The sequence below is a fragment of the Ornithorhynchus anatinus genome, chromosome 2 (assembly GCF_004115215.2).
Source record: "Ornithorhynchus anatinus isolate Pmale09 chromosome 2, mOrnAna1.pri.v4, whole genome shotgun sequence".
Lineage (NCBI taxonomy): Eukaryota > Metazoa > Chordata > Mammalia > Monotremata > Ornithorhynchidae > Ornithorhynchus > Ornithorhynchus anatinus.
In genome coordinates, this window is record NC_041729.1 from 91,614,848 (window position 1) to 91,759,026 (window position 144,179).

At 42.8% G+C, this 144,179-nt stretch overlaps 1 long non-coding RNA gene and 1 other non-coding gene across 2 annotated transcripts; both read right to left on the reverse strand.

The window, feature by feature from the left end:
- Positions 1-51,544: 51,544 nt before the first annotated feature.
- Positions 51,545-112,619, reverse strand: LOC120639040. Its single transcript, XR_005661176.1, has 3 exons — positions 112,551-112,619; positions 111,796-111,872; positions 51,545-51,843 (listed from the first exon to the last, which is right to left on the reverse strand). It is a non-coding gene; the product is annotated as an uncharacterized LOC120639040 (long non-coding RNA).
- On the reverse strand, positions 57,515-57,586 carry TRNAE-CUC. The gene has a single exon. It is a non-coding gene; the product is annotated as a tRNA-Glu (tRNA).
- Positions 112,620-144,179: the final 31,560 nt, after the last annotated feature.

Genomic DNA, 144,179 nt, shown 5'->3' on the forward strand with positions numbered 1-144,179 from the left:
GAGGACATGGATTCTAATCCTGGATCTGCCACATCTGCTGTGTGACCTTGGGCAAGTCACTTAACTTCTCTGTGCCTCAGTTGCCTCATCTGTAAAATGACTGTGAGCCCCATGTGGGACAAAGTCTATGTCCAACCTGGTTACCTTTTATCTACCCCAGCATTTAGAACAGTGCTTGGTACATAGTAAGCAGCTAACAAATACCACAACTATTATTACTGTTATTATTATTATTAGGAGTGATGCGCAAATTGGGTTGTAAAGGAAATCAGCAGTGTTATGTAGGGGGTCTGTTGATGTGGGGCCTGTTAAGAAGGATGAGGAGAGTCTGGGATTCTCTTGGCCTGCAGCCTACATGCTCCCAGGGATTACACAAGACTGATTGATGCCTAGGGCAGTCTCTCTTCTCTTGCTGAACTCCATAAGAGCAAGGAAACTTTCCCTACTCTCCTGCTGGAGGGGGGAGTGGGTGGGAGCTTCTGGCCCAACTTCTAGAACATTGGGAAAGTTGTGGCAAAATTTCAGAGACTCTGTTTTCCTGGGAACAGTGAGGTGGCAGAATTTCAGGGGAGTCTGTTTTCCTGAGAACAGTGAGGTGACTGAACACTTTCCTCACCCTTGCCATCCCCCCAAAGTCTAATATGTATTTTACTATTCAATTATATTTGCTGAAATTTAAATTGCTTTATAACATACTCTCCTAAGTGCTTAGTAGAGTACTCTGCACACAGTATGCGCACAATAAATAAGATTGATTGATTTCTCTGGGGTTTAGGTTAGAGCCTAATTGATACATGGGTCTGTCTTCCCACAGCTTAGATTGTGATCTCTTTGTTGGCCAGAGTTTGGGTCTTAAGTGATTTTTCTTTACCCTCTCCAGTGTTCTTCACATTGTAAGCTCTTACTAAATGTTAGTAACAAAAATAATAATTAATGAGAATTACTATTATTAATAATAACAATAATAAAATCTCAGCACCATTGACAACTTCAGTTTCCTTCATGTTCAGTGAATTCAAAGCCCTTAATAAGGACATTTTATTAGTTCTTGTAATCCTCCTATAACATATCTGTTTAGTACAGGACTCTGCATACAGTATGTGCTTAATAAAGATCATTGATTTTTATTGATCCCAACTGTATATATTTTCATCACCCTATTTATTTTGTTAATGAAATGTACATCACCTTGATTCTATTTATTTGCTATTGTTTTAATGAGATGTTCAGTCCCTTGATTCTATTTATTGCTATTGTTCTTGTCTGTCTGTCTCCCCCGATTAGACTGTAAGCCCATCAAAGGGCAGGGACTGTATCTGTTACCGATTTGTACATTCCAAGCGCTTAGTACAGTGCTCTGCACATAGTAAGTGCTCAATAAATACTATTGAATGAATGAATGAATGAATGAATTGATGTCCCAACCTTTTTTAGGTACCGGACATCAATAGTCTTAAGGCTTCACCTGAAGCAATCTACACCTACTCCCTGATGAATGTTGACAGGAGCCAGAGTCAAAAAAGCAGAACAGCAGCATCTGGAAGAGGTGAGAAGAGAAACTGTTCCCGCTGGCGCTACCACTGCTATCAGATACCCAACTCCAGAATGGCTATTTACTTCTGGCAGAGGCACAGACTCTGAGGAGTTTATGAGGGTTATAACAGCAGATAAAGTTTCTCTTTTTATCTGGTCTGGCCATTGCGATTCTGGACCTCGTTGGGCTGCCTAGAGCTCTTGTCTTATTGGGGAGCTCGGCAAGAAGCGGCTCAGTAGAGTCTGAAGCTTTGGAAGCCTTTGCCACCATGACCCCAGGACACTCTGAAGTGCTTCCAGGTTGAAAACTCCTGGCATTAAATTGCTGACAAGCCGGAGCCAAAGGGAAATCAAATTTCCCATGCTCAAAATGTCTGGAGATGGTTTGTTGGGAGGTATGGCTTTGTTCTCCCCAGTTTGGAGGATCGATCAATCAGGAGAAGCAGAGTGATCTAGTGGATAGACCTGAGGGTCAGAAGGACCTGGGTTCCAATTCCGGCTCCGCCACTTGTCTGCTATGTGACCTTGGGCAGGTCATTTAACTTCTCTGTGCCTCAGTTATTGCATCTGTAAAATGGGGATTAAGACTGTGAGCCCCACGTGGGGCAATGTGTCCAAACTGATTATGTATCCCAGAGCTTAGTACAGTGCCTGGATCTTAGAAAGAGCTTAACAGATACCATAAAAAAAAATCAAGCAATCGTTTTTATTGAGCACTTTTTGGGTACAGAGCATTGCGTAAGTTCTTGGAAGAGTACGATATACCAGAATTGGTAGGCACGTTCCCTTCCCACAAGGAGCTTACAGTCTAGAGGGAAAGCTGGATTGGCTGGATTTTGATATGTCCATTCTGTTGGGGCCAGTTCAGTTAGATCTTCTCAGTCACTCAGAACTGACCCAGACTGATCTAGTTTCCTCTGAATTTTGGGGGGCCTAAACTTAACCCCACCCACCGTTTCCAGACCTGTGATCTAGAGTGAGCCCTACATGAATTTGGGTGCCAGTGCAGGTGGGGTCAAAGGTGAACCTGACTGGGTTTGGCCTGAGCTTGGACACCCTGTGACACCTCATACCAGATTTAGAGAAGCAGCGTGGCTCAGTGGAAAGAACACGGGCTTTGGAGTCAGGGCTCATGAGTTCGAATCCCAGCTCTGCCACTTGTCGGCTGTGTGACTGTGGGCAAGTCACTTCACTTCTCTGTGCCTCAGTTCCCTCATCTGTAAAATGGGGATTAAGGCTGTGAGCCCCACGTGGGACAACCTGATTCCCCTATGTCTACCCCAGTGCTTAGAACAGTGCTCGGCACATAGTAAGCGCTTAACAAATACCATTATTATTATTATTATTAAAGTGACTCTATGCACGTCCACTCTCTATCATCCATCATCAATGGTATTTATTAGTCATTTACTCTGTGCAAGGCTCTAAACTAAGTGTTTGGGAGTACTCTAGCCTGTAAATTATTTGTGGGCAGGGAATGTGTCTGTTGTTGTATTGTACTTTCCCAAGTGCTTAGTACAGTGCTCCACACACAGTAAGCGCTCAGTAAATATGAATGAATGAATGACTGAATAGAGAAAATACCCGCTTTCAAGGAGTTTACAGTCTTGCAGGGGAAGCTTACAATCTAGCAGATGAGTCATTCAATCGTATTTATTAAGCGCTTACTGTATGCAGAGCACTGTTCTAAGCACTTGGGAAAGTACAGTGCAAAAATAAACAGTGTTATTCCCTACACACAGCGAGCTCACAGTCTGATGATCCTTGAAGGGAGGGATGGTGCCAACCAATGCTGTTGTATTAATCTCTTCCAAGAGTTCAGTACAACGCTCTGCACACAGTAAGTGCTCAATAAAAACCACTGATTGATTTGTACGTGTGGTGATGTCTCAGAGGTATGCTGCGCCTACAGTTCACCCTCTACCTTGCTTCTCACTCCCTTAAATGAATAGGAAGGACAGAGCATTAGTCAACTACATTTTTTGAGGACCTACTATGTGCAGAACCCTATGCTAGATAATCTATGTGTTTCAGAGGAGGCATAATGCATATTTTCTATCCTTGGGGAACTTCCAGTATAACTGGTAATCACAAATACATAAGAATCAAGTTGGCTTGAAGTACAGGTAATAGAAGTAAAGAACTTAAACTACACATGTAAGAACATTAGTGATATTTACAGATAGTCACATAGTTTACAGAGGGTATTCATAAAGAAGCAGCACGGCTCAGTGGAAAGAGCCCGGGCTTGGGAGTCAGAGGTCATGGATTCTAATCCCGGCTCCGCCACTTGTCAGCTGTGTGACTTTGGGCAAGTCACTTCACTTCTCTGAGCCTCAGTGACCTCATCTGTAAAATGGGGATTAAGACTGTGAGCTCCATATGGGACAACCTGATCGCCTTGTATTCATTCATTCAATAGTATTTATTGAGCGCTTACTATGTGCAGAGCACTGTACTAAGCGCTTGGAATGTACAATTCAACAACAGATAGAGACAATCCCCCCCAGCGCTAAGAACAGTGCTTTGTACATAGTAAGCGCTTAACAAATGCCATCATAATAATTATTATTATATGGGAGCTTTTCCTCAGATCCCCCCCCCCCCACTCCACCTTGCCCCGACTCGCTCCCTGTGCTCTACCCACCTCTCCCTGCTCTATAGCACTTGTCTATATATATGTACATATCTCTAATTCTATTTATATTGATGCCTGTTTACTTGTTTTGATGTCTGTCTCCTGCCTTCTAGACTGTAAATCTGGTGTGGCCAGGGATTGTCTCTTTTTATTGCCGAATTGTACTTTCCAAGCACTTAGTACAGTGTTCTGCACACAGTAAGTGCTTAATAAATACAATTGAATGAATGAATGAATGGGTTGGAAGTAGCTAGAGAAATCAGAGTCTGGAGAGGTTAATTTTGGAAGGTTTCATATGAGCACTTTAAAAAAAACCAAACCCAACACTTTATACAAATGCAAATTCAAAGTATTGACAAAAGAGCAGAACTGGGGAAGGACACATGCATATTGGGATTGTAATCCCCTTATAATAACATGAGAAGCAGCTTGGCTACTAGACCTGCATTCTAGTTCTGTCTTCGCCACTTGTTTGCTGTGTGACTTTGGGCAAGTCGCTTCACTTCTCTGTACTTCAGTTACTTCATCTGTAAACTGGTGATTAAGACTCCGAGTCCCATGTGGGACTTGGACTGTGTCCAACCTGATTACTCTGTATTTACCCTAGTACTTAAAACAGTGCCTGGCGTATAGTAAATGCTTAACAGACACCATAAAAAAGAAGAAATAATTCTTAAATTTGCATTTCCTTAATTCTGCCCTCTCAGAAATAGAAGTGAATTGCCCTCTAGGATTGATACTCCATTTAAGATCATTCTTGCAAGGAAAATGGAGGTTTCAATCTCATTAATGCTTTTCTTCTTAAATAAGGTATTATAAATTTCAAAATGGATTCTGTCTCTTATTCTGCCCGTTATTCATTTTTAAAGAACTGTTAAGAGGAAAAGCAAACAGCTCCGAGTTACCTTGTCAGTTGAATGGAAGTGGTAGAGGGGGAGGGTAGGTACAGTGATAAATGAGCAGTCATTTCAACTGTTTTCTTTCTTGAAGAAATCAGAGCCAGATTACACTTTATCTTGCCCTGCCTTAGCAAGACAGATAGCCATGAAAAATCTTCAGGTTCAAATAGTCTGGGCACCAAATGGTGTAAAACCATCACCTCATTGCAATTTTAGGTCTTTCTTTCTTTCCCTTTTGTAAGTGATCCAGTTTCTTGTACTGAACCGTTCAAGTGTTCAGGTTTCTTTCACGGTTTTGGATTTAAATCAAACCAAAGTCAACCAGTCAGTATTACCAGCTCTTTGCTCCTTACAACCTTCACAGGGCTTTGCTTGATACCAAGTAGAGAATTATCTTCTAAAAGTCACTAAGGTTAGGAGTGTGAGCCCCCGGACCCCATCTTTAAACTGAAGCTACACGATGAAAAAAGTGGTTGGGGTGGTCCCCGAGGCTAATTCAAGTGAAATAGCTCCCCAAACTAAAAATGGGGTGGGGTGGGGGGGCGATGGGGTAGAGGAGGGGGAGAACGGGGAAGGGGAAGGATGGGAAAAAGAATTCATAGCAAGACTTCCATTCTTCGAAGAGCATTTCCCGTTTAACTTTATTGGAGGACGGTTCATTCAAGGTCCCCATCTGTTTTTTAACACCAGCTCTCTTTGCTTGCACTTTATGACAGAACAGAGATTTGCCAAAATGTTCAAAACAATGGAATTATTTTTTGACTATTAATATGCTTAATGAGACGTCAATGAATATGTGGATCCAGGAGGCAGGCTATATGCAGCCAAAGTGGAAAAGATGAGAGGTTCCATAATCTAAAGGCCTTTTCACAAGGGGATAAGGAAGACACCTCCAGTCTGCAATTAAGAGGCAACTTCTTTCTAGTTTATACCCCTAACTTCCAGTGTGTGTAAACATTCACATTCGCATACACGTTGCACAATGGAGGTGAATTCTTTATTCAATCACCCAATCATGAGGCTTTTCATCAATCCCCTATGCCTCAGTGGGAAATCTTAACCAGCTGGGAGGAGGAACATTGGCTTCAAGAAACGGGGTGGGTCCTGCGAAAACTCCAGATCTAATTCATTCATGGGGGCACAAGATGGAGAACGTGATGGAGAAGGAAAGGACCTGCATGACCTTGGGCAAGTCACTTAACTTCTCCGGGCCTCAGTCTCCTAATCTGTAAAATAGGGATTAAATGCCACTTCTCTCTGCTAGTTAGACTAATGAGGGAACAGGGACGGTGTCCGAACCGGATTATCTTGTATCCACCCCAACATTTAGTACAGTGCTTGGCACAGAGTAAGCATCTAACAAACACCACAGCTATTATTATTATTATTGTTTTCCAATCAGTGGTATTTATAGAGAAGCAGCATGATTTAGTGGAAAGAGCCTGGGTTTGGGAGTCAGAGATTACGGGTTCTAATCCCGGCTCCGCCATTTACCAACTCTGTGACTTTGGACAAATCACTTAACTTCTCTGGGCCTCATTTACCTCATCTGTAAAATGGGATGAAGACTGTGAGCCCCACATGAGACAACTTGGCTACCTTGTATCTACCCCAGTGCTTACAACAGTGCTTGGCACATAGTAAGCGCTTAACCAATACCATAATTATTATTATTATTCTGTGTGCAGAAAACTGTACTGAGCTCTTGGGAGAGTCCAATATAACAAAGTTGGTAGACACGTTCCCTGCCCACAAAGGACAACGTGGCCTAGTAGAAAGAGCACGGGCCTGGGAGCCAGAGGACCTGGGTTCTAATTCTGACTCTGCTAAGTGCTTGCTGCATGACCTTTGGTGAGTCACTTAACCTCTCTGGGTCCTCAGTTTCTTCAGCTGTAAAATGAGGACTAAATATCTGTTCTCCCTCCTGCTTAGGCTGTAGGCCCTGTGCAGGACAAGATCTGTGCCTGACTTAAATGAGCGTGTATCTTCCCCAGTGCTTGGAGCAGTGCTTGACACATAGTAAGTGCTTAATAAGCACCATGAGAAAACAAAAAGGAGTTGACAGCGTAGAGGGAGGCAGCCCCCTTGTCCTGTGGAGGCGGGAGGGACTTTGAGCTGCGGTGGGCAACTGTTGTCTTCCAGGGGCTACCTCTGGCCCACCTCCAAAGGAGGTTGGGGGAGGAGCTCTTGTTAATATTGTATCATTAGCTGGCATCCTGCATCCCACCCCCGCAGCAGGCCAGGCCTGGGGTCAGAAGGGCTGTCCTCTCCGTGCACTGCCCGGCCCATCAGGACAATTTGTCAAGGCTCCCATCGGATAAATAGCTGTCTCTCCCTAGGCCTTTATAGTGACTAATCCAAATAAATCACAGTCACTTTTACTGAGCGCTTCGACGGGCGGCTCGGCTTTAATGGCTCTACCTCCAGACCTCCCGGGAAGATGCCCCCGCTTCCCTACAACACCTCCGAACCTCCTGGGGCAGGGGCGCTGGGGGATGGATAAGGTGGGAACATGCCTCTAGCCAGCTGGGAGGGTGGGTGAGCTCCTGGGCCTAAAGCATCAGCAGCAGCATCCCTCCCTCATCTACCCCTCTACCCCCTTCCCCCACTCCCCATGATCTCTTCTTAATTATTATAATAATAATTATGGTATTTGCTAAGCACTTACTTACTATGCTTACTCAGGCCAAGCGCTGTTCTAAGCACTGGGGTAGATACACGGTAATCGGGTTGTCCCACATGGAGCTCACAATCTTCATCCCCATTTTACAGATGAGATAACTGAGGAGCAGAGAAGTTAAGTGGCTTGCCCAAGGTCATATAGCAGACAAGTGGCAGAGCTGGGATAATAATAATGATGTTTGTTAAGCACTTACTATGTGCCAAGCACTCTTGGGGATACAAGGTGATCAGGTTGTCCCACGTGGGGTTCACAGTCTTAATCCCCATTTGACAGAAAAGGTAACTGAGGCACAGAGAAGTGAAGTGGCTTGCTCAATGTCATACAGCAGATGAGTGGTCACATTTCTTCTCCCTTAAAGGAGTCCCAAGGGAAAGCGTCGCAGGTTTAGCAGAGTCGAAGTTATCCTGATCTCTCTGCGTGGTAGTAATAATGATAATAACGATGACAATAATTATTAAGCGCTTACTATGTGCCAGGCACTATACTAAGCACTGGGGTGAATACAAGCAAATCAAGTTGGATTCAGCTCCTGTGCCGCATAGGGCTCACAGTCTTGATCCCCATTTTACAGATGAGGTAACTGAAGCGCAGAGAAGTGAAGTGACTTGTCCAAGGCCACACGGCAGATCAGTGGCGGAGTCTGAATTAGAACCCAAGACCTTCTGATCCCAGGCCCTGCTCTATCCACTAGGCCAAGCTGCTTTCCCTGCTTTGTGTAAATAACCTCATAGTCCTCCTTTGTGGGGACAGAGAGAGGTAAATTCTGATCTCAGACCTCTGAGACTTTGAGTCTTTCCCTTCCCACCACAAGCCCATGGTGTCTTTGGGTGTCCAAGCTTTGATCCCCAAAGTTCCAGCTCTGTCTCCACTCTCCCTCCCCGCCCCCAAAATCCCCTTTGGGATACTTCCAGATGCCTGCTCAAAATACCTGCTGGCGCCAGAGGAAATTCACATGTAACAGATACCCAGTGGTGTAAAACCAATATTTTGCTTCCAGGGTCATTTCCCCCAACCGCCTGCTCTACCAACCTGCCTCTGGCCAAGCCAAAACATCAGGAATTATTGTGGATCCTGAATGGCCGGTGGAGGAGATGTGGGACTAGTTTAATAGGCTTGATGATTGCTATCTCACACGTTTCTCTCTCAATTCTTGTCCCTACCCCCATCCCTCTCTCTCAATTCTTGTTGTCCCTACCCCCATCCCTCCTGTCCACCGAGTTCTGAAGCTTTGCTTTCTAGTTGATGTGGAGTTAATAAGCCTGTTCTTTAGATAAGGAAGGATGATTTTTCTAATCTAAAGAAATTTAACAGGCTATGACATCATATTTAAAGAAAATAATGAAAAGAAAATGAAATTTACTCAAAAACCTAGTCCTGAAACCACCTTGAGTGGGTCCCCTCACTCAAGATGTCAATCTTGTGTTGAGGTAAACAACATAATTTGCATAGAAACAACCCCCCACTCTAAACCCTCCCATTTTATATTGGGATTGTATAAATATAGTTAGAAGCCTGTGTATTTCCCTTTGACTCATTGTATGACTTTTCTCTAATTACTCATGCCAATAGAAAGCATATGACTTTTAATTTTGCCTTTTCAAGTTGCATTTTTAATTGTTGTTACTTTATGAATTAACCTTAACAACACAGACTTTCAGGATCAATAGTAATAATGAATATGCAATACAGATTCTTTGAAGTCCCTTAAACTATATAAGGTGAAACATGCATAAAATGTCAACATTACAAGTAGGTTTATAGGTCCTAGTTATTGGAAGATGAAGAGCAGGCAATTTATAAGAAATGGAGTACAGTATGGGAGAAGGGGACACCTTTCTTGTAGGAGGACTGAGGATTTTATATGGATCTGTGTTAAAATACACTGTTGATGGTCTGCCACTTTCCAGAAGACAAAATCCATTGCTCAATTGTTGAGTGCCCTTTTTGTTTTAATATCAATATTTGGTAGTCAGATTGGGAGAAAGACAAATGGCAGGTTATAGAATACCTTAATCATATCATTAACACAGATTGAGACTGGAGAATCTGCACAGCTGTTTGATGGAGTCAGGGTAGGGAGGCTCATGAAAAAATCTTTCACTTATTCTTGTCTAGTATAGAGGGTTTACTCTCCTGTTGAACCCCATTAAGGTTACTGATTACTGGATGGTTTCATCTCCCACAGAATTTGCTCAAGTTTAATTTGTTAAAAAGAACTTTCATCACATCTTCTTAGCATTGCCTAGCCTGGATCTCAATTTTTATATTTTGGAAATCATTTTTCTATACTTGGTCAAAAATAATTCAGTGTTTTAGAATGTTTTGACAAAATTCTAGGAGCTTAGCATCTGCAGATGACATATATGCAAATCTTTTGGGACAGACAACAATTATCATTATTAATATGGTATTTGTTAAGTGCTTACTCTGTGTCAAGCATTGTACTGAGCACTGGGGTAGATAAAAGTTAATGAGTTTATCAATGTCTGTTGAATCTGGAAAGTTCTTCTGCAATTAGATTGCATACGTTTCCCTTCATAATAAAAGACGCCACTGCTCTCAGAGTGGCTTTCTCCTTTGTCTGCTGACAGACCTTGTAATTGACTTATTTATAGAGGTGAGGGTCTTTGTCCTACCATTCATGCATTTTTACCATCATCACCTTGGTTTAGGGGGAGATGAGGAAGAACAGTTGTAAGGATTAGGGTGCAACGTGCAGTTGCGAACAGGATTTTCAGTGCACTAGGTTTTTGGTACAGTAGAGTTGTTTTTTTCAGGCACCCCTGGAGCAGAGCTGCAGAGTGAGATTTGTGCCACCTTTTCTGGAACAACAGGCTGGGATCGTAACAGAGTGTGGGTTTCTGCGGGTCACTTTTATCTGATTGTACCTATCCCAGAGCCTAGCACATTGCTTGGCGTGTAGTAAGCATTTAATAAATATCACAGTTCAATTACCAGTTGGAGGTTAGGATCAGCTTTCACTGTTTATTCTTCCACTTATTCAGGATACATGAGGACATATGATCCTGCTTATCCTCTACAGTTCAAAATATAGCCCCGATTTGAGATAGTTTCATTAATTTCCATTTGTGTGAAGAATTTGAATTGTTCATATTGCTTCTTATGTAACATGTAGAAAATATTAATGTTTGAGTGTTATAAAATGTAACCTCCTCTCATTTTTTTTTTCGGGAACAAAGTACTCTACTCCAGAAATAGGAGTGAAATGCCAATGCTATAATTACTCTCCAGTGAACTTATTATAAAGTGCAGAGGAGGCGGAAGGAGTGGGAGGGAGTTTCTTATGATTAACAAATTAGATTTAAGAATTGTTGGTTGTGCAATTCATCTGACAGTCCTTATTAAGTGCATAAGGTAAATTGAATCAATGCAATCACTCTCTTTTCCCTCCAGAGTATTTTGGTGGGTGACAGAGCATAGAAGTGTTGTTTTAGAGATTATTAGCTTATCCTGAAAATAAATCATTTTTGATAGCCACAAAAGGTGAATGATTAGCTCCTACTTAGTGCTGACAGACATGAAAATAAGAGTGTCTCTCCCAGGAGGCCACCAACATCAAGAGTTGAAAGCCATCTTCTGGGTCATTTTGGGGCAATCATTGTAAGATCTGAATGTATAGAAATAAAAAAATTCCCATATCTGTTTTCAAAGTATCTGAACTTCTCTTCAAGGGAAGAATTAAGACAAACCATAAAGTAATTGTGCAGGTTAAAACACAGTACTTTAAAATAATTTTTAAAAATCAAGAAATATGATTCTATATCTCAAGGATGTCACAGCCATAAGGAAAATATGGTGGGAGGGCATTCCAGGCTAGAGGCAGGACATGGGCAAGAGGTCAGTGACGAGATAGACAATTTGGATCTGTGGCCTATGGACATTAGATATTCGTGCACGCCCCCACCCTACATTAATATAGGTATCTTTAAATTATACATTCATATTAATGTCTGCCTCTCTTTCTAGACTGTGAGCTCCTTTTAGGCAGGGAACATGTCCACTATTTCTGTTGTACTGTACTCTCCCCAAGCACTTAGTACAGTGGTCTACATATAGTAAGCACTCGATAAATTCAATCGTTTCATTCAATCATATTTATTGAGCACTTACTGTGTGCACAGCACTGTGCTAAGCACTTGGAAAGTAAAATTCGGCAATAAATATCACTGATTGATTGATAATGGCAACATTTTTAAATGGGCAGGATAGCTTCATGGCCAAAAGGATCTTAAAGGCAATGACTGCCATCTGTGAGAAGGACTGAGTAGCAAATCCAGGGATTTGGGGCTGTCTGTTTATGTAGCCAATCTGGAAAATTCAGTTTCAACCCCTGTGAAACCTGCTCATTTCCTCACTTTACTATGCATATACAACCTCAGAAATCTTAGGCTTTATTCCATTCCCCAGCTGTTTTTATGCTATCCTCAACATCACCATCACTGTCACCATTACAAGCATTTTTGGGTGTCTACTTGTACAAGAGAACCAGGGCAGTTACAAAGCAGGTGAAATAGACATGTCCCGGCCCTAAAGAAACTCACAATTTAAGATGGGAAAAGCTAACATACAGAGAAATTCAACAGTTAAAAAACTTGTCTATTCCCAACTCTGAGCAAAAGCAGTGAATAACAAGAATTATTATTATTATTAAAACGGTACTTGTTAAGCACTTACTATGTGCCAAGCACTATTCTAAGCACTAGGGTAGATTCAAGTTTATCGGGTTGGACACAATCCCTGTCCCACATGGTGCTCACATTCTTAATCCCCATTTTACAATGAGGAAACTAAGGCACAGAGAAGTTGTGACTTGCCCAAGGTCATACAGCAGACATTTGAAGGAGCCGGGATTAGACCCCACATCCTTCTGACTCTCAAGACCATGCTTTATCTACTATAGGAGCAAAGTGTCCAGTCAGGGAACATGTTTAATAGACACAGTGATTCCCTGCTATCCTGGGGACTCTCTGAGCAGTCAAAAAATTTTTTTTATAACCTATTGAAATTTTTCCCATCATTTTAATGGTATTTTTTAAGTGCTCACTATGTGACAGGCACTGTTCTAAGTGCTAGATAGATACAAATAAATCAGGTTGGATGCAGTCCATGTCCCAAATGGGGCTCATGGTCTGAATCCCTAAGGTCACACAGCAGACAAGTGGCAGAACTGGGAAGAGAACCCAAAGTCCTTCTGACTATGTGCTCTATCCACTGGGCCAATCAATCAGTCAATCAGTATCATTTATTGAGCATTAACTCTGTGCAGAGCACTGTACTAAGCACTTGAGAGAGCTCAATACAACAGAATTGGTTACATTCCCTGCCCACAGTGAGCTTACAGAATGGAACCATGCCAGGTGGAGGATGGATGATAACAGAGTCCATAAGAAACTGCAGGATTGGTGAGTTAAAACAGGACCAGTACAACAACCAGTAATGTAGGCAGAATTAACATTTTTAGGACAACCTGAAGTTCAAACTCGAGCACATAGTCCAGATGTGTATAGCTCAAAAATAGTATTGGCTGTTTGATGAGTGACCTCATGGATGAGTAATCTCGCTCATTCAGAAATGGGGTGGTTTTTCTTAATCTCAAAGATGGGGTGCAGTTCTGGGGTCAGAGGCACTGGACTTCTGGGGTTCTTCAGGGTTGGGGAACACAGGATGAAGCCTAGAAGAGAATCTCTGAGCCTGGGCTCTGGTTCCCAACAGGTTTCTGACTTAGTGATGAGCTGAGGCTTTATTTCGCCTCTCGGGGTGGTTACTGTGGAGACTGTAGCACCTGCCACTCAGATTCCAAACTAAAACGTTTTGGAAAGCAGCACCTCTGCCCTTCAGCTCACTCCTGCCCTTAATGTAGTCATCCAGGCCTCCACCTTTCTTTTTTCTATGGTATTTATTAAGAATTTACTGCTTGCCAAGCACTGTACTAAGTGTTGGGGTCTATACAAATTTACCAGGTCGGACACAATCCATATCCCGCATGGGACTCAGGGTCTTAAATCCCCATTTTACAGAGGAGCTAACCGAGGCACAGAGAAGTGAAGTGACTTGCCCAAGGTCACATAGCAGACAAGTGGCAGAGCCAGGATTACAACCCAGGACCTTCTGACCCCCAGGACCATGATCTATCCACTAGGCCATACTGCTTCTAAAGGAGGAGGTAACAGCGGTAGTGGTGGAGGAGCTGGTGGCAGTTGTCCTAGGATTTCTCCTGCTGCTCCTTAGTTTGTGTTTACCAATATACAGATATTTTTATGGCCTTTACAGTTATGACCCATTTTAACTTGTTTAACCGTGGACTGTTGGTGAATTTACAAACAGTTGGTGTCTTTGTATTCAGGTAACTCACAAAATCAGTTGCATCATCATGTACTCAGTAGTTACCTTCAGATACACATCTAAGTTGCCGGGTATCTCTTTAGCTTGTGATAGTTACAGTAGGGATTTATGATCATTATTGTTATTATTATTATTAAATATTTTGCTTTTTGAAGGTTAAATTCTAGTTTGGCTCCCTGAAATTTTTAGATTTTCACTTAATCAAGCTTGAACTAATTCAAGGGTAGTTTTGACATATTGAGAGTTACAAACACCTCTTCTCCTTGTAAAGCAAGAAAGCCTGACACATTGTGAGTTACAACCAACTCTTCTCCTTTGAAAGCTAGAAAGCCTGAAGTCCATTTTTCTTCCAAGTTACTCTAGGTGCCAATTTTTCATTTTGAGCATGAGGTTGGACAGTGGCAGAGACTTTAGGCAGAAAGAGGCCTGGGAGGAGGCAGTCTTTAGAAAGCTGACATTTTGGGTCCTTTTAGCCCCAGTTGGAAAAGCTCTGATCCTGTCACAGACCTGGGATGAACAAGTCTGGGGTTCTTTAAATACTTGTACTCTTCAAGCACTTGGCTCAGTGAGAAGCAGTGGGGCTTAGTGAGAAGCAGCTTGGCTTAGTGGAAAGAGCATGTGCTTGGGAGTCAGAGGATGGTGGGTTCTAGTCTTGACTCTGCCAATTGTCTGCTGTGTGACCTTGGGCAAGCCACTTAACTTCTCTGTGCCGCAGTTCACTCATCTGAAAAATGGGGATTTAGCCTGTGAGCCCCATGTGGGACATCTGATTATCTTGTATCCACCCCAGTGCTTAGAATGGTGCTTGGCACATAATAAGTGCTTAACAAATACTGTAAAATAGGGATTTAGACTGTGAGCCCCATGTGGGACATCTGATTATCTTGTATCCTCCCCAGTGCTTAGAATGGTGCTTGGCACATAGTAAGTGCTTAACAAATACCATAATAATAATGATATTCACCCCAGCTTCAGCCCCACACCACTTATGTATATAGCCATAATTTAAAAATTTATATTAATGCCTTTCTCCTCTAGACTGTAAGCTCCTGTGGGCAGGGTACATGTCTGCCAACTCTGTTGTATTATACTCTTCCAAGCATTCAGTACAGAGCTCTACACACAGGAAATACTCAACAGATACCACTAATTGATTGATTGATTGATCTTCAACCCCGATGCTTCATGAAGGGGTCGCCTATGCAAGTTCCTAATATTATCAACATTTGTTTACCCTAACTCCAAGATCATTTCTCTTCCCTTTGCTAGGTAGGGCTCCAAAATATTGAAAACTAAAAACAGTTGGTATTTTGTGAAGACACTGAGAAATATTACTTCAGACTGCTGTCAGCAAGTCTAGGAAATTAATTTATTTTCAGTTCCTTGTAGGAAATGAATCGCTGTAATAGATACTAATTTGCCTTTTCTGGTTAATCTGAACTAACCTAAGCATATGTTAGCCAATTTGACAGACACAGTACTTACTGCTCAATATCAATCTGTTCTCTTCCTGAAATACAGTTTCCTATGAAGGGGTTTTGGCTGCCTGTGTAATTGAAAATGAATTTAAAATGTGAGAACAAGAATTCTTCTATTTGGAGTGGAGTAAAGATGACATTTATTACTTAGAGGCCAAAACACCAGCAGATTCTCCTTACAACTTATGCACTTTCATAATTTTAACAACTACATTCTATTTGGATCAGTTCAGACACCGCGGAATACAGTAACCTTGGAAAGAAGCTAGGAAGTCGCTTAAATTCCCACTTAAACTAGGAGAACATATTTTGATCAGCTCTCCACAGAGCTAGCTGAAATAGAGCATTGAAAATTATTTGATGAATCTGGCTTCCATGACAACAGCCCATCTAGACACCTAATTCAGGATAAAAGGCTCCCATTTAAACTGAGAGGAATAATGAGAAGAGCTCAACACATATCACTGAGAAGTATCTCTTTCCATTAAAATTACTCTGTAAAAGGAAATTTTAAGGAGACCGAGTCTGGTTACTAAGATTTAGTTGTGACAGCAGAGTTAAAACCACAGTCCTTGCAAAAAGATGACAGAGGGTATTTTATAACCACAAGCGGTCAAGGTTCAGTTTTACATCTTATTTGAAAGAAAACACGGACTTTCCTTAGATAGGATTAATGCACTAGGCTTCAACAGGAAATCATGACCCTTCCAATTTACTTCCTCACTCATGTCCTTTTGATTGAATGCACCTCTGCTGAGAGCCCAGGCTGAAGCTGCATCTTTTACTCTCTGGCCTATTCTGGCTTGATGAAGGGAGGCAGCAGGATTCTTGCCAGATGCTTCATTTAAAGATTCAAAGTACCCATCGTGGGTACTTGCCAAACCCTGTCTTCTCCATCTTGCCTACCTCCTATGAGATGGATTACCTGTCCTTAGGAATCCTTCCAGCAACAAAAGTAGCTGTGTAGGATGGAGGGTCAGAGTGTTGGATGGCATGAGATTGTGAATTCACTGAGGACAGGGATCAGCCCTACTAATCCTATTGTATTCTCCCAAGTGCTTAATGTAGTGCCCTGTCTCCAGTAGGTGCTTGATAAACAATACTGATCGATGGAGTTTAGAGCCGGAGTTGGCTATGAAATTCCCATAGCCAGAGAAAAGTCTCCATCTTCTATATCCCCTTGCTTCAATCCGACATGGAGATTTCTCTTCCTGAAGCAATCAGTACCTTCCTCCGAAGAGTGGGAAGAAGAAATGAACAGAAGGCTACTGGACTTCAGTTTTGAGAATGTAAGGTAGTGGGCTACCTTTGACAGGTCCTCTGTGCTGATAATAATAATAATAATAATAGTGTTCATTGAGCACTTACTATGTGCCAGACACTGTACTAAATGCTAGGGTAGATAGAAGCAAATGAGGTTGGACATAGTTCCTATCCTATGTGGGACGCACAGTCTCAATCCCCATTTTACTGATGAGGTAACTGAGGCACAGAGAAGTGAAGTGATTGCCCAAGGTCACACAACAGACAAGTGGTAGAGCCTGGTTTAGAAGCCATGACCTTCTGACTCCCAGCCCCATTCTCTATCCATGTGTCATTCAAATCCAGAGTGATTCTGCTCTCCTTCAGGTTAGATCTATCTCACACTGACACTAACTTAAATGAACAACAAAGGTTAATTGACTTTCCTTCAGGCTGTCCTCAGGCACCTTCCCTGTTATTACTCTAAAGCCTGGGTACAAAGATCTGATTTCCCACTGTGATACCAAGTTTCAGCAATGTAGTAGCACAGAATCACAGTCTCCAAAATCATGCTTACAAGATAAGTGGATGGAAAAGACAGAAACACAAGCCCCCAACTGCCCTAGTCCTAGGAAGACATAATCATGGAAATTTCCTAGACTGATCATGGAAATTGAGTGGATCATTTCACTTGGAAATTTAGATTTGTGATACGCCAGTCTGTAGCGCTAAATTATCAGGCATCACAGTCCTCCTGTGCAACTCTCCATTTAAGTAAAGCAGCGTGGCTCAGTGGAAAGAGTATGGGCTTTGGAGTCAGGGCTCATGAGTTCGAATCCCAGCTCTGCCACTTGTTGGCTGTGTGACTGTGGGCAAGTCACTTAACTTCTCTGTGCCTCAGTTCCCTCATCTGTAAAATGGGGATTAAGACTGTGAGCCCCACGTGGGACAACCTGATTCCCCTATGTCTACCCCAGCGCTTAGAACAGTGCTCGGCACATAGTAAGCGCTTAACAAATACCAACATTATTAACATTATTATTATTAATGATTCTCATACCACTTGTTGACGCAACCTTGAAGTCCTTTAGCTCAGAAGACGAACTAAAGCATTAGAGGGAAAGACAGATAGCTCCAAGAAGGGGTACCTCTTGGAGCCCTGGGATCAAATGAGAGAGCCCATCTTCATCCTGCCCTGAACTGACCTTCTCATCTGGACAGTTACATAACCCAGGGAAGACGGTCTTCCAGGTAAGGAGGACTGAACACGTTGAGTAACATACTTCTCTGGGGAGGGGATACAGGAAGAAAAACTGTAGTCCAGATTCTCATGGTCCCACATGGCTCACATTAATCTTGTGTGGACCCTCAGTAGCTTTGTGGCATCTTTGGTGGAGGATCACAACCTGTCAAAAGTGGGATAAATAGGACCAGAACAACCTCCCCCTAAATATACACTCTTCCACCTCTCTTTCCCTCTTCTCCTCTGGCTGTGATTCCTCACAGAAGGGAATTCCTAGGCCTTACAGGAGCTTCTTCACTTTGTATCTCACATTTCCAAAGGGAAGCCCAGCACAATACTTAATAATAACAACAACAATAAGTGTGGTATTTGTTAAGGGCTTACTATGTGTCAAGCCCTGTACTAAGCATTGGGGTGGGTGCAAGATAATTAGATCCCACATAAGACTCACAGTCTAAGTAGGAGGAGGAACAGAAACTGAATCCACATTTTGCAGGTGAGGGAACTGTGGCACAGAGAAGTTAAGTGACTTGACTAAGGTCACACAGCAAACAAGCAGCTGGGTTAGGATTAGAACCCATGTTCTCTGACTCTCAGGCCCATGCTCCTTTCACTAGACCACACTACTGAATTCATTTAGGGTTAGGATGCACCTATAAAAGCTTGCTGTGAGCAGGTAACATGTCTGCTAACTCTGTTGTGACATGTCTGCTAACTCTCCCAAGCACTTAGTACAGTGCTTTGTGCATAGTAAGCATTCAGCAAATACCTTTGAGGAACATGGTGATAGAGGTCCCCAAATCCTGGACTGGGAATCAATTAATCAGTGGTATTTACTGAGTGCTTACTATGTGCAGAGCACTTTACTAAGCCCCTGGGAGAGTACAATACAACAGAATTAGCAGACACAGTCCTGTCCATAACAAGCTTACAGACTAGAAGGACGGGAGAAAAGGAGCCACCAAACGGTGAAATCTTCCCACTAGAATTCTATATTGGGATCAACAATAACTGACATTTTATTGCAATCAACTATGAGTGACTTTTCAGTGTTAAATTTTGTTGCCCAGATTGACAATGCAGGTGGGGTAAGAACTGTTCTGCTGTTTTACTTTGCCAGCAATTAAATGGACTTCAGGAAAGATATTAATGTAGTTTTTAAAAAAAATAATGGTTGACATACAACAATTGAAAAATCCTTCTGGTTATGTCTGCTCAGGTCAAAGAAAGAGGAAAGCTAAATAGTTATTGGTGAATTGATCATTGTAGAGTGCCAAACTGGCCTCATTAATGTTTTTTTTTTAGAGAGGTCAAGGAGGGGTCTGAATTATTTCATTCATTCATTCATTCAATAGTATTTATTGAGCGCTTACTATGTGCAGAGCACTGTACTAAGAGCTTGGAATGAACAAGTCGGCAACAGATAGAGACAGTCCCTGCCGTTTGACGGGCTTACAGTCTAATTGGGGGAGACGGACAGACAAGAACAATGGCAATAAATAGAATCAAGGGGAAGAACATCTCGTAAAAACAATGGCTACTAGATAGAATCAAGGCAATGTACAATTCATTAACAAAATAAATAGGGTAATGGAAATATATACAGCTGAGCAATTATTTCAATGATTGCTTCAATTTTCAACTTTATTCTTCAAATGTAAACCTGCCCCCCTCCCTCGTTTTAAAATATTCATGCAAAATGAACACCACAACATAATGTTCAAGAGAAATGGTTGCTATGACTTCAGTTTTCATAGGAGGCAAGATATATAAAGCGAGTTTTGCCATTAGTTGAAATGAATAGCAGAAGAACAGTTCAGACTAAGATAATGTAGAAGCAGAGTTTAATTTATTTGAAGTGAATGCTTGCCCAAGCTTCTTACAATTATCATGATGGTCTGTTTGTTTTCTCCTGCCATTGACAAATTGGGTATGCTAAAACAAAACAGATCATCACCCATTCTGATTCCTGATAAGAAGCATTCTCAGAAGGATGGCTTAGGAGAGCCGAAGTTTAAGAAAATGGACTTTGATTTTATATTTCATTTGTCTTGGGATGGTGAGGGAGATTCTACTTTCTTAAACTACATTTTAAGACATTTTCAAGCAGGGAAAAGACTAAGGCATCCCATCCCATCACATAGAGTAACCCTTAAAAGGGAAGAAAGGGTTAATAAACAATTAGAATATTAGTGGTAAATGTGCAGATAATATAGCTCTCCCAAAATTCTTGTCAATTTAAGTCATTATAGAATGCCAAAATCAAATCTACTTTAGTGTTTTAGTCATTGCAAGGATTTGACAGAGAATTTAATTTTTAAGCTTTTTGAGGGCAAAAACCAGGCCCTTTCTGTGCTGATATTATGTAAGCCTCCATCATGAGAAGCAGCATGGCCTAGTGGATATTGGCTTGGGAGTCAGAAGGACCAAGGTTCTAATCCCACTCCACCTCTTCCCTGCTGTGTGAACTTGGGCAAATCAATTCACTTCTCTGTACTTCATTTATTTCATCCGTAATATGGGGGTTAAGACTGTGAGCCCCATGTTGGGCGTGAACTATGTCCAAACCAATTAGCTTGTATCTATCCCAGTGCTTAGTGGAGTGTCTGGCACATAATAAGCACTTAATATCAAAAGAAAAAATAAATAAATCCCAGGATGTTCTTCTACACTCAAGTGTTCAGTAAATGCTAATTGTAATCACCTGATGATTCCTTTATTTTGTATGTCAGCTTTCAAATATGTCACTCAGTTTCAGATAGTAGGAAAAATTGTTGCACCATCCAAAGCAGTGTAAAAACCAAATCTCCCAGCTCTGATATCACTGGAAACTTACCCATTTTCTCATGCCAAATGAACCCTCTGAGCAGGTTTAATCTGAACTGGGTAAAACCTGAAAGATTAACTGGTTAAGACTTTGAAGAAGACTTTCTTTGGATGAGAATTTAAATCTCAGAGCTCTGACTGACTTCTATTTTCAGCCAAAGTTGCTGCTTCATTCTCTATGTGCTGCCTATCAAATAGCTAAAGCTCAGCAGTAGAAACTTCCCAGGTTTGAACTTGGAGTTTGCCCCATAGTAGCTTTGATTGCAACTCCTAATGCTCAATGCCTTATCTGCTCTACCTGTTTCTTCCCCTGGTCTGTCTAACCTTCTGATTTGGACCCAAATTGGCATAAACACATAGCTGGAATGAGCAGCAATTGGGCCATTCAAACCAAATCCAGGGTCTGGAAGTCACACAGAAGCTCTATTTCCCATTTTGCCCCAGAACCACTTGCCTGATTGACAAAGGATACTTCAGCCTTTTCCATTCCTTGTTCTGACCTTGGTCTTCTGCTGCCAAGAAGCTCCAGAGCAATTCTGAGAGTCCAGGAGAGGGGGATACGAAGAGAAGGAACCTCCGGTGCTAGTTTGGCCACACTCAGGTGAAAGCTTGAGCCAATCAGGAGGATCACCCAAAAGCACACTCCACCCTTCTCAGCCAATCATCTCCTCAGTTGTTGACTTTATGCTTTGAATTGCCACGAAAAGCACCAAGAGCAACATTTTATCATTAGCTAAGCCAGTGAGTCAGGCAACATGTTTGCCCCATACAGATAACTGCAAAGACTTCATTTCTTGACATCCCACCCTACAGTCCATTTGGGTCTTCTCTCCTCTGGGGGCTAGATTGGTGCTCCTTCCAATTACTGTTTGTTGATTATGCTTCCTGAATGACACTCAGTACCATCAGGTGCCTTTCACAATCCCTGCCATTCAATCAGTCAGTGGTATTTATGAGTCCTTATTCTATACAAAACACTGAACACCTGAGAGAGGAGAGCAATGGAGTAGGTAGACATGATGCCTGTGTTCAATAATCTTACAGTTTATCAGAGGAGCTTTTGTTAGGACTCGACTCTTACACGAGATATAAACATTCCCCATGCTTCCAATGCTTTAGACATGTCCTATCCAACAGAATCCCAAGAAAACCAAAAATTTCTAGTGGAACTGGCACTGTGTTCTTCTTCAAGCTACACGCTTGCTTCTGCTTTGACTAGAAACATCTTTCGGCAGTATATTATTGGCTATCAGAGGAAAGAGCCAAAGAAATTATCAGGGATGTGAATCAGGACCCTCAAGTTGCCTTTTGGCCTCAGTGATGTTTCGTGGGACATTAATAACAATAATAATAATGTTGGTATTTGTTAAGTGCTTACTATGTGCAGAGGACTGTTCTAAGAGCTGGGGTAGATACAGGGTAATCAGTTGTCCCACATGAGACTCACAGTCTTCATCCCCATTTTACAGATGAGGTAACTGAGGCACAGAGAGGTTACGTGACTTGCTCACAGTCACACAGCTGACAAGTGGCAGAGCCAGGATTTGAACCCATGACCTCTGACTCCCAAGCCTGGGCTCTTTCCACTGAGCCACGCTGCTTCTTATGAGAAGTAGCATGGTCCTGAAAGCCAGAGCACTTGGGTTCTAATCCCGGTTCTGCCACTCATCTGCTGTGTGACCTTGGCAAGTTATTTAACTTAACTGTGCCTCAGTTACCACATCTGTAAAATGAGGATTAAGTCTTGAGCCCTATTTGGGACAAGGAATGTGTCCAACCTGATTATCTTGTATCTAGCCCAGTGCTTAGTAATAATTATGATGATGAAGATGACATTTATTAAGTGTTTAGTACAGTGCCTGGCACATAGTAGGTACTTAACCCTCCCTTTCCCTTCTCCCTATTGGGGACTGTAAACTCCCCCTCAAACTGTAAGCTCCTCCTCTAGACTGTATGTTCATTATGAGCAAAGAACATGTCTGTCAATTGTGTTGTGTTGTACCTTGCACATAGTAAGTGCTCAATAAATACCACTGATTGATTGATTAAGAAATACCATTAGAAAAATGTAACCAGGCTGAGAAAAAGCAGGAACCAGGGTGGGCATATCCTGGATTTGTAGAGTCCACTGCCACTGTACAGTGCTCTGTACACAGTAACCGCTCGGTAATACGATTGAATGAACTGCCTTCAGTGCTTATGAGAAGCAGCGTGGCTCAGTGGAAAGAGGCTGGGCTTGGGAGTCAGAGGTCATGAGTTTGAATCCCAGATCCGCCACTTGTCAATTGTGTGACTGTGGGCAAGTCACTTCACTTCTCTGTGCCTCAGTTACCTCATCTATAAAATGGGGATTAAGACTGTGAGCCTCATGTGGGACAACCTGATGACCCTGTATCTACCCCAGCGTTTAGAACAGTGCTCTGCACATAGTAAGCACTTAACAAATACCAAGATTATTATTATTATATTACCCACAACCATGACTGCCCTCTCCCTCCCCCTTAGCCCCTAATCTGTGCTTCTCCAACCTTGCTGTAGTGGAGCTGTCTCCCAACAACTGTGGTTTGGGAGTCTAGTGGGGTGGGAGAGCCCCTAATATAGTAGCCTGTAATTCAGAAACAAAGGTGTGAAGGACCAGAATGTGATATGAGAGGACCCAGTCGGGAGCCTTGATGGACAATCCTCTGTCCTGCAGGGGAGAATCTGTTGGCAGTTCTCCTGGAGAAAACTTTATTTCCTCCAGAAAGGGACCTAAATCAAGCAATTCATTTAGTACAGTACTGTGCACACAGTAAATGCTCATAAATACTGATGATGATGATTCATTCACTCAATCGTATTTACTAAGTGCTTACTGTGTGCAGAGGATTGTACGAAATGCTTGGGAAAGTACAATACAACAGTAAACGGTGACATTCTCTGCCCACAATGTGCTCACAATCTAGAGCGGGGGAGACAGACATCAATACAAATAAATTAAAATACAGATATATATATATAAGTGCTGTGGGGCTGGGGGGTGAGGGAAAGAGCAAAGGGAGCAAGTCAGGGTTGATAATGATGATGATAAAGTCAGATTGATTGGAGGGGGCAGGGTATCCAGCTGGAAGTCTCAAAGACTAAGGTTGGGACTAGATCCTGATGAAGTTAATCAGCCCAAAATTGTTTGTTTTATTGTATTTGTTAAGCACTTACTATGTGGGAGAAGCAGTGTGGCCCAGTGGAGAGAGCACAGGCCTGGGAGTTAGAAGATCTTGGGTTCTAAGCCTGACTCTGCTGTACAAGTCACTTAACTTCTCTGTGCTTCGGTTACCTCATTTATAACATGGGGATAAAGACTGTGAACCCTATGTAGGACAGGGACCGTGTCCAACCTGATTAACTTGTGCCTACCCCATTGCTTAGTACAGTGCCTGGCACAGAGTAAGCATTTAACAAGTGTCATTTTAAAAAAATATATATACCAGGCACTGTACAAAGCATGGGGTAGGTATAAACTAATCAGGTTGGATATAGTCCATGTTCCACATGAAGCTCAGTCTTAATCCCCATTAATCCCTAAAGCTTCCACTGTCCCCGCATAAATGGCCATCTTGACTCAGGGATGTAGCTGTGAAACCCTAAATGAGGTCACAGTTGGATGGGATTTATTAAAAAAAAAATCCCCCCAAAATTCTAGGCCCTAAGAATCCCTCAGTTTACCCTGTCTGTATCCTACCTAGGTTGAGGCTAACAATTTTACAGTATTCAGGCACTCCCCTCCAAAGTCAGATCCCCATGGGGAAGCAGCGTGGCTCAGTGGAAAGAACACGGGCTTGGGAGGCAGAGGTCATGGGTTCGAATTCGGGCTCTGCCACTTGTCAGCTGTGTAACTGTGGGCAAGTCACTTTCCTTTTCTGTGCCTCAGTTCCCTCATCTGTAAAATGGGGAGTAAGACTGTGAGCCTCATGTGGGACAATCTGATGACCCTGTATCTACCCCAGTGCTTAGAACAGTGCTCTGCACATAGTAAGTGCTTAACAAATACCAACATTATTATTATTATTATCTCACGAGGGTGTGGGGTAAAACAGACGGATGTGGGCCTTTGCCATGAGGTATGAAGGTTCTGACCCAAACTCCCTTCCTAGAGCGTCTAATGGGGGGGATGAGATTTGTGAGAATCCTGAAACTAGTTGGCTAATGTGGCTGGTGAAGATTGTAGTGGCTAACAAGGCAACTAGCCTGCTTTTTGGTCCATGGTGCTACTGAGAAACATCGACTGGCCCAGTGACATAATCACTTTGGCCAAAAAGTGGATTTGGTAGATAAAACACTTGAGTTCACTCAGCAATGTGCTACACCCCTGCTTATTCACTTGTTGCTCCCACAGTCCCAGGAGGAACTCAACTGGCAGGGAGGAGAGAGAGGGAAAGGCAACGCTCAAATCCTTGGCACGGCCACCAATTCATCCATGAGGATTCTCTCTTCTGACGTCTTTGTGGCTATACTGCGACTCAGTCATTTTCAGTGGGAAACTACAACATTCTAGGCCCAGTGCCGATATTATAATGGGTTAGGTCAGTAGAATTAGACAGTGATAATGTTATGACATCTGAAAAATACAAGAAATGGCACACGTGAGGAATGCTAGAGTTAAATATGGTGATTTTGTGTGGAATAAAATATTGTTAACTCTGCATCTGGTAACAGCAACTAAGGCTTAGTCATCTTCTTTCCCCTCCCCCTACTGCTGGTCATCCAATTAATCATTTTTGGATTGATGAGTTTCTCTAGGGAGAGGGGTCCTTACAATAATAAAGATGGCATTTAAAAAAATGCTTACTATATGCCAAGGGTTGGGATAGATACAAGGTAACTGGATCATACCCAGTCCCTGTCTCACATGGAAATAGTCTAAGAGTTAGAGAGAAGAGGGTTCTTACCCCCATTTTACAACTGAGGTAACAGGTAGAAAGGGGTTAGGTGATTTGCTCAATGTCATACAGTAGGCTGGTGGCAGAGCTAGAACTAGAATCCTGGTCTCCTTTGCTTGCTCTTTCCACCAGGCTATGCTGAGTCAGTACTTTAGTCTTTGACCTGGTACATTCATTCATTCATTCAATCAATCATATTTATTGAGTGCTTACTGTGTGTGAAGCACAGTACTAAGCACTTGGGAGAGTACATTACAACAATAAACAGACACATTCCCTCCCTGCCCACAACAAGCTTACAGCCTAGAGGGGAAGGAAGACCTTAATATAAATAAATTACAGATATGTACATAAGTGCTGTGGGACTGGGAGGGGGGATGAATAAAGGAAGCAAGTCAGGGGCAGTGCAGAAGGGAGGGGGAGAAGAGGAAAGGAGGGCTTAATCAGGGAAGGCCTCTTGGAGGAGATGTGTCTTCATTAAAGCTTTAAAGTGAGGGAGAGTATTTGTTGGAGATGAGGAGGGAGGACATTCCAGACCAAAGGCAGGATGTGGGCAAGAGGTCAGCGGCGAGATAGATGAGATCGAGGTACAGTGAGAAGGTTAGCATTAGAGGAGTGAAGTGTGTGGTGAGGACTGTAGTAGGAGAGGAGTGAGGTGAGTTAGGACGGGGCAAGGTGATTGACTGCTTTAAAGCCCAGTGATGATGAGGAAGTGGATGGACAACCACTGGAGGTTCCTAGTAGCCTTGCTTTCTATAGATGGCATCTCAGAGGGCATATAATTCTAGGAACTAGTTGCTATGAAGCAGTGGGAATTGTCATGTTGGGGAAAGGACAAAGCCCCTTTTCCTGAAATGAGATCCCGGGCCACATCCCCCCTTCTCAGCAGTGTTGATGGTCTGTTATTTCAATGAAAACTCAGTTGCTTACGGTAACCTGATTGCAGTAATAACAACTGGAGACAATTGTGCACATTCTTTTAGTCTATTGTTATAGCAGTCTTCCATGATATCTAGGCAATTCTGCTACAGTGCAGAATAGTATCACTCAGTAATTTGGATGTCTGACTCACTTTTCATGGTCATAGATGAAGACAGTCACTTTACTGCATCAAACTACCTAGTTTGGTTTTGCAGTAAAGTGACAATCTACATCAAGTGAGGCTACCCAGATAGCTGAGCTGCCAATCATCTCACTGTTTTTAAAAGAGGTGTTTGTCAATCTGAATGAGGTTTGAAGTATCGCTTTGTTCACCATAGCAACTGCAGTGATGACTACGTATCCAAGGCCTAAAGAAAATCAATCTCAGGTAAACCTTTTGGAAATATCATATTAGAATATGACAATCAGCACTGCCATTCCAGTATTGTTTTTCTGACAGTGACAACAACGTGCTTGCAGGAACCATGAGTTGGCTGTCCTTTTTATTAACCCTCTCCTTCATCATTAACTTTGCCCTCCCTCTTAATCTTGGATTTTTTGTTGGTTTTTTTGTTAAATTTGAGGAGACTACCTGTAAACAAACTGCTTGAATAATTTATGTCTAAAATATAGTTTGGGCTCAATTAGCCTTGGCTCAAAAATCACTCATTTCACCTTAAAATAGCTAGGTAACTGGTGCTCCATTATCTAGATAATTGCTAGTGTAAACCCAGTACCTGAAGGTTTCTAGACTGTAAGCTCACTGTGGGCAGGGTGGTGGTTATATTGTGGTGGTGTATTCTCCCAAGCTCTTAGGGCAGTGCTCTGTACACAGTAAGCCCTCCCCTCCCCATTGCCCCTACTCCTTCCCTCTGCTCTACCCCCTTCCCCACCCCACAGCACTTGTGTCTATTTGTACATATTTATTATTCTATTTATTTTATTATGTGTATATATCTATAATTCTATTTATTTATTTTGATGCTATTGATGTCTGTCTACTTGTTTTGTTTTGTTGTCTGTCTCCCCCTTCTAGACTGTGAACCCACTGTTGGGTAGGGATTGTCTCTATCTGTTGCCCAATCGTACTTTCCAAGCGCTGAGTACAGTGCTCTGAACACAGTAAGTGCTCAATAAATACGACTGAATGAATGAATGAATAAATGATTGATTGATTTGCAAAAAGAAATTGCTTTTATTCATGTATCCTGTTACACTGGGGGACATTTGGAAGAGATGGGGTTGGCTAGGAGGCAGAGGGTAAATGAGGATATCACAGGAAGTACCTGTCATATTTTTTGATAGTCTGCTGGGTGAGATCATTTGGCTCAAGGTGTATTTTGTGCAATTTTGAAGGCTGCCAAAACCATTAACCTCTTTTCTGAAAATTGCCATTATCCACTATTCATTTCACTGGCAACTGAGTTGGAAAATGAGAATTAGGCTGAGTGACCAGAGCCAGGAAATTCTATATCTGGGGTGGGGAATCAGTAGGCGTAGAAACAGGAAGTTGGGGAGGCAGAAAATATCAGAAGGTTCAAGAAGGAGTGGAAACAATGAAAGGGTGAAAACGTATAATGGGCTATTGTGTAGAAATGTTAGAGATGTTTGAGGGTTTGGGAAAGGCTGAATTGATACTTGGATGAGAAGCACACAGTGGGTTAGAAGATATATGATAATATTAATAATAATGTTGGTATTTTGTTAAGCGCGTACGATGTGCAGAGCACTGTTCTAAGCGCTGGGGTAGATACAGGGTAATCAGGTTGTCCCACGTGAGGCTCACAGTTAATCCCCATTTTACAGATGAGGTAACTGAGGCACAGAGAAGTGAAGTGACTTGCCCACAGTCACACAGCTGACAAGTGGCAGAGCCGGGAGTCGAACCCATGACCTCTGACTCCGAAGCCCAGGCTCTTTCCACTGAGCCATGCTGCATCCGGATCCTGAGGACAGGGAAGCAATGCATTGGTTGGTGTCACTTTCGTAGGCAAAACACTGGATTCACCATCCACCTGACTCAGAAATGGCATTCATTCATTCAGTCATATTTATTGAGTGCTTACTGAGTGCAGAACACTGTACTAAGTGCTTAGGGGAGTAAAATATAACAATAAACAGACACATTCCCTGCCCACAATGAGCTTGGCTCGTGGCCTCATGAAGGATGAGGTAACAACCTGTGTTCTCACTTCCCGAATTCCAATGCATAATGGATTCCTTGTGTTCTCTAACCTGCTGAGCTTTTGGTCTTTCTCAACCCCTGTTTCTAGACAGCAGCAGAAGGTAACTGTCCCTCTCAAGTGTACTTTTCCTGGGCTCATGAATTCCTTCCCTTTCATTAATTTACACCATAGCAATATTCCTGTTTTTCTCAGTTAGTAATAAAGCATGCTCCAAACTTAATGGAACCCTGACACAAAACACATGTTTGGCTGGGTAAAATGGCTGATGCTCTGCTAACCTCTGACCCTTGGACCAAAGCAACTATCATCTGTGATGTTAATTCCAAAGTTCCCAGAGGTTAGTCTTCGAGCCTTTCTTCTTAACACATTTACAAATCCAGGCTGCTAAGTATTTTCTATTTAAGGAGCAGAATGTAAAAAGGAAGTCACCCATCCAAATCACTAATGAGTGTCATTTTGTAGATAGAGTTCATGATGGGAACAACTCTTTTAGAAGAGGGCAATAATGTATTCCATAGGACACCTGATCACTGAAACAATCCAGAGAGATAGGTCACAGATGGAGAAACTAAAAGACAGCGGGATGCATAGAACGATTTCCTGACTCCAATATGTAGTTCCATGATACTATGGATAACTGCTCATTTTCATCCACTTGGATGTCATTATAAATGTAAACTTGTCTTATGGTCACTAAGTCCGTCAAATTGACCAGATAGCATGATTGGTATGTGTAATGATGTTAATGATGTTGATGGTAATTATGAAGAGGATGAAACCTCTTGTCATATGTGACTGTCAACCCTCGACCCAGTCACTTTGGGACAAGGGAGGCTATGAGAAGGAATTGATTGTAGTGTTAGTGGTTTGCCCAGAGCTGCTCTCATTCTCTTGTCTCTCAGTAGATAGGAGTACCGCCCATTCTGAAGTGTAAACAAGAATTTTCCATGAGAGATGCATTTATAACCAACACATATTCAGCATAGTGCTTTCTGATGCTGTGTGGAGCACTACGCACTAAGTAGTTCGTTGCTTTGGTAACCCTCGTCCTCTTCATTGCCCATGTGAACCAGTTAATTTCAGGATTCCTCCTGAGTCTGTCTCCATCATGAGATTCCCTAGTTAATTCTTCAGTCAGAAAGCTTCACCACTGATGGAATAGCCTAGCAGCCCCATACCTACCTCTGTCTCCCCACAATAGCTAAATTGTCCAGTGTTTCTTTGTTGCTTCATCTTTTATCTGGACAAACTCACAGATCTTGGCTCTGACTGACCAAACACTCATTTATTGCATATTCATCTTTTGAGGAGCTTTGGCTATCTGACCTGAACAAAATGGCCAATTTTAGTTACAGGAAAACATTAATCTAAGCTGAAGAATTCAGCACATATATGAGGAATCAACTATCTTTGTCACGCCCGCTTGGTTCATTTTGTTTCTCAAGGTATCACAGGTCAGGCTCCAGCTTTGTTGTCTCCTATTGAATCTACATGTTTTCCTTTGGGTTCAACTTTGCACAGGTGTTCTGTTGTATCAGTTCGTAGATCCACAGTGGGGATGGGGTGTTAGATCAGACAGCCGCCCCACGTTGGCGCCCACCTCTCACCCACCTCTCTGGCCGATCATTCTCGGTCTCCTACGCTGGAGCCTCCTCCCCCTCCCATCCTTTAACTGTTGGAGTTCCTCAAGGGTCAGTTCTTGGCCCTCTTCTGTTCTCCATTTACACTCACTCCCTCGGTGAACTCATCCGCTCTCACGGCTTTGACTACCATCTCTACGCAGATGACACGCAGATCTACATCTCCGCCCCTGTCCTCTCCCTCTCCCTTCAGGCTCGCATCTCCTCCTGCCTCCGGGACGTCTCCACCTGGATGTCGGCCCGCCACCTAAAACTCAACATGAGCAAGACTGAGCTCCTCATCTTCCCTCCCAAACCCGGTCCGCTCCCAGACTTCTCCATCACCGTGGATGGCACGACCATCCTTCCCGTCCCGCAGGCCCGCAATCTCGGTGTCATCCTTGACTCGTCCCTCTCGTTCACCCCACACATCCTATCCGTTACCAAGACCTGCCGGTTTCACCTCTACAATATCGCCAAGATCCGCCCTTTCCTCTCCACCCAAACGGCTACCTTACTATTACGGGCTCTCGTTATATCCCGGCTAGACTACTGTGTCAGCCTTCTCTCTGACCTCCCTTCCTCCTCTCTCGCCCCGCTCCGGTCTATTCTTCACTCCGCTGCCCGGCTCATCTTCCCGCAGAAACGATCTGGGCATGTCACTCCCCTTCTTAAACAACTCCAGTGGTTGCCTATCGACCTCCGCTCCAAACAAAAACTCCTCACTCTAGGCTTCGAGGCTCTCCATCACCTTGCCCCTTCCTACCTCTCCTCCCTTCTCTCTTTCTACCGCCCACCCCGCACGCTCCGCTCCTCTGCCGCCCACCTCCTCGCCGTCCCTCGGTCTCGCCTATCCCGCCGTCGACCCCTGGGTCACGTCCTCCCGCGGTCCTGGAATGCCCTCCCTCCTCACCTCCGCCAAACTGATTCTCTTTCCCTCTTCAAAACCTTACTTAAAAATCACCTCCTCCAAGAGGCCTTCCCAGACTGAGCTCCTCTTCCCCCTCTACTCCCTCTGCCATCCCCCCTTTACCTCTCCGCAGCTAAAGCCTCATTTTCCCCTTTTCCCTCTGCTCCTCCACCTCTCCCTTCCCATCCCCACAGCACTGTACCCGTCCGCTCAACTGTATATATTTTCGTTACCCTATTTATTTTGTTAATGAATTGTACATCGCCTTGATTCTATTTAGTTGCCATCGGTTTTTACGAGATGTTCTTCCCCTTGACGCTGTTTAGTGCCATTGTTCTCGTCTGTCCGTCTCCCCCGATTAGACTGTAAGCCCGTCAAACGGCAGGGACTGTCTCTATCTGTTGCCGACTTGTTCATCCTAAGCGCTTAGTACAGTGCTCTGCACATAGTAAGCGCTCAATAAATACTATTGAATGAATGAATGAACGTTGGCATCATGCATTTGGATTTTTTGATTTTCTTCCTAATTCAGCAACTGGGGATCAAAAGACTAAATCTTAAGTAGATTTTTGGCTCCCAAATAAATACAATGTTTTAACACAATGAGTTGTTCTGACTGTAAGCCAGGCACTAGACCTTGCCCATCACTTGCAAATGCTTTTAAATAAAAAAAGAGCAGGATTACATTTGTTTTCTTGGCTTTATAAGTTGCAAAACATTCATTTCAATGCTTATTCTAAGTCAGCACTCTAAAGAGAGGCAATGCTACTTGAATACTAAACAAGTCAAGAATCTCAAAGAGGGCTGTGTTGTGTTATCACATCTGGCCATTCCTTCCCTGAAAGGATTAGGCACAATGTTTTCTGATAGGCACAAACAGAACAGTAAATTCAGTAATCTCAACAATGCAGGGCTCCTAAACACAAGGAAACTCTTCTGGAAAGGCTTGAGAGTACACTCAGGACAGGGAAACTTTAGTGACCTGTTTTATCCTTCTCTTGTCTCACGCTCTTCCCATTTGGATGTACAGTTAAAAAAAATAAATAACTGGAGGCAACTTCAAAATTGCTTTGTTGCCCTAGGGGCTGCAAATCTAAACTGACTGGATGGTCATGGGACTGGGTGAATCCTAGGAAAATTTAGAAGTAAAAAGTCTTCTTTTCAATCAATCAATTATATTTATTGAGCACTGACTGTGTGTAAAGCACTGTACTGAGTGCTTGGGAGAGGAGAATATAACAGAGTTCCAAGCAAATGTGGATACACCTGGTTCTTCTTAAGTGCAAGGATTATTTCCTTGCAGAACCCCATGTTAGAAAAAACTCATTCCTTAGTACTCAAGCTTGGTCAGTCACTTGCATTTATTGAGCACTTATTTTGTGCAGAACACTCTACTAGGTGTTTGGGAGAGCACAACATAGCAATATAATAGAGACTTTCCCTGCCCACAACCGGCATACAGTCTAGAGGAGGAGACAGACGTTAATATAAATAAATAAAATTACAGATAGGTACATGAGTGCCATGGGGCTGGGAGGGGGAATGAATAAAGGAAGCAAGTCAAGGAGATGCAGAAGGGAGTGGGATCAGAGGAAAGGAGGGCTTAGTCAGGAAGGTCTTTTGCAGGACATGTGCCTTCAGTAAGGCTTTGAAGGAGGGGAGAATAATTGTCCGTTGGATATGAAGAGGGAGGGCATTCCAGGCCAGAGGCAGGTCATGGGTGAGAGGTTGGTGGCGAGATCGAGGTACAGTGAGAAGGTTGGCAGTAGAGTAGTGAAGTGTGCAGGCTGGGTTGTAGAAGGAGAATGTATGTGCACGTACGTGTTTGCACGCACACGAGCCATTTGCGAGCACAACGCCATGTGCTCCCTCCAAACTGGTTTGTGTTGTTAAACGAACATTCCCTATTTCCCTAACAACCTTCTAGTCAAAATGGGAAAAGGAAACATGTGTTCTGGCAGAACTGGATGAATAGTTAGGTCAGGAAGATACAGGAAAGGTACAGGAAAGGATGGGGGTTTATAGATGTGCTAGCATCGTCTTGAAACTACAAAGTGTATCAGTCAGATATGGCTGCCTGCTATCTCCCTGCTGTGTCCTAGTTGGTAGGAATTGTGCGGCATAAGTTGTCTGTGCTGCACACCATATACTCCGAGCTTGTGGCCCGACTTTAGGCAAATGTCCCTTACCTTTCTCCTACTTTTATGTATTGCCAAACTGAGGTGAACAGCATCTTGTAAGTCTTCCATTTCTACTCAGATCCCTTCCCACCGTAATACACATTGTCATTTAATTGGCATCCACTTCAGGTGTTGTGTGTGTTGTGTGTGTGAGTGTATGTGTGTGTTGTAGAGTGATTTATGATTTCCCTTCCTTCTCACATATATATGCTTAACCCTCCTTGTTTACCATTACCTTGGCCTAGCTATGCCAGATGATGTGGAAAACCAGACCACCAGGACCAAATAGAAGCCAGAGGCCTAAGGCTAGTGAAGTTACATTCCTGGGAGGAAATGGTTACTCCATGAAGGCATTTTTGCCTTTCAGACCAGGCAGAGGAGTGAGGGTCAAAGATGGCTGTTTGGTTTGACACAATGGGCCTAGGCTTAGGATCGAACGCTTTTCTCTTTGGGGTTTGGGGCCTAGGAACTGTAGAGGGGGTTCACATCGTATTTCCAATTTTTCATCCTCCCCTGAACCAGTCCATCTTTTTCTGCATTTCTTTTAATTTCTAAAATATTGCAGAATGGAATCAGGGGCTGATAAAATAATCTTCTGTTTTGGATGATTTCACACTCCACTGCAAGAGAAATCAAGTGTCTAGTTGTTTGCTAAAAAATCTTAGGTGTATTTAAAAAATAGTTCTTTTAAGAGGAAAATGATTCTCTTTGATCTTCATTTTATGACATAGAAAAATCTCCTGAATCAAATCTTAAAGAATACTCCTCCCTGAGATTTTTCCTCATAAACAAATCTCTCAGAAACTATTTTCAACTGAAATGTAAAAATAAGTGAAATCCACTAAAGATATAAAAGAAGTCAATCCCTTAAAAGGGGAAGAGGAGATTTCTTAGGTATATTTAAAAGCACTGAGTTCATTATTGGAGCTAAATAAATATTTAGTCACTGTACTAGTAACAGTGAACTACTAATGATCAAAGTTTAAATATCTAGCCATGCTGTTAGCTTCTTGTGTGGTTAGATAAGAAAAGTTTATGGCCCATGGGTGGGGCTGTTCAAATACAATAAAAACTAACCTGAGCCTCAATCCAAATCTCAAACCAGAATTGAAGATTACTCTGAAGGGCATCTAGTTACATCTTATTCATTTGCATTTGTATTTTTCACTTTCCCCCCCCATCAGTGCCTGCTTTAGGTCTAGGAAAGTAGGCTTTTGAGTAGGATGGCAGGATTTTTATTTATTTTTCATAATGGTATTTGTTAAACGCAGTGTACCAGATACTGGGGTAGAGACAAGCTAATCTGGTTGGACACAGCCTGTGTCCCACTTGGGACTCACACTCTTCTTCCTCATTTTACAGATGAAGAAACTGAGGCATAGAGAAGTTAAGTGATTTCCCCAAGGACACACAGCCAACAAGTGACGGAGCTGGGATTAGAACTCTGGTCCTTTGATTCCCAGGCTTGTGCTCTTTCATTAGGCCACGATGCTTCATTTTAACTCTTTATAACTCAAATCTTTTTAACTCTAAACTTTTTAACTGTAACCTTTTAAACTCTAATCTTTTTGACGCTAGCCTGGGCAAGAAACCCATCTACCAACTCTGTTGAATTTCCCATGTCCTGCCTCTGGCTTGGAACTCCTTCCCTTTTCGTATCACTCTCCCCACCTTCAAAGCCTTAAAATCACATCTCCTCCAAGAGGACTTCCCCGACTAAGCCCTCATTTCCCCTACTCCCTTTCCCTACTACATTGCCCTAGCACTTGGATTTGAACCCTTTATCACCCCACCCTCTGCCTCTCAGCCCTTATGGCTTAGTGGAAAGAGCCCAGGTTTGGGAGCCAGAAGACATGGGTTCTAATCCCAGCTCTGCCACTTGTCTGCTGTGACTTTGGGCAAGCCACTTAACTTCTCTGTGCCTCAGTTACCTCATCTGTAAAATGGGGATTAAAAGTGTGAGCCCCACGGGGGACAACCTGATTACCCTGAATTTACCCCAGCGCTTAGAAGAGTGCTTGGCACACAGTAAGCACTTAACAAATACCAACATTATTATTACTATGTCTCGCTATGCATTACCAGGCACTGTTTTAGCCATCCACGTTGTCCAGCAATAAGATCCAAACTCGGGTTCAAGAAAGGTCATCTCTTTCCTGACTTCTGTGTGCCAGATCATTCTGTTCGGGTCTGTGGCCTTCTGCCCATATCCAGTCTCCGGACCTGGAGGTTTTGCTTCATTTCGTCTTCAAACCGCTCTGTTCTCTGGCTTGCTGATGAGGCTGAGGGAGGAGAGCCTGGTGGGGTGACAAGGGCCAAGGAGGAGTGGAGGGAATGTCAGTCTCCCGCACCCTTCCAGATACTCTTGTCACAATCATCTGTCTTTCCTTCCTTCGAGGCCTTTCTACATGAAAGAGAGCTGAACGAGCTTCCAAGCTGTCTGGGACCCATCCGAACCTTTGGGATATCTGAAGTTCATTCTCGACTCCTTGACATCTGACTCCGTTGGGTGATACTCCACAAACCGATGAAATATATGAAAGAGTTGGAGCATCTCGGCCCCACAGTACAGCTAGGAGGGCTCCACATGAAAGGATTACTGTCTTTTATACGAGAGGGATAAATTATGTTTCCTCTGGGCTTTAGTCCCCACCCCCCCCCCAATCTCTAGAAATGTGATATTAACTGGCCTGAAGCAGCCGGAGAGGCGAAACGCCCTGCAGAAAAGGCGACGGTTGCTCCTGCCCCCGACTGTGGGCTACTTCAGAGCGAGGTCGAACCAGAGCACGGGGTCAGGGAAAGGGGATATGGGTCTTTAACAGAAAGGGAGTGACGAACGATGAAGCGAAGAATGTGCTGACATCTCCGGCCTGAGGGAGGGGACAAAGTGTGGGAAGGTCTGGCAACACAAAGATGAAGTCAGTGTTGGGTTAATTAATTAGGGTGGGATGTCTGCACATTAAGGGGAGGTAAGGGGCGAAGGACTTGATATGGCACTAACTGGAGTCACAAGTGGCAGTTCTAAAGGCTTCTGGGGCCACAGGAGGACTGGGAGAAGCACCGGGCACAGTTTAAGCTGGCTCGTGGCCAAAGAAGCATGTCAGATATTAGTGAAAACAGGCCGCAGCTGCTGAGTTTAGGATTGCCATTTACAAGTTCTTTCGCAAGCCTGCCTGGGAGAGATCTCTGTGTGAGATGCCTTTCTTTACCCTGCCAACTCCAAGTTGGTTTCCATGGGCTGGTTCCCTGCTCTAATGGCAAAGGATCTGTGTTCCAAGTATTGGATAAAGAGCCAAGACTGAAATGACAACGTTCGAAAGAGGGGGTTTGTTGTTTATGTTTTCTGCCATTTGCCTGCTGTGTGATCTTGGGCAAGTCACTGCACTTTTCTGTGCCTCAGTATCCTCATCTATAAAATGGAGATTAAGTAGCTCTTCTTAAACTGTGGACACCATGTGTGACAGGAACTGTGTCCAATCTGATTATGTTGTATCCACCTCAATGCTTAATACAGTGCTTGACACCAAGTAAGAGCTTAAACTAATACCCCAATTATTCTTTTTATTCCCTGATCTTTTATAACTCCTCCAGGAGGCCTTTTCCAACTAACTAGAAGAGAGGGACCGATTTCTCCCCAGACTCCCTCTGTCCCCACCAATCAATTCAAACCCCTCCCATGACTTTCCCTCACCCTCTCCTTTCAAAGTACATACTCCTATCCTTGAATGGAATGTAAATATTTTACTTGTTTAATTTCTAGTTTAAATTTATATGTTGCTTCATTTGGTTTTCAGCCTCACGGGTGTCAACAATAGGATTGATTAAATGCCTACTTTGAGCAAGGCTTTGCATTACGTGTCTACTTTTCCATATTGGAAGGTATTCTTTGGTTTTCCTGAGCTGTCAAGCAGGAATATTTTACTGTCTGGATCACGTGTCTTTAATAGTGATGGTGGTATTTGTTAAGTGTTTATTATGTATCAAGTATTGCTCTAAGTACTGGGGTAGATACAAGGTAATCAGGTTAGACAGAGTCCCTATCTCACATGGGGCTCACAGTCTTAATCCCCATTTTACAGGTGAGGTAACTGAGGCATAGAGAAGTTAAGTGTCTTACTCAAGGTCATACAGCAGACAAGTGGGGGAGCCAGGATTAGAACCCAGGTCCTTCTGATTCCCTGGCCCATGCTCTATCCACAAGGTCATGCTTCTTCCTCATGGATTGTATTTTTTAGTGAATACAATCCAAACTAACTTCTTCTGAGAACTGTATTGATGGTTCAATTAGCTGTAAGTTTTCCAGAAAGCAGCAACCATATCTGTAAATTGCTTTGATGTGGGCAGAGCTCACAAATCATAATGACGATGATGAAGGAAACAAATTGTGGTTTTTGAGTTTAGACCCTCAAAAGTCTCAATTGTAAGGGATGATACTTTTGCCAACCATAGAGTAAAGATCAAGTTTAAAAAAATAGAATGTAGGTTGTCTGTGGAAAATAATTTCATGTTTAAGATATCATAATGAGAGGATTATGGTAGAGAAATGGAACTTCTGATATTTTTATTCCTTTGGGCTTTTGCTGCTGACACCCTGAGGGCACATGGGCAGACATTCACTATCCATCCCACTAAGCATAGAGCTGTGGCAGGGATGGTGAAAATCAAAATTACCTCATACTGGAATTTGGGGTGGAGACAAGGATTGATAGGAGCACCCTTCACATTTTCCAGGCTGAGTTGAGGTTGCATTCTGTCTGCTGAAAGAGTGGGAGTAGCAGGAGTATGGCTGTCATTCCCCCGCATCCTACCCTGTGGCTTAGTGGAAAGAGCCCGGGCTTGGGAGTCAGAGGTCGTGGGTTCTAATCCCTGGCTCTGCCACTTGTCAGCTGTGTGACTTGGGGCAAGTCACTTCACTTCTCTGGGCCTCAGTTACCTCATCTGTAAAATGGGGATTAAGACTGTGAACCCCTCGTGGGGACAACCTGATGATCTTGTATCTATCCCAGCACTAGAAACAGTGCTCGGCACATAATAAGCACTTATCAAATACCAACATTATTATTATTATTACTCAAGAGTGGCCTCCATGCCATGACCCCCATACGGGCTCAGAGCAGGAACTGTCAGTGCTACTGGGGGCCGAATGGCTGTGGGGCACATCTGCAGTTTATGAACCACATCACAGTTTTGGGTTGGAGGATTTATGCTGCTTTGGGACCAAGTTCTCTGAGGAACACAGAAGTTAGCAAGGGACAGCTCTATCCCTGAACCATGAAGGAGTCCCCAATCCTGCTAGCTTGCCACAAAAGCAACAACAGCAACACAGATCCACTTGAAATAATTTGAGGAGGACTGGACACATTGGCACATTTTTTTGCCAATCAGTGGTATTTATTGAGCACTTGCTATGTGCAGAGGACTGTACTAAGTGCTGGGGAAAGTAAAATAAAATAGAGTTGGTAGACATGTTCCCTGCTCACAAGGAGTTTCCAGTATACAGTGGCCTTTTCCTGACTGTTCCACCTTACTTTGGTTTGTGCGCTAGACACTGGGTAATTGAGTAATGCCTGCAAGTCCCTTTCTTCTTGTAGACTACACATTTATATGATAATAATTGGAATTTAAGTGCTTATACTATGCTAAGTGCTGAGATAGATACACGACAATCAGATCAAAGCCCTTGTCTCACCTGGGGCTCATATTTTAAGAAAGGAAGAGAAATAGGTATTTAATAACCTTTTAACAGATGAGGAAACCGAGACACAGAGAATTTAAGTGACATGCCCAGGTGACACAGCAAAAAAGTAACAGAGCCGGGATTAGAAATGTTCAGAGAGACATTTTCAAAAAGCACGCATGTTAATATGTGTTTAACCCCAAATCACTTAACTTTACTTCCAGGGACAAGGGTGGAATAACACTACGTATTATAGGGAGATATTGGAAAACATCAATAATGATGGCACAGATGTCTGAAACTGAAAGAAACACCACGTTAAAAATTAATGAATTAGCTTCCTAGGGCTTCCAAGCAGGAATATTTTATTGCTTGGATCACATATCTTTAAATAATACAATCCAAAATCACCTCTTATCTGAAGAGCACAAATTGTCCAGTTTGTTGTATTTATCTAAAAAAAATCCCAAATAACCCTTATGTTTCTTCCGGTTTTGTGGTCCCTAAAGTGTTTCTCATATCTCTGTGGGGTTTCTTCAATTTAAAAAACGATCTTCACATGCAGGGCTCTTACTAGATGAATGTGAAAGAGAATAAAATGAAACAGAATTTCAGAGAAAACCAAATGAGACACCCATCTACAAAGTTCAGTTCCCTGGAATCCAAAATCTGACCATCTGTAGGCTGGCAAACTTCTAGATCCTTCACTGTAAAAAAAGACTGTAAATAAATCGTTCATTTTAATCCATCTGGAAACTCCCATCATATCTATTGCTTTCCCTCGTAGCCATGCACAAGTCAATACAAATGATATTGACAGTATTTGTTGAGGACTTACTATGTGCCAGCACTGTACTAAGCACTGGAGTGGATACAAACAAATCGGGTTGGACACAGTCCCTTGTCCCACGTGGGACTCACAGTCTCAATCCCCATTTTACAGATAAGGTAACTGAGGCACAGAGAAGTTAAATGACTTGCCCAAGGTCACACAGCAGACAAATGGCAGAGCCGTGATTAGAACCATGACCTTCTGACTTTCAGGCCTGTGTTCTATCCACTACGCCATGCAGGTTTTCTATTTGTACTCTACCTGTACTTCTCCACTTGTACTCTACTTGTACTCTCCCAAGCACTTAGCACAGTACTCCACACATATTATAACCAACTAAATGCCGGCTCTATGTAACCACACAAGAATAAGCACATTTCAAGTTATTTGCCTAACACACCCAACTTGGCAGACTCTCTCTATCTTGCTCTTGACATTCTTTCTAAATCAAACTTGAACAGCATCAGTAGAGATCCCATCTTAATGCTCACTTGAGAATATAGGACACTGAACCCAGAGGTGTTTAATTTTTTAGTTAAAAATAATTTTTTAATCATCGAAGCCAATGTAACCATGTAAAACAAACACAAAGACATTTCAGGGATTTAAAAACAGCTGAGTGGGGGAATGACTTGGACATGAAAACAGTGATTTTCAGGTACAAAAAAAGTTGAGCCAGCTCTTGATTTTCTAGGGACTGGTTAGCTTTTGCCTTTTCTTTCCCTTTCTCCTCCTCTTCTCTGTTCTCCCCTCCTTTCCCTCCTTCCCCTCCTCTCTCTATCTCAGATGGGGAGGTGGGGAGGACGGGGGGAGGCTGTCACAATCTAAGAAGTGATGATGATGATGACGATAGTATTTGTGAAGCACATACTATTCATTCAATAGTATTTATTGAGCATTTACTGTGTGCAGAGTACTGTACTAAGCGCATGGACTGTACAGTTGAGCAACAGAGACAATCCCTGCCGAATAACGAGCCCATAGTCTAAAATAATGATGATGGCATTTGTTAAGTGCTTACTATGTACAAAGCACTCTTCTAAGTGCTGGGGAGGATACAAGGTGATCAGATTGTCCCATGTGGGGCTCACGGTCTTAACCCTCATTTTACAGATGAGGTAACTAAGGCCCAGAGAAGTGAAATGACTTGCCCAAAGTCACACAGCTGACAAGCGGCAGAGCTGGGATTAGAACCCACAACCTCTGACTCCCAAGGCCATGTTCTTTCCACTGAGCCACACTGCTTCACTTATTATGTACCAGGCACTGTTCTTAGCGCTGGGGTAGATGCATGATAATTAGGTTGCCTGTCCCACTTAAATTTCTTCCGGTTTTGCGGTCCCTAAAGTGTTTCTCATATCTCTGTGGGGTTACTTCACTTAAAAAAATGATCTTCACCCACATCACAGTCTTAATCCCCATTTTACATATGAGGTAACAGCGGTACAGAGAAGTTAAGTGAGTTGCCCAAGGTCACACAGCAGATAAGGGGAGGAATCAGGATTAGAACCCAGGCCCTTTTGAGTGCCAGGCCTGGCCTCTATCCACTAGGCCATGCTGAAAGATGAAAAGAAGTTCACCTTGTTTTACCGTGAGAACATAAGATTATAAGAAGAAATGCCATTCCTGGAACAGGCCTGTTATTCTATCTCCCACTGTGGTAACAGGATCCTTGGAGGTACTACGTAATGGGTACCCTCCTACCTGGCGCCATCTCTCCTACTCACAAAACAGTTCAGATTAATGTTTCATTCAATCATATTTATTGAGTGCTTACTGTGTGCAGAGCAAGAGCAGGAGATTAAAACGTGTTTTAGCTGTGAACCTACTAAAGGATCACATCTATCTGTTGCCTGGATGGGATTTTTGACTTAAAAAACAAAATAAAATAAGAAATCAGAACAGTAAAAGTGAATTGCACGGTCCCTTTGAGTTCCCCTATCTCTCTCCCACCTTCTCCCCCTTTTTTTTTTGTTACTTTGTTGCTCTATTTTAGGGACTATTCCAGGATTATCCTCTACGCCTCCTCCTGATAATCAAATGAAATAAAGCCGAACTACAAGGTTCTATTGAAACGGAGAGGTGAAATAAAATCTTGCAATAGTTGTGTATTCAGGCAATTAATCAATTGTATATAATGAGCCCTTACTGTGTATTTTAGTGATCTGAGTTAATGCTAATGTTGGTATTTGTTAAGCGCTTACTATGTGCAGAGCACTGTTCTAAGCACTGGGGTAGATACAGGGTAATCAGGTTGCCCCACGTGAGGCTCACAGTCTTCATCCCATTTATAGATGAGGTCACTGAGGCCCAGAGAAGTGAAGTGACTTTCCCACAGTTACACAGCTGTCAAGTGGCAGGGATGGGATTTGAACCCATCACCTCTGATTCCCGAGCCCGGGCTCTTTCCACTAAGCCACGTTGCTTCCCATAATAAGTTGAGTTGTCAGTTAAATTTTACTTCTAAATGTCGTTCCTTTTTCCTCTTCTCCCACTCCCTTCTGCGTCACCCTGACCTGCTCCCTTTGTTCTCCTCCCCTCTCAGCCCCACAGCACTTATTTACATATCTGTAATTTATTTATACTAATGTCTCATCTCCTTCCCCCTTCCCCTCCCCTCACTGTAAGCACGATGTGGGCAGGGAATGTGCACATTTATTGTTGTAATGTACTCTCCCAAGCACTTAGTACAGTGCTCTGCACATAGTAGGCACTCAGTAAATACGATTGAGTGAATGAATGAATAAATTCACAGCTGGGAACTCTGCAAGCTTCTGAATATACTCTTGGCCCAGTAAATTTATACAAATTGTGCCTTCCCAAATGAGGGTCCTTGAGGGTACCTGTGGTTAGTAAAACTGTAATGGGTGAAACCCAAAGCCTTTTGGAACAAAGAGGATTAGGGAATCGTAGCTGTGGTCTCCCGGGAGAAATTCGAGAAGGATTGTGCCAATTAAAAAAAACAATCTAAGCTGGCACTAATCATAATATAAAGAAAGAACAAACAGGGTGAAAATCATTTTCAATTACCTTTAAAGTACTGTTAGTTTGTATAATGCATTTCAACTTAACCAGGAAAATCATAATAACCTCATTATTATATGCCTTACAGTAACTGTTTAAAGTTCACTCTTACTGAAAGTTCAGAGTTGTATACTCTAGCTGTTTAAAGTTCACTGTTACAATAAACTTAGTGTAATAAATTCCGGGTGTAATACAAATGCTGTGCTCAGAGAGTAACAGTGCACTAATGCACAGTGGGATCTACGAGGTGGGAGCCTGCCAGTATGATCACGGACATAGAAAAACTGTACTCTCCCAAGCACTTAGTACAGTGCTCTGCACACAGTGAGTGCTCAATAAATACAATGGGATGAATGAATAATGTGGAGGCCAAAATAGAATAGGAATATTGAGAGCTTGAGGATCTGAGGAATTCAGGAGCCTGCTCTCAGTTCTACCATAAGGATGGAATTGGGGAGGGGTGTGTGTGTGTGTATCTTTGTGAGTAGGTATCTGGGTATGAAGAGGATGCATGAAGTGGCTGATAGTTTAATATTAATTGATTAAATTTACTGAATTAATATTTAATTCAATTAACTATTCATTTAATATTTACTGAACTCTTACAAAACTTCTTACTTGGGAGAGTACACCTTTGTTTGTAGACAGGAGCCCTGCCTTCAAAGGAGTTTATAATCCAGTGGGAGAGACTGACTCAATTTAGGTGAGACCTTGAAACTGCAGGAACCCAACTCCTAAAAAAAGACAAACGCATTCTGAAGTTGAGGAGACCCCTGCTCACTGACGGAATTAACTCAGAATGTACCGAAACAGGGCTCCAACATGAAAATGAGAGGTAGTGAGAGAGAGAACAGCTATTGGGGCTTCCCTGAGTTTGCAGTACACTTCACAGATCTGAGGTGGGAGGGTGGAGGGGCCCAGAATACAGGTGGAGGCTGCGACTTTGGGGAATGGGCAGGTGGCGAAGCCATAATAATAATAATAATAATAATGTTGGTATTTGTTAAGCGTTTACTATGTGCAGAGCACTGTTCTAAGCGCTGGGGTAGATACAGGGTGATCAGGTTGTCCCACGTGGGGCTCACAGTTTTAATCCCCATTTTCCAGATGAGGTAACTGAGGCACAGAGAAGTTAAGTGACTTGCCCACAGTCACACAGCTGACAAGTGGCAGAGCTGGGATTCGAACCCATGACTTCTGACTCCCAAGCCCATGCTCTTTTCCACTGAGCCACGCTGCTTCTCTATGTCTACAGGCGGGGCTGACTGAATTGGATTGTGCTGGAGAGGCACCACAGAAGCAGTGTGGCTTCTTCTCGGTGGCTTCTTCTTGGCGATAGAGCATGTGCCGGGGAGTCAGAGGCTCATAGGTTCTAATTCCAGCTCCACCACTTGTCTGCCGTGTGGCCCTGGCAAATCACTTCACTTCTCTGTGCCTCAGTTACCTCATCTGTAAAATGGGGATTACGATTGTGAGCCCCATGAAGGGCAGGGACTGTGTCCAGCCCAATTTTCTTGTAAGTACTCCAGTGCTTAGTACAGTGCCTGGCACATAGTAAGCGCTTAACAAATACCATACTTACTATTATGTCACTTAATAATAATGTTGGTATTTGTTAAGCGCTTACTATGTGCAGAGCACTGTTCTAAGCACTGGGGTAGATACAGGGTAATCAGGTTGTCCCACGTGAGGCTCACAGTTAATCCCCATTTTACAAATGAGGTAAGTGAGGCACAGAGAAGTGAAGTGACTTGCCCACAGTCACACAGCTGACAAGTGGCAGATCCGGGAGTCGAACCCATAACCTCTGACTCCGAAGCCCAGGCCCTTTCCCCTGAGCCACGCTACTTACTTCTCGGTGCCTCAGTGACCTCATCTGTAAAATGGGGATTAAGACTGTGAGCCTCACGTGGGACAACCTGATTACCCTGTATCTACCCTAGTGCTTAGAACAGTGCTTGGCACATAGTAAGCGCTTAACAAATACCAACATTATTATTATAATCTTGCACTCTTAACAACATCTCCTCCAGCTGGTAGTGCCACTCACTCCCCGCACATCTCTTTGTGGGAGCTACACTGCAGGGCTGGGTGGCTCCTCTATCACTGAAAAGCAGCTTGGCTAAGTGGATGGAGCACAGATCTGGGAGTCAGAAGGACCTGGGTTCTAATCCTCATTCCACCACTTGGCTGGTCTGTGAACTTGGGCAAGTCACTTGGACTTCTCTGGGCCTCAGTTACCTCATCTGTAAAATGAGGATTAAGACTGTGAGACCCATGTGGGACAGGGACTGTGTCCGACTCAATTTGCTGATACCCACCCCAGTGCTTAGTACAGTGCCCGGCACATAGTAAGCACTTAACAAATACCACAACTGAATTAATTTAAACAGCTATTTAATCTCCATTTTATAGATGAGGAAACTGAGGCACAGGCACTCTTCTAAGAGCTGGGGGAGATACAAAATAAACAGGTTGGACACAGTCCCTGTCCCGCATAGATCTCACAGTCTTAACCCCCATTTTACAGATGAGATAATGAGGCACAGAAAAGTGAAATGACTTTCCCAAGGTCACACAGCAGATAAGTGGCAGGGCTGGAATTAGAAAGCAGGTCCTTAATGATAATAATGATAATGTTGGTATTTGTTAGGTGCTTACTACGTGCAGAGCAGTGTTCTAAGTGCTGGGGCAGATACAGGGTCATCAGGTTGTCCCACATGAGGATCACAGTTAATCCCCATTTTACAGATGAGGTAACTGAGGCAGAGAGAAGCTGACTAGCTCACAGTCAGCTGACAAATGGCAGAGTCGGGATTCGAACCCATGACCTCTGACTCCCAAGCCGAGGCTCTTACTACTGAGCTACGGTCCTTCTGACTCCCAGAGCCGTGCTCTATCCGGTAGGCCACGCTGCTTCTTATGGTCTATCTTTATCTTTTCTTCAGTGCATTAATATTATGTAATAAATTTAGGATTGCTCCTCTGCATTATGAGGGAAGGAAATAAAGTGGACTCTTCTTCTGAAATTCTTAATCTTGTACCAAGCATCAAACCATGAGGAGGTGTTCATTGAACAACTCTGTGTGTGTGTGTGTTATGTTAGAATATAATGGAGTCCAGGAGGACTCATTCCTTGGTACTTGGTAAGCATTTCATATGTGACAAGCACTGTTCTAAGCACTGGGGTAGATACAAGATTATCAGGTTGGACACAGTCCCTGTTCCCCCTGGGGCTCACATAAACAAACAGAAGGAGGGAGGAGGATTTCATCCCCATTTTACAGATGGGGTAACTGAGGCATAGAGAAGGTAAGTGACTTGCCCAAGGTCACACAGCAGACATGAAACAGAGATGGGATTAGGATAGACCAGGCTGCTTTTCATGAAGGATCACCTTTACTTTTCAACGGGACCCCTTTCCAACCCCCCACAGAGAGGAACATAGGAGTTTTTCTTTCTCCCCTTTCCTGCACAATGGGCGGTCTGATGGCACAATTGCTCTTTCTATTCAGTAAATGTAATAATAACGTTGGTATTTGTTAAGTGCTTACTATGTACAGAGCACTGTTCTAAGCGCTGGGGTAGATATAGGGTAATCAGGTTGTCCCACGTGAGGCTCACAGTTAATCCCCATTTTCCAGATGAGGTAACTGAGATACAGAGAAGTTAAGTGACTTGCCCACAGTCACACAGCTGACAAGTGGCAGAGGCAGGATTTGAACCCATGACCTCTGACTCCCAAGCCAAGGCTTTTGGAGAGGTTGGAATTCTGCTCATAGGGAAAGCACTTCTCTAGACTGTAAGCTTCAGTGTAGGCAGGCCACGTGTCTACCAACTCGGTGACAGTCCACTCTCCCAAACGCTTAGCATACTGCTCTGCACACAGTAAGCACTCAATACTGATTGATTGACTGGGAAAGAACCAGCAGTGCAGAGAGCAGTGCAGGCACCACGGCACCAGAAGTAGGAGTATTTTCAAGCCTCTTGGAGGAACCACCAGGCCCTTGGGTGGATCCACCAGCTACCAGTCCGGTTCAGGAGACCCCTTTTAATGAGAAAAGAAGAATGGAAAAAAGAGCTAGATTAGGAGTGTCAAATGAAATTCGGAAGAGCTAGCAGTTCATACGCCTAGCAGCAGAATGGAGTTAAATTAAGGAATATGCCATAACTAACAACGATAAAATTCAGCACTTCCTCATGATACCCCAGTGGCTGAGAAGACAAGCCAGAAATAGTTCTACTTGGGGGGTGGGGGAAGTGAAGTCTCATTTTAATCTAGCCTTATTTTTTTTGAAAGCATTTTTTTCCTCCACACATTTCACTTTTGAAACATTTAATGAGTGGACTTAAGGACTTCTGTGGGAGGTTTCCCCACAAACCCAGATCTTGGAGCCCTTCAGTCCTCAGCTATGGAAGGGAACATTAGTTCAAGGGTTTTACCCCCTGAGAAAGCTGTCCATTCCTCCCAGCTGCCAGTCATCTGCCTCTAAACATGCTTCTGCCCCTAACCAACTGTTTGTTTGGCTTGTGCCTGCCACCACTCATCTATTACCCGTTTTAAAAAGAGCTTTTGTATTTCACTTGTTATGAATGAGGTGTTTTTCCTTGGCTTCTTTCCCCTGCTGTTCAACGCTGACAGCGGAAGCTCTGCCATTCCTGTTGTTTTTTCTAGCACTGTGTGCAGCCAAAATCCCTGGCCAAACACCCACTGTCTGGCTTGCTCTGGCTTCCTCACACACTCTTCACCTCACAAGGTATTCAACGCATGCAAAGGAGTAAAAGAAACAAGGGCCACATGGAGAGAGGGGTGAAAGAGGTGCCCCTCCTTGCCCGAGGCTGGGCTGAAAGACAAAGATGCTCTAGGTTCCCTAACCCAAGAGGGCTTGAATGAAGATGGCAACTTGGTCGCTGTGAGGGCCCAAGTGTTAACAGGATAAGGAGGCCTCTCTGTTCACAGTTGGGAGGCCTTGAGTCGAGAATGTTGAAGTTTCTGTCTTTTTTTTTTTCCCTGCATCCCACGGAAAGCTTATTCCAAAGTGCCCTGGCCAGAATCAGACAAGCTATTTCTTAATCCTCAAAATAACTATTGTTTCGAGTATTTCCCCAAAGCCTCAAAATATATCCACCATTTGTATGACTGCTTCACAGATGCTTTTCAGGGTAGAAGATAAAATGAAGAAATGGTATAGTTGAGGGATAATGGACATTACAATCGCTCCAAGCCTTCAGAAGATGGCAGTACACTGGTCAGAAATCTAAGGAAAGGGGGTAAAAGCACAATTTTTGTTAGGTTACCGCAACAGCTTCTTGTTAATTGCTTTGTTGATTTTTATGTTTATTCTTCTCGAGCACAGTCATCAGAGCTGGTCCTGGGTGACTTGGGGTCTTTTGAGGATGCTTTCAACCTGTTTATTTGGAGGATTTTCCTGGAAAACTGGAAGGATATTCTTCAAAACTCCAGCTTCCAGGGCCTTTATGGGCAGGGAATATGACTGTTAAATTGTTGTGTTGTAATCTCCCAAGCGCTTAGAACAGTGCCCAGTATATAGGAAGCACTAAATCAGCACTTAGAACAGTGACAGTGCTTAGAACGGTGCTTGGGACACAGTAAGTGCTTAACAAATACCATAATTATTATTACAATTGATTGATTTGTTGCATCCTCAAATTAAGGTCAAAAAAACTCCTTGAAGGCAGGGATCATGCCTACTTACTCTATGAAACACCTCAAGTACCTTTAGGGCAACAGCTCAGAATCCTTATCAGAACAAGGAACTCTGTCACCAGTATTGACAGACAGTAAACGGTGCCTTTTGAAAACCCTCCTTCAGGGCTGCCATTATCATTGAAGGCATTGCTAGTCAACACAAGCCACAGCTCAGGGATCAAGGAGGGACTACAACATGACCAGTGATTGCATTATCAACATAATAATAATGATTGCATTATTTGGACACAGTTCCCATCCCACATGGGGCTCACAATCTTCAACCCCATTTTAGAAGTGACTTGCCCAAAGTCACATGGCAGACAAGTGGCTGAGCTGGGATTAAAACCCATGTCCTTCTGACTCCCAGGCCTGTACCTTATCCACTGGGTCACGTTGCTTCTTTAACTGCAGTTCCTCATGGTCCTGACAAAAGACATCTCTACCCAAGTCTGTCTTTTGTTAGACATGATATGGAATTTTAGCCACCAGTGACGGAATGCCAAGCCTAGTACGCATATATCCCAGAATAATAATAATAATAATAATGTTGGTATTTGTTAAGCGCTTACTATGTGCCGAGCACTGTTCTAAGCGCTGGGGTAGACATAGGGGAATCAGGTTGTCCCACATGGGGCTCACAGTCTTAATCCCCATTTTACAGATGAGGGAACTGAGGCACAGAGAAGTTAAGTGACTTGCCCACAGTCACACAGCCGACAAGTGGCAGAGCTGGGATTCGAACTCATGAGCCCTGACTCCAAAGCCCGTGCTCTTTCCACTGAGCCACGCTGCTTCTCCAAGAAGCTTCTGCTTCTTCTCCAGAAGATCTACACATACTCATATGCACTAGCACTGCCACACTAAATAGCGTAATAATAACGCTACTTGTCTTATGCAGTCAAATTGTTTCTGAACCATAGAGACTCCATGGACACATCTTTCCCAGAACACCCCACATGTACATGGCTTTGGAGATGGTTTGCATATTATTATTATTTGTAGTATTATGGTATTTGTTAAGTGTTTAGTATAAGTAAAGCTCTGTTCTAATGCTTTCGCTAGGGTAGGTACAAATTAATCAGGTTGGACACAGGTCCTGCCTGTCCCATAAGGGCTCACTATATAAGAACAGGTATTTACTCCCCATTTTACAGTAGAGGAAATTGAGGCACAGGGAAGTTAAATGACTTGCCCAAGGTCACACTGCAAGCGTTTGGCAGGGCCAGGATTAGAACCCAGGTCGTCTAACTCCCAGGCACGTACTCTTTCCACTAGGCCATGCTATTTCTTAGAGCAGACTTTCATGGAAAGTTTTGTTTTGTTTTGTTTTGCTGTCTCTCTCCCCTTTTAGACTGTGAGCCCATTGTTGGGCGGGGAATGTTTCTATCTGTTGCTGAATTGTACATTTCAAGCGCTTAGTACAGTGCTCTGCACACAGTAAGTGCTCAATAAATACGATTGAATGAATGAATGATTGGAAGTGAGGTTCTTCAGAAACTCAACCTCCAAGTTATAGCTGAACCATCAGTACAATGCTCTGCACACAGTAGGTACTCAAGTAGTACTGTTGAATCAATGTGTTTAGAATTCTAAATAGCTCTCTGAATCTGCACAGTGACATTCAACGGGTGGCACCCTAAGTCCTGTTTCTTCTAATGCTACTACTATTACTACTAATAATAATTATGGTATTATTAAGTACTTACTTTGTGTCAGGCACTGTACTAAGCACTGGAGCCAATACAAGCAAATGGGGTTGGACACAGTCTCTGTCTCTCATGGGGCTCACAGTGTCAATCTCCATTTTACAGATGAGGCAGCTGGGGCACAGAGAAGTAAAGTGACTTGCCCAAGGTCACACAGCAGACAAGTGGTGGAGCCAGGATTAGAACCCATGATCTTCTGATTCCCGGCCCCATGCTCTATCCACTACTCCAGAAGTGGAGCAGCAGTTAGACATCTTTCTAGCACCTTGTCTCATGGCCAGTTTGATAGCAAAATGTTCTTTTCTATTGTGTTTCCAAACCTTTTTGTAGGCCTCCTCTCCCCACACTCACCCCCTATTCTATGGACCAGTGAGGGTAAATACCATCTGTGCAGGATTCTGGCTTCTAGAGTTGATTTTCAGAGCTGGTGAGAACGGGATTTGTTAAAGAAAAATCCCAATTTTAATGTGGAATCTCAAAAACTGGAAACTGACACATGAATAAACAAGTTTATCATGTTTCCAGAAGAGTTGGGGAGGAACTTGGAATGACTTGCTGAGGACTCTGGAGAATTCGCTACCTTCAATCTGAGCGTTCAAGTCCCAGTGGCCTCTAGATCCCTGCTTCTAGGAACTGCTGTCATTTTCCCCCATAGAAGTATTCAATTTGGGACATTTTTTCAAAAGAAGAAAACCAAATAGTACAAACATCTCAAAGGACTTATTGGGGAGAGTTGGCTCAGTACCCCAGAATCACCACGGCTTGCTTTCTGTTTTCCAGCCAGGAGCAGTGATGTCTGTTTATTAGTTAAATCAAACAGATTGCTTCAGGGAGTGTTTCTCACATATCTCCATTGATAGAATGGATGCTGGCTCACTTCAGAGCTGCCAAGGCTATGCAACACCCCCTTCCCTCTCCCCGCCCGCCCCCTCCAAAGAGTAAGAAGCACTAGTCGTTTACTTCTTCAGTATTTCCTCAGAAGTGCTGATGATTGTTTAACCCAGTGGAAAAGATATATGACCTGAAACATATGGCGTTCTTATTAAAATAAGTTTCAGTGCCTTACCCTTCCTTTTGGGGGTAGAGGAAGGGCTGAAATCAAATCTCGGTAATACGGATGTTTCAACTTTTATGAGGCCTTGAGAAACAGCTGGCTAAAATGCAGCTAGTCTGTAGCACTGATGTAAACAGTCCCAAATCTTAGGATGGCGTGTATGACTGCTACAGTTTCCAGGCAGCATGCAAATGGAAAACCTGAAAAAAAATTAAGAGATTAAAAAATAGGCTAGGGTCCCAGAGGAAATAGCAAGCTGGGTCATTTTCATCCTCGTTTGGGCAACCCCTGCTCAGCAGGGCTGAGCAAATTCACACAATGCCAGGGCACTGGGCAGAACTTCTAGGCGATTAACTGGTGATTAATGGATGGGGGAATGGGTAAAAGTGGAATTGGATCCAATGATCCTCTCCCTGACTAATTTTTGTGGGTCTCCTAAATGCCCTTAAGTCTTCTGGACCAGAGCAATAGTCTGTCACATTCTGCTAATAGCCCCCTTTCTCGTCCACAGCTCAGTGGCTTGGAGGGCTGGTCAGAGAGTGGAAATGGAATCCTAATTTGAACAAGATGAAACCGACACTGAGTCAATCCAATCACGCTGTGGGCTGCTAAGAATCAGTCAATTGATGATATTTATTGAGTACTTACAGTGTGCAGTACACGGTACTAAGCATTTGGAAGAGTACAATACAGTAGAGTTGGTAGACACGTTCCCTGACCACAAAGAGATTACATTCTGTAGGAGGAATTTATGGCAATGCTGTCAGTTTTAAGAAGCCATAGGTCTGGAGACCAGATCCAGGAAAACTTTGGAAAGAAAGCCTTACCTATCTACTTAACTGAGATATATGACGAACCCAGATTTTTTTTAAGAAAAAGATTAGATAGGTTCAGAAAAGGTTTTTTTAAAAATGCTTTTTGGTTAAGTGTTTAAAATATGCCAGGCACTATACTAAGTGCTGGGGTAGATAAAAGCTAGTCAGATTGGACACACATAGAACTCACAGTTTTAATCCCCATTTTACAGATGAGGGAATTGAGACACAGAGAAGTGAAGTGACTTGCCCAGGGTCACGGAGTCGACATGTGATGGAGCTGGGATTAGAACACATGACCGTCTGACTCCCAGGCCTGTCCACTACATCATGCTGCTTCCCCATATCCTCCTGCATCTGAAATGTTTCTATGAGGATGTCTCCCAGGCAAGCGCTTAGTACAGTGCTCTGCACATAGTAAGCGCTCAATAAATGCTATTGAATGAATGAACCTCAATAGCAACATGTCCAAACCTGAACCTCTCATCTTTCCTCCCCAGATCTCTCCTTCATCTAGCTTTCCCACCAGAGTTGATAGCACCACCATCCTTCTCACCTCTCAAGCCCATCACTTTGGCCTCATCCTTGACGTCTCTTTCTTTTGCCACCCCTCATTCAGCCTGTCCCCATAACCTTTCGATTCTTCCTCCACAAAGTTTTCAGAATCTTCCCTGTCCTCTCCACCCAAATAGTCACATACTGGCCCGGGTTTTTGCATTATTCTATTGCATGAGCCTCCTCACTGATCTCCCGGCCTCCTGTCTCTCTCCTCTCCATTCCATACTTCAGTTTGCTTCCTGGATCATTTTTCTAAAACATTCTGCATACTCTTCGTTCAATAATATTTATTGAGCACTTACTGCGTGCAGAGCACATATGTCTCTTCACTCCTCTACAATCTGCACATTCCTTTCTGTATCAAGCAGAAACTCTTGATAATTTTATTTAATGCACTTGCTTAACTCTTTCCCTCCTATTTTTCCACTCTGTTCTCTCGAGCTTGCACACCTTGTCTTCGCACACTAACCTTGTCAATGTGCCCTGTTCTCAACTCTCCCACTCCTAATGTCTTGCTCATGAACTCCTTCCTGGACCTCCTTTCCCCTTCTCATCCAAAAGATCACTGCTTTCCCTATCTTCAAAGTCCTTCTGAAATCACATCTCCTCCAGGCAGCCATCTCCGATTGATTTTTAACCTCCTTTCCTTAAATTCATCAACTGTTTGTTTTTTGTTTTTATGGAATTTGTTAAGTGCTTACTATGTGCCAAGCACTGTTCTAAGCACCGGGATAGATACAAGTTAATTAGGCTGGATGCAGTCCTTGTCCCCCATGGGGGTCACAGCCTAAGTAGGAGGAAGAACAGTTAAAGAAACGGGCTTAGAGAAGTGAAGTGACTTGCCCAAAATTCTGGAATTGGAACCCATGCCCTCTGGCTCTTAGGCCCGTGCTTTATCCATGAGGCCACACTGTTTCCCTTGGCTCTGGTCCCCATTTTGCACACTTGTTTCTAGCCTGGCAGGGAGGATGGCTGACCAGGGAGGGATAGAGGGAGGGAAGGGAAGGAGAGGGGCAAAATCGCACTTCTGAGTTCACTATGGTGATGAGCAGAGTCTCAGTTTCCTGCCAGGTTACCTGTGCTTTGCAGAAACCCCAGTCCCTAAGGCCAAGGTTCCTTAGGGAAGAAGCATGAGCATTGCCTGCAGGCAATCAATCATACATATTGAGCGCTTACTGTGTACAGAGCACTCTACTAAGTGCTTGGGAGAGTACAATGCAAAAGGTGGCAGACACGTTCCCTGCTCACAACGAGCCCCTAGTCCAAAGAGGGAGACAGACATTAATATTAATAAGTAATTTATAATATATAGTTTAAAGATATGTAAATATGTGCTGCGGGGTTGGGGGTGGGGTAAATATCAAAGACCCAAAGGTCACAGATCCAAGAGCATAGGCAACAGAGAAGGGAAAGGGAGCCAGGGAAAAGGGGGCTTATTCAGGGAAGGCCCCTTGGAGGAGATGTGCCTTTAATAATGCCTCCAAGGTGAGGAGAGTGGTGTCCTGGTATATGTGGAGGGGGAGGGAGTTTCAGGCCAGGGGAGGATGTGGGAAAGGGATTAGCAGTGAGATAGGTAAAATCAAGGTATAGTGAATAAGCTGGTGTTAGAGGAGCAAATTGTCATTTCAGGACTTTGGCACCTCTTAACTATTTAGGTACTCACAACCTCCTATAGCACCTATGGACATGTCTTTTCCCTTTTTGTAATTTGTTTCAGTATCTGTCTCCCTCACTAGAGGGAGATTGCAAGCTCCTTGAGGGCAGGCATCATTTCTGCTAATTCTACACTCTCTCAAGCACTTTTAAGTATAGTTCTCTAATAATAATAATAATGGTACATGTTAAGCGCTTACTATGTGCGGACCACTATTCTGAGCACGGGGGTAAATACAAGTTTATCAGGTTGACACAGTCCCTGCCCCACATAGAGCTCACACTCTTAATCCCCATTTTACAGATGAGGTAATTGAGGCTCAGAGAAGTTAAATGACTTGCCCAAGGCCACCTAGCTAAGTGGCAGAGCCAGGATTAGAACCCAGGTCCTTCTGACTCCCAGGCCCATTATCTATTCACTAAGCCACACCGCAGTTATATGCACAACAAATACTATTGGTATGGCTGGAGATGGATATTTTCTGAACTTTAAGAATTAGTAATTCTATTTTTGTGGCAGCTATTTGAGAATTCTTGAAAAGTAATAAAATTTAAATGCTCAAATGCTAGTAAATCAACACAAAAACATGTCAGATACATTTATTCTGACCTGTTGCACCCTTAGAGCTGTTGACATTATGTAAAACTTAACATGTCCAAGAATGAGCTCCTTATCTCCCCTCCCAAACTCTGTCCTCTCCCTGACTTTCCCATCACTGTGGACGGCACTACCATTCCTCCCATCTCACATGCCCGCAACCTTGGTGACATCCTTGACTCTGATCTCTCACTCACCCCACACATCCAATCCGTCACCAAAACCTGTGGGTCTCATCTTTACAACATATCCAAGATCTTTCCTCTCCATCCAAACCACTAGAACACTGGTACAATCACACATCCTATCCGGACTGGATTACTGCATCAGCATCCTTTCTGACCTCTCAACCTCCTGCCTCTCCCCACTTCAGGCTATACTTCACTCTGTTGCCCAGATTATCTTTCTACAAAAACGTTTTGGGCATGTCACCCCACTCCTCAAAAATCTCCAGTGGTTGCCTATCAACCTTTGCATGAAGCAAAAACTCCTCACTATTGGCTTCAAAGCTCTCCAACTCCTTGCCCTCTCCTATCTCACCTCCCTTCTCTCCTTCTACATGCCAGCTCACATACTCTGCTCCTCTGGTGCTAATCTTCTCGCTGTGCTTTGCTCTTGCCTGTCCCGCTGTTGATCCCTGGCCATGTCCTACCTCTGGCCTGGAATGCCCTCCCTTCTCAAATCCGCCAATCACACTTCTCCCCTTCAAAGCCCTACTGAAGGCTCACCTACTCCAGGTGGCCTTCCCAGACTAAGCCCCCCTTTTCCTCAGCTCCCCCTCCCCCCAATCTCACCCCGATTCGCTCTCTTTGCTCTACCTCCCTCCCTGCCCCACAGAATTTGTGTATATATGTACTTATCTATAATTCTATTTATTTATATTAATGCTTGTTTTAATAATAATAATGTTGGTATTTGTTAAGCGCTTACTAGGTGCAGAGCACTGTTCTAAGCATTGGGGTAGATACAGGGTAATCAGGTTGTCTCACGTGAGGCTCACAGTCTTAATCCCCATTTTACAGATGAGGTAACTGAGGCACAGAGAAGTGAAGTGGCTTGCCCACAGTCACATAGCTGACAAGTGGCGGAGCCAGGATTCAAACCCATGACCTCTGACTCCCAAGCCCGTGCTCTTTCCACTGAGCCATTTTACTTGTTCTGATGTCTATATCTACAATTCCTTTTATTTTTATTGATGCTACTGATGCCTGTTTACTTGTTTTGATGTTTGTCTCCCCCCTTCTAGACTATGAGCCCACTTTGGGCAGGGATTCTCTATCTTTGTTGCTGAATTTTACTTTCCAAGCATTTAATGCAATGCTCTGCACACAATAAGCACTCAATAAATATGATTGAATGAATGAATGAATGAATAAATGAAATAGCCAAGCCTAACCATCAATAGATCCCTTTGAGACAGCACATAGTAAATGACAAATTTATCACTTAACTTTCTCTTTGTTTCTCCAATATTAAGGAACATTTCTCTTTTTTAGTCTGACTCTAGTTAAAATGATAACTCTCAGGTTACTAACTATTCATTTTTATTTTCCTTTCCAAGAGATACTAATAAAAGTGACAACTAAATGCCTCACCACAGCATACGCTGAAGATCATTCTTGTTTGCCAGAGAAATTAAAGAGCTATTAATTAGAACTTTTCCAGCTCATTTCCTCAAACATTAAATTGTTTCTTGTGACTTAAAACATGATTGCTAGGATGTTGAAAATTATGCAGTGATCTTCAGTTAAGAAGCAGGTTTTGTTCTGAAAACTTTTAGATCATTATTGAAAGCTATATGTTATTCATCAACTTGAGCCCCATCTCTTAAACACCATTTACGATATATATATTTTAAAATGGTACTTGTTAAGTACTTTGTGACAGACTGAAATTCACAGGAGCACTTCCAAACTATGTGTTTTGTAGTTTGAACATAACGAGGTGACTTTTAGTATTTGGATACCGGATTAATAATAATAATAATGTTGGTATTTGTTAAGCGCTTACTATGTGCCAAGCACTGTTCTAAGCGCTGGGGTAGACACAGGGGAAGCAGGTTGTCCCACGTGGGGCTCACAGTCTTCATCCCCATTTTACAGATGAGGTAACTGAGGCACCGAGAAGTTAAGTGACTTGCCCAAAGTCACACAGCTGACAAGTGGCCGAGCCGGGATTCGAACCCATGACCTCTGACTCCAAAGCCCGTGCTCTTTCCGCTGAGCCACGCTGCTTCTCAAACGAACCTTCCCTGACCGGGAATCGAACCCGGGCCGCGGCGGTGAGAGCGCCGAATCCTAACCACTAGACCACCAGGGAACGGTAAGAGCTTTTATGTGGCTAATACAAAGATTAGTTTGGTAGCTCTCTTAGACTGTGTGAGACAGGGCCTGATGCCAACCTGATTCTGACTCTAGGCTTCAAGGCTGTCCATCACCTTGCCCCCTCCTACCTCTCCTCCCTTCTCTCTTTCCACTGCCCACCCCGCACGCTCCGCTCCTCTGCCGCCCATCTCCTCACCATCCCCCGTTCTCGCCTATCCCGCCGTCGACCCCTGGGCCACGCCCTCCCACGGTCCTGGAATGCCCTCCCTCCTCACCTCCGCCAAACTCATTCTCTTCCCCTCTTCAAAACGCTACTTAAAGCTCACCTCCTCCAGGAGGCCTTCCCAGACTGAGCTTCCCTTCTCCCTCTACTCCCTCTACACCCCCATCACCTCTCTGCAGCTAATCCCTCTTTTCCCCCCATTTCCCTCTGCTCCTCCCCCTCTCCTTTCCCATCCCCTCAGCACTGTACTCGTCCACTCAACAGTATATATTTTCATTAGCCTATTTATTTTGTTAATGAAATGTACATCGCCTTGATTCTATTTATTTGCTATTGTTTTAATGAGATGTTCATCCCCTTGATTCTATTTATTGCTATTGTTCTTGTCTGTCCGTCTCCCCCATTAGACTGTAAGCCTGTCAAAGGGCAGGGACTGTCTCTATCTGTTACCGATTTGTACATTCCAAGCGCTTAGTAAGTGCTCTGCACATAGTAAGCGCTCAATAAATACTATTGAATGAATGAATGAACCTGATTCTACTGTATCTACCCCACCATCTACCCCAGAATTTAGTATGGTGCCTGAAATATAGTAAGCTGTTAACAAGTACCATTTAAAAAAAAATGTCCTTGAGGCCAGGGACCTTCTCTTCTACTTTCATTGAATCTAGTATACTCAGTTCTGCCATAATGCCATTTTTAACTATGTGTTTGGACTAGAACGCAAGACCAGAATTGGGGAATGCAGTGCAACGTGGCATCAAAAGAAGAGTTGAACACACGGGTGCAGCACTGAACCTGTGAGCACTACAGTGATTTTTTTTCAGCGTGGCCTAGTAGAAGGGCACATGAGCCCGGGAGTCAGAGGACCTGGGTTCTAATCCTGACACTGCCTCCTGTCTGCTAGGTGACTTAGGGTGAGTCACTTAATCACTCAAACAATGGCATTCATTGAGTGCTTACTGTACACAGAGCACTGTACTAAGCGCTTGGGACAGTGCCCATGTGTTCCTGTTACCTCATCTATAAAATGGGGATTCTATACCTGTTCTCCCTCCTAATTAGACTGTGAGCCCCATGCAGGACAGGGACTTTATCCAACCTGCTTATCTTTTACCTACCCCAGGACTTAGAATATTGCTTGACACATAGTAAGTACTGAACAAAAATAATAATAATGGTATTTTTAAGTGCTTATTATGTGCCAGGCACTGAACTAAGCACTGGGGTGGATACAATTCAATTGGGCTGGATATAGTCCCTGTCCCGCATCAGGCTCACAGTCTTAATCCCCATTTTACAGATGAGGTAACTGAGGCACAGAGAAGTGAAGTGACTTGCTCAAGGTTACACAGCAGATAAGTGTGATTATTACTAAATAACAAAGTTTTATTGTTATTGCTATGATAATTATTATTAATGATATAATAACCCCCTCACATTGTAGAGGACTGGCTTTAACCTGTCCCAAGTGCCTAGTACTCTGCTGTTCTCACAATAGTCACTATGAATGGATGAATGATCTAAATAATGTAAAAGGAGATTTGCAAGGACATTTGTTATTAATGGTGGTATTTGTTAAGTGCTTACTACATTAATTTAACCGTATTTATTGAGAGTTTACTATGTGCAGAGTACAATTCGGCAATAAAGAGAGACCATCCCGGGCCACAATGGGCTTATGCCAAGCACTGCTCTAAGTGCTGGGGTCAATACAGGATAATTAAGTCTCACATGGAGCTCACAGAGTAAGTAGGAGGGAGAACAGGTATTGAATCCCCATTGTACAGATGAAGGAACTGAGACACAGAGAAGTGAAGTGACTCATCCATGGTCACACAGCAGACAAGTGGCACGGCCAAGATCAGAACCCAGGGCCTCTGACTCCCAGGTCCATGCTCTTTCCACTATATTATACTGCTTTTCAGTTATTACAAGGTGTATTTCATTATAGTGATTTTTAGAGACATTTAAGGGTGCTTATTGGGTCAGCTACTGAGATTGCTAGTTCTCTGGAGGGTGCTTCAATCAGTCAATCAGTTGTACTCTTGAGCACTTATTGTGTGCAAAGCACTGTACTAAATGTTTGGGAGAGTACAATAAAACAATATAGCAGACACATTCCCTGTCTACAACAAATTTACAGTCTAGAGGACAAGCTATCATTACATCCTTTGGGTCTCTAGGTGACCTCTGAACACACTATTGTTCAGGGCATTAGTCACAGACTAAAGTTTGGAATTATCTGCAATAAAGTCCCTAGAAAATCCTCAAGTCCTGGAATCATGAGCATACACAGTGGTTTCTTCCAGAAAGCAGGAGTAGGGAATTTGGCAGAAGGAAACACCACTGACTTCAACTGGGGATTGGCAACTGCTTTTTCCTTGCATTTCTAAGAAACAAAAGGAGATGACATATTTGTTGATTTTCTGCCCCAAATTTAATGAAGCAGAGATGGAAGTCCACACAGATCTATTCAAGGTTTTGAGTTATTTCACTGTACTAAAAAAGTTGGAGCTAGAAAAAAGCTTCAGGGCCTGTTTTCCTTCAGTGGGACCCCCAGAAGGCAGGAGAGGAAGATAAAGTCATATAAGGCCAACTGACAAGGGCATGAAAAGACAGACACATTCACAAGACAAGTTCAATTTTCTAAATGACACATCAAAAGGCGGTGGCTAAATAGGCCTGTGGTAAGCAATATTAATTTGAAAATTTTTGCAAAATCCATATGCTTCCTAAACCCTTAATGAAATCTCTCACTAGTCAGCTGATACTGTTTTTTTTTTTCTGCTGCTGCTGCTACTGCTTTTTGCTGGTATAGAACCAAATTTCTAAAACTTTGGTACTGATTTGATATAGTTAGTTGGTCTTTCTCTACCTTTATTCCATTTGAAAATTCATTTATATTGATTCAAAACATACATTAAAAAATAAAAAAAAAATTAGAAAACTTTGCTAATTGCAAGGCAAAGAGATAGGAGAGCTAATTATTGAATATGAAATATGATCAACCTTATTACTCAAGGCTTGAGCTGTCCTTTCTCCTCCATGATTATAATTTTTATATTTGCAGTTCCATACTTAAAGCCATCATACTTTCTCAGGAATTTCATTCTCTATCCTTAAAATATTCATGTCCAAAAGTGCTAGATCCAAATCTTGCTTCTTGCTTACCCAGAAAAGGTCTTTTAATGAGATTTAGCTGAAAAGTATAGTTCTAAAATAAGGCTCCTAAATAAATGCTGAAAGATGGAGAATTTCAAAACACAGTCAGGCCAAATTCTTTCTATCTCATCTTAATGTCTTTGAGTTGCTACTATATGACATGACTTAGGTGATCTGACATCAACTTTGATTTATGTTCTTAGTTGAGAAGCTGAATTTATAAATCGAGGCAAATGGAAGACATTTAAAATTAAATGCACTATTAAGAATTTGCAACCTAGTACTACGTTTGCTTTTCATAATCATTTCCTCACTTGTGAGTTCTGCTTGAGACCAACAAAAATGTAAATATATTAATACATTTGAACTTTTTGAGTATACTGATAAATTCATTAAAACCTATTAGCAAATATGCTCCACCAGTTCCTGAAAATAGGTTCATCTGTGCCATCTAGGATCTGTGACCTTTAGGCATTTGGTATTTGCCCCTCCCCCAAACCCACAACACAAGTACGTATATTTAAATTATATATCATAAATTATTTATAATAATATCTGTCTCCTACTCTAGACTGTAAGCTCATTATGGACAGGGAATGTTTCTGCTAATTCTGTTGCACTCTCCCAAGCACTTAGTACAGTGCTCTGCCCACAGTGAGCACTCGGTAAAGACCATTGAAGGATTGATTGATTGATGGGAGGGTTTGCTGTCATGCTTTTGAACAACCCTCCGCTACCAAGAAGTCTTTTCTAATTAGTTCCCACCATCCCAAATCACATCAACTCAACAGCCGCCCTTAGCACATATGCTGATCTTCATCGCTAATGTATATATTGGCGGTATATCATTTTATGTACACTACTTAGTTCATTCACTTATTTCATTTTCACTTCATTTTCTTTAGTCCAGCCATCAAATAGTTCTAGCATTGTTGAAGGTAATTTGTGTTTTTCTGACTCCCCAGTTAGATACAGTCCACATGTCCCCACTTCTCAAGAACCTTTAGAGGTGGCCTATCCACCTCCACCTCAAACAGAAACTTCTTATTATCCGCTTTAAAGCACTCGCTTAGCTCTTCCCCTTCTACCTTACCTCACAGATTTCCTACACAACTCACTCTACACATTTCACTTTTCTAATACGAAACTACTCACTGTACCCCAATCTCATTTCTCTCGCCACCCATCCTTACCCGTGTCCTCCCTAAGAATAATAACATAATAATTATGGTACTTGTTAATTGCTTACTATGTGCCAAGCACTGTTCTAAGAGCTGGGGTAGATTCAAGTTAATCAGGTTAGACACAGTCCCCTCCCTGCAGAGGGCTCACAGTCTTCATCCCTGTTTTACAGATGAGGTAACTGAGGCATGGAGAAGTGAAGTGACTTTCCCCAAGTCACACAGCAGACATGTGGTGGAGCTGGGATTAGAACCCAGGTCCTTCTGACTCCCAGGTCTGTGCTCTATCCACTAAGCCATGCTGCCTCCCCATGATCTGGAACATTCTCCCCCCCTTTCCCCGCCCCGTATATGACAGACCACTACTCTTCCCACCTTCAAAGCCTTATTGAAATCACACCTCCTCCAAGAGGCCTTCCCTGATTAAGTACTCATTTCGCCTACTCCTTCTCCCTTCTGGGTCACCTATACACTTGGATCTGTACCTTTTAAGCACTTGATATTCATCCCACCCTCAGACCCACAGCACTTATATACATATCTGTAATTTATTTTAAAGTCTGTCTCCCCCTCTAGAGTCTAAACTCCTTCTGGGCAGGGAATGGGTTTGCCAACTCTGTTGCAATATAATGCATTTAATTATAATTGTCTCCCCCATGCATTTAGTACAGGGCTCTGCACAAACAGTAAGCGCTCAATAATTCCATGGATTGATTGATTGCAAGCTCCTTGGGGCAGAGTTAGTCTTCTACTCCTCTGGTATTTGCTCAGTATTGACTGATGGATTGATTGATATCTTTCAGAATTCACTATGGTAGGTTTGAGAAGGATGAGTGTCGCATGTATATATATATATATATATATTTTTTTTTTCTGTAACCTTATGAGGGATTTCTGTGTAGCCCTGAGTCCTCCTGATTGACAGTCACTGTCCAAAGGATAAAGGATACTGGTTGCTCTGTATTGCTTCCCTTCCCAACCTGACAGCCTTCCAAAATGTCCCTCAGGGTGGCAGGAGGGTGATTAAAATAGCTGAATGGTGGAAAACCCAGAAATGCAACCTGTTCTAATACAGCACTGTATTATCTCATTCCAGACACATTAGGCATGACTGCATGGGACAAGGTCTGCTGGAGTCAACGTGGCAGTTAAATTTGGTTTGCCAAATTCAGACTCAAGACAAAATAATTCATTCTTCCATTTGAAAATCTTTTTCAAAAAATGCGCCCGGTTCTATGTTGACATGGCCAGGGACTTCTGAAGGAATGAAACCCCCTTTGGAATGGGTAGAAGGATATGTTTTTCTAAAGTCAAAGACAAATGGTTAGGTTAACCTTGGTGGTCAAAGATACTACAGTCCAGAAATTCTTTTTCAGCAAAATACCAATATATGCCAAAAAGCACTAATTTTCCAAAGCAGCCAGGGTCCAGGGAGTTAGTTATATGCCTCGGAGAAAGGCCTCATTAGACAAGCCTTCAGGAGAAAATGAAATACAAATAAGGATCATTTGGTTTTGTTTATGTCTATGCAGAACAAGTGAAAGTTTGGAAACCATTTTTTTAAAAATCTACAATTCTGATTCTGATCTGTGAATGCATAGACTAATTCTCAAGCCAAGTGCTAATCTACCATTATTTGGGAGGGTCCCATCCACCTCACCTGGGGCATCACTAGCCCTGCTCCCGAGTCTGTCCAACAGAGTACTGCTTGGGCTTCAGTCTGGGTCTCTGTAGGTAAAGTTAGACCAAAGGGAGTGGGATGGGAGAGGTTAAAATGTCGATTAAAATGCTGTCCTGCCTAGGAACTCTCATCTTTATTTTGGCTTCCTCCTGCTGAGCAGAGGCTGCAGACAGGGTGCTGAGAGAGTCGCTTACCTATTTGTTTTGGCTGCAGCTGGATGGAAGCAGGGACCTTTAAATCGCCATGGTTGACACAGTAATAATTTAAAGGGGCCACACCCTACTTAAATCTTTTGGCCAATTAAAAAGCTATTTAGCCCATGAAGAGTCTGGAGGGTTGGGGGAGGCAGACCCTTGGGAAGCACCTAGAGAGGAGCCACTATTATGATAATGGCATTTGTTTAGCGCTTAATCCTTGCCAAGCACTGTACTAAGTGCTGGGATGGATGAGGGCAAATCAGGTTGGGCACAGTCCCTGTCCCATACAGACCTCACAGTCTTAATCCTCATTCTACAGATAAGATAACTGAGGCACAGAGAAGTTAAGTGACTTGCCCAAGGTCATGGAGAAGACAAGTGCAGAGTCGGAATTAGAACCCAGGTCCTTCTGACTCCCAGGCCCATGCTCTACCCATTTGGACACGTTGCTTCTCTGCATGTCACGAAAGGTTTTAACAATAATAACAATAATAATTGTGGCATCTGTTAAGCACTTACTCTGAGCCAGGTACTGTAATAATAATAATAATAATAATGATGATGGCGTTTATTAAGCACCTATTATGTGCAAAGCACATAGCACTGGGGGAGGGGGATACAAGGTGATCAGGTTGTCCCACGTGGGGCTCACAGTCTTAATCCCAGTCTTTAGCAGACGGTTGTCTCCTTAGCTGTTGCAAAAAAAATAAATAAATGAAATAAAAACTATGGTATTTGTTAAGCACTTACTAATTGCCAGGCACTGTTCTAAGCTCCGGGATAGATACAAGATAATCAGGTTGGACACAGTCCCTTCCTGCATAGGACTCACAGTCGTGATCCCCATTTTACAGATGAGGTAACTGAGGCACAGAGAAGTTAAGTGACTTTTCCAAACTCACACAGCATACAAGTGGCAGAGCCAGGATTAGAACCAATAACCTTCTGACTCCCAAGCCCATGCTCTATCCACTATGCCATGCTTCATTACTACTGGCATGTGTTTCCCCCAACCCCTAAACTGGAACAGAGCTTCCTTTAATTTATTCCACTAGGCAATGAGGGGTGTTGTTTCAGGGACCACAATCTCCTGTGTCCTGAAAAATGACACGTGGAGTCCACCCTACCTCTTTTCCAGAAAATAGGATGTTGTGGATGAAGGACCATGGGTGGTAAGGGGGTATTCCATATGCCTGTAGCACCCGTGTCTCTCTTTGACTTTCTCATTTTCAAGGGGTCATAGGGAAGCTGCTAGGGAATAAAACATAGGTCTAGGAATGAGGACCTGGGTTCTAATCCCAGCTCTGCCACCTATCTGCTGTGAGACCTTGGGCAAATCATTTAACTTCTCTGTTAAAAGGAGATTAAGGTTATGAGCCTCATGTGGGACAGTGACTGTGTCCAAACTCATTATCTTGTATCGACCCCAGAATTTAGTACAGTGCCTGGCGCATAGTTAGCTCTTAACAAATACCATTGCCTCCCACCCTCCCCCTCAAACCTGTTACTGAATAGTAATAGCAATTATAGTATTTATTAAGTACTTTTTGTAAGATGCATACTGTACTAAGAGCTGGGAAAAAATACACAGGTAGGAATTAGACACAGTCCACATCCCCTCAAGGGGCTCAAAATCTAAGAATATAAGTGGGGGTGAGGGGACTGATCCCTCTCAGGATAGAACCTGGAGAGTTTCCAGTACTCTACTAGTCTTGGCTTTGGGAGGGAGGGTAAAGGAAAGACACACTCATTCCATTACTAGCTTGAGCAGTGGCTAGCGAGTGGGAGGCAATCTGTTACAAGTCAAAACCTGCCTGTGTTGGGCAGCAGAGTAATGGGAGAAAATCCAGGATGGAGACTCAGGTTTACTGTGCAGAAGTAGGCAATAATAAGCCACTTCTGTATTTTTACCAAGAAAATTCTATGGATACACTACTGGAATGATTGCAGATGGAGGTGGGGCGTTCTGGGAGAGATGTGTCTATGAAGTAGCTATGAGTTGGAGATGACTCAATGGCCTAAAAGAAGACAAAAGGGGAATGGAGACAGGAGTGATGAAACAATGAAATACAAATGCAACATTAAAGATAAGGAGAAATATAAAATTAATAACAAAATAAATAGGACACTATAGCTAGAGGAGCAGAATGTCAGGTTCCTTGTGGCTCAGAATCCAAGACCACCCATAGCCAGAGCTACTGTTACAGCAGCCCCCAGCTTTCTGGAGGTTTTGTGGAGGACTCGCGGTGCTCTGTTCCATGCAAAGTGGTGGAAGGTAGGACGGGATGGAGGCTCCTTGGTGGCATGAAGGAAAGCAAGTGCCCATTAATGGGGTAGCAGCATAATAATAATAATAATGCTGGTATTGGTTAAGCGCTTACTATGTGCAGGGCACTGTTCTAAGAGCTGAGATAGATACAGGGTAATCAAGTTGTCCCACGTGAGGTTCACAGTTAATTCCCATTTTACAGATGAGGGAACTGAGGCCCAGAGAAGTTAAGTGACTTGCCCACAGTCACACAGCTGACAAGTGGCGGAGCTGGGATTTGAACCCCTGACCTCTGACTCAGCCTAGCTGGCTGCCTAATAATGTTGGTATTTGCTAAGCACTTACTATGTGCAGAGCACTGTTCTAAGCGCTGGGGTAGATATAGGGTAATCAGATTGTACCACGTGAGGCTCACAGTTAATCCCCATTTTACAGACGAGGTCACTGAGGCACAGAGAAGTTAAGTGACTTGCCCACACTCACACAGCTGACAAGTGGAAGAGCCGGGAGTTGAACCCATGACCTCTGACTCCCAAGCCCAGGCTCTTTCCACTGCACCATGCTGCTGTCTAGTGAGGGATTCCTTGAGCATAAGGCAGCAGCTCTTATCCCTCCTGTCCAGCATGCACAGACCCTCAGTGGTGGAATGGAAGGCGGCTAGTAGACTGTAAACTCATTGTGGGAAGGGGATGTACCTGTTTACTGCTATACTGTACTCTCCCAAGCGCTTAATACAGTACTCTGCACACAGAAAGCACTCAGTAAGTAGCGAGTCGTCTACAATCGATGCTTAGAATTCCTTAACTCCCATTCTCTCCTAGACCCCCTCCGATCTGGCTTCCGTCCCCTCCACTATACCGAGACTGCTCTCTCCTAAGGTCACCCGTGACCTCCTTCTTGCCAAATCCAATGGCTCCTACTCCATTCTGATCCTCCTTGACCTCTCTGCTGCCTTTGACACCGTCGACCATCCCCTCCTCCTCCATACCTTATCTCACCTTGGCCTCATGGACTCCGTCCTCTCCCGGTTCTCCTCTTACCTCTCTGGCCGGTCATTCTCGGTCTCCTTCGCTGGCGCCTCCTCCCCCTCCCATCCTTTAACTGTTGGAGTTCCTCAAGGGTCAGTTCTTGGCCCTCTTCTGTTCTCCATTTACACTCACTCCCTCGGTGAACTCATTTGCTCTCACGGCTTTGACTACCATCTCTACGCAGATGACACGCAGATCTAATAATAATGTTGGTATTTGTTAAGCGCTTACTATGTGAAGAGCACTGTTCTAAGTGCTGGGGTAGACAGAGGGGAATCAGCTTGTCCCACGTGGGGCTCACAGTCTTAATCCCCATTTTACAGATGAGGTCACTGAGGCACCGAGAAGTTAAGTGACTTGCCCACAGTCACACAGCTGACAAGTGGCCGAGCCGGGATTCGAACCCATGACCTCTGACTCCAAAGCCCGTGCTCTTTCTACTGAGCCACGCTGCTTCTCAACATCTCTGCCTCTGTCCTCTCCCCCTCCCTTCAGGCTCGCATCTCCTCCTGCCTCCGGGACGTCTCCACCTGGATGTCGGCCCGCCACCTAAAACTCAACATGAGCAAGACTGAGCTCCTCATCTTCCCTCCCAAACCCGGTCCTCTCCCAGACTTCTCTATCACCGTGGATGGCACGACCATCCATCCCGTCTCTCAGGCCCGCGATCTCGGTGTCATCTTTGACTCGTTTCTCTCGTTCACCCCACACATCCTATCCGTTACCGAGACCTGCCGGTTTCACCTTTACAATATCGCCAAGATCCTCCCTTTTCTCTCCACCCAAACGGCTATCTTACTGCTACGGGCTCTCGTTATATCCCGGCTAGACTACTGTGTCAGCCTTCTCTCCGACCTCCCTTCCTCCTCTCTCGCTCCGCTCCAGTCGATTCTTCACTCCGCTGCCCGGCTCATCTTCCTGCAGAAACGATCTGGGCTTGTCACTGCCCTTCTTAAACAACTCCAGTGGTTTCCTATCAACCTCCGCTCCAAACAAAAACTCCTCACTCTAGGCTTCGAGGCTCTCCATCACCTTGCCCTTTCCTACCTCTCCTCCCTTCTCTCTTTCTACTGCCCACCCCGCACGCTCCGCTCCTCTGCCGCCCACCTCCTCACCGTCCCTCGGTCTCGCCTAACCCGCCGTCGACCCCTGGGCCACGTCCTCCCGTGGTCCTGGAACACCCTCCCTCCTCACCTCCGCCAAACTGATTCTCTTTCCCTCTTCAAAACCCTACTTAAAACTCACCTCCTCCATGAGGCCTTCCCAGACTGAGCTCCTCTTCTCCCTCTACTCCCTCTGCCACCCCCCCTTTACCTCTCCGCAGCTAAACCCTTTTTTCCCCCTTTCCCTCTGCTCCTCCACCTCTCCCTTCCCATCCCCACAGCACTGTACTCGTCTGCTCAACTGTATATATTTCCATCACCCTATTTATTTTGTTAATGAATTGTACATTGCCTTGATTCTATTTAGTTGCCATTGTTTTTACGAGATGTTCTTCCCCTTGACTCTATTTATTGCCATTGTTCTCATCTGTCCGTCTCTCCCGATTAGACTGTAAGCCTGTCAAACGGCAGGTACTGTCTCTATCTGTTGCCGACTTGTTCATTCCAAGCGCTTAGTACAGTGTTCTGCACATAGTAAGCGCTCAATAAATACTATTGAATGAATGAATGAATGACTGACTCACTGACTTTGCTCAACCATGGTGGAGAGAGTAAATGAAACAAAATAAACCGTAAGTTTATCTTGAATAATCAAGGAAGGTTAGGAAGGGGGGGGGGGCAAGGAAGGAGTAAACAACTCAGAGCAGGAGAAATCAGGGTGAGAACACAGGTTGGGGAAACCCCTAAATCCTTCCTCTTCTCACAGAAACATGATGAGCCACTGTGTCCTAAAATACACCAACTATTTCAACCAAACCAACAGGAGGTGCAGAACTCCCATAGTTCCCAATGCCGCTGGGAAGCCTTGACCTCCAGAATGGCTTCTCAGAGTCATGGTATTTCCCTTCAGGAGGCCTGTCCAAGAAGAATCTAGTGTAATATACACAGTGCAGGTCCACTGTCCTTGTACATGTCAATGCCCAACATTCAAGTTGACTGACCTTGTCAATCCACACAATCCACCCAATCCTCTGGGAGTGGAGGAGAAGTGGAGTGGGAATATTGCAAAATGTGCATGTATTTGTTTTTCTAATTGTATCATTGAAAATCTACGGAGTCACTTGTTTTCTTACTGCAGTAACCAGACTAGGACAAGGAATTCAAAATACTTTTTTCCCTTATGTATTATTACTATTATTATCCTGTGAATTTTTCTGACCTAAGACACTGAGGAGTTTGGTCACTTTCATTTTAATTCCTTATTAGTACAGGGAATTTGGTTTACTCATCAGTGGTATTTACTGCATGTTCACTCTGTGCAGAGCACTGTACTAAGCACCCTAGCCAAAATAAAATTTTTTTTATCTTTGTCCTACAAAAGGAAGTTTATATTAAGTACCATCAATTTGTTCATTAAATTAGCAAAGATGTATTTTAGTTAGAAGAAACTCATGAACACTTGACCCTCTCCAATCTGGCTTCTGTCCTCTTCACTCCACAGAAACCACGCTCTCAAAGGTCACAAACAATCTTTCTTGCCAAATCCAACAGTCTCTACTCCATCCAGTCATCTTTAACCTCTCAGCTGTCTTCCACACTGTTGACCACTCTCTTCTCCTGGAAATATTATCCAACCTCACCTTCACTGGCAATGTCCTCTTCTGGTTTTCCTATCTCTTTGGCCACTCATTCTCAGTCTCCTTCTCTGCCTTCCACTCCCTAACTGTGGGTGTCCCTCAGAGTTAAGTTCTTGGTTCCCCTCTATTCTCCAGCTGCACCCACTCCCTTGAAAAACTCATTCTCTCATGGCTTCAACTTATCTCTATGAGAATGATTCCCAAATCTACATCTCCAGCCCCAATCTCTCTCCCACTCTGTAGTCTTGCATTTCCTCATGCCTTCAAGACATCTTTACTTGGATGTTCTGCCATCACCTCACACTTAACATGTCCAGAACAGAACATTTTATCTTCCCACCCAAACATGTGCTCCCCATGACTTTCCCATCACTGTAGACAGCACCACCATCCTTCCTGTCTCATAAGCCCATAGCTTTGGCATTATCCTTGACTCTCTCTCATTCGAACCACATACTTATTGAATCACTAAATCCAGTTGGTTCAACCTTCACAACATTATTACAATTCTTTTTCCTCTCCATCCAAAGTGCTACCATGTTAATCCAAGCATTTATCCTGTCTTGATTACTGCATCAGCCTCACTGCTGACCTCCTCGTTTCCTGTCTCTCGCCACTTCACTCTCCTGACCAGATCATTTTTCTACAAAAATGTTCAGTCCATCTTTCACCTTCAAGAACCTCCAATGCTTGCCCATCTACCTCCACATAAAACAGAAACTCAAGCACTCAATCACCTTGCTCCCTCCTATCTCACCTCGCTACTCTCTTACTACAATCCAGCCTACCCACTTTACTCCTTTAATGCCGACCTACTAAGTGTACCTCGATCTCCTCTATCTTGCTGCTGACCTTGCACCAATGCCCTGCCTCTGTCCTGGAATGCCCTCCTTCATATCTGACAGATTATTATTCTCTCCATCTTCAAAGTCTTATTGAAGGCATCTACCTCATTTCCTTTTCTCCCTCTACCTTTTGCATAAACCTGATTTGCTCCCTTTGTTCACCCCTGCCTCAGCTCCACAGCACTTATGTATATACCTATTTATTTATTGATTGATTTAATTTATTTATATTAATGTCTGTCTCCCCATCTAGTCTGTGAGTTCACTATGGGCAGGTATGTGTCTGTAGTTATATCGTACTCTCCCAAGTGCTTAGTACAGTGCTTTGTACATAGTAAGTGCTCAATAAACACAAATGATTGATTAATTGACACAAGCCATGAGATTTTGACCATTCATCATCCAAGTTGTGGTATGAAAGAAAACCAACCTAGAGAACATTTGGCGAGGAGCAACAGGGAGACTGAAGAGGGACTTAGTGTCACTTAGGTGGGTCTCTTTCTGCCGCAGTGGGAAGAGTAAGCAGCGTTGTCAGAATCGAGGCTCTCTACAGTTAGGATGCCCATTCAAGTGACCATCCACCCCATCTAAAACCTACCCATTTTCTTTAGATGGGGCCCTTCAACTGGTTCTTTACTATTCTGTGTAATGTGGCCATGTATTTAATGTAGTAAATGAAATCTTTGCATGGTTCTCAAACTTCCTCTCCCAAAGTTTCTCATCTCATTCTCAGTATCCTACCTATGTTGTCCAGCCTGAGGTTGCTTTAATTTAATCCCTTTCGTGTCTATGAGGAGATCAATCCATGATATTTATTGAGCTTTCTTTGTGCAGAGCACTGTGTTAGTTGTTTGGGAGAAACTACAATAGAATTGGTAGTCATGGTCCCCGCTCACAAGGAGCTTACATCTTCATCACTGTTTTCCTTCTCACTCTTTTGTCCTATTCTCTCCATTTATTTTTCAGGTTTAACTTGCCTGAACAAACACCAAAAAGTCAATCAACCAGTTCATTGACTAATCCTCTACTGTTAACCAATGTGGGCACCTATCCCTCACCACTAACTCTTCTTCTAAACCCTCAACCCCATCTCATCCCCAACTCCGTGTCCTTAACCCTCCCCTTAGGACTATTGAAGCTTTTATTGTTTGAAGTTGCTGAGTAGTTGATTTTGATGTTTGGAGTGTAGTCAGCTAGTTTTAAGGCATTTAGCCTGTTGGCCTGCCTCTAATTCTCTCACCCTCCTTAGACTTGATTTCCTCTTTTTTCCTCATGCATCTACCTCTCTTTCTCAGGATTTGTCCTAGCACTTGTGTTAGTAGTCTTTGCATGATTCCATTCCTTATTTTTTATTACTCTTCCGAATAATAATAATGAAAATAATAATAATGATTACAGTGGTATTTGTTAAGTGCTTACTATGTGCCAAGCACTGTACTAAGGGATGGAGTAGATCCAAGATAATCTGGTCTCACAGGAGGCTCACAGTCCAAGTAGGAAGGAGAACAGGTTTTGAATCTCCATTGTGCAGATGAAGGAACTGGAACACAGAGAAGTTAAGTTATTTGCCCAAGGTCACACTAAAAAAAAGTGGCAAGGTCAGGGTTAGAACCTAGGTCCTCTAATTCCCAGGCCCATGATCTTTCCACTAGCCATAGTGCTTTTCCATCTTTCTGGGTCCTCTAGATGCTTTTCTGCATTTTTCCTTTCAATTGCCCATATTTTATATATCTATGTTTGTGGAGCCTTGACTTGAGAAGCAGCGTGCCTTAGTGCAAAGAGCACAGGCTTAGGACCCAGAGGATGTAGGTTTAATCCTGGCTCCGTTACTTGTTTACTGTGTGACCTTGGGCAAGCCACTTCACTTCTTTAGGCCTCAGTTATCTCATCTATAAAATGGGGATTAAGACTGTGAGCCCCATGTGGGACAAGCTGATTACTTTGTGTCTATCCTGGCACTTAGAACAGTGCATTGCATATAGTGAGTACTTAAAAATACCATTATTATTATTATCGACTGGATTTTACTTCCAAAAAGGACCACAGGCATAATGACAGAGTTAAATATGACATTTCTTTCTTTTCAGATTTCCTTTTTTTTTGAACCTTCAGTCATTTCAATCATTTCATGGTACAGTATATGGTATTAATCTTACCACTTTACCTGTCATGGCTTTCCTTCAATCAGTTCAATCAATCAACAACATTTTATTGAGCACCAACTCAATATAAAACTTTATACTTGGTTTGGGAGACTACAGTGCAATTAGTAGATACCACCTTTTATCTCTTTCTGATTTGGTTCTATCTGTTTTTTGTAAATCTGTTTCTGATTTATTTATCCACTTTATTGTTTAGATCTATATATACTCTTTAAATAATGTTTATTCATAAATTTCTGTCTACTTTTCCTTTTCATTAGATTGTCATCTCTTTGAAAGAGGAGACTGCATCTGTACTTCTGTAAATTTCCCTCTATCCAGCAGGTGCTTAATAAATACTGTTAGTGATACTATGAGAAGTGATAAAGAGACAAATTTCAACGATCTTTTTGTGTTTTCCCTTTCTTCTTTCTCATAGAGGTGCCAATGTGCTGGGAAAAAGCCAGGAGGTGGGCAGCAAGGAATAGGAGAAACATGAAGTCTGGTTAATCTGCTAATTTGATAGTCATCTAGGGTGTACAAAAATGTAGATTGACTGAGGCAAGGAAAATAAACTATAGCCTGAATTTAATTTTAGAAATAACCATGTAGTTTGGTCAGGTAAATTAACTTTCTAGAAAGTCATAGTGCCATTTTATTATGTGAATCCTAAAGTCCTTAGCATGATTGACCCCACCTTCTGAATTACCAGAATTATCAATTCTTCACTTCATTTACAATCTAAGATTAGCAATATGATTGCTTTAGCATCTATAAATATGGAGTCATAAAATAAGTGAATATATTGCATTCCATAATGAATATAACATATTTGATTTTTTTCCCCACTAGATGCACTGTAACATTTCAGTAGTCAGGATTTTGTGCTTAGTAAAAACAATGTATTTCAACAACCAACTACTGCACAATGACTTAATAAAAGAGGGGATCTAAGAAAGCAAAGGTCATTAAAGCAAAAATATTTAACGCTTATCCTTACCATATCTGTAATTAAGTATTAGGCTTAGGATATGTTCGGCTGGTGACATATCTTCATTTTAAATGTGGTGTCTTTCTGGGTTCACATATACTGGCTGCCTAGAATTCAGTGGGAGATAATAGAAACCATGTGCTCAAGTAAATATTTTGGTTAATTTTCTCTTAAACAGTATAAATAAAAAGACTACAGCTGCAAAGGCGGGTACAACAGTAACTAAATCAAAGATACCTTTGACGGAATATAGTCCATCTTATTTTATTAAGCTTGAGCAGATGTAGGACATACAAAGGTTAACATAGATGGTTTCTTTAGCAATTACAGTTTATATCAAAGAGGGATAAAATTTCAAGTTCCCAATCCTTTTTGGTTACAGCTGTACTGATGCAATCTAGGTGTCTGGGAAAGTAAGGAAAATTTGAAGATAATAACAAGGAATTAAAAAAATGAACTAGCAACTACCAGTCTCCTTTTCCCAGAAGTGGCATATGTGTTAAGAACAGTAGTGAAGGCAGCCTAGTGAATCTGTTGATCTGGGTGGGTTGACGGGCAGGGGTGGTAGGAAGGATTCTTGATTGAGTTTTCTAGAATTTTTCTTTTCTTGCAGAATGACAAGGACCAACAGATTTTGGATCATTAGCCTATTTTCATTCAGTGAACCAGATTCTTCCAAGAGGGCACAGTAGGCTTTTGTTGGGAGCTACAGGAGTTCTTTGGGCTATTAGGGATTGTGTTTGTGCCATGAAACTACAATTTACTGACCGATCCTCTGGTGGCTTCTAAAAATGCCCACCCTCAATATTTTGACTTTTTCACTTAGTGCTTTTACTTTCAAAGTGTTTTCAAATTACTTAGATCATTTTTGTCCCTGTGAGGTAGGGAAAGGCAAGTATTAATATCCTCATTTGCAGATGAATATATTGAGGCCTAGATGAGGAAATTGAGGCAAGGAGAAGTTAAGTAACTTGCCCAGAGTCACCCAGAAGACAAGAGCTGTTTCTGGGATTGAAACTAGGTCCTTAGATTCCCAGTCGCATGCTCTTTTTGACTATGTCATTCTGCCTCTTCATGTTACCTTACTCCAATAAGTTATGACCAGCTCAAACATTGATGATCTGTAGAAGCCACTTTTTTCAGGGAAAATATCCCCTTGGGCCTGAGTCTGCAGGAAGCAAATCTAACCTTTAACTCCAAAATGTAGGACAAGAACTATGCAGAGTTCTGATGCAGATCAACCCTTGGAACCTCAGTCCTAGAGACAGGTGGCCTGACAAGATTTTTCAGGGCACAGCCTTGTCGTTCCATCCATTACTGCCTAAGGGAGCCTCAGGGCAGAGCAGGAGCAGGGTGAAGGAGGGAGTGCCAAATCCCCAGGATCCTTGGACAGTAGATGACAATCCAACTGTGTCAATGACCAATCAGGAGGCCTGCATGAGTTCACAATCACAATCCTAAATCAGAAACTCCCAATTGAGAAGCAGCATGTCCTAGTGGATAGAGCACAAGCCTGGGAGTCAGAAGCACCTGGGTTCTAATCCCGGCTCCGCTTCGTGCAAGTTGGTGACCCAATGACCTCATCTGCAAAATGGAGATTAAGTCTGTGAGCCCATGTGGGACATGGACTGTGTCCAACTTGATTAACTTGTGCTTATCTCAGTGCTTAGTACAATGCAAGGCACATAGTAAGTGCTTAACAAATAAAATTAAAAAATCAGCCTACCCAGTCTCAACTCAGTCTTATTCAGTCATATTTATTGAGCTCTTACTGTGTGCAGAACACTGTATTAAGCACTTGAGAGTGTACAATACAACAATAAAAGTCACATTCTCAGCCCACAATGAGCTTACAGCCTTAAGTTAGTTGATTTGGAAAAATTCAAAGCAAGAGAGTTGCAGATAACCTTTCTGTTAGATAAAAAAAGGCTGCTGATGTCTTTGCCATTTGGAAATGAATAGGTATGTAGAACTAAGACCTTAGCTGGGTGTTTGAGGTCCCTTCAGAGGCTGTCTGGAGATACCCAAAGTCCTGGAGTCCCTTTGCCGGTAACCGTGGAAATGGAAAATTTTTGAAGAACCAGGAGAGGGTGAAAGGAAACTCGTCTGCAAGTTGACAGGAGGTGCTCCCTTGGGGGCAGGCTTTAAGGTTATAATGTATGGGTTTGAATGGTGAGCTCATATATGGGGTCTCTGGGAAAAAATAATTTGCTGCCTCATGTCTTACATGGACTGGGCAAGAAGGAAAGGGTATTTTCAACATCATGATCATTACTGTCATTGAAACTATTTACTGAAAAACTACAAAGCGGGAAACATCATTATTAGGAGGAGAGGGGATTGGTGAAAGATACATAAGGAGAGATGAAACAATAAAACTCTACAGCAACATAAGAGACAAGAGCAAATATAAAAATAAAAACAAAAAGCAATAAATGGCACTACTGTGGCTAGAGGAGCAGAATTTCTTGCTCTTGATGGCTCAGAGCACAAGCAGTCACATTACCATCTTTCCTGTCTCACAAGCCTGCAACCTTGGTGTTATCCTTGACTCCGCTCTCTCATTCAACTCACATATCCAACCCGTCACCAAAACCTGCCAGTCTTGCCTTCACAACATCATCAAGGTCCACCCTTTCCTCTCCATCCAAACTGCTAACTTGTTAGTACACTCATCATATCCCGACTGGATTAGTGCATCAGCCTCCTTTCTGATCTCCCAACCTCCTGTCTCTCTCCACTTCAGTCTATATTTCGCTCTGTTCCCTGGATTACCCTATTACAGAAGTGCTCCGGGCATGTCATCCCCCTCCTCAATAATCTCCAGTGGTTGCCTATCAACCTTCATATCAAGCAAATACTCCTCAGTATTGGCTTCAAAGCTCTCCATCACCTTAACCCCTCCTACCTCACCTCCCTTCTCTTTCTACAGCCCGGCCCACACACTCCACTCCTCTGCCCCTAACCTCTTCACTGTGCCTGGTTCTCGCCTGTCCCGCCATCGAACCCTGACCCACATCCTACCTCTGGCCTAGAGTGCCCTCCCACCTCACATCTGCCAAACTAGCACTCTTCCCCCTTCAAAGCCCTGCTGAAAGCTCACCTCCTCCAGGAGACCTTCCCAGACTGAGCCCCCCTCTTCTCTACTCCTCCTCTCCTCCCCATTGTCCCTACTCCCTCCCTCTGCTCTACCCCCTCCCTGCTCCACAGCACGTGTGTATATATGTACGTATTTATTTTATTATTCTATTTATTAATGATATGTATATATCTATAATTCTATTTATTTATATTGATGCTATTGATGCCTGTCTACTTGTTTTGTTTTGTTGTCTGTCTCCCCCCTTCTAGACTGTGAGCCCGTTGTTGGGTAGGGATTGTCTCTATCTGTTTCTCTATCTGTTGCCAAACTGTAATTTCCAAGCGCTTAATACAGTGCTCCACACATGGTAAATGCTCAGTAAATACTACTGAATGAATGAACGAATGAACTGCATCTACAGTGAATGTCTTCCTGACTTCCTGAGTTTTGGGGTGGCAGTGCCATGCTACAGTGGCACAGGCTTGTGTAGCCAGAATTTCAGCCACTACCATTCACACAGTCATTGATTGATTGATTGATTGATTCATTCAATAGTATTTATTGAGCGCTTACTATATGCAGAGTACTGTACTAAGCGCTTGGAATGTACAAATCAGCAACAGATAGAGACGGTCCCTGCCCTTTGACGGGCTTACAGTCTAATCGGGGGAGACGGACAGACAAGAACAATGGCAATAAATAGAGTCAAGGGGAAGAACATCTCATTAAAACAATAGCAAATAAATGGAATAAATAGAATAGACTGTCGTCACCAGGGTCACCAATCAGCTGGTGTGGTAGAGTTGCGGGAGGGAATGGACAGAGAATTCTCAACCTTCTCCCTTATTCCCCTCCCTCACCCTCAAATCTTTCCATCTGTCCCTGTCTCTCTCTTTCTCCTTTCTGTGGATATCCTCCCTCTCCTTTAGGTCCCTAGAAGCCACAGATCCTCCCCTGCCAAGTCTGGTCAACTCATTCAGGATCCACAAAGTTTTCCCAGACTTTTCTGCCCGGCCTCTGGATCCAGTCTTGCTAACCAAAGACAAAGGACTTCTGGTGTGTTTCTTGTTCAACTCTTTCTCTAGCCCCAGTCCCAGACCCAATTCCTGATTTTGTATTGATTCAGTCAAGTGGGAGGTCATCCAGGTGGAGAAGCCCCTTACGGATGTCTGTGTCTTTTCCTGCTGGTTCTTCTTTGAAAAAAGACAGAAGTTTGGAGTCTGTGAAATTGCAAGTGACTTTCCCTTGGCAGGTCCCTGACATTAACATATTTTTACCTTGGGATTAACTTCAGTTCAGGGAAGACCTTTTAAGGTCATTAAGAAATAGACCCAAATCTTGCAGTACATTTAGGAAGACATTTGTACCTAATACAAGTCCTATAAACATGGTTTGATCAAAAACCGAGTTTTTATAGAAAAGTCTTGCCCCGTCTAACCCAATGAGCACAACTCTTAAATAGCATCCACGCTGTGTAGCAAAACGAAAGGAAAAAGCAGTGAGGTCCAGATCCACTGCTATAGAAGTTTAAGTGAGAAGTGCTTTAGGAATCCAGCACTCATTTCTGAAATCAATCTGAATCTAACCCTATTAATCATGAAGTTAGTCTTCAATTTTCCTGATAAACAGTCCAGTCTATATCTCCCCACTCCTTGACAACCTCCAATGGTTGACTATCCACCTACACATCAAATAGAAGTTCCTTATCATCCGTTTTAAGGCACTCAATCAGCTCTCGCCCTCCTCCCTGATCTTGCTGATCTCCTACTACCACCCAGTTCACATACTCCACTCCTCTAAAACCAATCTACTCTCTGTACTGCAGTCTCATCTATCTCGCCAAAGATCCCTTGCCCACATTTTCCCTTGGGCCTGGAACTCATTCATTTATTCATTCAATAGCATTTATTGAGTACCTAACTGTATGAGAGCACTGTACTAAGCACTTGGGAGAGTACAGTACAGCAATATACAGATGCATTCCCTGTCCACAGCAGGATCACTCTCCCCCGCTTCAAAATCCTCCAAAAATCCCATTTCTTCCAAGAGGCCTTCCCACACTAACTCCTTTATCTCACCTATCTGCTCTCCCTTCTGCTCTATGAATTTGACTATGAACGCCTTAAGCTTTTTAATACTCCCCCAAGCCCCACAACACTTTTTTCTATTTACCCTCTTTCAAATCTACTTAATGTCTGTTGCACCCAGAGACTGTAAACTACCTGTGGGCACAGATTAGGCTTAACAACTCTGTTGTTTTGTACTTTTCCAAATGTTTAGAAGAGTGTTTTTTACACAGTAAGTGTTCAAAAAATACTATTGATTGATTCATTCATTATTTGCAAATGATTTGCCATTTTTACAAGAAATGATGGAATGAAAATGAAAATATTATTTAACTCAGCAGAACCTCTATGTGTTTACAGCCTATATAAAAAATTGGCAGTTGGTATAGCAATAATTTCTACAAGAAGCTTTGTCGTGCCACCCACATGTTTTATGGTAGATACTTGAGAACACTTTTGAAAGTGAGCCCTATACTGCCAAATTCATTAGATATCTGAAATATTTGCCAGAGAACAAACTTTTTCCACCTTGCCATTTACCAAATGAAAGTCCTTTGATGTAAATTTTTTTGGAGAAGATATGCCCACATGCCTTTCAGTTCAGACCTGAGGCTATCTTATTATTTTTAAAAATTTATTTTATGGTATTTGTTAAGTGCTTACTACATGCCAGGCACTGCCCTAAGCACTGGGGAAGATAAAAGCTATTCAGGTTGGACACAGTCCCTGTCCCACATGGGACTCACAGTCTTAATCCCCATTTTACAGATGATGTAACTGAGGCACAAAGAAGTGAAGTGCCTTGCCCAAGATCACATAGCAGACAGGTGGGGGAGTCAGGATTAGCACACAGTCCTTTTTACTCCTAATCCAGTGTTCTATTCACTAGGCCACCCTGCTACCATTGAAAGCAAACCCCACTTGCATCAGAAATCAGAACATTTAGGTGAGGCTGTTCTCAAAACTGATAATGGCTCCTAATGTCCGAAACATTAAACTTGGGTGGCCAATTATTAGCGAATCAAACTAGCATAGAGCAAGTCATCTCTTATGGCACTCATCATCTTCATCATCATCACCATCATTAATAACCACTCAACAGTGTTATTTACTGAATACTTATTATATGCAGAGCACCATACTAAAAGTTTGGGAGTAAACAGCTATGATTTCTGCCCTCAAGGAATTTACTATCTAGTGCGGGAGAAACATCAAAATAAATTATGGGTAAGGGGAAGCTACTGAATATAAGGATCCATACATAATAATAACAATGGTATTTATTAAGTGCTTACTATATGCCAAGCACTGTACTAAGCACTGGGGTGGATACAAGCAAATCAAGTTGGACACAGTTCCTGTCCCATGTGGGGCTCACAGTCTCAATCCCTATTTTACAGATGAGATAACCGAGGCAAAGAGAAGCAAAGTGACTTGCCCCAGGTCACACAGCAGACATGTGGCAGAGCTGAGATTAGAACCCACGACCTTCTGATTCACAGGTCTGTGCTCTATCCACTATGCTATGCTGCTGAGGAAGTCTGAGTGGGAAGAGTTCCTCAGTGTTCTAGGGGCACAGACTCAAGTGATGCAGTAGGGAGAGAAGTAGGGTGGGGAGATGAGCAATCAGTCACGCTTGGTGATGGACTGACATCCAAATATAAACCAAACTGAAAGTGTTCGAACTCTTCTGAAACCTTCTTCAGCCAACTGGTGGCCACAAACATTTGATCCCTCTACAAACGTGCATGCTTTTCCCAAGGGTGGAAAGGATGAATCCAAGCCCTTAAAAGGAATCTTTCACTAGACTGAAATGAAAGTGTATACATTACTTCTCTCATAAAAATGAATTTCCTCCAAACCAAGAACTTTTCCCACAGCTCACGGCCACATCAACTGCAAAATGAACAGCCATGGTTATTCTCAAGGCCCTGGAGTTTTCTTTGGGGCGAAGAGTAAGTTACTTCTGGGGCAGAGCTACATCAAGGATGGTGTCTGGCAAGGAAGCTTGCATTTGAAGGAAGGCAGAAGTTTCAATTCACAACATAGGATATTGCAGAGGGAAATTATTACTTAATTAGGTCTATGACACAGTTAATTCTTCAGTTGCAGAGCATGAGATTGATTTTGTTGGCTGTGGGATACTACTGATTGACTGCTTCAAAATGATTCATTTCTGTGCTCTGCTTGGGTTATCAACTTCCTGAGTATCCCGAACTCCTGGGTGATCCTACTTCTAGTGGCTCCGGGCAGTCTTCCCTCAGGATTGTGGCCTTGGCTTCTTCTGAACAGGGCATAAGAGTGTAGCCAATTTCATTTAATCTCAAAGCATGTGGACATCTTTTATTCACTGCCTCTACTTAATGTGCACACTTTGCCTCCTGTCACTTGTGGAACCATTGCCTTTCCTTGCCTCCTTTTTGCTTCCTATCCCTTCTTTACTCCTTGTGATTTGTTGAAATCTCTGTCTCCCTAGGGTCCCCCTTGAAATCATCTTTTCCTCTCACCTCTCAACTTCAAATCTACTCCTCAGCCCAACCTTGTGACCCTCCGGCTTGGCTGGCCCAGGGTTAATAATGTTAATGATAATAATAATATTTTTTTAAGAACTTATTACTATGCTTAAGTCACTTAACATCTCTGGGCCTCAGTTACCTCATCTGTAAAATGGGGATTAAGAGATGGGAATTAAGCCTGAGAGAGTCATATGGGAAAAGGACTGTGTTCCACATGATTAACTTTTATCTACCTCAGAGCTTAGAACAGTGATTAGCTCATAATAAGTGCTTAACAAGTACCATTATCACTATTATTATCATTATTCTTATATGGCAAGCACTTACTAAGTGCTGTAGTATATACAAGATAATCAGGTTGGACACATTCCCTCTTCTGCAGGGACTCATAGTCTAAGTAGGAGGGAGACCAGGGATTGAATATTTATTCTACACTTGAGGAAACCAAAGCGCAGAAAAATTAGGTGACTTGACCATGGTCAGACAACAGGCCAGTGATAGAGCCAGGATTAGAATCCAGATCTTCCAACTCTTGAGCCCATGTTTTTGCTTTTTTAAAATGTGTACTGTCATGTAAGCTTTTGGGCAGGGAATGTGTCTTTTTATTGTTGTAATGTACTCTCCTAAGCATTTAGTACAGTGCTCTGCATACAATAAGAGCTCAATAAATACGGTTGAATGAATGAACCACCACTGCTCCCCTCCTTCTCTGGGTTACATCCTGGGTTATGACTGGAACTGGGGAAGTGCTTGGAGTGGAGGGAGGAGGTGATTTTGGTTCAGGCCTCCTGCTGTACCTGGTCTGGAGAAGCAACATGCTGTAGTGGCTAGAGCACAGGCCTGGGAGTCAAAAGGTCCAGAGTCCTAACCCCGACTCTGCCATTGGTCTGTTGTGTAACCTTGGTCAAGTCACTTAATGTCTCTGGGCCTCCGTTACCTCATCTGTAAAATGGGGATTGAGACTGTGATCCCCATATGGGACAGGGACTGTGTCCAACCTGATTTGCTTATATCTACCTCAGCGCTTACTACAGTGCCTGGCACATACTGAATGCTTAACAAATGCCATAATCATTATTATTATTATTATTACTTGGTTCTGCAGTTTTGGGAGCCTGGGAAGCCCAGGTTGTAAAGAACCGTACGGAGCAGAGACGGAGGGAAAGGTGGGATGTTTTAAAGAAGCTATAAAGATCAGCTTTGATTATCAGCATAGGAATAGACTGGTGAGGGGGTAAAGAGAGACTACACTGAGGCCTAGTGGAAAGAACATGAGCCTGAGAGTCAGAGGACCTGGGTTCTAATCCTGGCTCTGCCACTTCCATGCTGTGTGACCTTGTGCAAGTCACTTAACTTCTCTGTGCCTTAGTTACCTCATCTACAAAATGGGGATTTAATGCCTGCTCTCCTTCCTACCTGGACTGTGAGTCCCATGTGGGACCTGATTATGTTGTGTCTACCCTGGTGCTTAGTACAGTGTTTGGCACATAGTAAGCAATGAACAAATACCACAATTATTATTATTGCTACAGGGAGAGGAGTTTGGAAAGCAGGAAAGTGGGGAGCCTAGAGGAACTGTGGTGGATGGTGGTGTGAGTGTGAGTGATGGTGGAATGGGAGGAGAGATAGGGCAGGGATTATGTGGGTAGCATGGGGTGTGCACTACAGGATAGGGTACAAAATGAATACCAGGAATCAAGATGACTGTTTTCTCAGTACCAATGGTGACATTTAAAAAGCTAGCTGCATAAATACATAATAATAACAATGATAGTGGTATTTGTTAATCGCTTACTGTATGCAAGCACTGTACTAAGCTTAGTACAAGTAGATACAAGATAATCAGGTTCTACATGGGGCTCACAGTTTAAGAAGGAGGGAGAACAGATATTGAACCCCCACTGTGCCAATGAGGGAACTGTGGCACAAAGAAGCTAAGTGACTTGCCCAAGGTCACCCAACAGGAATGTGGTGAAACTGGGATTAGAATCCAGGTCCTACGTGGGATTCCCAGGCCCTTTCTCTTTCCATGCTGTTTCCCTAATAAATAGATATTACTGGTTTTACTGCAAACACCAGGATCCTGAAGCCTTAGCTTTTGATGGAAAGACTGATGGAGTTAATGATTTGCAGTTACCCACAGTTTGCTGTCAGTTTTCTCTCTGCTTAGAAAACTGACTCAATATGTATATACAAGGGGGAATTGGGCGTGGGGGAAGTCTAAGTAAAATCTACTTCTCTACTTAGTGGGTGTATAAGTTGAGTCAAATAGTTAATCAATCATATTTATTGAGCATTACGGTGTGAAGAATACTGTATTAAGCAATAGGGAGAGTTCAATATAATGGAGTTGGCAGACATGTTCCCTGCCCATATCAGGCTTACAGTCTAGAGGGGAAGACAGACATCAATGTAAATGTACATAGTGCAGGGGGACAGAGGGAGTGGTGAGTGAAGTGTAAGTGAGCACAGAAGGGAGTGGAAGAAGAAGAAATGAGGGCTTTTTCGGGAAAGTCTCTTGGAGGAGTAGTACCATCAATAGGGCTTTGAAGGTGGGAAGAGTGACTGTCTGTTGAATATGAATAGGGAAGCAGAGTGGCTCAGTGGAAAGAGCCTGGGCTTGGGAGTCAGAGATCATGGGTTCGAATCCTGGCTCTGCCACTTGTCAGCTGTGTGACTGTGGGCAAGTCACTTAACTTCTCTGGGCCTCAGTTCCCTCATCTGTAAAATGGGGATTAAGACTATGAGCCTCACGTGGGACAACCTGATTACCCTGTATCTACTCCTGCGCTTAGAACAGTGCTCTGCACATAGTAAGCGCTTAAACACCAACATTATTATTATTATTACATGAAGAGGGAGGGCATTCCAGGGCAGAGGCAGAATGTAGATGAGAGGTCAGTGTTGGGATAGGCAAAATCGAGGTACAGAGGGTGGGTTGGCACTAGATGAGTGAAGTGTGGAGCTGGGTTGTAGTGGGAAAGCAGCAAGGCGAGGTAAGAGAAGGTAAGGTGCTTAACTGCTTCAAAGCCTGTGGTAAGGAGTTTCTGTTTGTTGCAGAGGTGGATGGGCAAACACTGGAGGACTGAACATGGACTGAACATTTTTGTAAAAAAGCAATGATCTGGACAGCAGAATGAAGTATGGACTGGAGTGGATGGAGCGGAAAGGGAAGACTTTAACAATGTTGTGAAGATTGAATTGACAGGATTTAGTGACAGAATGACTAGGTGGGTTGAGTGAGAGTGACAAGTTGAAAATAACACCAAGGTTATGGCTTTTCATGACAGGAAAGATGGTGGTGTTTTCTACAGTGACAAGAAAGTCATGGGGAGGAGAGGGTTTGGGGGTGAAGATAAGGAGTTCTGTTTTGGACATTTTAAGTTTGAGGTGTCTGTGGGACATCCAAATAGAGATGTCCTGAAGGCAGGAGGAAATGAGAGACTGCAGAGAAGGAGACAGATCAGGGCTGGAGATATGGATTTGGGAATCATCTGCAAAGAGATGGTAGTTGCAGCCATGGAAATGAATGAGTTCTTCAAATGAGTGGGTGATGATGGAGAATAAAAGGGGAACCAGAACAGAACCTTGAGGGACACCCACAGTTAGAGTCCAAGGCCACCAGTAGCCTCAGCAACTACCATGTCAGCACCAGGCTACCGGGGTCCCTCTCCCCCTCTAGACTGAGAGCTCGTTATGGGCAGGGAATGTGTCTAGTTGTTGTTGTATTGTACTCTCCCAAGCGTTTAGTAAGTGTTTTGCACAGAGTAACTTCTCAATAAATATGACTGAATGAAAGGGGCCTTATGGAGGCTTCATGCTGTAGATGCTTTTCTCTCACAACTCTTCTTGTTGTTGCAGGCAAGGCTTAGCTCACACCATTATGGAAAATTGAGTAAATTTGAGTAGTCACTCTTTTTCCAAAGATCTTTTGGGGACAGGAGTCTCCACAACCTCTCTAAAGAATCAATTCCAATGAATGAACTGCTGAGTTCAGCAACGTCCATTATGTCAGTGCAACTGAATCACGATAGTAGCAGGCCCAAAGCCTGTCACCTCAACTTCAAGCTTTTCCTGCCAATTCTGGGAGGCCTAAGGAAAAGGCTGGCTAAAAGATATTGGACTCAGAAACTTGGCAGAGGAAAATGAAGTTGGATTTTAGATATATCAGGTGACAATAACCATTTTCAGAACTTTATCTTTTACTTCTGAGACTTGGTCTTAACTATTTTTGGCTAAACCCAATAAAGAATTGGAAAGTGTCTGCTCACCTCCAGTGCCAGTTTTCTCAGTTATGGTGGCACTCGATCCATGGGGTGTTCCAGCAGAACATTTCTGTGGTTTTGCAGCACACAGGGACTTGAAACACACTTTTGCAAAGATAGGCGGTAATCACACAAAAATGTAACTTGGTTTCCCAACGATGGGAAAATGGTTTGAGTCGACCATAAACTGTTATCTTTATCATATTAAAGGACTGTCGTTAAATACAGAGGTGTCATTTGAAGGGATGTGTCAGGCTTTGAAGCTCTGAAACCATGGGGGATGGATATGTTCCAAATTTGTAGTCTTTTCTTTAAACAATGACCTTGTCGATACAATAATTCTGTTCGCTTTTAATTTCCGATGGTGTCCTCCATGTGTGCGGGATCTGAGAATGCTGCCTCTTGCTAATTTATGAAAAAATTACAGAATTTTTAAAAATGACTGTAGAAAATGGGGTTGAAAAAGGTAAATGTTAAGACAAAGGAATTAATAGAGGCACATACATAGAGGGCAGGAGCAAGGAGAAGGGAAATCGCCCCGGAAACTTCTCATTTCTTTACCTCGAGCAAGGACCCAGTTCAAAAGGGAGAACAGAGAGGGTGGAGCAGTACGCAGTTTCAGTAAGCTTGTAAAAGAACTTTGAACTTTAACCCAAGATACACCGCAGGCCATCATCTTCAGCAAAAATACAATCAATTCAGCCATAATGAAAGTTTTCACTATGGATAGGTCACAGTGACAAACTTACTCTAGTATTTTTCTTAGCCCTAACCTAATGTCTGTCTCCACCTGCAAACTTTAAAATACTTGTGAGCAGTGATCACGTTTACCAACTCTTGTGCTTAGTTCTGTCCTAAGTGCTTAGTACAGTGCTCTGCACACAGTAAACGCTCAATAAATACCATTGATTGAATTAGGAAACATTTTTCCCACAACGCTCATCTCTCCGGATAAAGCCTGATGCGGTGGCAAAAGATATGGATGTGTCCAATGGTGTGGGACCAGATATGGACTGAGAACGGCAACATGAGTTTTCCTTAAAGCAGGATTCTGCGAGAACATAACCCCTGCTCTGAGGAAAGACCAACCTTATCTACTGAGAGTCTACACTGAGCAGATTCTATCCTCAGCACATAGGAATATACCATGAGCAATGAGTTTGAAGGTTCAGTTAAGGAGTTGGCCCATCAGAGCTTCACCGAGGACAAGCTAATGAGAAACTGTCAGAGAAAAGTCAGAAAGTTTAGAGTTATCAGTTGGTTTTATGTGTTACAGTTAGGGAAGACCCATAGACGGTGTGAATCAGTGAGGATCTCTTCCCTTTAGGGACAATGCTTCTCAGTCAGGTAGAAACGGCATGGCCAAGTGGATAGAGCACAGACCTGAATTCAGTGGATCGGTTTCTAATTTTGGCTCTGTCACTTGCCTGCTGTGTGACCCTGGGCAAGTCACCTAACTTCTCCATGCCTCAGTTTTTTCATCTAGGAAATGGAGACTAAAGGCCTGCACTACCTCCCCCTTGGACTGCGAGCCCTGTGGTAGACAGGATTGTGAAAATCTGTTTATTTTGTTCCTACCCCAGTGCTTAGTAAGGACTTAGCAAATACTATCATTATTATTATTATTATTTAAATTTAAAAAACAACAGCATCATGGCATAGGGAAAAGCAAGAAATTACACCATTTTTAGAAGGTTCTCCTACCACAACCATATAAATATTTAGATAAGATTGTAAGCTCATTGACTGTAGACTGTAAGCTCACTGTGGAGAGGGAATATGCCTATCAACTCTGTTATATTGTATATTGTACTCTTCCAAGAGCTTAGTGCAGTCCTCTGTACACAGGAATCACTCAATAAATATGACTGATAGATTGATTAGATAGGGCATTTTTCATTTGAAGGGATCAGATGGGAGCATTCTTACAGGTTCTTACCTTCTTCTAATATAGGTAACTTAATTTAAGTTCTTGAAAGTTTCATGCATATAAATTGCTAGAGAGCTTTGCACCAGAAACGATGACACCACCAGAATACAGTCAGCTTTTTGAGGGCAGGGATTATCACTACCAACTCTATTGAACTTTTCCAATCAGTTCACCTTGCCCCCTCCTACCTCTCCTCCCTTCTCTCTTTCTACTGCCCACCCCGCATGCTCTGCTCCTCCGCCGCCCACCTCCTCACCGTCCCCCATTCTCGCCTATGCCGCTGTCGACCCCTGGGCCATGTCCTCCCGTGGTCTTGGAATGCCTTCCCTCCTCACCTCCGCCAAACTAATTCTCTTCCCCTCTTCAAAACGGTACTTAGAGCTCACCTCCTCCAAGAGGCCTTCCCAGACTGAGCTTCCCCTTTTCCCTCTGTTCCCTCTGCTCCCCCACTACCCCCCCTTCACCTCCCCTCAGCTAAGCCCTTTTCCCCCCCTTTCCCTCTGCTCCTCCCCCTCTCCCTTCCCCTCCCCTCAGCACTGTACTCGTCCACTCAACTGTATATATTTCATTACCCTATTTACTTTGTTAATGAGATGTACATCACCTTGATTTTATTTATTTGCTATTGTTTTAATGAGATGTTCATCCCCTTGATTCTATTTATTGCCATTGTTCTTGTCTGCCTGTCTCCCCCGATTAGACTGTAAGCCTGTCAAAGGGCAGGGATTGTCTTTATCTTTTACCAATTTGTACATTCCAAGTGCTTAGTACAGTGCTCTGCACATAGTAAGTGCTCAATAAATACTATTGAATGAATGAATGGTCAGCACAGAGGGCATGCTCAATAATACCATTGATTGATAAAATCTAACGTACATGGATTGTTGGGAGGGAGTGAAGAAGTTGGGTCTAGCTGACTTTCAAGTCACCTGGATGTACACCGAGATTATTGTCCCTTGGGAAAATCCAAGCCTAGAGGAATTCCCAAGAAATACCATCAGTATTTTGTAGTATGGTTTAGCCCTCTAAAATGACTGGCTATGAGAATCAACATTTTTAAAGAGGCAAGTACAAATGTGTTTACTGTGTGCTTTTTATGGCATTTAAGCGCTCACCATGTGTTCGTCAGTGTACTAAGCACTGGAGTAGATACAAGATTGTCATGTTGGACACAGTCCCTGTCCTGCATACGACTCACAGTCTTAATCCCCATTTGGCAGATGAGGTAACTGAGGCACAGAGGAGAAAGTGACTTACCCAAGTTCACCCAGCAGACAAATACTGGAGCTGGGATTAGAACCCAGGTCCTTTGATTCCCAAGCCCACACCCTTTTCATGAGGCCATGCTGTTTTCCCAGCTCAAAAATAAACTCACTTTTTAGGGATGGGAGTGTCTTTGGGAGTGCCAGTCCTTAATGAAATAGCCCAAAGAAGGCAAGTATTTTGGTATAGAAAAGGAGCTCTTGCTTCCTCCTGGTTCACAAATGGATAACAGTGAGGCTATTGTTGAAAGCAATTTCGCTTCTTCCAGGAATCCTCATGCCTTCTTATTCTAGTTTTGTTCCAAAGAGTTAGAAGGCTCTGCTTTTACTCAGAAGGCTTTTTGAAGACTTCCAGAATCAGAATCCGATGCTGTTCCCCCACTCCTACTTATCCGAGGCAGAGGTATCCCATCCGGCTCTGTGTTCTTTGAGAAAAACCCTTTGATTGCAGGGTAATTTGGCCACCCTCCAACTTTTTTGCACGATGATTAAATGCACTTTAACCCAAAAGAGTTCAGAAAAGCTTAAATTATTCTTGAAAACCCCCCAAGTGTTATCAGGCGTCTTTTAAAATTTAGAGCTTAGATAATGTCCCGATTTCCTACCTCTGGACAGATCTCACCGGTAGAGCGATCAATCATCTGTCCGTACAGTTGCGATACAGATCTAAGACACACAAGTATATTATACATAACAAAAGGGTCCCCAGTGCCGCTCTCCTTTTCCTCTAACCCCTGCCACTTCCTCCCCTCCCCTGTGGCCTTTCTAAACATACAGATATTTATTTTAATTTTCATTAAGCTGAATGTGGGGACTTACATTTTACTTGTAAAAGGATGGTTGTTATGGTTCACACTGCTCCTCCTGCCACTTCCTTCAAACCACGGAAGCCCTCCCTGAAGAAAAGATGAGCAGGGACATAGAGAGAGGAAAGGGTAATGAAAGGAATAAGTGACATTGGAATATAAAACTAGCCCCCACGATTAAAGTTTGAAGAATGTTATATTGAATTGAAGGAGGTTCTCTTTTTACTGTGACCTAAATTGTAACTGGCTCTGCTCTGGGCAAGAATGCCTCCAAAGTAGCATGGACTAATGGAAAAAGCATAAGATTTGGAATCAGAGGACCTGAATTCTAATCTTGACTCCACCAATTGCCTGCTGGGTGATCTTGGGCAAGTCATTTGACTTATCTGAGCCTCAGTTTCCGCATCTGCAAAATGGGGATTAAATACCTATTCTCCCTTTTTCTTTGATTATGAGCCCCATTTGGATTGGAACTGTGTCTGTTATGAATATATTGTACCTACTCCAGTACTCAGCATAGTGCTTGGCATACAGTAAATAATTAAAAAATGCCCCAATTATTACTATTATTTTTACCCCCGGGTGTCTCTGGATTACTACAGCCACCATTATGATCCATCTCGCTGCTATTTCTTGATGTAACAGGTTCCCTCCTCTTTTCATCTCTTCTCTACTTCCAGCCAATCTTTTGAAAAAACATGCATTCCTCTGTCACTGCTCACCTTAATCTGAAACCTGGAGTTGATATAAGATAAACAGGTCCCACAGGGGGTTCACAGTCTAAACAATAATGATAATAATGATAATTGTGGTATTTATTAAGTGCTTACTACATGCCAAGCCTTGTACTAAGCACTGGGATGGATACAAACAAAGTGGGTTGGATGGATACAGTTCCTGTCCCACATGGGGCTCACAGTCCCAATCCCCATTTTACAGATGAGGGAACTGAGGCACAGAGAAGTGAAGTGGCTCACAGAGAAGCAGCGTGGCTCAGTGGAAAAGAGCCTGGGCTTCTGAGTCAGAGGTCATGAGTTCGACTCCCGGCTCTGCCACTTGTCAGCTGTGTGACTGTAGGCAAGTCACTTCACTTCTCTGTGCCTCAGTTACCTCATCTGTAAAATGGGGATTAACTGTGAGCCTCATGTGGGACAACCTGATTACCCTGTATCTACCCCAGTGCTTAGAACAGTGCTCTGCACATAGTAAGCGCTTAACAAATACCAACATTATTATTATTATTAAGTGACTTGCCAAAGGTCACACAGCAGGCATGTAGCAGAATTGGGATTAGAAACCATGACCTTCTGACTCTCAGGCCCATGCTCTATCCACTACGCAATGCTGCTTCTCAAAAGGAGGGAGAACATATATTGAACCCCCATTTTACAGATGAGGAAACAGAGGCTCAGAGAAGTTAAATGACTTGCCCAAGGTCACACAGTAGGCAAGTGGCAGAGGCAGGATTAGAATCAAGGTCCCCTGACTCCCAGACCCTTGGTCTTCCTCATGTTCAATCAATTATATTGATTGAACACTTACTGCATGCAGAGCACTGTACTTAATGCTTGGAAGAGTACAATATAACAGAGTTGGTAGGTATGTTTTCTGCCCACAACAAACTTATAGTCTAGAGGGTTGTGGGGGGTTGGAACAGGGACTGTTTAATCTGATCTGTCGGGGGTGGAGCGGGCTCATGCTTGAGGAACCCAGACTATAGGGATGTCATTTCTTCCTGTGCCTCCTTCCCACCTGCTCTCCCTTCTTGGCAACTACCAAAATATGGCAGGGATTCATTCATTCATTCAATAGTATTTATTGAGCGCTTACTATGTGCAGAGCACTGTACTAAGCGCTTGGGATGAACAGGTCGGCAACAGATAGAGACAGGGATATGTCACCACACAGAGGGTGACCGAAAAAGGAGGGTGGGAAAAAAAAAAATCTCACTATTGAGCTTTTCCATTGGTTGACCTAGTTACCAGCAGCAGGCTTGGGAGCAGAATCTGGAAAGCTGGCCCTGGAATCCCACCCAGAGGCAGAGAAGTCCTGCGGGTTCTCTGATCACTCAGCCCCAGCAGGGCGAGTGATATAGTGGTCCCTCTAGAAACCTCAGAGGTCATGGGTTCTAATCCCCCCTCCACCATTTGTCAGCTGTGTGACTTTGAACAAGTCACTTAACTTCTCTGTGCCTCAGTTCCCTCCTCTGTAAAATGGGGGTTAAGACGGAGAGCCCCACGTGGGACAACCTGATCACCTTGTATCCACCCCAGCGCCTAGAGCAGTGCTTGGCACATAGTAAGCGCTTAACAAAAAACCCCCAAAACCTTCTTCGTTTCATCCAGCAGATGGCAGCGCACATTGGTAGCCGGAGTTATGCCATTTTCTTAAACCTTGGAACTTGGAAAATTACTGCTTTGGTGCTCCCCAGGAAGACCTTTTTTTTTTCCCTCTAGCTTTTCTTTTTTAATTTTTTTTAAATTTTTTAATGGTGTTTGTTAAGCACTTACTCTGTGCCAGGTACTGTTCTAAGCACTAGGGTAGATTCAAGATAATCAGGCTGGATAGTCCCTGTCCCACATAATAATAATAATTGTGGTATTTGTTAAGCATTTCCTATGTGCCGTGCGTTGTATTAAGCGCTAGGGTGATTAATAATGTTGGTATTTGTTAAGCCCTTACTCGGAGAAGCAGCGTGGCTCAGTGGAAAGAGCACGGGCTTTGGAGTCAGGGCTCATGAGTTTGAATCCCGGCTCTGCCACTTGTCGGCTGTGTGACTGTGGGCAAATCACTTAACTTCTCTGTGCCTCAGTTCCCTCATCTGTAAAATGGGGATTAAGACTGTGAGCCCCACGTGGGACAACCTGATTCCCCTATGTCTACCCCAGCGCTTAGAACAGTGCTCGGCACATAGTAAGCGCTTAACAAATACCAACATTATTATTATTATTATGTGCAGAGCACTGTTCTAAGCGCTGGGGGAGATACAGGGTAATCAGGTTGTCCCACATGAGGGTCAAAGTCTTAATTCCCATTTTACAGATGAGGGAACTGAGGCACAGAGAAGTTAAGTGACTTGCCCAAGGTCACCCAGCAGACAAGTGGCAGAGCTGGGATTCGAACCAGTGACCTCTGACCCTCAAGCCCGGGATTACAAGCCAATCGCGTTGGACACAGTCCCTGTCCCATATGGGACTGACAGTAATGATCCCCATTTTACAGATGAGGTAACTGAGGTACAGAGAAGTGAATTGATTTGCCCAACGCACACAGCAGACAAGTGGCGGAGCCAGGATTAGGACCCGGGTCCTTCTGACTCCCAGGCCAGTGCTCTATCCACTAGGTCATGCTGCTTCTTCATCCCCTGTGATGTCCTCCTATATTCTAGGCCAGGAGTTGTCGACCTTTTGTAAGGCAGTATCCTTGAAACCCCACCTAATGTTGGCCTAAAAGAAGATCCTGGCTCCAGGAATTAAGAGCCCCGGGTTTCAGTTCTGACTGTGTGAGGGGGGCTCTGCTGGGGCTCTGTCGTCAGTGGTGGAACTGTCTGACCAAAGAACCACCTAAGACATTCTGTGAGGTGGAAAGGCTCAGCAGGGATCTGGAAAAATATCTGGCTGAGGAGGGCAGTAAAGGCTGAAAATCAGCATGGCCTAGTGGAAAGAGCATGGGTCTGGGAGTCAGAAGGATGTGGGTTCTAATCTTGACTCCACCACTTGTCTGCTGTGTGACCTTGGGCAGATCACTTAACTTCTCTGTGCCTCCATTACCTCATCTGCAAAATGGGGATTACGACTGTGAGCCCTGTGCGGGACAGGGACTGTGTCCAACCTGATTATCTTGTATCTATCCCAGAGCTTAGAACAGTGCCTGGCAAATAGTAAGGGCTTAACAAATACCACAATTTTTATTTCGTTTATTTTTTTGCAACAGTTAAGGAGTCAACCATCTGCTGGGTTATGACACTGTGGCACTATGGTACAGCATCGACATAGCTGCAGTCACTCTGGCTGCAAATGGGTCCGATTGTTCCAAGCACTGGGAAGCAGTGCGGTCTAGTGGAAAGAGAATCAGAGTAGCCCAGAAGCAGGCGAGAAGAGAGTGAGTGGGAATCAGAAGACCTGAGTTCTCATCTCAGCTCTGCCACTCGTCTGCTGTGTGACCTTGAGCTAGTCACTTAAGTTCTCTGTGCTTCAGACTGTAAGCTCATTGTGGGTAGGGAATGTGTCTGCTTATTGTTATACTGTAATAATAATAAGCACAATTATGGTGTTAAGCGCTTACTATGTGCTTAGCATTGTTCTAAGCACTGTTCTAAGCATTGTACTCTCCTTAGTATAGTGCTCTGCACATAGTAAGCACTCAATAAATGTGACTAACGGACTCATCTGTAAAATGGGAATGAAATCCTACTCCCTTGTACTTAGATTGTGAGCCTCATGTCGGACTGGGCCTGTGTCCAATCTGCTTATATTGTATATATCCCAGTGCTTGGCACATAGTAAGTGCTTAAGTAACATAAAAATGCAAAAAAAGATCTGTACATGAACATCACTTTGACTTGCATCTCCATTCACTACTGACTCACTGAAGTCTATGCTCTAGAGGGAGTGTGATTGGAAAGGTCAGTGCAAGTTAGTGCTACATAAACCACAGTCATTAATAACAATTTCTTCTTGCAGGCTATTATTAATAACAATGACAACAACAGTAACAATAATAATGATAATAATAGCGACATTTGTTAACCACAGTTAACCTAGTTAACTATGTGCCAAGCACTGTAATAACTGCTGGGATAAATACAATATAAACAGATTAAACAGAGTTCCCATCCCACATAGGGTTCACACTCTAAGAGGGAGGACAGATACTTTATTCACATCTTATAGATAAGGTAGCTGAAGCTCAGAGAAGTTGTGATTTGCCCAAGGTCATACAGCAGGCAAGTGATGGAGTCAGAATTAGAATCCAGGTCCTCCTTGTGAGTGGAGGTTGTGTTTATGTCATACTCTCCCAAAAGCTTAATACAGTAAATATTCAATAAATTCCATCGATTGATGGTCTTTCTACTAGGCCTCACTGCTTCTAGGTCTCAGGACAAGGCTTACTATTGCTCTGTGAAGAAATTCCATCACTGTCACTATATCTCACCTTCCCACTCTTTGTCACTCTCAGCCTCCCTCCCACTCAGCCACCTCTCATTCACACTCACCCACATTTCCACTCACATATGATGATGCAGACATAGTCACCTCTGGTATCAGGTGTAGCAGATAAGTGGCAAGTGATCAAGGAAAAAGCAGCTCCTGGAGGTCTCTAGTCAGCAGCATTCTCTTCTCACCTGCTTCTGGGCTACTTGCTGCTTATTCCCTGCCTCCTAGGGGTTCCATTATTCATGGCCACTGCTAGATCCCTGAAAACAAGGAACAGATCTACCAACTCCTTTACATTGTACTCTCCCAAGCGCTCAGTACAGTGCTCTGCACAGAATAAGCATCCATTAAACACCATCAATGGATTGATTGGCCATAAGGGCTGTACTCCCCTAGGGTACTTTGAAGTACTATCCTGGGTTTGTATAGCCTATTGGACAATCTCTGCACTGATCTCTTCCATCATCGTGTTTCCGATCATCTACGAGAAGCAGCTTGGCCTAATGGAAAGAACACGAGTATGAGAATCAGGGGACCTGGGTTCTGATTCTGACTCTGCCAATTGCCCACCGTGTGACCTTGTGCAAGTCACTTAACTTCTCTGTACCTCAGTTTCCTCAGCTGTAAGATGGGGATAAAATACTTGCTCTTCATCCCTCTTAGACTGTGAGCCCACTGTGGGACAGGGACAGTGCCCAATCTGCTCATATTGAATCAACCCCACTGCTTGGTACATGGAAAATACTTTGCAGGTATCACAATTATTAGTACTATCTTGCCACATGAAATTAGCTAAAAGGTGCAGGAACTCTCCAATACCGCAGGAGAATTCGTGGCTCGGTGGAAAGAGTCCGAGCTTGGGAGTCAGAGGTCATGGGTTCGAATGCCGGCTCCGCCACTTGTCAGCTGTGTGACTGTGGGCAAGTCACTTCACTTCTCTGGGCCTCAGTTATCTCATCTGTAAAATGGGGATGAAGACTGTAAGCCTCACGTGGGACAACCTGATTACCCTGTATTTACCCCAGCTCTTAGAACAGTGCTCTGCACATAGTAAGCGCTTAACAAATACCAGCATTATTATATCTCTGGGGATCCCACTAGATCCTCAGGCTATGGTGTTTGGAGCCATTGTTCCTTGATGTGACTTAGCGTTAAAGGGAGGTTTTAAGACTAGGTCAATTGGCACTAATCCCAGGTTTCTGGGGGCCTCCTTAGAAATTTTGAATACAAGGGGACGAGGGGGTGGACCTCTTCACTTGAGGCTCTCCAGGGTCCGTGTGATGGAAATACCACCACCAAGGCTTCCCCTCTGGACCTGCAATGCTCCCGAATTTCCCTTCAAATCCATACCTACACATCTTCTAGATCTACCTCTTCCTCTCCACTCAAAAACCTACCACTGCTGTCAAGCTCTGTTATCTCCACAAGACTATTTTAACAGCCTCCTTTGGCTTCCCTGCCTCCAGCCTCTAAAAAATTCTGGTCACTGCTTCAAGGATCATCTTCCTGAAGCATCACTTGGAACACATCTCTCCACTTCTCAAAACCCTTCACTAACTTCTTGTGTCCCTATACATCAAGCCCCAAATCACTCACAATCAGCTTCGAAGTTCTCCATACATTCACGGCACCTTACATATCTGCTTTCCTCATCTCCCCAGCCTGCTCTCTTCATTCCTCCCAATGTAACCTTCTCTTTGTATCTCCCTTTTAATCAGTTGATTGTATTTATTGAGAATTTACTCTATGCAGAGAACTGTAATAAGTGCCGGAGAGAGTACAATGTAACAGAGCTGATACATTCCTTGCCCACAACAAGCTTTCAATCTAGGCAGACATTAATATAAGTAAATTACAGATTTGTACATAAGTGCTGTGGGGCGGAGGAAGGGGTGAATAAAAGGTACAAAGTCTATTGTAAGGGCATGCAGAAGGGAGTGAGGGAAGAGGAAATGAAGGCCTCTTGGAGGAGATTTGCCTTCAATAAGGCTTTGAAAGAGGGGAAAGTGATTTTCTGTTCGACATGAAATGAGAGGGTGTTCCAGGCCAGAGGCAGGACGTGAGCAAGAGGACCGCAGTGAGATAGATGAGATAGAGGTACAGTGAGCCAGAGGTAGGTTGTGGGCGAGAGGTCGGTGGCAAGATCAATGATATCGAGGTACAGTGAGTAGGCTGGCCTTAGAGCAGTGAAGTGTTCGGGTTGGACTGTGGTAGGAAAGCAGTGAGGTTAGGTAGGAGGAGGCAGGCTGATTGAATGATTTAAAGCCAATGGTAAGGAATTTCTCTTTAATGTGGATTTTCTGATCCCCATCCCCTATTCAGGCAGTTCCCCAACTGCCCACCCATTACAATCCCATCAGACTACCACTCTTCCCATATTCAAAACTCCACTGAGACCCACCTCCTCTAATATGCCTTCCCCAATAATTCCCAACACCCTAGGTCATAAATTACCTGGATTCAGCCATCTCTTACACTTATACACCTAATTACACCTCTCCTTAAGATTTCTGATAAACATTTACTCATTTGTACATTCAGTGTAGTTATTTTGACTACTGTTATTATAAATACTTTTATGTTCATCTTCCCCATTAGAATATAATCTCTTTGTGGGCAGGAGATGCGTCCTTGCTTATTTTGTACTTTCCAAGGGCTTAGTGAAGCGCATTCTGCCCAGTGGTTGCTCAGTAATGTTGCTACTATGACTACAAGAAGGGAGTAGAAGGAGAGGCAAATAGAGTTGGGTTTTTAAGGTCATTTCCTGGTTCTAATTCAGCCTGCCTTACATTATGATCTTAGGAGTTGGAAGTTACTCAGGAATAGAAAAAGAACTGAAACTTGAATATCAAGCCTTGCAAGTTGTGGGGCCTCCATTAAAGGACAACTGAGCTCCACATTCCCTTTCAACTAGTCCATTCCCACAGAAACAAGTGGCCACAGTATTTTCACTGCTGCCCGCTGATCTCTTTTAGACCCAGGACATGCGAGTCAGGGTTCATTCAAGCTTCAGTTCCTGACACATTTCTTACAAAATTGTGCTTTGTATCCTCTGGTTGTTTAGGGAAGCTTATTAGTTGGAAGCAGCCTGGACCTAGTGGAAAGGATCTGGGTTCTAATCCCAGCTCTGCCACTTGCCTGCTGTGTGACCTTGGGCAGGTCACTTCACTTCCCTCTGCCTCAGTTACCTCATCTGTAAAATGGGGATTAAGACTGTAAATCCTACGTGGGACAGGGACTGTTTACAACCCGATTAACTGCTATCTACCCTAGTGCTTAGAACAGTGCTTGACACATGGTAAGCACTTAATACTATTATTATTATTTGTAGTAGTCATTTGACTGACAGCTTCTTCAAATTAATCATGGAGCTATCTGTGCTTTCAGCTCAGATATTATACTGACTTTCTTAAAATAGCCACAAAAATTTTTGGAAATACGACTCTTGTTCATTGCTGAGGAAGTTACAAATTTGAGGATCCTAAGTTCTCCTGTTCTTACACCTACAGAAAACATCATGAAACCCACTTCACTTTAGCTGCCCAGAACATTCATCTAATGCCTTCAGATCACACAGTAAATGTTTTCTCAGTACCCATGGATTACATCCAAGCATATGTCAACAAGATGACATAGTTGGAAGCTTTGGCTTCTTAATATTTTACTTGGTTTATACACTCACTATGTAGCAGTGAAGGGGGGCAGGAAGGGGTGAAAAAGAAAGAAAAGGGGCTGTAAGAGGGGATGAGGGAAAAGAGAAAAAATACAGTCAGACCAGCACTTGACCTCTTGTCTCTGGAGACTAGAGTACACTGTTAACCTCCCCTTACACAAACACCTTTAACATCAGACAATTTCAGAATCAGGAACTTCCTTGAAGTTTTTGATCATTCTTTCATAGTTTACTTTACAGACCACCAGTGGAATTTTCTATTTCTTGTCATGGCCCCTTCTACTGCTAGTGCATCTGGACAAACACTTCACCACTCTTTGGCTATTTCTTCTCCCTTGTTTACTTTTTATTCTGATGTCCCTCCCCCTCCACCCTATTTTTCTCACAGACATTCCCTCCTCCCTCTCCCTCATTCACATGCAAATCCAGAATTTTCCCTCTGGTCTCTAAGCTTCCCAGCTGCTCCGTGGTTACTGACAATTGGCAGCCATAGTATTCTGAAGTCATGGAGCAAATTCTCTTTCTCTTCCCATTCCACCCCTCCACCCTGCCCATACACACTTTCTTTCTCACTCTGTCTCTGTCACCTTCCGACTCTATATTCTTCTAAAGAGGGGCCGTGTGGCCTAGTGGAAAAAGTGTGGACTTGAGAGTGAGGCATTGGGCCTAGATACTAATCCCAGATCCCCCACCTACCTGCTATGTGACCTTGAGCAAGTCACTTAACTTCTCTGTGTGTCAGCTACCTCATCTGTAAAATGGGGATTCGATAGCTCCTTTCCATCCTGCTTAGACTCTGAGCCCTTTGTGAGTCACGGACTGTGTCTGACCTGATTATTTGGTATCTTCCCCAGAGTTTAGAAGAGTGCTTGACACATAATAAGCACTTAAAAAAACCACAATTTATTTAATGTGCCCTCTCTGGACAGTTTTTAAAGTTTCGTGGATCAGAGATATGAATTCAGTCACTACAGTGGCCACTTGGTATTTTCTAGAGAATTTCAGACCACTGTATAAAATGTGGAGCTCCCAGCAAGCATAGCCAGATACACTGTTTATTTTTCTTTTATCCTTCTTTATTTAGTGCCCATTGGGTGCCAATGCTATACCCAATATAGACATGAGAACTGCTCTTACAGATGAAGATATGAAAGACAAATTTAAAATTGTTTTCACATCTTATGACTTTTGTCCCGGAGCAAGCTAAAAATCCAGCAGTTCAACTTCTCTGGGTTGTTACATGTCACATTTTCTCTAAAGCTTTCAGCGACCTGCTCTGTAGGCATGTCCCCAAGGCTCTGAAAATGTAGGCTGAGAACTAAATGCCATTTTTCTGGGGTGTTTTTCCTAGTTCTTTGAATATATAATTTAAGATTAATAAATAGTTGCAATTTCAAGAAGCTCTTCAATAATTCATTGGTTCACCACTATAAATATGTGAATTTTCAAAATGCTTTACAATCACATATTCATTGTTTCTTAAAAAAAAAAATCACCTAGTGATGTCAGGCAGTGTTACAAGCCCATTACACAAATGAGAAAAGTGAGTCACAAAAGTTTGCTGATCAGTCCAGAGTTCCACACAGGAAATCATCTGTAGCTGAGGATAAGAATTCATAGCCCAGGCTGGATTCTTTGCTAACTAATTTGAATCACGATTACTTCAGAATGTTTTATTTTTCATATAGACATACAGACAGTCTACATAGAGCACATTCTGATATACTGTTGGAATTGACATATAGGGACAAAAGGTTGAGGGGTAGGATTGGAAGATTTAGAAGAACTTTCATTAATGGGTTTATATTCCAGAGATAGGGTTAGTGGGGTTGAAAGGTCATTTTGAAAGAAATGTGAAATGGAGACTTCTCAGGAAAACGATCTCTCCCTTTCTCAGAGATGTGCAACTGCATGTTATCTCTTTTCATTTATTTTTCTCTTCATTTTCCTTTTATTTTTAGATAAATATGAGTCAGACAGATGAGGGAAAGCTATTTCTAGGCAGCCTCTCCCTTCCCACCCAACACTTCACATGCTTGGCTTCTAAGAGAGCATAACTTCACCCATTTACGCCACCAGAATGAAGCATCTTTTGGTTAGAAAAGGAGTGAAACCAAGAACAAGGGCATTTAATTAGTATATAGCGTGAAAAGGACCCTTTGTATTTACTGGTTAAAGAGCTGCTTCTGAATAATATGAAATATAATATAATGCCATGATTTTACCCTACTCCTAAGTTACACATTTCTCAGATGAAATGACTAAAGAAGTCTTAATGACTTCCAAATGAATAGGGAATAATAGTGTTCCTTTAGGAGTTTGGGAACAGAGGACAAAAGTCCTAGAAAAGAGTAAAAGCAGGATAACTCGGCTTCCCTGGGAGAAACAGTGTGGCTTAGTGGAGAAAGCATGAGCCAGTGAGTCAGAAGGACCTGGGTTCTAATCCTTACTCCACCACTTCTCTGCTGTGTGACCTTGGGCAAGTTACTTAACTTCTCTGTACTTCAGTTACCTCACCTGTAAAATGGAATTAAGACTTTGAGCCCCATGTGGGTCATGGACTAGGTCTAACCTGAATAACTGTGTCTATAACAGCGTGGCTCAGTGGAAAAGAGCACGGGCTTGGGAGTCAGGGGTCATGGGTTCGAATTCTGGCTCTGCCACTTGTCAGCTGTGTGACTGTGGGCAAGTCACTTCACTTCTCTGGGCCTCAGTTATCTCATCTGTAAAATGGGGATGAAGACTGTGAGCCTCACATGGGACAACCTGATTACCCTGTATTTACCCCAGCTCTTAGAACAGTGCTCTGCACATAGTAAGCGCTTAACAAATACCAACATTATTACCCCAGAGCTTAGTACAGTGCCTGGCACATAGTAAGTACTTAAATACCATAAAAAAAGAAATATCTGTTTACTATAGTCATGAGGCAATTCATACAAGTTCAACAGTAAATAGTAGTTTAGTGAAACCATGACCCTGCCATGAGGCCTTTATACACTAAAGGAGCCATAAAATAAATTTATTAAATGCAGAACTTTCCAATTCTGCTGTCATCCTATCTACTAATTCTTAGCTTCCACATGAGAGGGAATGTGGAGAGAAGTCAGGGAACAATAGGTTAGAGAGGGAGGGTAAAAGCTGAGCTTTTTTTCTTCTAAGGGAGGCAGAGAATGGAGAATGTAATTTATCTCTATGGAATTCAGGCGCAATTCTGCCTCCCACTTTGGTTTGCTGCCCTGATTCTACAGGAGAATGTCTCCCTACTTCCTGCAAGTCATTGGCCAGAGAGGACTCTATTAGCCTGTTTTTATTTGGAGAGGTCTCAGGGGAAAGGAGGGGAATTTTCTAATCCTGTCCCACACTGAAAAGAAATGGATATTTTGCTGTGAGCAAAAGCCTTCTTGAAGTACTAGGACATCTCTTTAAAAGAAGACAATACTATATAAAACTGACTCCCGTCACACTGTCTTCGTTGGCCAGAAGCTGAATGCAAGTCATCAACATAGTATTATTCATTATTAATAAAACCAACTGGGATGTATCAACAGAAATATGATGTAGAAGACTTAGGAAGTAATGTTTCCACTATACTCTGCACTGGTCGAGAGCTTACATGTCCAGTTTAGATCTCTCACTCTTTTAAGAGGATTTAGATTGGATAAGGTCCAGATAAGAACAAACTTGATTGAAGAGATGGAAAAATCAGTCCATTTCTAGGGAAGAATTAAGGTATTTATTATCTTGGAAAGAGCTTTTTCAGAATCAGGAGACTTTTAGTCCACTTGACCGGAAAAACTCTGCCTTACCCTGTCCTCACTTATCAGGATCCACATCTCCCATTTATTCTCAACCTTGTTTTACTGCCCCCTCTATTGTTTAGAAAATCCAAGAAAATCACCAAACAATTGCACTCAGGAATCTGTCAAAATTGGTTTCTCCTGAAAATCAACCCCCCTCTACCTGCGCCACTGACCTTACCCCCTTCCCTCTGAAAAACGCTTGCTGCCACACTCCTCCTCTCCCTCACTAGTATTGTCAACCTCTTAATTTCTGATGGTTCCTTCCCTTGAACCTTCAAATATTCTCAAGCCTCCCCATACTAATCAGTCAAAAGTATTAATGCGATTTGTGTGCAGAGTCCTGTACTAAGAACTTTAAAACTGATTTTGAGTCCTGCCCTCAAAGAGCTTACAGTATAAAGGGGAGATAGACATTAAAGTAAATTACAGATAAGAGGAAGTAATAAATTATATAAGATATATACTTAAGTGCTCCAGGGGATTGTGAGAACTTAATAATAACAATAATAATAATAATTGTAGTATTTCCCAAGTGCTTACTATGTGCCAAGCACTGTAAGTTCTGGGGTGGATACCAGCAAATGGGTTGAACGCAGTCCCTATCCCATGTGGGGCTCACAGTCTCAATCCCCATTGTACAGATGAGGTAATTGAAGTCCAAAGAAGTGAAGTGACTTACCCAAGATCACAGAGCAGACATGTGGTGGAGCCAAGATTGGAACTCATGATCTTCTGACACCCAGGCCTGTACTCTATCCACTAGCCATGCTTAGGTGGTGTAAAACTGCTTCTGTAGATTTAGAGTGCTTAGTACAGTGCCTGGCAGAAAGTAAGTGCTTAACAAATACCATAATTATTATATAACAAGGGTTTTGAAGATGGGGAGAACTGTGCTATGTCAGATTTGAATGGGGAGGGAACAATAGGTGGGCACTTTGAGAGATAAGAGCAAGGCACATTGAGTAGGTTAGCTTTCAAGGAATGAACAGTGTGAGCTGGGGTGCAGTGGGAAAGGAGAATGGATAAGTAGGATGGAGATAGCTGATGAAGTGTCTTAAAATCAATTGCCTCGAGTTTCTTCTTGATAGAGAGAGAAATGGGCAACCACTGGGGGTTCTAAAGGAATTAGGAGATGTGGAGAATGATAATTCAGAGTGACAGAGTGAAGATTGGACTGGAGAGGGAAGAGACTGGAGACAGGGCCTAGAGCCCAGGTTTTTTGACTACCAGTTCTGCTCTCATTTTACTACACCAGGGGCATGGGAGTTGAAAGAGAGAGAGGAACACTGTGGTCTGGTTCCACCTTTGGACTGCTGTCTGACCTTGGGCAAGTCACTTAACCTTTCTATTTCAATTGCCTGATCTGTAAAATGGGGATAAAATTCCTATTCTCCCTTCTTCTTAGACTGTCAGCCTCATGTGGGACAGTACTGTGTCTGTTCTGATTTTCTCAGGGAGAACCCAGCACTTAGCCAAGTTCTTGCTAATAAATGCTGTCATTATTATTGTTATTATTATAAATAATTACAGATAATGTCTAGGTTCTGTGGTTTAGAGGTGGGAAGGTTAGTGGCACTGTCAACTACTAGGCAAAGTTAGGAGGAGGAAAGTATTTCAGAGGGAAGATGAGGAGTTCAGCTTTGGACATACTGAGCTAGAAGGGCAAGCTGGAAATCATTCATTCATTCATTCGGTCATATTTACTGAACTCTTACTGTGTGCAGAGCACTGTACTAAATGCTTGGGAGAGTACAACACAATTATAAACTGACACATTCCCTGCCACAATGAGCTTACAGTCTAGAGAGGGGAAGAGGAAGGGGAAGAGAGGGGAAGCAGCGTGGCTCAGTGGAAAGAGCAAGGGCTTTGGAGTCAGAGGTCATGGGTTCAAATCCCGGCTCGGCCATTTGTCAGCTGTGTGACTTTGGGCAAGTCACTTAACTTCTCGGTGCCTCAGTTACCTCATCTGTAAAATGGGAATGAAGACTGTGAGCCCCACGTGGGACAACCTGATTCCCCTGTGTCTACCCCAGCACTTAGAACAGTGCTCGGCACATAGTAAGCGCTTAACAAATACCAACATTATTATTATTAAGACAGATATGAATACAAATAAATAAAATTACAGGTATGTACATAAGTACTGTGTAAGGGCTGGGGGGGTGACTAGTAAAGGGAACAAATCAGGGTGACACAGAAGGGAGTGGGAGATGAGGAAAGGTGGGGTTTAGTCTAGGAAGGCCTCTTGGAGGAGATGTGTCTTCAAAAAGGAAGGGGGGGGGAGCGTAATTGTCTGTTGGATTTGAGGAAGGAGGGCATTCCAGGCCAGAGGAAATCCATTCAGTGTCATCCTGGAAATTAAAGGAAATATGAGATTGCGGAAAAGGAGACGGATCAGGGCTAGCAAGGTAGATTTGAGGTCATCCACATAGAAGTGGTAGTTTAAGCAGTGGGAGTGGATGAATTCCCCAAGGGTGTGAATATAAATTAAGAAGAGTCACCCACAGCTGAGGAGTAAGAAGCTGAGAAAAATCTGGTGAAAGAGACTGAGAAAGATTGTCCAGAGAGGTAGGAGAAGATCTAGAAGAAAATTTTGTCAGAAAACTCAAGATTAGGACATGTTTCCAGAAGACAGGAGAGATCACACTATCAAATCAGCCAAAAGTTTGGTAAATGTTAGAACAGGGTAGATCCTGTTAGATTTGGGAAGAAGAGGAGGTCACTGATAGCTCTGGAGCGAGTAGTCTCAGCGGAGTGGAAGGGGTGGAAACTGGATTGGAGAGGGTGAAGAAGAGTGTTGGACAAGAGGAAGTGGAGCAGGAAGTACATACAATTTATGCAAGGAGATTGTACAGGAATGGGAGGAGGCAGAGGGAAAGCTTTTTTTTGGGGGGGTCAGGAGAGATGTGGATCCATTTGGAGGTAGAGAGAAGGAGCCGGCAAAGCGCAAGTGTTTGAAGATGACTGTCACAGAGGAAAGAAAACTGGGTCCATGTGTGATTAGAAGTTCAGAGGGATGGGGTTGGAGATACAGGAAGATTTTGAGATACTAAAGGCGATATTTTCTTGAGATTTGGTTGAAAAGGATGAGAGTGTGAATACAGAAGTAGGAGAGAATTGGGGAGGTGAGGGGATTTGGGAGAGCTATCACCTCACAGTTTCAATTAGGTTAACAAAGAACTTGCCAAGATCTTCAGTTATGAAGCACGGGAGGAAGGAGGGAGTACTGGGAGTTTCAGGGGGTGGGGGGACATTAAAGGCCTGGAACAATTGGTGGAGACAATAAGCACGGGAGTCAAGGAAGGAGGAAAAACAGTGTTGCTGACAGGAAGTGAGGATGGGTGAATGTGAAAGTAGCCTGGAGCTTGGATTTCTGCCAACAGTGCTCTGTGGCACGAGGATAAAAGTGGAGGAAATCTTATGTGGATGATCCAAGACAGGGAAGGTGGGGGTTGGTGGTGTCAGATTGGCAGAGAGACAGAGGGGTAAAGAAGTTGAGTAAGGCAGAGAGAGTGGAGTTAAGGAGGTGGATTAATGCATCGAGAGGGGAAGTTAGGTAGGGAGTCCAAGTGGGGCATGATGCCTGGGATAACTGAATGGGATCTAGAAATTGGAAGTCTCTGATGGGAGAGGATTGTTTTGCAGGGAGGTTACTGGATAAAAGGCAAGTGAGGAGGGAACATATCTACGAATGTTACTGTACTGTACTCTGCCAAGCATTTAGTACAGTGCTCTGCATACAGTAAACCCTCAGTAAATACTACCAATAGATTGATTGAGGAGGTTGTGGAAGGAGAGTGGTCTTTCAAAGTTAGTGAAATTAGAAATGGTACAATGATTAATAATGATGATGATGATGATGATTTTCTGTGTTGGCCCAAATTGGTGAGTTGGTGAAGTGGATCAGGAGGCTGGCAGATTTAAGGAGTAAGTGAAAGCAGGTGGTTGTGGGGGTGGTCATTAGGAATGCATAAACGTTAAAAACAATTCTTTTCTTCATCTTACAACAGCCCTCTGGCTCTTGCTACTGTTCCTGGTCCCATTCCTATACAAGTACCATGGCCTAGTGGAAAGAGTATGGGTCTGGGAGCCAGAGTCAGTCAATAAGAATTACTGAGCTCTTACCATGTGCATAACACTGTACTAAGCACTTAGGAGAATACAGCAATAAACAAGCACATGCCCTGCCCACAACAAGCTTACAGTCTAGAGGATCTGAGTTCTGATCCTGGCTCTGTCACTTGCCTGGTGTGTGACTTTGGGCAAGTCACTTAACTTCTCTCTGCCTGAGTTTCCTCAGCTGTGAGCCCATGCGCTCTCTTCCCTCTCTTTCCTCCATCCCCTTGCTCGTACTGTTACCCAGACCTAGAACACATCCCTCTCAGAATCTGACAGACCATATTACTCCTCAATGTTCATGAACATCCTAAAATCCCACCTCCTCTAACAAGCTTCCTCAATTATTATTATTACTACTACTAACAATATTTATTAAGCACTTACCATGTGCCAAACACTGTCCTAACTCCTAAGATAGACACAAGATAATCAGATAGGACTTTATCTATGCACCATACAGCGCTCACAGTTTAAGTAGGAGGGAGAGCAGGAATTGAATCCCCATTTTACAAATGAGGAAACTGAGACATAGAAAAGTTAAGGGACATGCCCGAGGTCACACAGCAGGCAAGTGGCACAGTTGGAATTAGAACCCAGGTTCCCTGACTCCCAGGCCCATGACCTTTCCACTAGGCCACGCTGCTTTACTAATTAATTCCCAACAACACAAGTAGTATCAACACATCAGCCATCTCTAAGCACTTATGCCTTTATTTGTACCCATCCTAGCACTTATATATAGCTGTTGATTTAACTATGTATTCAGTTATTTATTCTAAATCCTCCATTTGTAAATATCTTCATGCCTGTCTTCCCCAACAAGCTCCCTGTGGGCAGGGAATGTGTCTTCTTTTTGTTGTTCTGTTGTATTATCTCAAGCCTTTAGTGCAGTTCATTTGCACTCTGTGGATAGTCAAACACCATTACTACTGCTTCTAATGGTAGGGAAAAAAAATGCAGATGGTTCTATTGCTTAATTTCTATTAGAGTCACTGCTCAATTTTCCAGAGGCTGCCCTAATATTACTTTATTCTATGGACATGTGCTCTTATGCTTACTGCCAGCCACAGAGTCACACTTCAACGTTCAATGGTGGAGAGCTGTGTAGTGGAGCAAGCAGAGTGGCTCAGTGAAAAGAGCACGGGCTTGGGAGTCAGAGGTCATAGGTTCGAATCCCAGCTTTGCCACTTGTCAGCTGTGTGACTGTGGGCAAGTCACTTAACTTCTCTGTGCCTCAGTTACCTCATCTGGAAAATGGGGATGAAGACTGTGAGCCCCACGTGGGACAACCTGATTACCTGTATCTACCCCAGCGCTTAGAACAGTGCTCTGCACATAGTAAGCGCTTAACAAATACCAACAATATTATTAGTGCTACCCAGCTAATGCAGATCACGCCGGACAACCATCCAAATGCCCTCTGTGGTGAGACGACCAGGGCTACCCCTGCATAAGCTTGCTGAAGCAGATGTAGTCTGCAGATGAGACTGATGAGATGAGATGTAGCAGATGAGAAGCAGCGTGGCTCATTGGAAAGAGCACGGGTTGGGGAGTCAGAGGTCATGGGTACAAATCCTGTCGCTGACACTTGTCAGCTGTGTGACTTTGGGCAAGTCACTTAACTTCTCTGTGCCTCAGTTACCTCATTTGTAAAATGGGCATTAAGACTGTGAGTCCCACGTGGGACAACTTGATCACCTTGTATCCTCCCCAGCCCTTAGAACAGTGCTTGGCACATAGTAAGCGTATAACAAATACCACCATTATTATTATTATGTAGTCCAGGCCCAGTTAGAGAGAAGATCCATCTGGATGAGTCCGGGGTCACGGGTGACATGCTGTATTCAGCCACGTCAGTCTTCTCATTGGGAATTATTGTGAAGCAGGGAAGCCTGCTCCTTATGCGCAGAGTGACCTTTACCAAGACACATTTCCCACTGTCAAATTTCTTCTGGGGGTGGGTCTGTGTATTCATAAATCCTCAAAAATTAATGATAGATAGTGATGTTAGCTTGTTTGCAGTAGGAACTGGAGAAGCAGCGTGGCTCAGTGGAAAGAGCACGGGCTTTGGAGTCAGGGCTCATGAGTTCGAATCCCAGCTCTGCCACTTGTCGGCTGTGTGACTGTGGGCAAGTCACTTAACTTCTCCGTGCCTCAGTTCCCTCATCTGTAAAATGGGGATTAAGACTGTGAGCCCCACGTGGGACAACCTGATTCCCCTATGTCTACCCCAGCGCTTAGAACAGTGCTCGGCACATAGTAAGTGCTTAACAAATACCAACATTATTATTATTAACTGCACCCTTTAAAACCAGTGAATGGCAGTTGGGTACAGTAGGTGCATGATATTGCATGACAAATTACTTTTCAAAGACCCTGAGTGGTGGATGAGGACCCCTCTCAAAGTTCCTCCGTATCCAATGGAACCAAATAGCATGGCATCACGAAGAGTTGTTCAGGAAAGCTGTTGGCGTTGGGGTGGAGTTGTCTTTCTGTCCCAGTTAAATAGGCATTCCTCCCTAAGTTCCTGGCACACCACCCTTTGGGGATCAAACGTTGAGCCACAACAGGATATATTCCCCCAAATTCCGATTTAGCATTGTTGGGCTATCTGAGCCCTTGTGTAATCTCTGACTTTTGTAGCACTTCTGTGTATATCTTATGCACAATGCACATGCATGAGTTATGCATAAGTCATGTATATAACCCCCATTCCTTCTTCCTCCTATTTGTAAATTATTTGAGTGCCCGACTCCCTGCTAGATTGTAAGGTCATGGAGGGGTAGGGACAACAATGACTAACTCTACTGTAGGCTCCCACACATATGGTATGGTGCTCTTTGCACAGAAGGCATTCAATTAATACTACTGATTAATGAACAGATTAGCACTAATAAACCAGCACAATCATATAGGCCCACTATCTTGGGACTGTAAATGCTTTGGGTTCAGGGACAGTATCTTTTAATTCTCCTTAGCCTCTGAGCCCCACAAGGGACAGGGACTATTGCTATTGTTTTAATGAGATGTTCTTCTCCTTGATTCTATTTATTGCCAATGTTCTTGTCTGTCTCCCCCAATTAGACTGTAAGCCCGTCAAAGGGCAGGGATTGTCTCTGTTACCAATTTGTACATTCCAAGCGCTTAGTACAGTGCTCTGCACATAGTAAGAGCTCAACAAATACTATTGAATGAATGAATGAATGACTTTGTCTGACCTGATTAACTTGAATCTACTGCAGGGCTTAGCACTGTGCTTGATACATAGAAAGCACTTAATGAATACAATAATGATAATAATATTGTATTCTCTCAAGTGCTAATTCAGGTTTCTACACACAAGGCCTTCAATAAATATGACTGATTGATTGGCTTCATATGCCCAAGTAAATTCCTTCATTTGAGACTCTGTCTCATCTTTCCAAGAGGAAAGAAGCTTCAAGTACAGCAGAAGGGAAGTAGGTGAAAATTCTATTAGACATTCCTGATGGCAAGAGTTGTTCAAATGAGAGTTGGTTATGAGGGGAGTCAGAGAGAAAGAATTCCTTAGAGATTTACAAAAACAGAATAGGCCTTCATCTCCTGATTGGGTTGGACGGGGGCTAGCCTGGAGACAAGAGAATGGACTGAATGATCTTTTGAGCCTCCTTCCAACCACTGCTCTGGTTCTAGGATTGTTATTAGCAATACCCTCTTCATTCCCCCAACCCACCAGCTGGCTCTTTGTTTTTTCTTAAACAGACTCTAGCGCTGCAAGATACAATTCAGAGAGCAACTGACTCCAAAAGCTTGTCTGAGCCAACTATGTCAGAAATGGAAAGAACTAGTACATTTTGTCCTAGAAAAATCCCTGATTTGGAAATTCACACTCTGTTTCCTCACTCTATTCCCCACTTTCCCATTCCTGGTCACTAACATTTCAGGGGTACAAGATTACTATTCTGCATAGGTTTTGAAAAGAGAGATGAGTGCTTCTGTTTACTTCTAAATATCATCCTATTTAAGAGATAGTTGCATTTCAGAGGTATAATTGAAATAAACTTTCTGTGAGGGTGTCCAATTAAATGTGATTATAGAGATTTCATTACAAATGCTTATTCTTTGCACATCTTAAAGGTCAAAGATGTTAATCACATTCTATATCAGACTGTGATTAAAGAGATATGAAAGACAAAAGCTTGAAGAATGAAATATGAAAACAATAAACTCTTAATATCTAGCCATAATTTATTTTCTGACCCCCAAAGCATAAGTGCTTGACCTGATGATTGATTTACAGTTTTAAATATTAGTTGAGTTGAAACTGAGATGCAGATTTGGAGAACAGGGAACCTATTAACTCAGGGTGTGTCATCAGTACTCTGCCAAAGTCTCTCCTCTCTGGGAGTCCATGATGATGGCTTCCAGTCAAACCTTTTCAATAAGCACGCACAACAATTATTATGGTGGTATTTGTTAAAAGTTTACTATGTTTCTAAGCTCATGGGAGGCATAAGTTAATCAGGTCAGACACAATCCCTGGCCCATATGGGGCTCACAGTCTAAGTAGGAGGGAGAACAGGTAGTGAATCCCCATTTTATAGTTGAGGAAGCTGAGGCACAGAGCAGTGAAGTGGCTCACCCAAGGTCACACAGCAGGCAAATGGCACAGCTGGGATTAGAACCCAAGTCCTCTGAGTCCCAGGCCCATGCTCTTTCCACTAGATCATACTGCCATCACCAAAAAAACAGTTCTTTACCTCTTTTTGTTAGATAATTTAGAATTCATAGATGTTTAACAAATTATTACTCAACTAGAGGGGCCTCTGAGGAAGCTCTAAGATGTCACAAACAGAGAAAGCTCATACTACTTCTCACCATACTACAGTAAACTTTCATTTTAATGGACTCCAGAAGCCCCTAGACTTTGGTCCCTTAATATGAAAATTTGCCATAAGACAAAATTGACTCAGTTTAACTTAGGAAAACCTATTTAGAAAAAAAAATAATTATTTAAGATATTCTTAAAATCCCAAATTTGCTATTGTGGTGCTATTGTTCTTAAAATAAGAGTTGGGAGTCTCACCTATCCAGTGGATTCACACTGGTCCATTGCTTCAAAGTCTGACAACCCTCCACTTTTTGTAGGGCCTGCTGTCATTTCTGGTGACGAGAAAGCACAAAAAGGATTTGGGGTAAGTTTGTTAATTCCAGTGGTAAAGGAAAATGAATGTTCTGCATATTTTATACAACAGTTTCAAGACAATGAAATGCTTAGAAACCACACATTCTAAACCTGGGTTCCTAACCTTATAGTCATATAGCTATACTTGGAAAAGTCAGTGGAAAATTGGAAGCATCCAAGGCAATCCATCACACTAAGAAAAAAAAAATTAAACAGAACAAAATAGCAGTCCCTCTTCTTTCTCTTTTTATTGTTCTTATAAAAGAGAAATAGATTAGACCTCTTTTAAAAAGATTAGGAGGATTTTTTTGTGTGTGGGGGGGAGAGAAACTATATAAAACGTGTTTGGACTAAAATCAAATGTTTTGAGCAGCACTCTCTAAGTAATAACAGTATCAGCGGTATTTGTAACTATAAGAACAATGTGATAAATTTTAATCTCCTGGGGCCCTAGCTCTGTGGGAAATGCCTAATACAGAGACATCATTTATAGGTTTCCAGTTATGACCTACGTCTAAAAGACATTTTAATGATAACTGCAGAAAGTAGATAGACTTCCCAGAGTGTTGAAGTTACTGTTTGTTGTCATCCTCAGCTTCAATTAAAACCAGAAATTTACAAAGGTAGCTCTCATTCCAACAATCAGTGCACATTACCAAAAGGATGAAGAGTTCCTTAAAATGTAAATATGCCAGAAAATACGCTCCTCATGATTTCCTGTGGGAAATGGACAAAAATAAGTCAATATTAATAAATATAAGTTTTGGAACATTATTATCACCCCATACTGAGTCACGTAATTTACCCTTGAATTTTTCTATCCCTTTGGTTTCCTCGGGGAATTCAACTATTTAGATGCAACCGGTCACAGAGTTAGACCTTCCCACAGGGACAATTGCCTTAAATTACATCAGAGGCTCAAAGGCTTCGGCAGACATGTCAAAGCAAGGACTTCAGTTTGCCTGGATGTTCTAAATCTCTAAACTACCACAGAGTCTGGGGTCTCCATTACCCCTTGCCCTTGAAAATATTTTGAAAAAACATGCTATTTGGAGAGCATTTTAGTGTCCAACCTATTCTTCCATCCCTATGTTCATGGAATCTGTTACACAGGACTATTTTTTTTTTGAGGGAAAGGAGGAAGAAAGCAGAGGAGAATGACTTATTTGGTTAAAAACAAGTTCAAAGAAACTATGAGCAGGCTTCTGGCCTCATCCAAATCCATCTCGAACTTCTTAAGGCTTGAAAAATATTCTCCTTTCTATTTGAAATCCCGTGAGATTTCCTGATCATAAAGGTTCTTGGAAAGGAGGGAGCTTGAAGTCCTGCCCCTCGGCATTGCCTGATCAAACGAATCATCTTTCAAAACACTGGCAGATTCCCCGCTCTGTAATTGCTCTTCTTTCTTCACTTCTATTGGCTCACCACCTGGGCCCCAACACAGACATTGGGTAAAATGACTCCCAATTCTTCTCCATATCATTTTGTCCCATTTCAAAGAGCACTTCTCCTGAGGGATTCAATTTTTTTCCTCCTTGTGGAGATAAGGAAGCCATTAGGCCATAAATCCCTTGTTGCACTCGGAGGAACTAGTTTCAGCTCAAAGTTTTTGTCCCCTGAATCTGCCTATTAGGGCTAATTGACTAATGGGCTTCATCTTTCTAAGTCCACACACCTAATCCCATTAAAATGAGTCAAAGAAATGGGTGTCCCAAGAGTGGAGGACTGGAGAAAGGCTGAAGAAGATTTTTGTTACAGGCCAATCCCAGCCTTTTAAGGACTTGCCACTTATAACATTTTCCCAGAAGATACAATCCCATTTTTAAAGCTCTGTGTGCATGAACCTAATTTTCCATTTCCTGCCTAAGTCCTCCTGTTAAGAGTTCTATGTCCTAATCCCTTGAAAAACATATTCAGAGGGTTTTACAGAAAAGTTACAACAGATAATGAAATAGCATATTAAATAAGATAGGACTTTAAGAAATATATTCAATAAATGTTAAATGAGATAGAATATGAAATTCACCCAGTTCTTCCTTAACATGTATTTTTATTACAGGATTTTGACAATATAATGGAAGAATTAGGTAATGTTCTCTCAACAAAATGAATCTGTTGTGTTGGTGGCAAGTAGATTTTGTACAGGAAGTAATGGTGGTGAGCAAATGCATGTTTGGTCAAGACATAATGCCAGAAGGTTTCCAAACCTCTCCCTAAGCTTTACTGCTCCATCACAGTGAACAAAATTTTGCATTTTTTTGTGTTTGCACAACTATACAGTACTTAAAACAATAAAATCACAATGAGTGCAACATTGTAAAGTATTCTCCTAGTTGTGACCATAATAACATAGAGATTTGTCCCAAAAATTGTCTGTCATGATGGTAGTTTTGAACAACTTACCCCCTCTAGTCACAAATCCCCATGATTATTACTCTAACACAGGTTTTCGAAAATGCAAGATTCTTCAGTCAGTCACTGTACTAAGCACTTGGGAGAATATAATATCACAGTTCATTCATTCATTTATTCAATCACATTTACTAGGCACTTACTGTATGCAGAGCACTGTACTAAGTGCTTAGGCAAATCACTTCACTTCTCTGGGTCTTGGTTCCCTCATCTTTAAAGTGGGGTTTGAGACTGTGAGCCCCACATGACAAAGGGACTGTGTCCAGTTTGATTAGCTTGTATCCACCCTAGTGCTTAGTACAATGCTTTGCATATAAGCGCTTAACAAATACCATAATTATTCATTATTGTTACAATACAACAAAAAAAGGCACATTCCCTGCCCACAACAAGCTTATAGTCTAGAAGTGGGGAGACAGACATTAATATAAGTAAATGAATTACAGATATGTACACAGTGCTGTGGGACTGGGATGGGGGAAGAACAAAGAATGCAAGTCAGGACGGTGAAACAGAAGGGAGTGGGAGAAGAGGAAAGTGCCATCTTAGGCTTAGTTAGGGAAGGCCTTTTGGAGGAGATGTGCCTTCAATAATGCTTTGAAGTTGGGGAGAGTAACTGTCTTTCAGAGTTGAGGAGGGAGGGAGTTCCAGGCCAGAGGGAGGATGTGGGTGAAGGGTCGGTGGAGAGATAGACTAGATTGAGGCATAATGAGAAGGTTACCATTGAGGAGTGAAGTGTGCGGGCTGTGTAGTAATAGGAGAGTAGCTAGGTAAGATAGGAGGTGACCAGGTGATTGAGTGCTTTAAAGCGAATGGTGAGGTGTTTTTGTTTGATGTGGAGGTAGATGGGCAACCACTGAAGTTTTTTTGAAGAGCGGGGTGATGGAGAAAAATGATCCAGGCAGCAGAATGAAGCAGGGACTGGAGTGGGGAGAGACAGGAGGCTTGGAGATCAGCAAGGAGGCTGATACAATAATCCAAGAGGGATAGGGTGAGGGATTGTATTAACATAGAAGTTTGGATGGAGAGGAAAGGGCGGATTTTAATAATGTTGTGAAGGTGGGACTAATAGACACACTCCCTGCCCACAAGGAACTTACAGTCTAGAGGGAATCTGCAGTCTAGAGGAGATACAGGAGAACAGTCTTCAAAAACATACCTCGGCTGCAAGGGAAAGAGGAATTTGAAATTTGGATGATAAAATAGTTTTTTTCTTCCAAATATCTCAGAGGGCTTTTTTGGGCAATATTTTTTTGGTTTTCACAAAATCCTCAAAGTTGGTAGGTAGTTTTAAATCCATTTAAAGATGGCAGTGAAGCAGAGAAGTATTTGTCACCAAATAGATCATATATAATTATCCTTCATAAAGATGACAGTGCTGATGGTGAAATTCACTTAGGCATTTGTGTGTATGATAAGACCGTGAGACATACAGTTCCAACTACACTGAGGCCACTTAAATACAGTCCCTTGTTGTGTTACCACGTTTCCTGCAGTGTCTAGCACTGTTTTCACTTCTGCTCACTCTCCTGACCACTCTCCCTACCTTCAAAGCCTTATAAAAATCATGTATCCTCCAAGAGGCCTTTATCCATTAACCCCTTTTCCCCCTACCCCCTCTCCCTTCTGCTTTGCCTAAGCACTTGGATCAGTATTTATTGCTATTGTTCTTGTCTGTTCGTCTCCCCCAATTAGACTGTAAGCCCGTCAAAGGGCAGGGACTGTCTCTATCTGTTACAGATTTGTACATTCCAAGAGCTCAGTACAGTGCTATAAATACTATTGAATGAAAGTATCCTTTAAGCACTTGTGCACCCCATCTTTAGCCTCACAGCACTTAGGTACAGAACCGTAATATATTTTCATGTCTGCCTCCCCCTCTGAAAGCTCCTTGTCAGCAGGGATCATTTCTACCATTTCTGTTGTATTGTGGTCATCCAAGTGCTTAGTACATTGTGCTGCATAGAGTAAGCACTCAATAAATACCATTGATTGATTAATTGCTCTTCCTTTCTCACAAGCTTTCCAAAGTTTCTGCTTGAAAAAGGTGCTCCTTTCTTGATTGTAGCATAATATGCTTGGATATTTGTGACAAATGACTACCAGTTTTTAGATGGAAGCAGCAATGCCTGAAACTTCCTTTCGCTTTGTTTAAAACTTCTGTGCTTCTGCTTTCAGTTTACCAATTTCGGGTGTCCACTCTGTTTGGGTACCCTAATGTCATCCGTTCTCTTCACATGTCTTACCCAGTGCAGTTGTGTTCAGGTGAGCTTCAGTGTCAGTAACCCCCCTTCATTCTTCTCCTCTTTTTAAAATGGTATTTGTTAAGCGCTTATTATGTGTCAGGCACTGTTCTAAGCATTAGGCTAGATACAAGATAATCAGGTCAGACACAGTCTGTGTGCCACTTGGGACTCAAGGTATTAATCTCCATTTTACAGATGAGGTAACTTTGAGGCACAAATAAGTTAAGTGCCTTCCCCAAGGTCACACAGCAGATAATGGCAGAGCTGAGATTAGAACCCAGGTCCTTCTGAGTTTCAGGCCCATGCTCTACCCACCAGGCCATGCTCCTTCTCATATCAAAATGATTCTGAAAATCATTTAATGATTCTGTTGTTTGTGATGCTTTCTTGCCATCTGAAATTGAGAATAATGATACTGGTAGAATTGCTCAAGGAGTCTGATGTGCCATTCGTAGGGAGTCCAGGTCTCAGAGATGAATCAAACAATCAATTGTATTTACTGAATGCTTACTGTGTGCAGAGCACTGTAGTAAGCACTCGGGAGAGTACAACATAAACAACATGACAGACACATTCCCTGCCCATAATGAGCTTTGCAGACACTAAACACTCAATAAATAAGATTGAATGACATTTAGAAACCAATTCATAGTGGCAGCCACCTGGCATGGCAGAGGATCTGGACTTGAGCCAACTGCCCCCCAATCTCAAGGGTCTTTAGGGTCTAATTTAGTCATGGACCTCAAGGATTCCCATGGATTTACTGTAATGGACCAAACCATCCATGTGCCACTTCAGGCATTGCAATTAAACTTTCCAGGCTCATTTCATTAGAACTCCACCTAACATAAAAACAATTACATTGAACCTAAGCCACAGGTACTAACTTTTAATTTTGAGTGTGGGCATGAATAGAAGCTGGACTTTTAGAGGTAAGGAGCGAAAGGGTGGAGCTTGGATGAGGTGGCCTGGTATTAAGGAGCTAATAGATCCCAATATGGGATCATTTCAGCTCTAAGCCAAACCTTTATTCATTCATTCAATAGTATTTATTGAGTGCTTACTATGTGCAGAGCACTGTACTAAGCGCTTGGAATGTACAAATCGGCAACAGATAGAGACACTCCCTGCCCTTTGACGGGCTTAGAGTCTAATCGGGGGAGACAGGCAGACAAGAATAATGGCAATAAATAGAGTCAAGGGAAAGAACATCTCATAAAACAATGGCAAATAAATAGAATCAGGGTGATATACATCTCATTAGACAAAATAAATAGGGTGATGAAGATATATACAGTTGAGCAGATGAGTACAGTGCTGAGGGGGTGGGATGGGAGAGGGGGAGGAGGACAGGGAAAGTGGGGAGAAGAGGGTTTAGCTGCAGAGAGGTGAAGGGGGAGTAGAGGGAGCAGAGGGAAAAAAGGGGGAGCTCAGTCTGGGAAGGCCTCTTGGAGGAGGTGAACTTTAGTCAATCAATCATATTTGTTGAGTTCTTACTGTGTGCAGAGCACTGTACTAAGTGCTTGGGAGAGTACAATACAACAGAGTTGCAGCTTAGCTCTCCGCAGCTCTCCTCATCCCCACTTGGAAAGGCTCAAGTCTTTCCAGAGACCTGAGATGAATGAGGCCGAGAATGCAATCCCCAAAGGAGAGAATGACTGCTTTTCAGGAGAGTGGGCATAGCTGTTTATGTGCCAATTCAGTAACATGGGATAGATGGCTCTGTGGAAATATAAAAGGCCCTCCAATAAGCAGAATGAATGGTAGGCCTGAATTCTCAAACCGGAGCTTTCAATTGGCATTGAGTATATTTATGGACCCCAAACTAAGAGAGCACTACCAGTAGTCCACAATGAATCAGTGGTTTTTGATTGAACATTTAGTTTGTGCAGAGCACTATAGTAAGCACTTGGGAGCGTACAAAATATCGGCATTAGCAGACACGTTCCCCTGTCCACACTCTGCTTTTTTTTCTCCTTTTAAAACAAAAAAAAGTAGGGTCAAGGAAATGGCAAGGGCAATATTTTTCCAAATGTTTTTGGTATTTCCAAATCAGTACTCTCGAGAATGCTTATCCTGTGAGGAAAAGGAAGACTCCTATCAAGAACCAAAGGTTTGATAAAGCTGTTGAAAAACAAGAAACGATTATACTGTAATCTCACAAGTTATCCAACATCAAGTTTCTAGTGAAATTGGCCAATTTCATTTTTTATGTACTTTAAGATTCAAATGTTCAAATCTTTAGCAATAAAGACTAATTACTGTTTTAGAGACTTGGGTCAACTTCAGTGAGTTTTGGGGCTTGCCAAGTGTATTGATCCAAATTTTAAATGTTATGGGTTCAATGGTATAATTTCTTAAAATGGTATTTTCCGAGCATCATTTTAAATCCTCTGTGCTTTTGTGGCAAGTTTCCATGTATGCCTGTATGAGTTATACTTAAACTCATTCTCAAAATGTTTTTGGAAGGAGATATTATATGTCTAAGAACCTCTTGAGTCTTATTAAACTTTTGTTTTCAGGATTTTGAGAACCTTCTGAACTTCAAGCTAAACATGTCCAAAACAGATCTCCTCCTCTTCCCATCCAAACACTCGTGTCCTCTGTAGTTTTCATCATTGTGGACAACACTACTATACTCCATCTCACGAGCCTGTAACCTTAGAATTATCCTCAACTCATCTCTTTCATCCAAACCACATATTTAATCTGTCACCAAATCCTTCAGTTGTACCTTCAAAACATCATTAAAATCTGCCTTTTCCTCTCTCCAAACTGCTACTATGCTGATCCAAGCACTTATCACATCCTGCTTTGATTACTGCTTCAGCATCTTCTCTGACCTCCCTGGTTCCTGTATCTTCCCACTGCAGTCCATACTTTACTCTGCTGTCTGGATCGTTTTTCTAAAATAACATTCTGTCCACATCTCCCCACTTCTCAATGACCTCCAGTGGCTGCCCATCCATCACTGCATCTCACAGAAATTATTTACCATTGGCTTTAAAACCCTCACTCAGTTTGTTCCCTCCTACCATAGCTTGCTGATTTCCTACTACAAACCACTCAATCTGTCAATCAATGGTATTTATTGAGTGCTTACTATGTGCAGAGCATTGTGTCACAGTACTATGTCACACAGATCTACATATGACACACAGATCTACATCTCTGCCCCTGTCCTCTCCCCCTCCCTTCACGCTCGCATCTCCTCCTGCCTCCGGGACGTCTCCACCTGGATGTCGGCCCGCCACCTAAAACTCAACATGAGCAAGACTGAGCTCCTCATCTTCCCTCCCAAACCCGGTCCTCTCCCAGACTTCCCTATCACCGTGGATGGCACGACCATCCTTCCCGTCTCTCAGGCCCGCAATCTCGGTGTCATCTTTGACTCGTTTCTCTCGTTCACCCCGCACATCCTCTCCGTTACCAAGACCTGCCGGTTTCACCTTTACAAAATCGCCAAGATCCGCCCTTTCCTCTCCACCCAGACGGCTACCTTACTGCTACGGGCTCTCGTTATATCCCGGCTAGACTACTGTGTCAGCCTTCTCTCTCACCTCCCTTCCTCCTCTCTCACCTTGCTCCGGTCTATTCTTTACTCTGCTGCCTGGCTCATCTTCCTGCAGAAACGATCTGGGCATGTCACTCCCCTTCTTAAACAACTCCAGTGGTTGCCTATCAACCTCCGCTCCAAACAAAAACTCCTCACTTTAGGCTTCAAGGCTCTCCATCACCTTGCTCCTTCCTACCTCTCCTCCCTTCTCTCTTTCTACCACCCACCCCGCACGCTCCGCTCCTCTGCCGCCCACCTCCTCACCGTCCCTCGGTCTGGCCTATCCCGTTGACCCCTGGGCCACATCCTCCCGCGGTCCTGGAACGCCCTCCCTTCTCACCTCCGCCAAACTGATTCTCTTCCCCTCTTCAAAACCCTACTTAAAACTCACCTCCTCCAAGAGGCCTTCCCAGACTGAGCTCCCCTTCTCCCTCTACTCCCTCTACCACCCCCCCTTCACCTCTCCGCAGCTTAACCCTCTTTTCCCCCCATTTCCCTCTGCTCCCCCCCTTCCCATCCCCTCAGCACTGTACTCGTCTGCTCAACTGTATATATTTTCATTACCCTATTTATTTTGTTAATGAAATGTACATCGCCTTGATTCTATTTAGTTGCCATTGTTTTTACGAGATGTTCTTCCCCTTGACTCTATTTATTGCCATTGTTCTTGTCTGTCTGTCTCCCCCGATTAGACTGTAAATCCGTCAAACAGCAGGGACTGTCTCTATCTGTTGCCGACTTGTTCATTCCTAGCGCTTAGTACAGTGCTCTGCACAGAGCAAGCGCTCAAGAAATACTACTGAATGAATACTAAGTACTTGGGAGGGTACAGTTCAGCAGAATTAGCAGATATGTTCCCTGCCCATAATGAGCTTACAGTCTAGAGGGTGGCATACTTTGCCCCTTTAATGCCGACTTATTCGGCATACCTTGATCTCCTCTATCTCACATCCACTCTCTGGCTTGCAACTCCCTCCCCTAACAAATGTGACAGATCACCACCGTCCCTACCTTCAAAGACTTATTAAAATCACTCCAAGTTCTCTTTTTCTCTACTCCTTTTCCCTTCTTTGTCATTTATGCACTTAGATATGTGCCTTTGAAGCACTTGATATTCACCCCACGATGAATCCTACTGTAAGATCACTGTGGGAAGGGAACATGTCTACCAACTCCACAATACTGTACTCTCCAAAGCACTTAGTATGGTACTCTGCACACAGTAAGTACTCAATAAATACCATCAATTGATTATGATAACTTGTTTTTCTTGGTCATAAATGGAGTTTGTACAACAAAAAAGTTGAAGGTGGGTTTGGGATTGAGAATCAACTGGGTTGTACCCAGCTCTAAGAATCAATGAAAGTGTGCTACCGTTCTCTGTAAGCAGGGATTTCCTTCAGAGTCCTGGGACTCAAGCTAAAAAAAATAATGGCGCATTAAAATAATGTTTCCAAATCTGAAGGAGGTGGAAATGAATACAGAAAGGTTCTTCAAGGTGAAGTGTGCTAGTATAGAAAATCAAGGCTTGAATCCAAGTTCTACATGACACATAATTCAAAATATTTGTGATGGCTTATAATTCTTTCAAACATAAAGAATGTAGTCAAGTCAAGGGTGATGTACTTTTGAGGCTTAATTGGAAGGAAAGGTCATAGGGTGGAAACCTATATCTGTACACATTTTAGATGTGATGTAAAGAAGTCCAAACTATTTCTGATGTGCTTTGAAGCTCAGAATATACTTCTTGACTATTGCACATACCTCATTCCATCACTCGAAGTTCAGACTGAAGAACAGCTTCTTCGAGACTAAGTATGAAGCCTAATTCTCAACCTCTCACTTGGCTCTGCACTTTTTCTATAAGGGGAGATCCCTTTGAAGTACCCAGAGAGCTTTTGGATATGGAGGAGAACTGAAGCCTTATAAAAGGGTCTGGAATCAAGCCAATTCAAATGCTTGGGATTTGATTTCATAGTTGATACTGAGGGCATTTCAGGGAAGAATCTCTGAGCAATACAATGTTAGTTCTTTTTTTTTCTTCTTTAATCTTGTTTTTTTCTGAAATTTTGTTTACATACAAGCATCATTTGACTCTAATGGCAAAGAATCTCTTGTTGAAATCTCTCATGACAGCAATGAATGACAAAAGCCATTATAAAACAGAATGCGTTTATCCAAATTATGGCCTCGAAGCCCATTTTCTTCCATTTATTTTACTCAAAGTCAAATTGTGACCTGCTAAGTGGAAGTGACTACGAGAACCTACAGTCTAGCTCATGGGATCCTCCAGAAAACCCAATTTTTCCCACATTTTTCTAGCCACATTTCAGATCAGTTAGGTCTCATTTAATAAATTATAGTACTTATGGAACAACTGATTTCTGAGAACTGCATCTTGAGTCAAGATGTGGTCTCAGAACCAATTTTCTCATAAGATTAGTGTTACAAATGGGAGATTGGTTCCTGAAGCAAGATTAGAAATTCTGTGTTTTCTAAAATGACCCAGAATTACGCAGCATGGCTCAGTGGAAAGAGCCTGCGCTTGGGAGTCAGAAGTCATGGGTTCGAATCCCAGCTCTGCCACTTGGCAGCTGTGTGACTGTGGGCAAGTCACTAACTTCTCTGTGCCTCAGTTCCCTCATCTGTAAAATGGGGATTAAGACTGTGAGCCTCTCATGGGACAACCTGATTACCCTGTATCTACCCCAGCACTTAGAACAGCGCTCTGCACATAGTAAGCGCTTAACAAATACCAACATTATTATTATTAATCATTCAATTATAGATGAGTGACATAAATTAGAGTCATGCATTAATCTCAGGAATCAGAGAAGTTCCATGTTAGGGTGGCTGACATTCATGTCTTCATTAGTGGATGTGTTGACCTATTAGATGCCTCTGCTTGTCCATCACCTAGCTTCTCCCTCCTTTCCTCACCCTACTTAGCAGTAGCAATAATAGTACTTATTAAGTGCTTACTCTGTGCAAAGCACCATAATTAGTGCTGGGAAAGAGTACATAGGTGGGAATAAGACATGGTCCCTGGGCCCTCAAGGACTTCTCAATCCAAGTAAAAAATAGCGGGGAGAAGGGTCTGGTGACAGACACATCACGGCCTTCAAAAATCCTTCCCCCATTTCCCTAGGGCTCCTATACATGCTCCACCACAGCCCACAGCAAACTGCACACTTTAATGCTGTTAAGGAGGCTAGTGTTTAGCCAAAACCAATGTGTAAATTTAGTAACATTATAATTAGTAGTAATAGGATTTATTGAGCATCTACTCTGTTCAAAGTACTGTACTAAGCACCAGGAGAATTACTGTGCTAAGCATGAGTGAGATTTAAACATGCCCCTGGGCTTCCAAGAGGTCATGATTCAAGAACGAGATGGGGTTTAGTGACAAGAGCAATAATGATGATAACTATATATTTTTAAAAAGGGAGAAAATGAGCAAAATCCAACAAGTCTAGTGGCCAAGGGGCTTGGCAGGGGCTTTACAATGTGCTGCCCTGGTCACTCTGAGCCTGATCACAACTAAATGTTAAACCATTTTATAGAGGAATCTGCTGCTTAAACAATTGTATTTATTGAGTGCTTATTGTGTGCAGAGCTCTGTACTAAGCATTTGGAAAAGTACAATATAACAGAATTGAGACAAACACTCCCTGCCCACAACAAGTTTACAATCTAGTGGACTTGAATTCAAAGCATTAAGTCGAGGGCTTCCTGAACTCCTGTACTGTACTGTATAGTATCTGGCACAAACTGAATTCCTCTAAAATGAACTTGAAGAAAGAAGGAAAAAAGGAGGAAGATTTTCCCTGCTTGAAGAAGCTAAAAGGTGACTTAGGACCCTTACAAGATCACAGTGTTACTCTTATGTAGAAACAATCTAGTTTTGTCTTCATGTTCACTGGAATACAAAAATACTTGGGAACTTTTCTGAAACTTCTGTTTCCACGAAGCAAATCCTTCCGGCACACAAGTGGAGAAGATAAACAAAAGTAACAGACTCTTGAGCTGAACATATTGACAAGGGAGAGTAGGCACTGGGATTAAAAACGTTTCATCCCCAGTATCCAGTGTCTCCCAGAAGAACAACTAGTAAGAGGAAAGAGGAAGTGGGAGGTTAAGAATTTAGAAAGATTGGACAGATAGTCAAAGAACTTGGATACATTAGACAGTCTGTAACTCATTAGTGGAACTGTCCCCACTGAGTCCCCTGCAAACATCCTAAAGGGGCTTTCAACTATCAGGGGCCCTTTCAACAATTAAATCCTCAACTGATGCATACAGTAACCTACTCTATTGTATTATGCTCTCCCAAGTGCTTAGTACAGCTCTCTGCATACAGTAAGCACTCAATAAATATGCTTGATTGATGCCTGTTCATTTCTGGAGCTATAAGACAAGTAGGGAGAGGAGGAAAGATACTGGGACAAAAAAAAATGAAATTCAATAGAAAACAGAATCAAAAGTAAAACTCATTTCAGTAGAAAATGACAGGGAAAAATATCAATTCCTTTTGACAGTTTTTGCTTAGGAAAATCTTTGAAAGAAGGAAGGGGTGTACAGGGGAAAAGAAACATTTAAAACATAAATTGGATAATTGCTTGACAGTGATTATTGATAACCCACAATGGCCTATGGAAAAGCTCTCTACTGCTCTTCATGGCTAAAATTCCAAGAAGCATAACAAGAAGAATACAAAAATAATTATTTGGGGAGAGAGGGTATCAACTCAGAACATTAGGGTGTATTGTTTAGTATAGGAATTTCCTAAAGGATACCTTAGAAGTACGAAAGAAAAGTTGTCATGCCCACTATGAATAAAAACCAGCATTTAGAATCAAGGTTGTCTTGATTTACATGGATTTTCTTTCATCTAATCCTAACCAGAATGTCTGTTAGGAAAATAATGCCATTTTTGCCCTAGGCCAAGAAAGGTGGCTGATAAAACTGAGAAAACTCTCTGACCTCAGGTTGTTCATCTGCAACATTTGATTAACTCCCTGCTGGTAATGGGAATTCCTTTGGCATGCAGCAAATTGCGAGTTTGAAGGGGAGTCTTTGAATGAAATTGAACCAATTTTATGGATTATATCCCAACTACAGGTTTTATTTTTTGCAAGTGTCTGCTGATTTGTTGTCAAGTTGTTTGTGTAATCGGCTTCTCATCTGAAAGTTTTATTGTGCAAGAACAAGATGTGAGATCCTAAATGATGTATTAGGCATATAAGTAATCAGGAAAAAATGCAGTTCAGCCCATGTATTCTTTGGAAATATGCATAAATATTTACAAACTATAGAGTTAAATCCAACTTTTTTTGTAAATGAAATATATTCCTTTTTATGGGAAGCATCAAGCTTTGGAAAGCTGTGTAATGGTAAAGCATAAAACACTTTGAAAATGGATTCATAAGTTTCCACAAAAGCCATTATCATGTACAGTGTTCATAACATCTCTCATTTGGACACCTTTATGAACCAACACATAAGAATCATTTTTTCCTCTGCAACTGGTTTCTTTGGACACATTTTTTTGTAACACAAAATGAGCAACAACTGTTGGTCCATTGCACATCTGTAGAACAGACAGTCAAAAGTCAATGCATTCCTAATTGTTAAAGACTCTATTCATCAGAATTTGGCATAGTAGGCTTTTGTGTGATTCATGGTTCACGATCCCCAGTTTCCAGAGAATTTCAGTTCTGGCCCTTTCTTCTACCTCTTTCCTATCCCAGTTGTCTACTTGTGTAGATACTAGCAGTTTGCCTCTTCCCATACAATGGTGGTATGTGGTAGGAGTCTGGTTCAAATGATGGTCATTAGGATATCCTAAGCTTGGGATCTTTACCTGTTGGCCTATCCCTATCCAGGTCAGGCATGGTTTGTGGAGAAACTTTCCAGGAAAAAAAAATCCTTCTTCGGCCAAAGTTTGCACTAGAATTTAAACTTAGCTTAACATTCTCAGGGACAATCCTTTTGGGTGCCACCTCTAAACACACCTTAAGCAGTTTGGTATAAGCACAACCACCTAAGGTGACAAGGATGGAACTAAAGAATTCTGGATACTCCTTTGCTTCTGGATACTCCTTTGCTGACCTCATTAAATAAACAAATAAATTATTATTCATATATGAAAAAAACCAATGTGCATTTGCCTTGTGGAAATGACCAGTGTTAGTGCTGCTTTCCATTCCAGGTGACACTGTTAAGTTTATTTTAAAATGGGTAAAATAACCTTTCACCCGTTAATTGTGGCACAAGCAATGTAAGGGTGTCATAAGGACCACTGTGTTTTTACCATCTTCACCTGCGCCTCCAACCCCATTCCTTCACACTTTATTACAACATTTGTCCTCCCACTTCTTCCCTCACTGACTGCGGTCTTCAACTGCTCACTCTCCCTACTGATTCCAAATATGTCCACCTAAGCTCCTAATCTAAAATAAACAACCTTCCTTGATCCCAAAGTGCCCTCCAGTTATCACTGCATTTTCCTCTTACCATTCCTTTCCAAACTCCTCGAGTGAGTTGTTTACATCATCTGCCTCCACTTCCTCTCCTTTTCCTCTAATTCTCTCATGGATCCCTTGCAATTTGGCTTCCACCCCCTCCTCTCCACAGAAACTTTTGGAAACTTTCCTCTCCAACGTCATTACTGACCTCCTTTTTGCCAAATTTAATGGACTATACTCTATCTCAATCCTTTTGGATTAAGTTGCCTTCGACACAGTGGATCACCCCTTTCCCCTGGAAACATTGTCTAACCTTGGCTTCACTGACTTTGTCCTCTCCTGATTCTCTTCCTATCCTTTTGGCCACACAATCTCTTTCGTGGGTTCCTCCTATATCTCCAATCCAATTTCTGTGGGAGGTCCCTCAAGGCTCAGTTCTGGGTTCCTTTCTCTTCTCCTTCTATACCCACTCCCTTGGATAACTCATTTGCTCCCACAGTTTTAATTATCATACCTTTATAGACGACTCAAATCTACCTCCCCAGTTCTGACCTTTCTCCTTCTCTGCAGTCTTGCATTTCCTCCTGCCTTCAGGACATTTCTACTTGGATGTACCCTGACACCTAAAACTTCACATGCCCAAAGCAAAATACCTCATCTTCCCATCTCACCTGACTTTCCCATCACTGAAGACAACACCACCATCCTCCCTGTCTCAGAATCTCACAACCTTGGAATTATCCTCAAATAATCTGTGTGGTCTAGTGGATAGAGCAAGGGACTGGGAGTCAGAAGGACCTGGATTCTGATCCCAGATTGGCCGCTTGTCTGCTGTGTGACTTTGTGCCAGTCACTGAACTTCTCTGTGCCTCACTTACCTCATCTGTAAAATAGGGATTAAGACTGTGAGCCCCAGGTGGAACATGAATTGTGTCCAATCTGTATCTTGTATTTATCCAAGTGCTTAGTACAGTGACTGGCACACAGTAAGTGCTTAAAAAATACCATTAAAAATCAATTTGCAAATTCCATCTTTCATCATATCCTGTTGATTCCACCATGCCAACATCTGCAGAATACACCCCTTTATCGCTCTCCAAATTACTAGCATGGGTCCAAGCTCTCATCGTATCCTTGACTACTGCAACAGCCTCCTCACTGACCACCCTGACTTCAATCTGTCCCCACTCCAGTCCATAGTCCATTATTTTACCTAGATCATTTTTCTAAAAATAACTGTTCTGTGCACTTCTCCCTACTCCTACTTATTTAGATTATGAGCCCCATATGGGATAGAGACTGTGTCCAGCCTGATTAGGTTGCATCTACCCCAGCACTTAGAACAGTGCTCAACTCATAGTAAGAGCTTAACAAATACCATATATATATTTCCATATTTCTTGCCATCTACTCCTTGATCATATCCTCCCTCCTGCCTTCAACTCTCACCCCCTTCATATTTTCTCACTGTGCCTCGTTGTTGCCTGTCCCATTGTCAACCCTTGGCCCACATCCTACCCCTGGCCTGGAATGCCCTCCCTTCTCACATCTGCCAAACTAGCTCTCTTCTCCCCTTCAAAGTCCTACTGAGAGCTCACCTCCTCCAGGAGGCCTTCCATGACTGAGTCCCCTTTTCCTTTGCTCCTCCTCCCCTACCCATCACCCCTACTCCCTCCTTCTGCTCTACCCCTTTCCCTGTCCCATAGCACTTGTGTATATTTGTACATATTTATTATTCTATTTATTGTATTAATGATATGTATATATCTATAATTGTATGTTTCTATAATTCTGCTGATCTATTTTGATGCTATTGATGCCTGTCTACTTGTTTTGTTTTGTTGTCTGTCTTCCCCTTTTAGGCTGTGAGCCCGTTGTTGGGTAGGGATTATCTCTATCTGCTGCTGAACTGTACTTTCCAAGTGCTTAGAACAGTGCTCTGCACAAGGTAAGCACTCAATAAATATGATTGATTGAATGAATGAATGAATAAATGAATGACAGACGAATGAATGACAGACCACCATTATCTTCATTTTTAAAGTCCTGCTAAAATCATATCTCCTCCAGAAAGTCTTCTCTGACAAACCTCTCATTTCCCCACCCTGTTCTCAGCGTGGCTCAGTGGAATGAGCACGGGCTTGGGAGTCAGAGGTCATGAGTTCGAATTCCGGCTCTGCCACTTGTCAGCTGTGTGACTGTGGGCAAGTCACTTAACTTCTCTGTGCCTCAGTTCCCTCATCTGGAAAATGGGGATTAACTGTGAGCCTCACGTGGGACAACCTGATGACCCTGCATCTACCCCAGTGCTTAGAATAGTGCTTGGCACAGAGTAACCACTTAACAAGTACCAACATTATTCTCCTGCCTGTCTGCTTCACCTATGCACTTGAATCTGTACCCCTTGAGTACTTTGCTACTCCCCTACCCTTGGTTTGACAGCAGTTATGCACATATCCTTATACTCTGCTTCTTGCTCTCCATTATAAGTTCCTTGAGGGCAGGGATCTTGTCTACCAATTCCATTATATTGTACTCTCCCAGGATCTCCCAGTGCTCCTCACACAGTAAGCATTCAATAAATACCATTGATTGATTGGATCCTACATGGCTTTATACATGAAAAAAAATCAGGGAAGATGGCGATAAAGGGGATAGAGCAGTTGAAACATAGATCATCTGATATAAAAAATCGATGCATGAGTGGCCACTCTATGTCTGACTGACAGCCTACTTCGGATTTTTCCATCATTCAGGCCTCTATTCATTCAATCTTATTTATTGAGTGCTTACTAAGGGCAGAGCACTATGCAACAATTGACAGACACATTCCCTGCCCACAATCAGGTCTTCCCAGAAGAGTCCTCATGGCACCCAGAATACAGGCAGTTTGGGAGGGTCAACCAGAACCACTCATTCCACAGGGCAACAACTGTTGATTGGAAAGCCTCTAGGTGATCAGGAAGCAAGTATTCTCCTGCAATCTCCAAGACCTCATGTCAGTCACCAAGGTCACTGCCAAACCAGTGTTTTTAAAGACCCTTTCAAAACAGGCCGGGATGGAGAATCACATGGACAGAAGCAGAAGCATAAAATTATAATACCCACAGTGCAGAGGGGTTGGTTTCATTTACACTTCCCAGAAACTCTAGGGATATTTTGGGAGAAGCCCAAAACCTTTGCCAACAGTGGGAAAGCCCCACTCCTCTGGGGAGTTTGGCGAAGATAAGTCTGTAGCTTCCAGTGCTGCTATGTTGTATGCTTCTGATCACCTTTACATTAATACCAGAAGAAGAGTGTCACATAGTAAATTATTTCTCTCCACATAAACTATACCTGGCATAAAAGGGGATCTAGGATGAACTAATTTGAGGTTGTTTTTAGCCTACACCGCTTTCCAGCTACTTCCCCCATGAATACCCTTAAAATGACCTGGCAAGCACCTGATGACTAGTTTCTGGTAATTGGGTAAGTTTGGCACTTGCTGTTTTAACCTTCAGTGGCCTTAAATTTATTTTGTAAATTTTAGCTTTTGTATTTTTCTGTTGCTCTACTTTCTCATTTATAGCTTGACTAAATTTCAACTGTGGTCATTACCCTATTTGGGAATTTGGTTTGGCCATGATTCCTGGGGCCTTCTTAGAGTCATCAACTGTACTAAGCATTGGGGTAGATACAAGATAATCAGGTTGGACATAGTCCCTGTCCCACATGAGGTTCCCAGTCTTAATCCCCATTTTACAGCTAAGAGAAGCAGAATGAGATGCAGCGTGGTTTAGTGGAAAGAGCACGGGCTTGGGAGTCAGATGTTGCGGGTTCGAATCCCTTCTCTGCCACTTGTCAGCTGTGTGACTTTGGGCAAGTCATTTAACTTTTCTGTGCCTCAGTTACCTCATCTGTAAAATGGGGACTGAAACTGTGAGCCCCATGTGGGACAACCTGATAACTTTGCATATAAGAGAAGCACTGTGGCTTAATGGAAAGAGCACGAGTTTGGGAGTCAGATGTCGTGGGTTCTAATCCCGGCTCTGACACTTGTCTGATGTGTCACCTTGCGCAAGTCACTTAACTTCCCTGTGCCTCAGTTACCTTATCTGTAAAAAATAGGGGTTAAGACTGTGAGCCCCACATGGGATAACCTGATTACCTTGTATCTACCCCAGCGCTTAGTATAGTGCTTGGCACATAGTAAGAGCTTAACAGATACCATAATTATTATTATTACTCTAGTGCTTAGAACAGTGCTTGGCACATAGTAAGCACTTAACCATACCATTATTATTATAACCGAAGCACAGAGAAGTGAAGTGACTTGCCCAAGGTCACACAGCAGTGCAGTGGTGGAGCCGGAATTAGAACCCAGGTCCTTCTGTCTCCCAGGCCCATACTCTATCCACTAGGCCATGCTGCTTCTCTGGATTCTGACTCTCATTGGTAACCACACATCTTCCTCAGATCGCTAGAAACATAGAATGGCTAACTTTGTTCCTGGTTTGGTGTTGTACAATTAAGTGGCCCCAATCTCAGATAGCATGAATCTTAAGTTTCTGAGTCAAACAACTCAGTCTAACTTTCTGGACCTTTCATTTCAAATTATGACAAAAAGTATCAATTCCCCCTATAATGAGTAGAACTAGATGGACATCATTAGCACTGTTAAGATAAAGGAAGGCTTCAAATTTTATTCCATCTTATCTATATTTTCCAAGGCTCTTCCTCTATTCCTTTCAGCAGTTCACTCTTCTTATTTCTGCTCTCCTTACCAATAGACTGGGAACACAAGAACTTGCCTGTAGCAAGTGCTTTCCAACTTTCCTCACACACATCGATTACCCTGTAAACTAAACCCCAAGAGAACCGAATCTAGTAAATCTCTCATTAGACCTCCTAGCTGATTGTCATTTGGCAAGCTCATTTTCCAGTATGATGTAAAAAAAAAAGAGAAAAAAGAAAGATGGCTTAGTGACTCATCAAGAGATTGTGCATAGACTTAGAATAACAACAAAAAGAGAGACAAATGAGTGGATTATTCACTCATCATTAATCAAGAGTTCCAGCCAAAACAATGGAATTTGTCACTTCATACTACTCTGACCTACACTACCAGCATTTTTTGTGAGTTTTGGAAAAAAAAAAGTAAAGTTGAACTACAAAACCTTTTTAAAAAGGAATTATAGTTCAGAATTTTATAGCTGCAATGTTGGGGATGGCAGTTAACATCTCCATACCTCAGTTTCCTTACCTGTACAATGGGGAGAATATCTGGCTTTTCATATCTCCCAGACCAGATATGTAGAGGACCAAATGAAATAATTATTGTGGAAATACTTTGGAAAAATGATATCAGATACTCAAGAAGACTGATTTCCATGTGCAAAATCTTTCAAGATTTAATTTAGAAAGCAACTGAGCCAAAGTATGTAGAAAGCCTTCAAGTCTGACAAGTCGATGAGACTCATTTCTGACAAGGCATGTTCACATCAAGGATGTTTCCACCTATAAGTTCAGAAATTTCATGGCAAAACTAAGTTCTTTTTCAGCCTGAAAAGCAGCATGGTGTAATGGATAGAGAACGGGCCTGGGGTTCAAAGGGTCATGAGTTCTAATCCCAGCTCTGCCACTTGTCTGCTGTGTGGCCTTGGGTAAGTCACTTTACTTCTCTGTGCCTCAGCTACCTCATCTGTAAAAAGGGGATTAAGATTGTGACCCCATTTTACTGTTTTGTTTTGCTGTCTGCATCTCCCCTTTAAGACTGTGAGACCATTGTTGGGCCGGGATTGTCTCTATCTGTCGCCAAATTGTATATTCCTGGCACTTAGTACAGTGCTCTGCACACATTAAGCGCTCAATAAATACGACTGAATGAATGAATGTGGTACAGGGACTGTGTCCAACCCGATTTGCTTTTATCCTCCCCAGCAATTAGTACAGTGCCTGGCATATAGTAAGCACTTAACAAATACCATTATTATTATTATTTTTATTATTATTAACTCATTTCTACCCCTTGAATTATCATCAAAGTTTTCTTCCTCCCACCCTTACACACAAGAACACATGATATACCAAGACAAAACACACTGACTTGTTTAACTCAGTCCTTATAGTCAAGGTTTCACTTTGTAACCAGTTACAGTCTGTAGATTGAAAGCTCACTCTGGGCAGGGAATGGGTCTGTTTCTTTTGTGAACACAGTAAGGGATCAATAAATATGACTGTTTGACCAAAACTGAAGCTCATATTCCTATTAATAAGTCAAGGTCTTTTTAAGACTTTACCAACATTAGTGGATAAACCAGTGAGTTACTATGGCCCCAGTCTTGGATAACAAGTGCAGCTCAATTGGGGAAAAGGCCTTTCATCACTGAGGCTGCTTATTTCTTTAACTGCCACAAATTGTGATGGTTAACACAGAGAGAGTCAGAGTAAGTTTCTTGATCACCCCTTCCACAGTTCCAAAAGCCACAGTCCCTGGTTTCCATTCGCAAGGTAGAGTTGAAGTGTCCAATTACTTGGGCAAATACAAAACCTAAAAATAAAAGAAGGCAAGCCCCCAGCAGTAGTTTGAGAAAGAACAAAATCAAAGAAAAAAATATTTTACATAAATTAAGATGACTTCTCCCCTTCTGGAAGAACATGCACATTCCACTCTCTCAGGCTGCACTGGGCCAAAACTGTGGGAAGGTTCCCAAAATCACTATCACATTCTGCTTATGACCCCTTTGCCTTACTTGACTTCATGTACCTGAATTTTCAGTTTTCAAAATTAAACCTAGTCAAGTTCATTACTTTCAAATCTTAAAAAAACTTGTTCAGACTCCTCAACCATCTTTTCAGTGATTAATTTCCTTTCAATGAAATAATGCCTCTTGAAGATAAGCATTTCTACTTGGCTTCTAATCAAAGCTACATTATATGCTCATTTGGCCTATTCTATTGATTGGGAAATCCCAAGTGATGCTAGATGGATGGCACTTAATACAGCACTCTGCTAACTTAGCCTAATTTTCTCTCATTCAAACATGAAGTTGATTCCTCTGACAATAAATTACATATTCATTCCATTGTATTTATTGAATGCTTACTGCGTGCAGAGCACTATACTAAGCACTTGGAAAATACAATTCAGCAATAAAGAGAGACCATCCCTGCCAACAACTGGCTTCCAGTCTAGAAGGGGGGAGACAGACATCAAAACAAGTAAACAGGCAACAATAGAAATAGAATTATAGATATATACATATATACATAAATGCTGTGGGGTGGGGAGGGGGGCAAGAGCAAAGGGAGAGAGTCGAGGTGACTTGGAAGGGAGGGGGAGCTGAGGAAAAGAGGGGCTTAATCTGGGAAGGCCTCTTGGAGGAGGTGAGACTTCAGTAAGCTTTGAAGGGGGGAAGAGGGATTGCTTGGCGGATTTGAGGAGGGAGGGCATTCCAGGCCAGAGGTAGGACATGGGCCAGGGGTCGACAGCAGGACAGGCGAGATGGAGGCATGGTGAGAAGTTTAGCACCAGAGGAGCGGAGTGTTCAGGCTGGGATGTAGTAGGAGAGAAGGGAGGTGAGGTGAGGTAAGAAGGGGCAACGTGAGGTAAGAAGCCAATAGTGAGGAGTTCTTGTTTGCTACGGAGGTTGATAGGCCACTGGAGATTTTTGAGGAGTAAGGTGACGTGAACAGAACATATTTTATAACAAACTTAGATTCTCTAGACTGTAAACTCATTATGGACAGGGAATCTATCTGTTATGTTATACTGTACTTCCCAAGTGCTTAGTACAGTGCTCTGCAAACAATAAACACTCAATAAATACTATTGATTCACTGATCATATGGAAAACAGTTTTCTCAATGTTAGTGTATCCTCTGACAGCAATAATAATAATAAAAAATGGTTTTTGTTAAGCACTAACCATGTACACTAAGTACTAACCACTGTACTAAGCACTGGGATAGATACAAGATAAGCATGTCAGACACAGTCCTTGTGTCGCATGGAGCTCACAGTCTAAGTACCTATTTAACACTTACTGTATGCAGAGCACTGTACTAAGCAAGAGAGAGAGAACACTAGAGTTGAAAGCCAATATTTCTGTAATTGAGGAATTTGTAGTCTAGCCAGGGAGACAGTCTTAAAATGAATTATAGATAGAGGAAATGTTAGAGTGTAAAGATATGGACATAAGTGCTGTGGAGGTATGGTGTGGTGAGTTCCTAAATACTTAGGGGTTACAGATTTAAGTGCACAGGCAGTCCAGTAGGGAGGGAAAATAGGGACCAAGTGATGCAAACATAAAACATTACACTACAAGGTATAAACTGTGTGCTTAATGTGTACAGTACTGTGGATCTCATATTGGTTTTACCAGCCTGATTTCACCATGAGGAGTGCCTTTAAAGACAAAGGAAGCAGCATGGCGTAGTGGATAGAGCATGGGCCTGGGTCAGAAGGTCATGGGTTCTAATCCCGGCTTTGCCACTTATCTGCCGTGAGACCTTGGGCAAGTCACTTCACTTTGTGCCTCAGTACCTCACCTGTAAAATGGGGATTAAGACTGTGAGCCCTATGCAGGACAGGGACTGTGTCCAATCTGATTCATTTGTATCCACCTCAGTGCTTAATATGCCTGGCACAAAATAAATATTTAAATACCGTTATTATTATTACTATTAATATTACTCACCTAAGAGTCTACACTAGCTGCATTGAAATGAGAAAGTTTTGATTTCCAGAAGCGCATCCCCCATTGATATGCACAATGGATATGATTTTCAGGCATTGGATTCTTGTGAATCAAGAAGGACTTCAGTGCCATGCCAATTCTTGGCTAATAAAAGGAAAATCAACTTCCTGCCCCTCAATTTTTCTTTCATTTCCCAATTTTCCATTTGAACAAATTTGTGAACATTATCCAGAGAGAAGAATTTCCTCACTTTCCCTGTAGAAGCTGTGGGCCCCAACTTAGAGATAGGCAGAGTTGTTTATGGGCTGCTTTGTGTTACTCGTATGATAATCAGGATGGAGGTCTGGAAGGAAGTATTAAATTCTGTGAATGTTCAAGAAACCAGAAGCATCTCAGAATATTTTAGCACATTTATTAAAACACAAAGAGGAATGCATACAGCAAGAACTATCCAATAGTTTCAAACTGCATTGGCTCAGGGGATGTTCTGCTGGAAATGAAGGGAGAAGACCCAACAATAATACAGGGAAAGATAAGGGTATCCCAAGACAGGATGAATTAATACAGGGCAAAGATAAGTTAAAGCCAGTTAAGAAGGAAAATTTTTATAAAGGTCAAAGGCAAATACGGTTCAGAGGAAGAGGATCTTGAGATGAAGACTAAATGTCCAAGATGTCATAATTATTTCAAACTTCTCTGCCTAGAGAAAGTTATATTGAATAATTATGTAGAAAATCCAAATAAAGTAAGACATCAGTTGTAGTCTGTTGAGAGAGTATTATCATGGGGGGAAACAGTGAATGAGAGATGTTAAATAAATAAAATTGAGGAAAAACTATTATTTATTGCTCTTAAGAAAGGGAAAATGAGTAATCTTGTTTTATTTGTGCCTAAAAACAATATTGATAAGTGATTAAATTTCAGTCCACCTACAGAAGCAGTGTGGCCTAGTGAATAAAACTTGGGCCTGGGAATCAGAAAGACCTGAGTTCTAATCTTGACTCCACCATTTGTCTGCTGTATGACTTTGGGTGAGACACAACTTCTCTATGCCTTGGTTACTTCATCTGTAATCAATCATATTTACTTAGCACTTACTACTTGCAGGGCACTATACTAAGTGCTTGGGAGGTGCAATACAACAGAATTAGCAGACATGTTCCCTGCCCATAATGAGCTTACAGTCTAGAGGGGGAGACAGATATTAATATAAATAAGTACTGCGGGGTTGGGGCAAATATCAAGTGTCCAAAGGTCATAAGCTGAAGTGCAGAGACAAGCATAGAGAAGCAGCGTGGCCCAGTGGAAAGAGCCTGGGCTTGGGAGTCAGAGGCCATGGGTTCGACTCCCAGATCTGCCACTTGTCAGCTGTGTGACTGTGGGCAAGTCACTTCACTTCTCTGTGCCTCAGTTACCTCATCTGTAAAATGGGGAGATTAACTGTGAGCCTCACATGGGACAAACTGATGACCCTGTATCTACCCCAATGCTTAGAACAGTGCTCTGCACATAGTAAGTGCTTAACAAATACCAACATTATTATTATTAGACAAAGCAGAAGGGAGAAAGAGCCCGGAAAAAGAGGGCTTAAAATGAGGATTAAGACTGTGAGCCCTGTGTGGGACAGGGACTGTGTCCAACCTGATTAATTTGTATCTATCCCAGCGCTTAGTGCAATGCCTGGCACATTTATTAAATGCTTAGCAGATACCATACCAAAAAAAATAAATCTAAAAGCTATGTAATCCTCAACAACAAGCATCCACTTCTTTCCTGTTGTCTATTCGTGTTCCTGGAGTGCAATGTGTCATTTGTGCTGTAGGTAGGAGCACTTTGAGCATGGAACAGTAGGGACCAAAGCTGTCCACCCATCAAACTCAGGAGAACATACACCAACCTCAGCTGTAAGGAGATACACGATGCTTATTCCAACAACATTATTCCCTTCCCTTCCCCAGCCCCCTACCCCCAACTCCAGCTGTGACAACTGCTCCAAATATTATGGACCACCTTTTAAGATCTTCATAAAATTTTTAAGATGGCCAATCTGGTTTTGAAGTTTAAGAGAACCCTGGACTCTGGCAGAGTCAATATTTTTGCATGAGTTACAGCTACCCAATTATAATGTGGCAATTGTTAAGTACTTACTATAGGCCAAGCACTGTACTAAATGCTGGGGTAGCTATGGGGTAATCAGGTTCCTCATGGGGGTCACAGAGTAGAGAGTCTTCTGTACCTCTATCTTCTCCCCGAACCTCGATCTCATCTATCTCGCCACTGACCTCTCACCCACATCCTACCTCTGACCTCTTAAGTTCTCTCTCCTCATATCAGACAGATAATTGTTCTCCACCAATTCAAAGCCTTATTGAAGGCACATCTCCTCCAAGAAGCCTTCCCTGATTATGCCCTCCTCTCCTCTTCTCTCACATCCTTTGGTGACGCTCTTACTTGCTCCTTCATTCATCCTCCTTCCCATCCCCACAGCATACATGTATATATCTGTATGGCATTTATTTATCTATATACTTATTTATATTAACATTTGTCTCCCATTCCAGAATGAGCTTGTTTTGAGCAGGAATGTGTCTGTTCGTTGCTGTATTGTACTCTCCCAAGCACTTAGTACAGTGCTTTGCACACAGTAAACACTCAATAAATATGATTGAATGAATGAATGAATGAATGAATAGAAGAGAAAGTAGGAAGGAAAACAGGTATTGAATCCCCATTTTGCAGATGAGAGAACTGAAGCAGAGAGAAGTTAAGTGACTTGCCCAAGATCACATCACAGTTAAGTGGCAGAGCTGAGATTAGAACCCAGGGCCTTTGGCTATCTAACCCATGGTCTTTCCACTAGGCCATATTGCTTCTCATGGCTTCCCACTATTTTCTTCAAGGCATACTGCTGGTTCCTGCAGTTCTCCTGAATCAGTCAAACAATGGTATTTATTGAGTGCTCACTGTGTGCAGAGCACTGTAGTAAGCACTTGGTAAAGTACACTACAACAGAGTTGGTAGATGAGATTGCTGCCCACAAATAGCTTACCATCTACAGGGTGAGACTTACCAACAAAAAAGATTCTGGAGAGGGGAAGTGGTATAGGAATATTTACATAAGTATTGTAGGGCTTGGCTATCAATCAGTGATATTATTGATCACTGTACAGGACACCATACAAAGCCCTTGGGAGAGTGCAATACAGCATAGTTGGTAGACATGTTTCCTGAGCATCAGGAGCTTATAAGGGAATTGAGCATACGGCAAAGGCAATGTACACCAGGTCTTACAAATCAGTTGTATTTATTGAGTTTTACTATGTGCACTGCACTGTACTAAGCACTTGCATCATCTTCTGAAGCCACAGAGGGATTCTGGGAGTCTCAGTCTGACCACATTCTCGAGTAGCCTACTCAGAATACTAGAACCACAAGTCACTCTTGAAGAGGATTTCATTTTTTGTTCTCATGAAAATATGGAAAGCTAAATTAAGCAGAAGCTTGAAGAAATTAACAGATGATATTTTTATTGGATGATAGATCCTCTTTGCTTCCTCAGAGGGAGATAAAGGAAATGTTCCTTTCAAAGTAAACTAATATGAGGAAACCAAATGGACAAAAATGTCCAAACCTTGGAGTTTGGTAATTAGGAGAAATCCATTAAGTAGAATTGCCAAAAGATCGTATCAGAAACAGGTGTTTAAAAGGGAAAGACAACCACAAAACAACAAAAAATAAATTTAAAAGTCAAGATATTTGTGCCTCCATACAAAGAATTTCCCAATCATAGAGCCGGGAATAGGGATCTTTTTCTTTAACTTTCTGTATCAAGACTACACCTGGAATTCTCTTTTCACTTTGGAAGATCACGGAACCTGGATACTAAATAAATTGGAGGAAGTTCAGAGGAGAATTACAAAAACCATTACATGACTTCTGAAGATTAAAAGAATTAAATGTGGTAAATGTGTGGCCTAGCTGAGTGACAAAACTTTCTACTAAGATGCTCACATAAACAGAAACCCCAGAGGAAGAGAACAATCTTTTATCTTGAAACCAGATAACCAGAAGGATTTATTTGACCTTGAGTTAATATTAGGAAGAATACCAAGAAAAATATCCTAGTATCTTTCAGACACTACCAGATTCTGAAGTCCTGGAAGAAGATAAATTTCTATCAAGCAGGGGGCAGGGAACACTTAGCTATATATACAGATTTAGGAGCATAAAAGCCAGCTTTCTGGGGACGATGGGGAAAATTGATCCTAGACATTAAAATCCCTTGTTTCATCCCATCTGCTTCTCAGGCTTCCAGGCTCACTCATCCTAGACCTTGGATGGTCCTGAGATTTTTTTTGAATGGTGATGAAAAAAAGGGCTATGTTTCTGAATGAAGCTGAAAGTCTCCAAACTGGACCAGAACTCTAAACTCTTCCTAGCCCTGTCTGTCACTCGTCAATCAAGCAATGTTATTTATTGAGCACCCACCGTGTGCAGAGCATGGTACGCTGCACTTCGGGGAGTACAATCCAATGGAATTAGTATACACACGTTCCCTGCCCACAAAGAACTGACACTTCCTAAATCCATCCCACTTGACTCCTTTCTCTTCTTTTCCTATCTTTTTCGGTGAGGCTTTAGTAATTGCTGTTGGAACTGTGGCACTTAGGAAGCTATCTGCAGCGATTGGAGAAGGGATCTCACTGTGCTGGACTGCAAATGATTGCATTGCATACCTATTTGAGTGCTCTTTGGGGATTTGACCCAGGGTGAATGAGTACGCATTTCTGATATTTCTGCCAGGGGCTATTCAGAGGGCTGAATAGCAGCTTTGTTTCTGCAAGGTTACCAAAGCCCAATCACCTCTCCTCCTTTTTTACCACACTTCGCCTAACTTGTCTCTTCCCTTTTCTCATGCCTGAGAGTCTTTGCTCCACCCTCTCAAGCCCACATATTTCTTCTAAGAGAAGCACTGTGGTCCAGTGGAAAGAGCCTGGGCTTGGGAGTCAGAGATCATGGGTTCTAATCCCAACTCCACCACTTGTCAGCTTTGTGACTTTGGGCAAGTCACTTAACTTCTATGGGCCTCAGGTACCTCATCTGTAAAATGGAGATTAAGACTGTGAGCCCTGTGTGGGATAACCTGATTACCTTGTATTCCCCTCCCGGCCTCCCGTGCTCTTAGAACAGTGCTTGGGACAGAGTAAGTGTTTAACAAATGCCATCATTATTATTACCCCCTCTTCCAGATCCATTTTTATCATCTGAACTAAAAAATACTATTCAGGAAGCACCTTGGCCTAATGGAAAGGGCAAGGGCCTGGTAGTTGGAGCACCTGGGTTTTAATCCCAGCTCTGGCACTTGTCTACTGTGTGTCCTTGGACAGTCACTTAACTTCTCTGGCCCTCAGTTTCCTCATCTGTAAAATGGAGATTCAATAACTGTTTTCCCACCCACTTATAATGTGAGCCCCATGAGGGACAGAGACTGAGACAAACAGATTATTTTCTTCCCCAGTGCTTAGTACAATGCTTGGCACATAGTAAAAACTTAACAAATGCATCATTTAGCCAAAGTATTTTATAAATGTGGTAAATGCCATTTTACTATTTACCATTTACCAAAATCTCACCACTGGCTTTAAAGCACTCCATCACCTTGCCCCCTCCTACCTCACTCGCTTCTCTCCTTCTACAATCCAGCCTGCATACTGTGTTCCTCTATTGCTAACCTTCTCACTATGTTTCGATCCCACCTGTCTCACCGCCGACCCTGGTCCATGTTCTGTCTATTGCCTGGAACGCCCTCTCTCCTCAAATCTGTGAGACAATTACTCTCTCCCTCTTCATAGCCCTATTGAAGGTGCTTCTCCTCCAAGAGGCCTTCCCAGACTAAGCCCCACTTTCCCTCATCTCCCACTCCCTTCTGCATCACTGTGACTTGTTCCCTTTTCTTCCCTCCCGTCAGTCCCACAGCATTTATGTACATATCTATAATTTTATTTGTATTGATGTCTGTCTTTGGCCCTCTAGACTGTGAGCTTGTTGTGGGCAGGGAATGTCACTGTTGTTTTATTGTACTTTCACAGGTGCTTAATACAGTGTCCTGCACACAGTAAGTGCTTAGTAAATATGATTGAATGAACGAGTGAATCAATCAATATATAGACAACTTCCCAAGGACTTTTGTTAAGGACTAGGCTACTCCGGATGTCATTAACACATTGACATGTTGTTTTTCATATTTGAAGAATCAACTGTATTTATCAAGCTCTTATTGTGTGCAGAGAAGTGAAGTGACTTGTCCAAGCTCACACAGCAGACAAGTGGCTTGAGCTAGGATTAGAAAACCAGTCCTTGGACTCTTAGGCCTATGCTCCTCTAGGCTGTAAACTTGCTGTGGGCAGGGAATGTGTCCACCAACTCTGTTAATTGTACTCTCCCAAGCACTTAGTACAGTGCTCTGCATACAGTAAGGGCTCAATAAATATGATTGATTGATTTTGATTAGGCCATGTTGCTTCTTTATCTGTTTTTTAGCAACTCTAAATAACTCTAGAGAAGCAGGATGGCTCAGTGGAAAGAGCACAGGCTGGGGAGTCAGAGAGGTCATGGGTTCTCATCCCAGCTCTGCCACTTGTCAGCTCTGTCACTTTGGGCAAGTCACTTCACTCTGCCTCAGTTACCTCATCTGTAAAATGGGGATTAAGACTGTGAGCCCCATGTGGGACAACCTAATCACTTTGTATCCCCCCAGTGCTTAGAACAGTGCTTTACACATAGTAAGCACTTAACAAATACCATCATCATCATCTAAAATAGAAAAAAGACAAATTTTTTCTTCAGGACCTGCCTTATTGCCATGCAAATTTCACAGCACTCCTTTAATAATAATATTGGTATTTGTTAAGCACTTACTATGTGCAGAGCACTGTCATCAGGTTGTCCCATGTGAGGCTCACAGTCTTCACCCCCATTTTACAGATGAGGTAACTGAGGCACGGAGAAGTGAAGTGACTTGCCCACAGTCATCCAGCTGACAAGCGGCAGAGGTGGGATTCTAACCCATGATCTCTGACTCCCGAGCCCAGACTCTTTCCACTGAGCCAAGCTCTCATCCCTTATGGCCAAATGTTAATGGCAAGTATTCATTCTGAATTTTCCACCATAGTAAGGAATCCTGAGTTTTTTATGCACACTCGTTGTTTAGAGTTTGCTGGAACACGTTTTGGCTCCAAAATAACATTGTAGGTCATTAAGGCGAATGATATGATGTAACACACGTCTTAATTTACTTTATCAAGAGAGAGCCTTCTTCCACCATGCCTCAATTTAGCAGAACCAACTTTATCTTATTTGTCTTGGCTCCTTAAAAATATGGCAGAACATACATTTATTAGGGACACTTCATTTTCTCTTGGAGTAAGAATACTGTTCTAGGATGATAATTTTGTGATTCCTGCTTTAGATTGTCCTCTCACAATTCTTAACATTTTCGTATAAGATTAGATGGGTAAGGAGCAGAAGTTCCTTTGAAATGTGCCAAATTCAGTCGTATTTACTCCTATGCGAACCCCAATGACTTCTGGAAGAATTATTTGCAAGCAGTAGTATTGTGTAAGCAGGCTCATCTCCGGCCTGGGGGAAGACCTACCATTCCCTTTGTTGGATGCCCTCGTGGAAATGGGTGTGTGTGTGTTTATAATAATTTGGTATTGGTTAAGTGCTTACAAGTTAATCAGATGGGACACAGTCCCTCTAATCACACGGGGCTCCACAGATAAAGTAGGAGGAGAACTCCCCAGTTTACAGATGAGGAAATTGAGGAACAGTGATGTTAAGTGACTCGCCCAGTTTCACACAGGAGGCAAGTGGTAGAGTTGGGATTAGAGTCCAGGTCTTCTGACTCTGGGACAGGGACTATGTCCAACCTGATTACCTTATATATACCCCAGTGCTCAGAACAGTGTTTAGTACAGAGTAAGTGCTTAACAAATACCAAAATTATTATCATTTCCTGTGGTTGGAGATGATTTGCCTTTTGTCTTAGAAGAGGGGGAAAACATACTTTTGATGAGTCTTAATTTGTTAAGACCCCCAAACTGGACCCAAATAGAAAATCTCCTGTTAACACATGGGGAAGTCCTCCAGGGCCAGCCAGGGCCTGGAGGCATCCTGGGAGCCATAAAGCAGCAGCATCAAGGGAGAGCTGAGAGTAATTAGGAAGTGGATGGCTCAGTAACCTCGGGAAGACACCTCCACTCAAGACTTCGGCCTCAGAGGAAAGCCATGGACTGTCTGTCCACCACCAGGAGTGGCTGTGAAAGAGGGGTGACTGTGGTCACTAAGGACTTTACATGAAGTCAGAGGTTGTGGGTTCAAATCCCAGTTCTGCCACTTGTCAGCTGTGTGACTTTGGGCAAGTCACTTAACTTCTCTGGGCCTCAGGTACCTCATCTGTAAAATGGGGACTAAGACTGGGAGCCCCACATGGGACAACCTGATAACGTTGTATCTATCCCAGCGCTTAGAACAGTACTTGGCACACAGTAAGCGCTTAACAAATACCACCATCATCATCATCAGGAAGCAACAAGGTGGATATTACTGATGTCCATCAGGACCCAGTGTACAGGACCATGCATATCGAACGAAGATAAAAGGGGCTCATGCGTGGGGGTTGAATGTTGAAGGGGAGATTGGATTAATGCAGGAGGCGTGCACTTGAGGAGGAATCTCTTTCTGGAGATGCCAGGATGGAGAACTGCGATCAGGGCAAGTTGACGTGTTTGGGAGAACATTAGGTCATTAAGTCTGTATATTTCTAACCATAAGGTCTAGTAGGTGTCAAAAACCTTACTGTGTCAACTCCAAGTGTGGGGCACCTTGGCTGCTTAGGGAATCCTTCACCCTTCTTTACCACTGG